Source organism: Thamnophis sirtalis, unplaced genomic scaffold (assembly GCF_051295495.1).
Source record: "Thamnophis sirtalis isolate CommonGarterSnake01/CBP01778 unplaced genomic scaffold, rThaSir2_p1.2 scaffold_6, whole genome shotgun sequence".
Taxonomy (NCBI): domain Eukaryota; kingdom Metazoa; phylum Chordata; class Lepidosauria; order Squamata; family Natricidae; genus Thamnophis; species Thamnophis sirtalis.
The window spans coordinates 91945808-92089986 of NW_028261386.1; the positions used below are offsets into that span (position 1 = coordinate 91945808).

General features: G+C 40.2%; 4 protein-coding genes across 8 annotated transcripts; 2 read left to right on the forward strand and 2 right to left on the reverse strand.

Moving 5' to 3' along the window:
- Nucleotides 1-810: 810 nt before the first annotated feature.
- Nucleotides 811-42070, forward strand: SLC2A12 (solute carrier family 2 member 12). 3 transcript variants are annotated; one of them, XM_087718433.1, is made up of 6 exons: nucleotides 911-928; nucleotides 3506-3734; nucleotides 27152-28483; nucleotides 33372-33494; nucleotides 37556-37688; nucleotides 41712-42070. In XM_087718433.1, exons 2-6 carry the CDS (start codon nucleotides 3632-3634, stop codon nucleotides 41815-41817), a joined length of 1797 nt encoding a protein of 598 aa, XP_087574559.1. In that variant the 5' UTR covers nucleotides 911-928; nucleotides 3506-3631; the 3' UTR covers nucleotides 41818-42070. The 3 variants fall into 3 exon arrangements, with proteins under 3 accessions (XP_087574561.1, XP_087574559.1, XP_087574560.1); XM_087718435.1 differs by lacking the exon at nucleotides 3506-3734 and having other exon boundaries at nucleotides 811-928; XM_087718434.1 differs by lacking the exon at nucleotides 911-928 and having other exon boundaries at nucleotides 3715-3853.
- Nucleotides 42071-47766: 5696 nt separating this feature from the next.
- Nucleotides 47767-59374, reverse strand: TBPL1 (TATA-box binding protein like 1). 3 transcript variants are annotated; one of them, XM_014055935.2, is made up of 7 exons: nucleotides 59093-59374; nucleotides 55033-55219; nucleotides 53200-53282; nucleotides 53030-53093; nucleotides 50739-50842; nucleotides 50508-50602; nucleotides 47767-49005 (listed from the first exon to the last, which is right to left on the reverse strand). In XM_014055935.2, exons 2-7 carry the CDS (start codon nucleotides 55165-55167, stop codon nucleotides 48926-48928), a joined length of 561 nt encoding a protein of 186 aa, XP_013911410.1. In that variant the 5' UTR covers nucleotides 55168-55219; nucleotides 59093-59374; the 3' UTR covers nucleotides 47767-48925. The 3 variants fall into 3 exon arrangements, with proteins under 3 accessions (XP_013911410.1, XP_013911409.1, XP_087574563.1); XM_014055934.2 differs by having other exon boundaries at nucleotides 59170-59373; XM_087718437.1 differs by lacking the exon at nucleotides 59093-59374 and adding an exon at nucleotides 58621-58798.
- Nucleotides 59375-70798: 11424 nt separating this feature from the next.
- On the reverse strand, nucleotides 70799-74203 carry TCF21 (transcription factor 21). The gene is made up of 2 exons (XM_087719138.1): nucleotides 73660-74203; nucleotides 70799-71331 (listed from the first exon to the last, which is right to left on the reverse strand). The coding sequence occupies exons 1-2, from the start codon at nucleotides 74113-74115 to the stop codon at nucleotides 71242-71244; spliced, it is 546 nt and encodes a 181-aa protein (XP_087575264.1). The 5' UTR covers nucleotides 74116-74203; the 3' UTR covers nucleotides 70799-71241.
- Nucleotides 74204-92600: 18397 nt separating this feature from the next.
- Nucleotides 92601-93435, forward strand: LOC148045079 (uncharacterized). Its single transcript, XM_087719023.1, has 2 exons — nucleotides 92601-93232; nucleotides 93273-93435. Exons 1-2 carry the CDS (start codon nucleotides 92601-92603, stop codon nucleotides 93433-93435), a joined length of 795 nt encoding a protein of 264 aa, XP_087575149.1.
- Nucleotides 93436-144179: the final 50744 nt, after the last annotated feature.

The following is a 144179-nucleotide window of genomic DNA, read 5'->3' on the forward strand; positions in this document are numbered from 1 at the left end:
CACGTGAAAGGAAACACATGAAAAGGGAGAATTTGTTCTGGTGCAATCCCAAAATAATTGGAGTACCACTTAAACACCATCAACATTGACAAAAATTATTATCAGTCAATTGCAAAAGGCAACAATTACTTGGAACTGCTTATATCCTATGATACCTTTAACACACCATCAAACAATAACGTCTGCTTATCTGACGTCCATGGCTATGACTTGGTAGGTGGATAAAATGCCAAATCCAATTTAAACATCTGTCTGACCATGCAACAAACCAGAGTTATATTCTTTGTGGCCTGGGTTTGATCCTTGCAATATATTTCACGTACAGCTATCTTTACTGGTTTTGGTTGTACTGCACTGTTCTTGTTATTCTTACAGTAGTTTGTTGCTAAATAGATTGTGCTGGATGCATTTGCAAAAGACAGATCTATACTGTTTAGCTATCTGCTGTTTAGCTATCTGCACACATAGATATTACACTCCAACAAATTCTACATATATACTTGCACCTGTTGGGGCTACACCTAATTACCCTGAATATTTTGAAAATAATATACTTTTGTCAATATTTGCTGTAGAGAAAATCAATATAACCAGACTAGAAACCAGGAGACCAAAACTTCTAGTCCTACATTATATACAAAGAAAGCTGAGTGAATTTGTACAGTCAGTCCTTCTCAATACTAGGAAGAAGACAAGGGCAAGTCGTTTCTGAAATCTTGGCAAGAAAACTGCAGGGACTAGTCCAGGCAGCCACCAAGAGTCAACAATGAGTCAAAAGTACACAAAAACCCCATGCTATTGGTTTGGAGAGTACAATATGTATGTAAAGGTTTGTTTAGCATTGGAAATATATTGCTCATTGAGTTATATGCTTGTTTATCCTGAAGAGGTATAGTCACATCTTCCCACATCCACCATTTGGTTAACTGTAAGTACTCAGTGAATGTTTTGGGTTTAATGACATATTCTAAGAATTTCTCAGTTGAAACATTCAAAGTTGCATGTGTGTCCTCTCTTTATTGTCATTTATTTATTGCAGCTTGAATACCTTGAATATCTTAAAGCCTTAATAACGAAGGAATAATACAGATTATCCTTGCCATATCAATTTGTTTAATGACTGTTCAAAGTTACAACAGCACTGAAAAAATGACTTACTGTATGACCAGGTGCCTATGCAAAACACACTTATGACTACTGTAGTATCCCCATGGACATGTGATCATGTGAACATGTGTTAGCAACTGCCATGTATCTATGACAATTGCAGTGTCTCAGGGTTATGTAACTTTGCAACTTCCCAGCCAACTTCTGAAAAACAAACTCAATGGGGGAAGCTGGTCATTCACTTAATGACTACATTATTAACAACTGCAGTGATTCACTTAACAACTGAGTCAAGAAAGGTCGTAAAATTGGACACAATTCATTTAACAATTGCTTTGCTTAGCAATGGAAATTCTGGTCCAAATTGTAGATATAAATCGAGAGCTACCTGTAATGATAGCTTCGTATTTTTTCATACAGTGCAGTATTAGCTCTTCAATAGTGATTTATTTTTTCTGTTTTACCCTGCAGTACAAAAAGTAGGGAAGAAAACAAATTGCATCTGAGTACAAATATTGATTTTAAGAAAACAAAATATTACACGTCTCATTATTGTGTTGGGACAAATATTTTATCTAGAGACTTGTGGAAAATGTTTACTGAGGATAGAAGTTATAGATGAGTCTTCTCTTTGGATTATTCTTTGAAAATAATGAGACCACATCGGAAGTAGAATTAAAATTCTTCTTGATGAACAGCTTCTCATTTGTCTATAGAGATTCTCATTCATCAAGGTCACAATTGTCCCAAAGGTACTTTTATTTGAAGGCACCAGGAGTTTCTGATTTTTTTCTTTAAGAGGTTTCACTTCTCATTCAAGAAGCTTCCTCAGTTCTTACTATGTGAGAGGACACAGATTATTAGCATCAATCCTCATTGACTGGCTGTTTGCAGAATGTATAAATCCCTTCCATGCCCCGCAAGTTAATTAGAACTGAAGAAACTTCGTGGATGAGAAGTAAAACATCTTAAAGAGAAACTAGAAAGCCCAGCTGCCTTTAAAATAAAAGCATCTTTGAAGTTTCTTATTTGCTTTGGATTTTCCTCATTTGTGTTGATTTTAGTACTTCTGCTATTCACTAGAAAATTGTTACTATAAAATCCCACTGCCGAGGATACTGAATGGATCTGGAATCATAGTCTCTCCTGCTTAAATGTTAAATTAAAGTTAGTAAACGAAGCCTGATACATTCTTGACAGGAGCACTAGAGGGGTATTTGCATCAAAAAGTCAAGGTAGTGACAGGAGTGGTGTGATTAAATCCCCATCTCTTTTTCACATCATGTACTGTGCACGATTGCAAAAAGCTACAGAGCTTCAATCACACAATTGTGGCCCTCTTGACTTTTTTCACATTTACAGACCCCACCTTGTGATTTCCACTATATTCAAAGCTAGCAGAGCACATGTACTCAAATTTAAAAGTTTAAAAAAGCCATGGTCAACATTCACAGCATTACCCTCCTCAGAAATGTAGTATTTAAATATTACTGGCGGGATGACGCATTGTCCTGAGGCAGTCTTGTTTTGCTTTGTGCAACATAATCAACCCCTGGGGTTTGTAATCCTGTAATCCTCCAATTAGTTTATAATTTTGTGGTTATGTGTGAACTCTAACAATTGGGGGTTGTTCAGGAAATGATGCTACTTAAATAGAACATCGTGAGATTAATATAGTTATTAAATTTATTGTAGGCAATGTTACATTTCTCATGTAATTTCTGCAAGACAGCTGAATCAAAAATCATTATACACACCCACATCCTACTATTGCCTGTGCAAAATCTCTTTAAATTTTTACAGAAATAATCCACTTTTGACCTGGCTACAAGCACCCCGTTTTTCTTCACTTACATGTCCAGTGTTCTGCTTCCTTTTTCTTGCCAGCATAGCATCCTTTATTTGGGGGGGGGGGGGGGAGAGACACACCGATAAACATTGGATTTGCTTTAGGTGACTCTTTCCCACATTTATTTCATTGCTCAGAACGGTTTAAAAAAGATATAAAATGATGGTCCTGCGCACGGATGGTACCCTGTGTGCTCGTTTATGTAGGCCCTGCAGTACTTCAGCTATCAAAACACACACACACACACGCGCACGGGGCGGGCTGGGGGCGGGCGGAGTAAACAGGGGGTAAAATACTCAAAACAGCTTCGATTAGAACGAGGACCTCCAGAGCTTCGGCTGAGCTCCGCGTTCCTCCACTTTGGTTTTCTCAGCTATTTGTTCAAAGCGAAAACAATACGTCTGAACAGAACAAAACAAAAAAAAATTCCCTCCCTTTCGCGCCGCTGATAGGCTCCGCCAGAATAGCAACAGGCCGGGTCACCGAAAAGGGCAAAGCCTGCGGTAGCGGAAAGAAAAGTTACTCGCGGATCGCTTTGGTAACTTTCAGATTTCTCCCCGCTGCTATGAGCAGGGCGACGAGATTCATCACCGGTCTGGAGCGCCTGGGGAAGGCGGCCCTGCTGTAAAGGCGTTTGAGTCTCGAAGGCCCCCTGGTCTTTCTCAGGCTCCAGCCATGTTACTCGGGCAGAAGAAAGAGGACCTCAGTCCGAAAAGCCAGAGCGAGACAGAAGAGGGTTCCGCACGCAGGAGCCTTCACGAACCCCCAGCTCAAACAGGTAAAGCAACCGAATCCGGATTGTGGACATGCTTTGCAGACTTGACAGATGCAGATAATGTTCGTCTGTAACTTTCCAGTTTCAAGAAACAGAACAATAACGAAGGGGCAAAATGCTTGGTAAGAAACAAAATAGCCCGGAAACTTTGCAATCGTTTTGTCAACTCAACTTTCTCATTCCTGTTTTTCCTTTAGGGAGGTGCTGGAAGCAACACTATCAGTATATATGTGTACAATATAGATCCTTTGGGCATTTCGAGAAGCCAGAGGAGGCGAAGGAGAAGAATTCTGCTTGTTCTATTTTAGCTTGGTAGCATTTCGGTGTGGTGTGTATAAAGCTAAGCAATGAGAGGCAGGTTGTGTGCCTTGGAATCAGTCTTGATTCCTGAAAATCCCTGCGGGTTTTCTTGGCAAGATTTCAGAAATGGTTTGCCATTGCCTCCTGCCTACTCTCCTGTTGAATAAGAGTACTTGGCTGATGATCACCAGCTGGCTTTGTGCCTGAGGCAGCACTAGAACTCAGGTCCCCCAGTTTCTAGCCTGAAGCCTTAATCACTATCGTAATCTAATATATCAACTTGCTCTCATTTAAGCAATAGTAAGTAGGTTTTGATACAGTTTTTCCTTGTCCAGGTAAGTTTCCATCTGCTACAGCACTTTGATCTTATCCTTGCATCATTTTGCATGTGAGGTGAGGGTTGCTTATCTTGCAGTTATTTTATTTCCTGATTTAATTGGACTAACAAGGTGTCCAAACTTATTGCAAGATATATTATAACCTGTTGTGCCCTTTGCAGTAAGTACACTATGAAAACAACATCTGTCTGTCTTGAAGCTTCAATTCTTCATCTGACTATGGTTGTCTTTCCAAATGTTTGAGGATGATTTTGGCTCTGATTTCAGAACACAGCAAGACTGGTATTATCTATGTTTTCAAAAACCCATAAGATTGCAATGTCATTATTGTTCCATTTTTTTTATGCCTACTTGGTCTTCTGCAGATTTCCAAAAGTAACACAAAAGAGCTACATGGGGTGGATTCACAATGTGCTGATGCTAAGGATTTAACTTTTACATGACAGCTGAGATACTTAGACTGGCTTATGCAAATGATTGTTTGCAATACATATACAAATCCTTTTATGAAGCACTTCTATTCTAGCCAGTGAGTTCATAAAATGCTCTCTCTTAAAAGCCTGCAGTAAGGAATGTGGGAGGTTGGAAGAGAACTTGTGTTAGTACACTAAGGACTAATGGGCATGATTGATTAACCTTGAACACTTGCTGGATTAGTTAATTAAGTAAAGAACATGGACAGGATCAGCTTGCTCCTTTAAGTAAGCAAAGAGCTTAGAATTTCAGGGGAAATGGCATAGGACTGTGATGGTATACCTATGGCATGTTAGGTGGCACGCAGAGCCATTTGTTAGGGCACGCCAGGTGTTGCCTTATCAACTCCCATGCGGATGTGCATGCTGGCCACCTAACTTTGGCCTTCTTTTTTTGGCCATTTTTCACCCTCCGGAGCTTTCCCTGAAGCCTCCGGAGGGCAAAAAAACAGCCAACGCACAAACCGAAGGTTCGGGAATGAACTTCTGGTTTGTGCGCTGGGCCGTTTTGCGAGCTCCAGAGGCTTCAGGGAAGGCTCGGAAGGCTCTGGAGCACGAAAAACGGCCCTACGGACAAACCGGAAATCATTTCCAGGTTCCCCTGGGGGAGAGGCTGTTTTCGCCCTCCCTAGGCTCCTAGAAAGCCTCTGAGCCTGAGGAGAGTGAAAAAAGCACGCCAAAAGCAGAGGGGTGGGTGTTGTGCATGCCTGCACGCTGGGGTGGCACACATAGCATGATGGGTGTGGCACGCCTGCGCACCCTCTGTGCTCCTCCCGCTTTTGGCATGCAATCCAAAAAAGGTTAGCCATCACTGGCATAGGAGATTAATAGAAGCACACAGAAGTACACAGGTAGTCCTTGACAATTGAGCCCAACATTTCTACTATTAAGCAAGAGTTGTTAAGTGAGTTTTGCCCCATTGTATGACTTTTCTTGCCACAGTTGTTAAGTGAATCACTACCGTTGTTAAGTTAGCAACACTCTTATTAAGTGAATCTGGTTCCCGCATTGGCTTTGTTTTAATTAGCAACAGAAAAAACAATCTTCCTCTGGTGTTAGTGACCATCTCCAGAGTTCAGGCATCCGTACCTGGAAAGGTCTCATGTCTCCATTGCCTGCATCTCTTAACATCTCTTAACCTATGCTGCGGCTCCTGACTTTCCATCTCACCTCAAGCCTTCAAGCTGCCAAGCTCACTTTCCTAGGAAGCAGCAGCGTTTTTGATGGGAGCCATGCCAGTCCTTTGCTTTGTTTCATAACAGCATTCTGGTAATGGGAGGGAATGGGGACCCATATATTGAATGGTTTGGTTTGTTGTGGCTTATGGTATTCTTTCATTAGGCCAGTGTTTCTCAACCAGCCTGAAAGCCAGTTTGGTCTAGTGATTAAGGAAACTAAGTTCTAGTCCTGCCTTAAGCATAAATTAACAGTCTTTTGGCCAGTCACATACTCTCAACGAAGTTCACCGCTGCAAGGTGGTTTTTGTGGGGAAAATAGGTGGAGGGAGGAATAACGGGTATGTTATCTGCCTTGAGCTATTTGTAAAAATAATAAAGGTGAGAAATAAGTAAAGCAAACCTTGGCGAACCTAAGCTGTGTGGACTTCAACTCCCAGAATTCCACAGCCAGCATGTTGTTGCTAAGGTTGAGAAACACTGTATTAGACAACTGGCAGATATCCGTTGCTATCACTTAAAGAGACACCGTACGGTCAATGGAATGGATATTGACCCTTTTAAATTTGAGGGCCTCGGCATCGGTCCAAGAATGGCATTCTCAGATGGTAGGTTTGGGTAGAGGTCAAAATTATGTTTGTTGATAAGGGTCTGAATGTGGCTTAGATTTAGATTATTCAGTACCTTATATCCAGTTATATGTAAAATAACTAGATCCCCCCAAAAAAGTCATTGATGATGTAATAAAATGATGTTCTGATAATGGCTTGTTTCATATATCTGCAACGTAAATTAAGTGATTACATTTTGGATTATTTTAAAGGCCCATTGTCCCCAGTGATCATATATGGCTTTACAAAAAAGCACTTTTAATTTTGCAAATAGTTGCACACACACACGCACGCACACACACATATACACACACATACACAGATACATACACGTACATATAATACATACACACATATGCAGGCACACACAAATGTAAGTATGTAAAAAGCCTTTATCTTTTAAATTTGCTGCCTCTACTATAAAAAAAACACTTATGTTGTTGTTCATAATTTATATTTAGGTTATTCCTAATTTATAATAGGAAAGAATGCATAGAAAGGGTTTACAGTGTAATTAGATCACATTTTTAGACTTGTCATTAATGCCCTATATTTTTATTAAAATAATGTCAAGGGTTGTAGATCTTTAAAAATGAAGTTTGGATTGCATTGCATTATATACATACAACTTCCTACTGGTAGTACTTCTTTTTGTGCTGTTTTCTACTTCTTCCTTCTCTTTCACTTTGCCATTAATTCAAATCACTGAGTCCAATTGTATCTGTCTGTACTGCTTGCCTGAGACTGCTAATATTAGATGGATATGACTAATGTACACAGTATATTGTTGATATATGGGTGCTACTTAAAAGTTAATCCAGCATTAAAGTTCTGTAAATTTCCTTTATCTATTTACCATATTTAAGAACTGCCCAGCTCTCTTGCAGAGGGACTCTGGGTGGTATATAGTAAAATATAAAAAACATAACATAGTATATAAAATTTAAAGAGGCAAGGAAAGTTAAAAGTTAGGGGGCACTTTCATGGAACTAGTCAGCCCTATGGCTGCAGGTTCCTCTGCACATCTGAAGCAAGGGCACAGAGCCATGTTTTTACCCCTTTGTGGAAGGTCAAGAGAATGGGGGCCTGTGTCACCTCTGAGGGGAGAGTGTTCCACAGGCTGGGTGCACAGCAGAGAACGCTCTCTTCCTGGACCCCACCAGTCCGAATACCTTGGTTGACAAAGTCCGCAGAATACTTTTCCTACCTGAGTGGGTGACATAGGCTGATGTAACCAGATGAAGATGCTTCCATAAGTAACCCTATTCCATACCATATACAGGTTTTAAGGGTCATAACTAACATCTTGAATTGGACCTGAAAACAGACTTTTTTCAGGCTCAGATCTCATGTAGCAAAGGGGTTATATACACTATTCTTTGGGTGCCCAAGATTGTCTGCAATCTCATTTTTTACCAGTTGAAGCTTCTGGATTCTTTTCATGGTAGCCCCATGTAGTTTTCCTTCTTCTTCTGAAAGCCATTTGTGTAACGTAGTGGAATAGGTAGGAGAGAAAACAAACAATAGCTGCCGGGGTTTATTGAGTTCTCCCTCTTCATTGGAATGTTGGAACAGCAATGGGGTTTAGGTGGAGGAGAGGCGTTCTAGCCTCATTGGGAAGCGGAGACAAGATGTTATCTTAGGAGAATGTTGTTCAGGATGTTATCTTAGGAGAATGTTGTTCATCAACCTGAATTCATTGGCAATAATGCAGCTGGGTAATTTAAGGATGACGTCTCTACAGCCCCCTCTTTCTTCATATATGCATTTCTTCACTGTGAAGTATGCAAGAAATGTTTCTACTCAGTTTCATTCCTGCAGCAGTGAACATGCGGGACAGGTACTAAAGAGGTCCAGTCTTCTGTCAGCCATTGAAGCTCATTGAGTAACATTGGCCAGTCAGGAACTGGATATGCCTAGTTTAATGAAAAGAAAGAATAGGGCAGTGGTGAAATTCTTTTTTTTTTTTTTACTACTGGTTCTGTGGACATGGCCTGGTGGGCATGGCAGGGGAAGGATACTGCAAAACTCCATTCCCTCCCCACTCCAGAGGAAGGATACTGTCAGCCTCTGTTTTCCTGCTTGCTTTTCGGCTGCCATTGAAATGGGGAGGGAGGGCAAGGTATTTGGGTGAGGGAAATAATATGTACATGAGGACTGTTAATTGGGAGTTGTTCACACCATTCGTTTGCGCATGTGGAAGGAGGGGAGTTTCCCGCCAAGGCCAACTGTCCGGCATACCAGCCTGATGATGATTTTTGAAGATGTCTCCCACCTGACAGCTGTGGAGATATACGATTGGACTATGGACGGGGGTACCAAGGGGAGGGGAATGAATCATGTATTGATATCTAATGCTTTCGTGTGCTTTTGCTCAGATCCAGCTTTGCTTAGCTTCTCATTACTTATAATCAATAAAAGTACTCTTAATTCTGCAAAATGGAGTTGAGTGGATTCTTTCTTGGTTAGTAAGTGAAGGAGCCCTGGCATTAAGCTGGATCTCATCTCGCACCCATCCTGGAGCTGACACCTTCCTGAAGGATGTCCCACCAAGGCAGTGATCAAGAAGAAGATATGGAAGCAGCATGCCCTTCAGAGACGGAGCAGATGGCTGGCCTGCACTTGGAAGAACGATCTGTTCGACCCAGGTGGACCTGGGGAGTGGGACGGAAAGAGGACCCTGAAGAACCTTTGACTGGGATTACTATGAGGAGACCCAGAAAACCAGTGGCTGACTGGCGGGATCCTGAGGAGGAGAACCTTATAATGTCCCAAGCGATGAAACTTTTTGAAAGGGCATGGGAGAGGTGCCGAGCCCGTGAGAGTGAAATGGAGAGAGAAACTGAGAACAGGGACAGAGGAAAGATATACCTTGGCTGACACGAGAGAAACTGGAGGGACCGAATGGGGAGCTGAAAAAGATGACCCAGCACCGACCCTGATCACTGCAGCTAGAAACATTCCAAGAGCCCCCACCCACCCCGCAGACGCTGGATGGCTAAGTTTCCTCCCTTAAGTGTAAAATATGGAGGAGAACCGAAAGATCTATTCCTTGTTCAAGCATGGAACTACATGCAAATGTATGGCGATGAACTGATTTCTGATGAAGCGAACGTAAGAGTTATTATGATGGCTTTGGGGAAAAAAGCGGCAGATTGGATGGTAGGCTTGCACAATGCTGATTCCCTACTATTAAGAGACTTTAATGGCTTTATGGCCACTTTGAGAAAATGCTTTGATGATCCCCTCACAGAGCGAAGAGCCAGAATTAAATTTAAAACTTTTACCCAGGGGAAATGGCCAGTAACTGATTATGTACCAGAATTTCGTGAGCTATCAGCTTTTATGAGGGGTTGATCTGAAGAAGCATTGTTAGACCATTACACTGATGGTTTAAACAAAGAGGTTTACCAGCATTGTGTGAATCGGAGACCTCCCTGTAGACTGCAGCCCTGGTATGAAGCGGCTGCCAATGTGGAAATTGATTTGGCAAGGCTGAATTACCAAGGGGAAAGTGAGGGCGAAAAAACCCTCCCCAGGAGTCCCGAAATGAGGGAAAGGTGGATCTGCTAGCAAGCCAAAACCCTTCATGTGTTTCCGCTGTGGGAAGGAGGGGCATCGTGCAGTTAATTGCTGAGTCAAGATGATCCAAAAGACACCCCCCCCTCGGAGAGAGAAGAGGCTGGAAAAACCTCCCAGCAAGAAGAAAGAACCTGCCCTGAAAGGGGAGGAACCTCCTCAGCATTTCAGCCCTGGTGAAGGGTGGGGGAGGACACCCCCAGCTCTTCGAAAGGAAGTGACTCTGATGATGGCTGCTGGGTAAGTTCCCTGTCGGGACCCATGACTATTCCAGTTGAGCTTAGAGTGCCCTCTTCTGGCGCACGGGAGAAAATTCTAGCTCTTTTAGATTCCGGATGCACATGATGCATTATGAGCCCGGAAATAGTAGAAAAATTGGGATTGAAGCTAAAAACTTTGAAAATCCCAATCGCTTTTTGCCAATTGGATGGCTCTATTGCGGGAGGGAGCCCTTCTCATTTTGTTACTGAGTCTATTGAGATGTGGATGGGAAGTTTTATTGTAGCCCCAGGAATGGACCGGCCTCTTATATTGGGATTGCCTTGGCTGCATAAGTGGAATCCACACATAAATTGGAAGGGTTGGTTACACATCCGATCTGCTACGCCCCCTGAAAAGGAAGAAGGGGTTCTAGAACCGAATAAGTCAGACCCCAATCTAACAACCAGAAGGCAAGAAAAAATTGAAGGGGAAGAAAAAATCCCAAAAGAATACTGGGGATGTTTTCAGTGAAAAATCTTCAGATAAGTTACCCTCCCACAGACCCACCAATTGCAGCATAGACATTCTCCCTGGAGTAAAACTCCCTAAGCCTCAGATTTATTCAATGATTCCTAGGGAAAGGGACGAATTGAGAAAATTCATTGACAAAAATGTGGAGAGGGGATTCATTAAACCCGCTAGACCCCGAGTTGCTGCTCCAGTATTGTTTAGAGAAAAGAAGGATGGTTCCTTTCGTTTGTGTGTGAATTTTAAATACCTGAACGGTGTATGTGTTTTGTGTCCAAAATCTCTAGCCTTTGCCATTAATGAAGGACATGCTGGCCCAGCTGGGTAAAGGGAGGATTTTCACCAAGTTAGATCTACAGGAGGCGTACTACCGAGTCAGAATTAAAGAAGGGGATGAATGGAAAACTGTGTTTAACTGCCTACTTGGTTCTTTTCAATTTCGTGTTATGCCATGTGATAGATCATCATGCCTTTGTAAAGGTGGTCATGTAAAACTTCATTAATTAGCTGCATGAAAACAGCTGGCGCCCCTGTAGTCCAAATGGCATAACGTTACCCAACTGGGCCAGCGTGTCCTTCATTAATGCGAACAAGTTTCACGCCAGCTGTTTTCATGCAGCTAATTAATGAAGTTTTACATGACCACCTTTACAAAGGCGTGATGGTCTATCTTGATGATATCCTTATTTACACGGAAACACGTGAGGAACACATGAAACTTGTTCGCACAGTACTAAAAAAGCTTCGTGCAGCAGAACTGTATGCTAAATTGTCTAAATGCGAATTTCATCAGGAGAAGGTGGATTACCTGGGATATCGCATCTCCCACAAAGGAATAGAAATGGACCCAGCAAAGGTCCAACCGTCACTGAATGGGCGCCCCCCCGCACACGCAAACAGTTGCAGAGTTTCTTAGGTTTTGCTAATTTCTATCATCAATTTATTCCTTCCTTTGCCAAGATTGCCCTGCCAATTACGAACCTCCTAAAATCAAAGGGGGAGGCAAAACCCAGGCCGGGTAAACCCTTAAACTGGACTATGGAATGTCAAGCAGCATTTGAGAAACTAAAATGACTTTTTGCAGCTGAACCAGTTTTGAAACACCCGGACATAGATTCACCTTTTGTGGTCCAGGCAGATGCTAGTGATGTGGCAGTAGGGTGGTGCTACTTCAAGTGAATGCAAATGGGAAGTTGCAACCCTGCGCTTATACCTCTCGAAAGCTAACAGAGACTGAGAGACGTTGGGCTATTTGGGAAAAGGAGGCTTTTGCGGTCAGGTGGGCTTTGATGACCTGGCATCATTTTTTGGAGTGGGCTAAACACCCTTTTGAGGTATGGACTGATCACAAAAACTTAGAGGCATTGATGACCCCCCAAAAACTATCCCCCCAAACAAATGAGATGGGCACAACACTTCAATAGATTCAATTTCACTTTGAAGTACATCCCGAGAGGGAAGAATTTTATGGCTGACGCTTTGTCCAGACTTCCTCAATATAACAGTTCAAAGCTTAGTGTGCTCCAACCAGTGATGCCAGCGAGAAGCCTCGCTGCTCCGGTCATCACCAGGAGCCAAACCACTTCCAACTTGGAGGTTACACAAGATCTCGTTACAAAGCTCAAGGAGGCTCTTGAAGTTGATGAGTGCACCATGAAGGATGGCCTGGCTTGGATTGGAGCTAAATTGTATGTTCCCGTGACTATTATGGGCCTAGTTCTTCAACGTGCTCACGATTCACGCATGGCTGGACATTTTGGGTTTGTAAAAACCCTGCATCTCATTAAAAGACAATTTTGGTGGCCCTCTCTGAAAAAGACATTGAATCTTATGTAGCTAGCTGCCCCACTTGTGCTACAGCAAAGTGGCCACCAGGTAAACCCCAAGGATTGCTCCAGGTGGTGGCCCATCCTGAGGCACCATGGAAGGAGATCTCTATGGATTTCATTGTTGAATTGCTGGAAAGTCAAGGAAATACGGTGATTTGGGTGATTACTGACTTGTTCTCCAAGCAGATTCTTTTTATTTCTTTTTCCAAGATCCCGTCCGCTAAATCCTTAGCTAAGTTGTTCATTACACATGTATATCATTTACATGGAGTACCGGACCGCATCATCTCGGATAGGGGGGTCCAATTTACCTCCTTGTTTTGGAAAGAGTTTTTGAACTTAATAGACTCCGCCCAGGGCTTAAGCTCCACCCACTACCCTCAAACTAATGGGCCCTGCGAGAGGACTAATTCTGTGCTGGAGCAGTATCTCTGATGTTTCATCAATTACCAGCAGGATAATTGGGTGGAATTATTGCCTCATGCTGAGGTGGCGTATAACAACTCGGTACACAGCAGCACAGGATTTACACCTTTCAAAATAGTGTACGGACATGATTTTGTGCCTATCCCTGAGGTACCTCGAGAAAACCACAAGTGCTGTCCCTTTCCAAGTGGAGTGACCAACTCCGAAAGATGTGGCCTTTGGCTTACCGGGCGCTGGATGCGGTGCATCGAGCACATAAGAGGCAAGCGGATAAAAAGAGAATGAAGCCGAGGAGTATAAAGTTGGTGATTGTGTATATTTATCTACCAAATTTCTCCAGACCTCTCAAAAGTCTAAGAAATTGGGTCCCAAGTATGTTGGCCCGTTCCCAATTATCAAGGTGATCAACCCTGTGTCCGTACGTCTGGAACTGCCTAAATATCTCAACCATGTCTACCCGGTATTTCATGTCAATCTCCTAAAGCCTGAATGTACTTCTCCGTTGTGGGGCCCTTTGGCGGCTCCACCTGCCCCGCTCCTGATTGAGGGTGAACAGCATTTTGAGATTAAAGAAATTTTTGACTCTAGGAAACATAGGAACCGTGTTCAATATCTTGTGGCGTGGAAGCATTTCCCTCTCTCTCATGCTGAATGGGTCGATAAGACCCATGTGAGGGCTCCTCGACTTCTCCGTAAATTCTGCTCTGCCTACCCAGACAAGCCTTGACCTTGATTGATTTCTCTTTTATTTCCCCTTCCCTTTTTCTTCTATGTTATGTTGTTTGTCTGTTTGTCTGTTCTTTCATTTCTGCAGGGATGATTGTTCTTTTTTCTGGAGGAGGGCTGGATGTCAGCCTCTGTTTTGCTGCTTGCTTTTCGGCTGCCATTGAAACGAGGAGGGAGGGCATGGTATTTGGGTGAGGGAAATAATCTGTACTGGAGGACTGTTCATTGGGAGTAGTTCACACCATTCGTTTGCGCATGTGGAAGGAGGGGAGTTTACCGCCAAGGCCAACTGTCCGGCATACCAGTCTGATGATGATTTTTGAAAATGTCTCCCATCTGACAGCTGTGGAGATATACGATTGGACTATGGACAGGGGTACCAAGGGGAGGGGAATGAATAATGTAGTGATATCTAATGCTTTCGCGCGCTTTTGCTCAGATCCAGCTTTGCTTAACTTCTCATTACTTATAATCAGTAAAAGTACTCTTAATTCTGCAAAATGGAGTTGAGTGGTTTCTTTCTTGGTTATTAAGTGAAGGAGCCCTGACAGAGACTGCAAAATCTCCACTCTGGGGCCAGCCAGAGGTGGTATTTGCTGGTTCTCTGAAATACTCAAAATTTCTGCTACCAGTTCTCCAGAACCTGTCAGAACCTGCTGAATTTCACCCCTGGAATAGGGTTGACATGATAGCAGTATTGCGGTATCTCAGTGGGTGACACAAAGAAGAGAGAGTAAAGCACCAAAGCACCTGAAGGCGGAACAAGAAGCAAAGGATGGAAACTAATCAAGGAGAGAAGCAACCTAGAACTAAGAAGAAATTTTCTGACAGTTAGAACAATTAATCAGTGGAACAACTTGCCTCCAGAAGTTGTGAGTGCTCCAACACTAGAAGTTTTTAAGTAGATATTGGATAACCATTTGTTGAAATGGTAAAGGATTTCCTGCCTGAATAGGGGGTTGGACTAGATTAGATTTCCAAGGTCCTTTCCAACTCTTTTATTTAATTCTGTTCGGTTCTGTCTGGTCTCTTCCATTCCACTCCACTCTACTCCACTCCATCTTTCTTAGCCCAACCAACCTCACAGGGTTGGCGGCGGGGGGGATTGAGTGTTCTGTGATCATTGCTTTTCACCCCGAGGGAGAAATAGCAAACTACCCAAGCAGGTTTTGCATCCTTGAATGTTGTATTTGCTGTAAATAAACCAGCTTTGTGTTACAATTATAACACTTGCTTCACTGAATGATTGTTCAGGTAATATTCACCCTCTTAGGAATGCCTGCAGATGTGCGCAGCACATTTCAAAATCAGGCAGAGTTAAGGGCTCCAGCAACTGAATTAAGTGCAAAGAGGTTCAGGAAAGGATGAGTCCCAGGAACAGCTGAAGGAAAGATTAGAAATCAGAGTAGACATAAAGGGATTCAGAAAAGCTTCAGCTTGTACAAAAGTTGGAAGAACCAGAATTCTCTTTCTAGGCATTCAAACCACAAATGCTGTTGAAATTACCTGTGTCCTGGAGAAGGAGAGAGGAAATAGGGGAGGAATAGTGTTAACAGTGTAAGCAACACAATTGCTGTGAATTTAAGAAATTTAGATTTACCGGTAGATAATGTCCAGGAGAACATTTTCACACTTCAGCCTCTAAAGTGTATATTTTCAGAAAGCTATGCAGTAAATATGTATGTGTTGGGGAAAGTTGAGTTCTAAATATAAAATGTAAATCTAAATGTAAAATCCAAGCTAATGCAAGTCGGCCTGTGCAACTAAACATGCTTATACAAGAACTAATGCAAGTGTCTTCATTTTAAATTTATTGCTTTGATGTTAGTAAACCTATAATAATAATAATAATAATAATAATAATAATAATAATAATAATAATAATAATAATAATAATAATAATAATAATAGAAGCAGGCATTAATCTTGTGATAAATCACAAGGCTTCTTATAATTGTAAGAAGATGATGTTGTTTCCCATCAAGAATCTGCTTGGAAAGGAAAGGGGACAGCATGGGTCCTTTGTAACTCAGCTGTCCTAAAAAAGGGTGACAAACAGTTCAAGTAATGTTAATATGTATGCCACTTAGAGTCATTGTTGAATTTGGGCAGAAATTTAAATTATAAATAAACAATTTTTTTGCATTTTATTAATTTCTAAGTGCTTAATTCTATAGTACCTGACGTAAGAATTTATCATTATCAATCGATGAGTAATCTGCTGGAATTGGCAGCTATAAAGCATTTAATGAAATAAATTGCATAATGTGTGGGTTTTAATAAAGTAACATATATGAGAAACTGGAACTATACCAGAATATGTTTTCTTACTTGCATAGTAGTGTTTTAGAAAACATTCCTTTCACTTTCTTCTCCCGCAAGTTTCCAAATGTTTGTCATCTGGCTATAATGTTAGAATCACTATGTCCTAATCTGGATGCTATATATTGATTCTTTTTTTATGCTATGTTGCAATATGTATATTATTTTCTGTTCCTGATTACCTTGACTGAAATATGTGCCAGTTATATCCATTCTTAATTTTTCATTTACCTGATTCCCCCCACCCCCAACCAAACAAAGTGTCTGGTGATCTCCATTTTCTCCATTAGTTATTTACAGTGTCATTAGACTGAGTAGGCAACTACAATTTTCCATCCTGTTGCCTTTCTCATCCCAGAGCATGATTCACCTAGCCAAATCATATGCTTTCCCATCTATGATGAAATAGTTGGCAGCAGCAAGCAGAGAGGTGAGAAAGAGAATCCAGACAATACATTGCTACACTAGCAAGTTTTTCTAATGCCATAGTACTTTTTAGAACTTATAATAGAACGTCTATTTTTTTTTCTTTCCGGCATTTTCCAGCAAGTGCAGGGTGTGGTTTTTTTTTTCCAATGGAGTGTTGATCCATTGGGTACAACAAGAATTGATTAACCAGATTGTCACCCGAGCCCGATGTCATGGGTTGAGAGAGAGAGATTGGCCCAAAGTCACCTTGCCTACGAAGGAACTTACTTGGTTTCTAGCCTGGTGCTTTAAGTTCCACACCAAACTAAAGGTCTCTTCCTCAAAAAATTTCTAATGCCATAGAGCAGTGATGGCAAACCTTTTTGGCACCGAGTGCCCAAACCGAAATGCATGGGCATGCGCCGGAGCACAAGAAACCCAAAGACCAGCTGGCTGGTGCACACATTTTCTGGCTGTTTTGGAAGCCCGCTTTTTGGGTTGTTTTCAGGCTGGCTTTCGGACCATTTTGAGGCTGGTTTTGGGGCTGTTTAGAGGCTGTTTTCAGGCCATTTTCTGGTGCTCCAACACCCTTGAAGAGCAGTTGCTGACAACATGCGTGCCCACAGAGAGGGCTCTATGTGCCACCTCTGGTACATGTGCCATAAGTTTGCCATCACGGGCACAGAGCATTGCTACACCAGCAATTTTTCTAATGTCATAGTTCCACTAAGGACCGTCTATGAAAAAGTTTTCATCCAGGGATATGGCAGGTTTGGATGTTTCCAAATAAGCTCATTAAAACCCCAAGAACTGTGCTGGCTTCCAGCGGATTTCCAAGTATAATTAAAAGCTGTCATCATCACTTACATAGCCCTACATGGCACAGGGTCATGTTATTTGCACAACAATCAGTCTCCATCTTTCTTTGTTCTACCTAGTTCTTGTCTTTATTTGACTGAAAAGTGGAATGGTTTTTAGGTATTGGGCATGTATTATATTATCAGGGTGTTATTTTGGAAACGATTTTTTAATCACTTCGAATCACTTTTGTGACGTTAATAGCATATAACTTATTTAATTAATAAGCCATTTCCAAATAACGTCAATGGTGAATAATAAAATATACAATTATAATAACAGGTAGTATAAGAAATAAGAAAGTAATTAGTTTTTAGTGTAATACAAAGTTCAAAATGGTTTGAAATATTAAGTCAATAAAATATGTTTTGAAATTACTGTTCAGGTTCATGTCTTGACTTGCTTATGACTAACAAAAGTAAACAAAGTGAAATGTAGCAAGAGATAATATAAAAAGACCAAGTGAAAGGAAATCTAAGGGAATTAATCATTAAAATAGACTTGGGAGCCAACGTGTATGTACTCTTGCAAAGAGTACAGGTTCTTTCTTGAATAACCAACTACTTAAAAATAAATTGCAATGGTGCATGGAAAGCTGTTGTGGCTCGGTAGGAGCCTTTGGAGCTGCTATCAGTGAGTGGTTTCAGGATGCTCTCGGGATGCAGGATAATGAGCTCGTTAGGGGCTTCTGCAGATAAAAGACGGATGGTGCCACGCCTTAGTTGCAGAAGTCAACGTTCTTCGTTGTTCGTTTGTTCGTGAGTTCAGTTCCGTGATTCAAAGAGGCACTTGGATAAGTGATTTGCTTTCTGTAAACCTGATTCAAAGAGGTACTTGGATAAGTGATTTGCTTTCTGTAAACCTGGTTTGCTGTAAGAGTTTTGTTTTTGCATTTGCTGTGTAACTTTTTGCCAGAGACTTTATCTATGTTTATTTTCTCTCTAGACTAATCGACACATTTCATCTTTATTTGGATTCTGCAGTCACACATTGTGATTTAATCTCAAATATTTCTTCAGAGGTGGAGTTCGCTGCAAGCCCAGATCCTCCCTACCAGCGGGTTACTTGCCTGAGATCGGGGGCTGCGAGGTCCATAGGCTCTTCAGCCAGGACATAGCAGCAACGCTTGCAGGGTGGAGTTGGAGCCCCCCGCTTGAGTTCTGTGCGCGTCCTGGGCCGGTGCGCCACCCTGCGCTATATTACGCCAGGAGCAACCCGCCGCTGAGGCGCGGTTCAGCCCAGGCGCCTTTTACTTGTTGCGCTGTGCTGCTTTGGTGAGATCTGCGGCTTTTTCGCCACGGGCTTGTGGCTGCGAGGCTTTCCAGTGGCCGTTCATGGCTGTGCCGATTTGAATCTCCGCGCTCTCGGAGATGGCCGCCATTTTGGTTTGGGTCTCTGCGCATGCGCAGGAATCGGCCGGAGAAGGCAGGGCATGTGATTTTGCGCCCTGCCGTCGGCGCCATTCCAACGGACCTCCTCTTTCTCACTTGCGACTTGCTGAGTCAGTGAGGAGGTCGTCTCAGCCAGTTACTGTTGCACGTGGTGCTTTGTGCAGTGGAGCCTTTATTCATTTTACGAGGTTGAGCCTTTCCAAATCTCTTCCCTCTCGTACAATGGCAGACCAGTCTGGGTCCAAAGGTATTGGGGATCCAGTTTGTGAGCCCTGTTCCCTTGACGAGGGGGGGGGGCTAGCCCTAGGCCCAGTAGGGCCGCTACTCGGGCTTCCAGCCATAGGCCTCAGGCCTCATCCCCCATTAAGGACAAATCCCATAAGCGCAGGGATAAGGCCTCTGAAGCATCTCATGACTCACCCCCGGTATTAATCCCGCAACGGGCCTCTCCAGCACGCCCTACATAGCAGGGTTGGTCGCCTGATATTCAATTACCTCAGGCTCCCATTTCTGCAGAAGGGGGTTTGGGGCCCCAATTCCCTCTGTCTCTCTCGGAGCTAGGTGGAGCTTCGGCCCATTTGCCTCCACGTGCAGGGCCTTCTGCTACATTTACCCCTACTGCTGCAGGCCTCAGGCCTATGGAAGGCCAGGATTTGGGCCTTCATCCTGATTTACACCAAATGATATCTGCAGCTATTTCTAGGGGGGTAGATGCGGAGCTGCTTCGTAGAGCCCAGCCTCCTAGAGCCACTGTGGCCCACGCTGGGCCTGATCCCCAGCCAGTGCAGGGAGATTCCTTTGTTCTCCAGACTGACCCACCCTCGCCTCTACTCTCTGTTTATAGCGAGGAGTCAGCATTAGTGGAGGAAGGCAAGGTTATTGACAGGGAATTTTCTGATGATGAGGGCTTGCCCCTGGACCAGCCTACTGCCCCTGGTTTATTTCGACATTCTCTCTTTAAATCATTACTGTATAAGGCTAAAACCACCACCCACATGGGGGAGGCAGCCTCTAAGGACAGCACGGCTGTAGGATTAGATGCTACTGAGCGACTCTTCGCTGAGCAAGTGGCTTTGCAGGATGTTATTCCCTCGCCCAAGTTATTTCTTGATCTGATTCAAAAGCAGTGGGATCAACCCACTGCGGTTAACCCACCTAGCAATGGGGATAGGAAAGTCTACACCTCTACTCCTGAGTTGGAAGCTCTTCTCCAGTTTCCCACAGTTGATGCTCCTATTGCTGCCCTCGCCTCTCCAGCATTAATTCCATCCAAAATTTCGGAGGGCCTGAAGGCAGAGGACCGTAAGGCCGAGACAGTTATTCGCAAGACTCATCAGGCTGCAGCCTGGGCCTTCCGCTCGGCTACAGCAGCGTCCTTTTTTAATAGGACTTCCTTGGTCTGGCTTAAACAATTGCAGAGTAGGCTTGCGCCGGAGGAAGCACGCCTTCACCAGGATATTACCAAATTAATGGCAGCCTTAGAGTTTTCTGCAGATGCCACCCTTAGTGCAACGAAGTTCGCCTCTCGAGCCGTAGTCTCTAATGTGGCATTCCGGCGCTTGCTGTGGCTCCGCCATTGGCAGGTTGATGTCAAGTCCAAGTGGCACCTTGCATCCACGCCCTTCAAGGGCGGTGCCTTGTTTGGGTCTGTGCTGGATCCCATCTTCATTGAGACTAGGGATAAGCGTAAGGTTCTTCCTTCCACCGGGGGCCAGGCCCATAGAAGACAACAGCCTTACAATAGGCGACAGCCCTTTCGGGCTGGGGACTCTGGATTTGCCCCTGCTCCCTATGTTCCCCACTACAACAGGGGTTTCTCCCAGTCACAGGATCGCGGCCAGGATCGTGCGGCCGCCAGGGATAGGGGTCGCCAGCAGAATCAGGCGCAGCCCCAGACTAGGAGGCAGTTTCATAGAGCTGGAAACCGGTCCATTCGGAGGTACCGGTGACTCGCAGGGGGAGGAAGCCATAGGGGGGATGGCGGGCCATCCTAGATTTGAAAAGTCTCAATCGGTACATCAAATACCAAAAATTCAAAATGCAATCTCTCAAAAGCATACTGGCCTCCATCCGCCAGGGTGACATGATGACATCAGTCGATGTCAAGGAGGCGTACCTCCACGTGCCCATACATCCGGCACATCGGCATTTCCTACGCTTCCAGTTCAATGGCCGTCACTTTCAATACCGGGCCTTACCCTTTGGCCTCTCATCGGCCCCGCACATGATCACGAAACTCCTAGCAGTCGTAGCGGCATCACTTCGCTTGGTTCCAATACGAGTGAATTGTTATTTGGACGACATCTTGGTCCTGTCCTCGTCCTCGAACCAGGCCCTACGAGATCTGCAAATCACGATGGACTCGCTGCACAGTCACGGGTGGGTTCTCAACCTTCCCAAGAGCCACCTGCAGCTGACCACCTCGCTGCTCCACCAGGGAACCATCATAGACTCAGTGTCTTGCAAGGTCTCTCTCTCTCCAGAGAGGCGGCAAAGCATCCAGCACCTGACCACTCAGGTTATGTCCCAAAGACTCTTGCCATTGGTGACGCTGTCCAAATTGCTGGGGAAAATGATATCTTGCATCAACGTGGTTGATGCGTGGTTCCCTGGGCCAGATTCCATGCACGCTCACTGCAATGGTTCCTGCTCCCCTTCCAGAGGGCACACACCAGCCACTCCCAATCCAAGGTTCGGCTCCCACACAAGCCTTTCATGTCCCTTCGCTGGTGGACGTCCTCCAAACTCCTGCAGGGGTGCTGTCAGCTCCTCTCCATTTAGATAATTAGGAAAGAAAGACCACGAGACTCCATGCGTGGAAATCAAGTGTACTTTTACTAATTATAAATGATTAAAGGCATAGCGAAGCGAAATCTGAATATTTAGGCGCGAAAGCGATTGATATATAGAATAGCCCATTCCCCTCCCCTTGGCATCACAGTTACAGTCCAATCATAATTCTCCCAAGTATCAGGTGCGAGATAACTTCAAAAGGCATCACGAAGATGGAATGTCGGTGCCGTTAGTCCTGGCGGGAAACTCCCACGCATGCGTAGTCCGATCAGCCGGTGAACTCCAGAACCTTCCTCCAGCACAATGAGTAACCCCTCCCAAATACCATGCCCTCCCTCCCCGTTTCATGGCAGCCGAAGCAACAGCAAAGCAGAGGCTGACAGGTGCCCCTTCAAGGAACTGGACCGCATCCAGATTACAATGGAAGCCAGCCTGTTTGGATGGGGGGGGCACGCCCTGGACCGTGTAGCTCGGGCGCTGGTCGAATCAGGAACTGTCGAACAGCATAAATTGGCTAGAACTACATGCCATCCGCCTAGCCCTCCTCGAGTTTCGGGACATTGTCTCACACAACCACGTGTTGGTCTTAACCGACAACGTTGCCTCCAAGGCCCATGTCAACCGCCAAGGGGGCACCCACTCCAAGGCCCTGATGCTGGAGGCGGAGAAGTTACATCGCTGGGCGGAGACCAAGCTCTTGTCCATCCGGGCGGAGCACATTTCAGGTGTGGCCAACACACAGGCAGACTGGCTGAGCAGAGCGGAGTGGCAACTTCACCCCGACCTCTTCCGGGAACTCTCTCGCCGGTTCGGCCGTCCCGAGGTAGATCTGTTTGCGCAACCACACAACACACAACTTCCGAGGTTTTACGCCAGGTACCAGGTCCCCGGAGCAGAGAGGGTGGATGCTCTATGCAGTCCTTGGCCAGCCGGCCTCCTTTATGCCTTTCCCCCTCCCGATTCTTCCGTCGGTCATCCAGAAGATTCTGACAGAACAGGCGGAGGTGCTGTTGGTTGCGCCGATGTGGTCCAGACGTCCCTGGTACGCAGACCTCATGCACCTGTCGGTCTCGCGGCCGTGGAGGATTCCAGACGACCAGATCCAGCTCAACCAGGGGGCTCTCATCCATCCGAACCCCCAGCTCCTGCAGTTAGCCGTGTGGCACGTGAGTGGACTATTCTGACTGGCCTTCACTATTCGAGTCAGGTGATTGATACTATCCAGGCGGCCCGACGTCCATCCACTACTCATATTTATGAGGCCACCTGGCAGGCCTTCTGTAGGTGGTGCCGTTGTACCGGGGCTGACCCTATCATGGCTTCGGTGCCACAGGTCTTGGACTTCTTACAATCAGGACTTAATAAGGGCCTCGCGCCTAACACACTCCATCGGCAAGTCACAGCATTATCCACGGTGGTGGGAGGCGGCCAGGGCCGTTCCTTGTCCCAGCATTCATGGGTCAAGGCTTTCCTGAAGGGTGTGACGAACTTGAGACCTCCGACAGTCCACCGTTATCCTACCTGGGACTTGACCTTGGTGCTCAGGGCTCTCACGTCTGCCCCGTTCGAGTCTATCTGATCCTTCGGCTGCTGATGTTTAAGACTGTGTTTCTGGTGGCCATTACATCGGCCAAGAGGGTTTTGGAGTTGGCAGCGCTGTCTGTGCGTGCGGATCTCTGCATATTCCATCCTAACAGAGTAGTCCTCCGTTTGGACCCTTCCTTCCTTCCGAAGGTCAATATGTTGTTCCACAGGGCTCAGGAGCTCGTCCTTCCGGACTTTTGCCCGCACCCTTCCCATCCCCAAGAGCGCCAGTGGCATCATTTGGATGTTCGTAGGACCTTCCGACGTTATGTAAAGCGCACGGCCTTGTTCAGAAGATCGGAGGCGCTCTTTGTTTCCTTCCAGCCGTTGTCCATGGGACAGAAGGTGTCCTCCCACACCATCGGCCGATGGTTGAAGGTGTGCATCGCTTTGGCGTACGACAGTCAATCCCGACTGGTTCCCAGATGTATTACGCCTCATTCTACCAAAAGTGCGGCTACCACAGCGGCCTGGGCTATGCAAGCCTAGGTGGAGGAGATCTGCAGGGCAGCTACTTGGGCGTCACCCTCGCCATTTATTAGACACTACAAAGTTGACGTATATGCCTCGGCTGAGGCCTCCTTTGGGTGGAGAGTGTTGCAAAGGGTTCTTTCGTCTGCGGAGGATCCTGACCAGCCTAGCTCCCGCCATGGGACTTAATTGCTTTGGCATGTCCCATGATTGGATTCCCCAAGCAGCACACAGGAGAACGACCGTTGACTTACCTGAACGGTCCTTCTATGTGTGCTGCGAGGGGAATCCAAACCCGCCCGCAGTTTTGGCTGGCCAGGGCTTCTCCTTGACTATGACTTATGACTAACCTTGACTTTTGCCTGACTGGACTTTCTCTGGACGTGACTTAATACCTGCGTGGCTGTGGCCATGAGTGACATTGACATGCATCTTTCAACGACTGACTTCGTGCAAAACTGATCCGATCCAGTCTGAGGAGGCGTGGTCAAGATTTGCATACTCAGTCTCTAGGCTAATGGACAAAGTTAACCCATGATTGGATTCCCCTCGCAGCACACATAGAAGGACCGTTCAGGTAAGTCAACGGTCGTTCTCTCTCTCCTCCTTAATGATGAATATAATGACGTGTAACTGTTTCTGGGCCCATTGTTTAACAAAAGTTAAACAATGCAATTAATGGAACATGCATTCTAGTCCTTGGAAAGACCAACCTAAGGTGGATATTAAAATGTGTCTTTCAACCTATGCCCAGCTAGCATGGTTAAATAGAATTTTATTTTATTTTATTCAGAGTTTCTTCTTTAAAATCAGAAACTAAAGTAATGTCTAATATACAAGATAAGTGGACTGTCAGCAAACCTAGGAGGAAAAAAAGGTAAATCATAAACAGTACAAACCTCAGGCCACATGGTTAAGCAGGTTCATAAGACTTACAAGGCAGTCTGCTTGAGCTAAACTTTACACACACACATACTAGATAGATAGATACTGTAGATAGATCGACAGACAGACAGATAGATATAGTCATACTATAGATATAAATACAACAAGACCAGCATATATATTTGTGTGTGTGTGTGTGTGTGTGTGTGTGTGTGTGTGTGTGTGTGTAGATTTTCATGGGTACAGGTATGCAGGTCTTGGCGTATTCGGATCTTTTCCTGTGTAAGATTGAGAGTATCTTGGCGACATTTCGACGAGGTCCCATTCGTCATCTTCAGGTTGGTGCCTTCGGCTTAGTGCTTATATGAGCAAAGCGTGATCGGAGCTGCCATCTTTCTATAAGTATTCGTGAGGGGGTGTGGAGTGCTGGCTTTGTTGCTGTAGGCAAATTGGTTGGCTGTGTTGTAACATCTTGATTAGTTGATGGAGTTGATGTTTGCAGATTAATCGGCTGTTTCATAACATCCTGTGTGGCTGAGGTACTTCGCTGTGTGCCTATTGTTCTTTTGTGTTGTAACGACCTGGGTAATGGGCTGTGTGATGACATCCTGCGCTCTATTGTAGTGATATCCTGAGTCCTGTGCTGCAACCTCCTGGGGGGTTGGCTGCATTGTAACATCCTGAGCCTTTGCATTGTAACCTCCTGAGTTCTGTGATGTAATGTCCTGAGCAAATGGCTGAAGTGTAACATCCTGGACTTTGGCTTGGCTCCGAGTTTGCGGTCTTGCCATGTGCTCATGGTGAGTGTCAGTTTGTTTTGTGGGGGGGTTGGAGGGGGTACAGCAGTTGGTGATGCCGCCGTGGTTTGGCTTCTGGATGGTGGTTGCATTTGGTCTATGGGATGGGTTTGGGTTTGAGTCTGGTGAGGATGATTGGTGGTTGCGTCCTGTGTTGTTCTGGGTCTGGTGTCGGTTTTCGTGGCTGGGACTCGTTTGTTGACTAAGGCTAGTTTCCAGATGTCTGGTAGGCAGGAGGTATCATCACATTTATTCATGTTGTGGGGATGTTTCTCTATTTCGATGGCTTCCATAATTATTCTCTTGTTGAAGTGTTCAGTTCTGGAGATTAATTTGGTTCTTTCAAAATCAATTTCATGTCCTGTTTCTTCAAGGTGCTAGAAGAGGGAGGAAGTGTTTTCTTCTTTTCTGACTGCGTTCTTGTGTTCTGCAATGTGTGCATTTATTCTCCTATTAGTTTGTCCAATGTATGTGGCTGGGCAGATTTTGCATGGTATTTCATAGACTCCTTGGTTTTCTAGCTGGATCGTGTCTTTGGGATCTTTTAAGATGTTGGCTATTTTTTGGTCAGTGCCGAAGGCTGTCTTGATATTGTGTTTGTGGAGAATTTTGCTGATTTTATCTGCGGTTGGTGTGTGGTTTTTTCTGGTAGATGGTGTGTCCTAGGGAGCCATTGGGTTTTTTGTAGATTAGGACGCCGAGAAAGGGAAGTTGGAGTCGCCCTCCTCCCTTACATCATAGGCACCACAGATAAAATCAGCAAAATTCTCCACAAACATAATATCAAGACAGCCTTTGGCAGGATGTTACGAAACAGCTGACTAATCTGCAAACATCAACTCCATCAACTAATTACCACACAGCCAACCAATCCACCTACAGCAACAAAGCCAGCACTCCACACATACACCAACCAATATTTATAGAAAGACGGCAGTTCCAATCACGCTTTGCTCACACAAGCATGAAGCCGAAGGCACCAGCCTGAAATAAATAGTATGGGAGATATTATCTGAACAGTTTAACATTGCATACCTCAATTGGAACTTCATGTGAATTCATGTAACCGTTTAGTAGTTCTAGTATAATTAATCTAGGTCCTTTCCTAAATCTTAAAATCCAAAGGATGAAAAAAGCTTGTTGAAAAACTTTTTAAAAGGAAGAAAAATAAAATAAAACAATTACTTTTCTAATAAAATGGTACTTTGATATTAGCTCCATTTCTCAGGTTTCCAGTTGTCCGTTATTCTGACCTCTCAAACATCCCCATGTTTTGGCACAAAAAAAAAATGATTATGGAGATCAAAGATGTTTTGTTGTGAATACTCCCTCTAGATACACCATTTCAACTCATAACCAGCACATTCTGTCATGGAATTTTTGTTGATGACAAGTAATACTGGATAGGACTCCATTCATCAGCAGACCCTGGTTCCATTCGGGATCCAGAAAACTCTGCAACAGTTTGACCATGATTAACCATTTCTCTATGAAGCGGTATATAAGTCTACTGCTATTGCTATTGCTATTGCTTTAGCTTAATTCTTAATTCTCTGGGCTCATATAGTATCTGGTTTTTGAAATAAAAGCAGTTAATCTATTCAAAACTCCTTTTATACAATTCTCCATTTTAACTGCTGGAGCATCGTAGAAAAGTATGGTTTCTAAGCTATATTTACTGATGTAACAAAACTAAATGATTTTTCTCATATCCTTTAATTCCAGGTTGTGGAATGCTCACTCTCCTGTCATCTGTCATTGCGGCCATCAGTGGGTTTTTGATGGGTTATGAGCTTGCAGTTATCTCTGGAGCTCTTCTTCAGCTAACTAGCATCCTAAGCCTTTCGTGCCGACAACAAGAAATAATTGTAAGCACAATTCTTATTGGTGCCTTGTTAGCTTCAATAACTGGTGGAATCCTGATAGACAAATATGGGAGGCGATTTACCATTATGTTGTCATCTGCTTTCCTAGTTGTGGGCAGTGTGATTCTGATCATTTTTGCCTCCTATGGACTACTTATAGTAGGACGGATTGTGATAGGGGTTTCTGTTTCTCTTTCTTCAACTGCAACATGTGTGTATATCGCAGAGATTGCCCCGCAGCACAGAAGAGGTCTGCTTGTGTCTTTAAATGAACTTATGATTGTTACGGGCATTCTTTTTGCCTACATTTCTAATTATGCTTTTGCTAATGTTTCTCATGGCTGGAAGTACATGTTCGGCCTTGTTATTCCACTGGGGGTTTTACAAATAGCTGCTTTATATTTTCTTCTGCCCAGTCCTCGTTTTCTGGTTATGAAAGGTTTTGATGAAGCTGCTAGTAAAGTACTTGGAAAACTCAGGGCAACTTCGGACACTACCGAAGAACTGACCATGATCAAATCTTCCTTGAAAGATGAACACCAATATCATTTTCTGGATTTGTTCCATTCCAAAGACAACATGAGAACACGGCTGCTGATAGGGGTTGGTCTCGTTTTTTTTGTACAAATAACTGGACAGCCCAACATCTTGTTTTACACATCCACTGTTTTGAAATCAGTTGGATTCCAGAGCAATGCAGCAGCTTCTTTGGCCTCAACCGGGGTTGGAGTAGTTAAAGTGATCAGTACGATACCAGCTATTTTTTTTGTGGACCACTTAGGAAGCAAGACATTTCTCTGTATTGGCTCATCCCTCATGTCAGTGTCATTGATCACCTTAGGATTAGTGATGCAAAATATACATGTGAATGTCACCACTGTCTGTTTAAACCAATCTTTGGAAGAGATTCTGTCTCAAGGAGCAGGAACTGGGACCTTCACTAATGAAACTTTTAAGGAACGTTTTGCTGGCACGACTTTACCTATTAAAAGTTCCTCACAGTGGAAGGATGAAATTGCTGACCCCGAGTATCAGAACGGGACAACATTGGTGGGAGACCAAACATTTATCAGAATGCAAGCAGAATCCCAGGTTGCAGTTGAACCGGCCAAGGTGCAACCCTTTTTGAAATGGATCTCTTTGGCTAGCTTGCTGGTTTATGTTGCGGCTTTCTCCATAGGACTTGGACCAAGTAAGTATTACATATATTGCTTTCTCTCATATTTTGGTGTAGTGTTAAGATGCTTGGATTGAAGTCACTGATCAGGAACGTTTTACAATAAAAATTGTAAAGCAAAATCTTTGCTGATGTGCCAAGAGTATGTATGATATGTCTAAGACAGTGGTTCTCAACTTGTGATGCACATACACATACACACTGGGGGGGGGGCAATATCACAGGGGGTCTGCAAAGGTTTGAAGAAATTTAATGATTTAAGTCTTGAGTTAAATCTTGGTGGTTTGTGGCCACAAAAGGTATTTAAAGGAGGTCAGTGGTGAACAAAAGATTGAGAACCACTGTTGCAGGAAATAGATTTGCTTGCAAGCAGTTGGATTCCCCAGATCAATGTTTCTCAGCCTTACTGGCTGGGGAATTCTGGGAGATGAAGTCACACCTCTTACAGTTGCCAAGGTTGGGAAACAATAGCAATAGCAGTAGACTTATATACCGCTTCATAGGCCTTTCAGGCCTCTCTAAGCAGTTTACAGAGAATCAGCATATTGCCCCCAACAATCTGGGTCCTCATTTTACCCACCTCGGAAGGATGGAAGGCTGAGTCAACCCTGAGCCGGTGAGATTTGAACCGCTGACCTGCTGATCTAGCAGTAGCCTGCAGTGCTGCATTTAACCACTGCGCCACCTTGGCTCTTCTGACCCAGACAAAAGATAATATAATTGCTGTCTGTGTCACATCTTGTTTGGCCCTCAGAAGCTTCTGCTAGTGTCTGTCTCATTAGTAAACAATACTTTTAGGTTGGAGGATACATTTTATAGTTTAAGAATATGGTTTGGCTGGTAACCATAGATCAATTTAAAGAATGGTTGCCGTTATGAACATAGCCATCCATTTATTTGAAAACAGGCTGGTGAGATCATATCCCATTATTTCCTCTAACTCCTGGAGGATGTGCTTAACCTCAATGTACCATTGCTTTTACTCAGATTAAGGGGATAAACTTCTAATCAGATATTGGGTTGCAGCCATTTACCTTTTATTGGTTTCGGGCAGGCTATGTTGTGCCAAAGGCTTGGGTGGAAAAAAAAGCATTAAATGCTGTGCTTTATATAGCATTATTATATTTTTTATTTAAAACATCTTAACCAAAATAAATAGGATTTAGATAGGGCAGGGAACTTGGCTGACTTCAAGGAAGATCTCCTCAAGAATATTAATACTCCAGGGCATGTCACTATCTCCTAATCAAATCTACACTTCCTACCTTTGCATCACTGTGGAAACAAGGTGAAATGATACTGGTGGCTGGTGCACACATCATAGTTAGCCATTATGTGATCTACTTGAAAATAATGTGACACTAAGATATTGTGGTTTGTAGTTTAGAGTTTATGATTCAGGGTTATGTGTGAAGCCAACTAGGCTTTTAAAAAGACATCAAATGGTTTGTAATAGAAAGCTATTTTTGCCTTGTAAAAACCATGATAAACAAACGGGTGGCTCACCAGTTTTGTTCTTTTTTGTGTTACACAGAAAGTAAAAGGTATAAGAGGGTTTTTAAAATTGGTTTTGCATTCTTAAAAGTGATTAAATTAAATCCAGCAGCTCCTTGCTGCTTTCTATTTTAGGCTAGGTTATTCTAAATTACCGTATTTTTCAGACTATAAGATGCACCTTTTTTCCTCAAAAAAGAGGCTGAAAATCTGGGTGCATCTTATACACTGAATACCACATTTTTTGCCTCACGAATCCCTGCCCCTTCACCAAAATGGCTGTGCATACCCTTATGGAGGCTTTAGAGAGCTCCTGGGGGCTGGAGAGGGCAGAAATGAGCAAAAAACGGGCCGTTTTTGCTCCCCCCCAGCCCCCAGCAGCACTTTATAAGCCTCCATAAGTCTATGCATGCAATTTTTTTGACAAAAAATAGGTCCGTTTTAACAAAAAATGAGCTGTTTTTTGCTCATTTTTGCCCCCCACTCTCCAGGACCACTCTGAAAGCTCCCCCCCAAGGCTATTCATGCCTTTTTTTAAAAAAGGAAACGGGCCCGTTTTTGTGAAAAATGGACCGTTTGGGGGAGGTTTGCAGAGTGGAAAAACTTTTTTTTTCCTTTTGGAAAGCTCTTTAACTTATTGATGAGAATACATTGATCAAGTGCTGTGCCAGCAGAAACAAAGTCTTAGGTGCTGCAGATGGTCAGCAATTTTCTTTCTCCAGCACATGGATAAATACACCTGGAAACATCTATCTATCTACCTACTCTCTCTCTCCCTACCTATCTACTGTATTTCTCTCTCTATCCCTCTATCTAGCTATCTACCTCTCTGCTCTCTCTCTCTCCCTATCTACTGTATTTCTCTTTCTATTTGTCTCGCTCTATCCCTCTACCTATCTACCTACCTACACACACACTCTCTCTCCCCCTACCTCCCTCCTGTATTTCTCTCTCTCTCTCTCCCTCTAGCCACCCAGAGTCCCAAGGGAGTGGGGGGCATACAAATCTTAGTAAAGTAAAGTAAAGTACCTACCTGCCCACCTACTCTCTCACTCTCCCTACCCATTTTCTCTATTTCTCTCTATTTTTCTCTCTATCCTTCTACCTACCTACCTATACTCTCTCTCTCTTTCCCTACCTACCTACTGTATTTCTCTATATATATTTCTCTCTCTCCCTCTCTCTCTCTCTCTCTCTTCCTTTATCTACCTACCTACCTACCTACCTACCTACCTACCTACCTACCTACCTACCTACCTAACTACTCTCTCTCTCTCTCCCTACCTACCTTCTGTATTTCTCTATCTTTCTTTCCCTCCCTCTATCCCTCTATCTACCTACCTACTTTAAAAAAAAAAGCCTCTTCAAAACCTTGGTGCATCTTATACTCCGGTGGGTCTTATACTCTGAAAAAATACAGTATTAGCAGCTAACGAATGCATACATCAATACTCTCAAAAATGAACAATTCCCTTTGTTCCTCCGGGATTGGGCAGCCTATAAATCCATTAAATACAAATATAATACAATACAATTTTGGCCTTTGTGGCTGAGATTTCCTAAGATCTCAAGAAACCTTTTGCTTCATTATCTTTGGATTCCATTGTAGTATTTCAGCGCATCAGGTGGAATGAAAACTTAAAATGTCTGTCTGTTCTTTCTTCAGAGCCTTCAGCTGATTAGATGTAATGAATAGGATAGCTTGAATATCCAACATTGATTAAACCCTTCCTTTCACTTTTAAAATAAATTCTACTTTGAGAAATGCCTGAATCACAATTATTAATAAAGCTATTAATGAGAAAGAAACAGTCTCTGTCTCCAAGGAAGGCTGCTGAAAACCAAACAAGAACAGGCTTGCCCTGTTCTGAATAATAGATGTGAAAAAGTGTGTTAACATAAACTTTGCTGCTTTAGTATGTTATTTTGGTAGGATTACTCGCTTCAAATGCTCAGTGACCAGGATGGAGCATTGTTATATTCTAGTTTCTTTTCATAATATTGCCTCATTCCAAACTAAAGACGTACTTGAATTTCTAGAAACCTGGACTATGCTTGAGGCTACCGCATGGATCCTCTTGTTTTTCATGTTCCCTCTTTGTGCAAGGGAACTTTTCCCCAGAGCAGAGCAAGGAACAGGATGGGAGTAAGTGAACTGATCTTGCTGCCTTCTGAAGATTGAGATCTTTATCCTATGTTCTTAAGGCCCGACCAATGAACCCAAGCAAATCAGAACTCTAAAACTTGATTTCTTCTCACATTTCCTGTTTATTGAATACATCATATCAGCACAACTTCAATGGAAAACCAATTCTAAATCTTTCCCACAGTTTCAGTATAATTAAACTAGGAAATAACCCCATCCCCAGATATCACAGGTCATGTTGGCCAATTTGGTCAATTGGTGGGCTCTCTAGGCACTCCTTCCCAACCTTATCGGTTGCCAGTAAAGTTTAACCTTGGTTCTCATAAGAAAGCTCTTTGTTGTGTCTAGTAAAGCTTTCCAACCATCTTCCCCACTTCCCCCCTCTGTGTGACAACGGCGGAACATGAAAGATGGCTGTGACTAGGTTTGTTCGAAGTTAACACGATGCCATTTAGGAGCTTAACTTAAAGGTAGATAATTTTGTGATATTACTGTTCCTCAGTTAAGGAAAATTAGATAATGATGATTTCAACAACATCTGGAGGACTACTTGAATACCATTGGCATTGACAAAATCACCATCATTTGCAGAAGGCAGCTTTACTTGGAACAGCTTGTATCCTAATTTAAATATTAATAAACAGCAATATCTACCTATCCTGGTCCTTGGGAAGGACTTGCTAGGCAGAATAAAATACCAAATCCAGTCTAAATATCTGGCTGGCTATGTGACCAACCATAATTTATTCAATTTGTTATGTCCATCTCATCCGAGTGACTCTGGGTGACTCAAAGCAGATAAAAACAGTGGAAATGGGGAGGAGGGTAGTCATTTAATTTTTATAAGAGGACATGGTAGCTCAGTGGCTAAGACACTGAGCTTTTCAATCAGAAAGGTCGGCGGTTCGAGTCCCTAGCACTGCGTAATGGAGTAAGCTCCCATTACTTGTCCCAGCTTCTGCCAACCTAGCAGTTCGAAAGTATGTAAAAATGCAAGTAGAAAAATAGGAACCACCTTTGGTGGGAAGGTAACAGTGTTCTGTGCACATCTGGCGTTTAGTCATGCCAGCCACATGACCATGGAGATGTCTTCAGACAGCGCTGGCTCTTCAGCTTTGAAACGGAGATGGGCACCGCCCCCTAGAGTCGGGAATGACTAGCACATATGTGCGAGGGGAACCTTTACCTTTACCTATGAAGTATAAATCAGGGTAGAAGAGTGTGAAACTTGACTAGTTAATTGATTTTGTTTTTTGATTTCAGTGTCGTGGTTGGTATTAAGTGAAATATTTCCTGGAGGGATCAGAGGAAGAGCAATTGCTTTCACATCAAGCATCAACTGGGGGGTTAATCTCCTTATCTCATCAACATTTTTGACTGTAACAAGTAAGTTTGCTGCCTTTTTCTCCTCTTGGTGTAGTCCAATGGTAGTCAACCTGGTCCCTACCGCCCACTAGTGGGCATTCCAGCTTTCATGGTGGGCCGTAGCTGTAACTCTGCTTTATAAATTTTATAAAGTAAAGTTATTTCCCTACTTTATAAATCACCATTACTGTGGAACCAGTGGACGGTTAGAAAATTTTACTACTAATAGAGATATAAAAGTGTGTGGTAGGTATAAAAAGGTTGACTACCCCTGATGTAGTCCTTTAAAAATAAGTTGAATTGATGCATATTTGAGCAGAATTCCAGAAATCTGGGAAAGTCCAAACATTTGTTGATGCTTCATTACTAGAGGTTTCAACAAAGTGTGGACAACCATTTGTCTGAGATAGTATGAGGATTCCTGCTCTAGGCAGGGAGTTGGACTAGAGGACTTCTGTAGACAGAAGGATATTTTTAGTATTATATGACAAAAATCACTCTTAGAATGAAAGTAAAGTAAAAGAGAAAATAGTCATTACTTGTTACGTCCAAGGAAATGACAACTGAGTAGTATATTTCACAATATCCTTTCTAGTATCTGCTATAAGGTTTTGTTTTGTAAGCTAGTAATTTCTATTTGTTGAAAATAAAACATATTTGTCATTTTTCAATGTTGAACTGGTTTTTTTTTTCATAAAATATTTTATTCAATTTTCACATTCCATTTGCAATCATTTATATACAGGGTATTTACTATATAAAAAAAAAGAAAAAAAAGAAAAACAAAGAAAAAGGGAATAAAACGAACAAGTAAAGAGAAAACACAACTCATCATTCACAACCCCACCCTTGCATCCTCCATACACCCCATCTACCCCCTCCAACTTTCCTTTCTCCCTCTAACACTCCCCTCCTACTTCCCTTTCCCCTCAATCCTTCCTTCTCCCCTTACTCCCCGGACACCCTCCTTACCTTCCCCTTACTCCTTCCTTACTCCTCCCTCTTCTTTCCCTCTACCTCCCTCCTTGGTGTATGCCTTTATTCGAGTGTTGTTTGATCTGATAAAAGTAAAATGAACCAAGGAAAAAATAATAATAATAATGATAAAAAAAAAAAGAACCACCGTATATAAATACATTCTTGTTCTTATTAAAACTATGTTGACACCCCCCCACCCCACCCCCCACAATCCCCATCCCTAATCCTCCCGACTTCCCAGGGCCCACACCTGGCACTACCTTCTGTCTAAAATATCTTGTATACATATGAATTAAAAAATAAAAGTATATATCAAAAGAAAAGAAAAGCAGAGAAAGGAAAAAAAAAAAAGGAAAAAAAGAAAAGAAAAAAGAAAAAAAAGAAAAAAAAAGAAACCACTCTTGTATTGATCTCAGCCCCCCATCTTTATCTATGCTTAAATAGTATAAATCATTCTATCTATATTTTATTCTCGTCTCTTACTTCTTTGCTATTTACCCCAACCTTCTGTAGACTCTCCCGTTCCCTTCCTAAACCTCATGATCCCTTCCAATAAAATTTAAGCAGCGTGGTTCATGCCATATATTCAAATATAACTGTACAGACAAGTAATCAAACTTTCCCTTCTAGTAAAATTTAAACAACGTAAATAATCTTTCTTTACCCCTTTTTCAAACAGTAATTCAAAATAATAAATAACTTAGTTCATTCCACATTCATTTTACCTTCACCCCTCACTTGTCTGATATTTACCACTATCAAATTTATACTAGCATTTGTTTAAAATATAACTCAGAGTGAATTGTAGCATGAATCATTCCACATATTCCAATAATACTTTCAGCAAGAGTCAGTTAACCTTCTATTTTAAGGTAGTCCCTTCTAACAGAGTTTAAACAACATAAGTCATTCTGCATTCTTTTTACAGTTATCTTCCCAGGCGGCTTCCTGTTCTAATAAGCTTTAAACAACGTAGATTTTGCCCTCTTCCCTTGCTTGTCTGATATTTACCACAAATAACGTAGTTCATTCCACATGCATTTTACCCTCATCTCTTGCTTGTCTGATATTTACCACTATCAAATTTATACTAGCGTTTATTTAAAAAGTAACTCAGAACTATTACAACCAACTTTCCCTTCAAATAAAAGTTAAGTAGCATGGATCATATTCAAATAATACTTTCAGCAAGAGTCAGTTAACCTTCTATTTTAAAATAGTCCCATCTAACAAAGTTTAAACAACATAAATCGTTCCGCATTCTTTTAACCACTATCAAATTTATGCTAACGTTACTTTAGAATCTAGCTCAAAGTAGTTTCACCCAGCTTTCCCTTCTGATAAAAATTAGTCCACTTTTTCTACCGGAGAGAGGTCTCAAACCCCCATTCAGTCCTCAACTTTAGGAAGTCTTTTGAAGTATCTAAATTCTCGATCTGCGTTCTTCTGCTTCTCTGAGGGAGGAGGGGCTGCCCCCTCCATCTTGCAGCCGCATGACCAGCCGTTTGCTTTCTCCTTCCGCTTGTCTCTCCTCTCTTCCAAGCGCGTCAGGAAGACCCGCCTTCAGAATCCTACAATAGAAATCTTGAGCCTCCGAAACAGAGTTAAGACGAAATCTTTGATTCTCAAATGTAACTGTAATACCGGCAGGGGCCTCCCATCTGTATCGAATCTGTTGACTCCTAAGCTCCTTAGTTAAAAAGGTGTAATTCCTTCTTGCCTTCAACATCTGAAAAGGAATATCTTTGAAAACAATCAGGTCCTGGCCTTCAACTCGAAAACCGTTATTATGAAACTTTTGCACAATCGCATTTCTAGCTTCTTTTGTGGAAAAATGTATAATTATGTCCCTCGGGAGTTGTCGCTGTTCCGCTATCAATGAGTTCTGGCGATAGATTTTCCGAATCTGCCAATCAAAGTTAAGTCCCGGGCTTCCCAGCGCATGGCTGAAGGCTTCAGCAAAGGTCTGTTTCAAATCCTCTTGCTCCTTTTCACGGAATCCTCTGACTCTAATTGCAGATGCCTTCCTGTTAAAATTTAACATCATAAGCTGATCTTCGTTATTTCTAATTTTTTCTTGTAAAATTTGAATATTGGTAGTCAAATTAAAATTAGCCTTCTCCAGACTTTCCAATTTGTTCTCTATTTCAGCAGAGTAATCTGAGAGGGCAGACACGGCTGCAAACGTATTCGCCTTCATTTGATTAACTTTAGATTTTAAATCATCATAAAGTTGCAATACAAATTCCTGAATTTCTTGTTTAAAGGCATTAAACATTTTAAAGAGATATTCCTGTGTTAAAACTTCTCCAGTAGAGGGCGTAGGAGACAAAGGCTGTGTTTCCAGAAAAGATTCTTTAAATTCCTTAGATACATTTGTAGCAAGACGCTTCTTTGATCTGGGTGCCATAATAAATAAACAAGTAAGCAGCGCTTCACTCCCCTCTATTTCCAAAGAAAAAGAGTTTATTTTGTTAAGGAGCAGTCTGCAGGAAGATAAACCCGGCTAAGTACATCCAGTAATCATCCACGGAGAGAAATCGCCATTTTGAAGTCTATTTAAACAAAGAAGTCTTTAAGACGAATGGAGCTGGTATTTAAGATAGTAATAAAAGCATAAATCTCACAGGGGTGGTACCCTCCCGTATCAATTCTAGCTTGAAAAAACTTTGTTTTGTCCTGGGGGGGGCTAGCCTGTCTGGGGCTGCCAAAAAAAAAAAGGCAGCTGAGAAGAACTGGCCGGAGATAAAAGCTCCGCTTCGGCTGGATCTAATCTCTTCCACAGCCCAAAAAAAAAAAGGCTGTGGCTTATGAATAGACCCTAGTCTACGGAGCTATCCTCCCTGCCCCTTTCTTAGCCAAAAAGGGGTGCTATCTATGATCTTATTTAGATATACAGACCAGGTCTCTGAGGAGCTCGGTGGAGCCCTCCTCGGCAACAGGCCACGCCCCCAGGAAGTCTAATGTTGAACTGGTTTTGTAGTTGCTGTTACTCTGTGTATTAAGATTTGTATGTTATAGCAAATCTTGGGTAACCTGAGATTGTTCGTCCAAGAATATGGGTCCTTAAAGTATCTGAGTCAAACAATTTTTATTCTTTTTAGACCTACTTGGCTTACCCTGGATATGTTACATTTATGCCCTGATGAGCCTAGCATCATTAGCTTTCGTCATTATCTGTATACCAGAGACAAAAGGATATTCTTTAGAACAAATATCCATGGAACTGGCAAAACAGTAAGTACAAAGCAATGTGCACATATATTGTAGTTGTTTATATACAAGTGTATTACAGGTAGTCCTCGACTTACAATCACAACTGACCCCAAAATTTCATTTGTTAAGTGAGTTTGCCCATTTTACGACCTTTCTTGCCCACAGTTGTTAAGTGAATCACCATAGTTGTTAAATTAGTCAAACTGTTGCTAAGTGAATCTAGCTTCCCCATTGACTTTGCTTGTCAGAAGGTCACAAAAGGAGATCACGTGGCCCCAGGTTATTGCAACCATCATAAATAGGGATGCTACAAGGGTCGTAATTGTGAAAACTGGTGGTAAGTCACTTTTTTCAGTGCTGTTGTAATTTTGAACAGTCACTAAATAAACTCTTGTAAGCCGAAGACTGCCTGTACTATAATTAAAGATTTATTTGACTCCAGGGGAAAAAAGTCACTACACATCCCTCTGGATTTATAACACTTAAAGTTACAGATAGTGATGGATGTAGGCTTGAACACCATAATTTTATGCTTTGATGATTCTCTGAAATGGAGAACAGCTGATGTTTAGTGCAGCGGCCCCCAACCTTTTGGGCACCAGGGACCGGTTCTGTGAAGAGAGATTTTTCCACAGAGGGGACGTGGTTTCATGTGCTGCCTGCATCCCACAAATAGGGCTGCGCTTGTTTGAGCTACCCAGTTTCTGGTATGCTGCAGCCTGATGCCAATATACGGTTCGGGGATTGGGGAGCCCTGATCTAGTGGACAAGTGGTGACATATTATGCAGTAATAGAAAATAATGTCAGACTATGAGTGAATAGAATTGCCAGCTACCACCACAAGTTATGCAAGCATGCCATCACTGCCCCGATTTCCAAACCTGGGAGTTCTCCATTGTGGCTATAACTTTTCTGTCCACATTTGGCCTTTTAAAACAATATGAGAGGCTGTGACATTCAAGTAGGCCTCTTTGAAAACCTCTTTTGAAACTGGACATATGTCTTAATAGCAGCATTGATGCAAAGGTGTTGTTGTTGTTGTTGTTGTTGTTTCTGCTGCTATTTTTGATTGATTGTTTTTAGATTTATAGTTTTAACATTTATAGAAAGTAGGATTGTGTGAGACACTCTTAATTTCTTTCAACAGGGCATGTTATATTGTGGAGACAGCATATCAGATAGCATGCGTCCGGGATGGCAAACCTATGGCACACGTGCCACAGGTGGCACGCAGAGCCATTTGTCAGGGCACGCAAGGCGCGCATTGGCCAACTGTGTTCAGCCTTTTTTAAAGCCATTTTTCGTCCTCCTCAGGCTCCAGTGGCTTTATAGGAGCCTGGGGAGGGTGAAAACAGTCTGCCCCGCCCCGGTGGCCCTCCAGAGGTTTCAGGAGCTTGTCCTGAAGCCTTCGGAGCGCAAAAAATTGGTCCTCCCCAGGAAGTCTCCTGAAGATCCCTGAAGGCTCCAGAGGACTAAAAACGGCCCTATGAGCAAACTGGGAAGTCCGTTCCTGAATTTCCGGTTTGCCCGTAGGTCCGGTTTTTTACACTCCGGGGGAAGCTCCTGAAGCCTCTGGGGGGCGGGCGGGGGAGGCTCTTTTCACCCTCCTCAGGCTCTTTGAAAGCCACTGGAGCCTGAGGAGGGTGAAAAAAAGCATGCAAAAATGGGGGGGGGGAGCATCTGTCATGCACACATGCACGCTGGGGTGGGGTCACGCATTGCATTATGGGTATGACACGCCCATGCACGACCCCCCTGCGCTCCCCCTGTTTATGACACGCGAGCCAAAAAAAGGTTCACCATCGCCGGCATAGGTCATTTTGTTTGCAGGAAGCCTATTTCAATACTTTCAGAAAACTGCTGTAGACACAATCTTCAGTGTTTGAAAATTATGTGTACAGAAGCTTCAATTGGAAGTGTCAGAAAAGACACTGTTGCTAATATCAGTATGATAGCTTTAATTTAAACTGGGAAGCTAGAGAAATAACAGCTGCAGTGGTGTGAATAGTCCTGCTTCAAGCAAGAAATGTAAGCACTGAACTTCAAGAATTTGATGCCCTTCATCAGCCTATGTGTGCTGTGTAATGGCAGTGTGTCCCTTGCAAAAACTTAAATACAAAGTCTTCAAGTGTTTAAAAGGAGTAGAGAGCAAACGGTTTTATGTTAGTCAAGCAGAGCATACGTGAATACCTATACTAGCTATTTTGGAATTTACTTGCATAGATAAAAATGACTTTTTAGATCTTCTATTTAAAATCTTAAGTATTCTGTACAAAGATGGTGCTGACTAGATGTTTGGGAAATTGAAATACCCAATATTTAGAGTGTACCAGCTTGAGGAAAACTGTTAGGTATACAGTATATCAGTATTCTTTTGAAAAGGAATTGTGTGCTATGCTTATCATGACAGAAATAGCCCATTTAATAACTTCTGACCTGCTGACATAGCATGGGAAAGGACAAAAAGCAAAGCTAATCCCAACTGCTACCCAACATTTTTGGATCAGTGCACCTCTGGGATTTTGAAAGCCTATTTGCACTTCTACAAAATAGTTGGTCACACCCACCATGGCCCATATGCCAAAAAGCAAGCAAAACTGTAGCCACACATTGTTTTATTTTCTAGGAATTCTTCTGAGATATACGGGCAGTTCAGAAACCTTAATGGAAATAAAGTATTGCTGGAAATAGATTCCTGATGGGTTGGTCCATTCTAGTTCCTATTGATTTTTTTTTTAATATAGAAGAGTCTTAAATAAAATCAGATAGGACAGAGCGTTTGGTAATATGTAAAGGTACATTTTTCCATCCAAGTTGGAACTCAGGATCTCAAGGCAAAGCTTCCCAAACTGGAAGCTGCGAGTGGTGTGTGTGTGTGTGTGTGTGTGTGTGTGTGAGTGAGTGAGACGCTCGCACTCTGGCTGGACCAGACTATGTATGGGACCTCTGCTGGGTTCCTCTTCTTTGAATTCATACCAGCAGCTTTTGCAAGATCTGAACCTGCTGTTGACCACTGCTCAAGGCAACATACCAGAGTCTTCATCTCTCTCCTCTTTCAGGAACAGAATGGGACAACTTGCCATAGCCAACTTGCTGCGGGCAACCCACCATGTCTAACTTGCCATGGCCAACTCTCCATGGGACAACTCGACGTGGGACAAATTAACAATTGTATTTTATTATTTTAATTAAATAAATAAAAATTTAATTTTGTCATTCCCATTTCATTCTGTCCCTCCTTTTGCACCCTTTCTTTAATGATTCTATTCCACCATTTATTTGACTCTTGTCCTTTAGTGAGTTGTCCTGCAGCGAGTTGGCCATGGCAAGATGTACTGCAATGAGTTGGCCGTGGCAAGTGGGCCATGGCAAGTTAGCCGTGGTGAGTTTGTCATAGACCCTTCAGGGATATCTTTTCCTGGATTTGATGCTGGATCTTGGTAGTGAATGTGCGTATTTACTCCAGGCAGCCTGGGCATTGAACCTCTGGCAGAAAACAGTTTTGCAATGGGGAGCCAGTTTGACATCCCCTAGGACTGTGATGGCGAACCTATGGCACATGTGCCACAGGTGGCATATGGAGTCATATCTGCCGGCAGGCGAGCCATCAGCTCCAGCATGCATGCGTGCACCAGCCAGCTGATTTTTGGCCTTCTGGAGGGCCGGGGGAATTCTCGCCCTCCCCAGGCTTCAGGAAAGGGCATGCATGCGTGGGTGGGGAGATCCACCCGCACATATGCAGGGGACGCACCACATGCACAGGGGGGCAGGGCACATTGCATTGTGGGTATGGGCACACGTCCGCGCGCTATCACACGCACACGGATAATTTTGGCACGTGTTTACAAAAAGGTTCACCATCACTGCCCTAGGAAAAAGCTGCTTTGGAACAGAGAGAAGGTAAGACTGTAAAGGAGCATCATACATATTCATTAAGAATTTTAGAGGGTCATAATACCCCATAGTTTGAGGATCTGTGTGTTTAGGAGTGAATGCTGAACCTTATGTTAAAGATTGTGCTGAAAATGTTTCCTTTTTTTCAGAAAGCACGCCAAGAATCCTTTTTGTTGGATGGGCCAGCGGCAAAACCAACTGATTGGCTCAGCTATAGAACTTTCCAATAAAGACGCCAATGAACAGTTCTTCTAGACAGAAGCAGAGGCAGGGGCTTGAATCACTAAGACCAGAAGAGTACAAGATGGTAGAATTTATGGAAATCCTGCTGCTACATCTGAATGATTTAGCGCCTTACTCTAAATTAGCTTTCTCTGATTTTTATTGTAGAGGACTTTTTTGGTCAGTGAACATTACAAAATAATGAATTTGCACATTTTCAACACAGAACTGTCAAACTGTAAGGATATTTCTATGGAAATAAATAAATAAAAAGCCATGAACGTGATATAGCCAATTATACAAACATGAGAAATTTGTGCAAACTTCTCTTTAAGAGAGTAAAACATTTTAGACATGCTCAGCAGACCTGTGCAACTGTAGTCATCCTTTCTAGGCCTTTTAGCCAAGCTCTTTAAAAGGAAGGCCACTGACTTGCTTCATGCTAAGTCACAAATACACAAACTGCATCACAGATAATACTCCGGTTATGTCTGCCTGTTCAGCAATCAAAGTTATGATGCAGTCATGAAATTCATTTTTTTTTACTACCAGTTCTATGGGTGTGGCTTGGTGGACATGGCAGGGGAAGGATACTGCAAAATCTCCATTCCAACCCCACTCTGGGGCCAGCTAGAGATGGTATTTGCTGGTACTCAAAATTTCCGCTATCGGTTCTCCAGAACCTGCTGAATTTCACCCGAACTGGTGACTGGGATGAAGTTGTGGCTGTTGCAGCATTTTTGTAGTCACGTAATCATGATTTGGGTCCTTGGCAACCAGCTTGCAGTTAAATTAGTTGCAGCATCTTGCAGTCACATGATTGCCATTTGTAACTTTTTCTGTCTGCTAATTACAAGGAAAATCAGTGGGGAAACTGGCAGGGAAAACCACAAATTGCTCCCACAGCCATACTCTGCAGCACCTGCCCGTGGCACCTTCCTACCCTCCTGTGCCTGCCTGGGACACCCACCTGCCAATGCTCAGTACTGTCTGCCCATGGTACATTTCCATCTGTAGCTCTCACCTGCTTGCCTCTTCTGTTGTAATCATGTGAGATCCTTGTTTAATAACCTGTGTCATTCTGGGGTTAAGACAGAAGTTGGGACTGCAGGGGTTGCCGTTACCTAGCAATGCAGCCACATGACTTCACACTTTGACATTACTAGTGACAGAAATTCCAGTCCCATTGAGTTATCATAACCTGAGGACTACCTGCTTGGCAATCTATAATGGCTGCCTAAGAAAATCTACCCTAAGGTCATTAAATCTGGGCAAATGGTAAGATCTGGATATAGGAAGCTGTGGTTAAATTTGAATATAGTATTCAATTGTGGTTTAGAGTTACTTGCACGGGTTTATCTGAAAACTTCCCTTTCTCCCTGGAGATGGGGAAAAATATGATCTGTGGTGCAAATTAAACATTTTTCTTTTTTTTTCAAGTGGTACTGACCTTAAGTTATGACTTCTTTTTTAAAGCAAAGAGTTATATATATTTTAAAGCATACCAGTATTCAAAGCCAGATGGTTTAAATCATGTTTTGTTGTGATTTGTCTGTTGTAGAACTAAAAAACAAATTACAGCACAGGGCAACCAAAATGAGAAAGGCTCCTGAGTGATTCCCCTTAGAGAAAGTGGAAACTTTTTACTGTGTCTTAATATAAAGACAAGTAAGGATAGAAATCATGATGGATGTTGGGAACATGTTTGCCTGAACTGTAGTATTAGAAATCAAGGCCATCCAATAGAGCTGAATGGTGGGAAGCTTTGCTCTTGCTGCTGTGGGTGGCCTTTCTACAGGCGTTTGTTGGCCATTGCACAGGAATACTGGCCTTGCAATGCCATTGATCTGAGTCAATGCAGCTCTTCAGTGTTGTGACTTAGTAATATGCTGGGCTAGTTTAAGGCTAGAAATAAGCACTTCCAGTTTCCTATTTATGTTCACACCACAGAATGACAGAACTGATAAGAATGTGAGACTTTTCAACACATATCCTGGTACTGTTGAAGTAAGGTTTGCTGTTATGCTTGAAAACAACTTTTCTGTTTTAGATTGTACAAACTAGAGCTGTGCTGGAGAACCTACGGCACGAATGCCCAAAGTGGCACGCCCGGTCCATGCGGCCTTGCCTTTGTCTTCTGGGTTTCTGCTGCGCATGTGTGCATGACGATCAGCTGTCCGTCGTGTACATAGCAGTGCAGAAAATCAGCCCGTGCACGCGCGCTGGACAGCTGATTGTCAGGTGCACGTGCCTGCCGGAACCCGGAAGTTCAGCTTTTTCAGAGCACGGTCCCTTTGCATGCCCAGCAATGCCGAGAACCTGCCTGCGTATGTGTGCCGGCCAGCTGATAATCGGGCACACATGCACGCTAGAACCCAGAAGCTTGGCTTTTCCGGAGTGTGACCCCAACACGCGCCTGCGTGACATTTCCGCACAATGGTTCACCATCACTGGACTAGAGGTTACATCTGCCTTAAATAATTACCAAAACATCTCACAATTATCCGTCTCACAATTTGAAGATTAAAAAATTTAAAGAAAAGGAATAGTGTCTTGTTTTAATGGATGCTTGAATGTGGGGTGGGTAATCTTAGCAGGCTCGAAGCCCAGATGTGACATAAAGCAATCGGAGGCTTTATCAAGTGATATGTATCCTCACATGTGAAAGAAACATCATGTTTTTGCCAGCTGCATTGCAGCCACCAAGGAGGAAAATCTGAAAGCCTCTATTATTTACAGTATCTCCTCCTCCTTTGGAAATGATCCTCTTCCTGAATGGTCCAGCAATTCTCTGGGTGGAAACATTTCTAAATGATGGGAAGATGGTATTTCAAGATTTACATTAGACTACATAAAAGTACCTGCAGGGCTGGTGTTTCCCACTTTTTTTAATAAATAAAGTTTTTATTTTTTTTCATTTTCATAACATAACCACATGTATACTATTACATAGCCAACATCTTATTGTATTATTAAATGTTTACATCATTTCGTCTTGCCATCAACTCCCAAAAACAATTATTGGCTCTTCTGCTCTCCATACACTATATTTGTACCTTATCCATCACTTTCTTCTCCCTCTCCCCTCTTCCCTATCTCCTTTCTTCCCTCTGTCATCCTTCCTTTCTCTACTTCCCCTTCCTCTCTCCCTCTCCTCTTTCCACTCCTTCTCTCCCCTCTTCCCTCTCTCCTATCCCTCTCTTCTTCCCTTACCTCTCTCCTTCATCTCATTTACTTGGTGTATTTCAGCTTCTGAGCGAGCTCCATTTTATGTTGATGTTTATAATTCCTTTTCAATATACATATTTAATTTTAACATATCTTCTTTTTTTTAAGAGAGAAAAAAGTATACATAGTCATTGTGCTTTTAAATCCAAGCCCCTCCCCCCCAGCCTCATTTTGGCCGAGATATAGACCTGTTTACAATTCCCAGCTATTTTCATCATTGTATTTATATAATTAGGCATCCTTACGGGCCTTTAAATCTCAATAGTTTCCCATTGTAAATATATTTCATGTTCCCTCTCCATTTTTCCATATCTTGGTTTAGGTTACCCTTAATTGTTTATAAATGGCAATCCTTACTGTTCAATGGGTTAGGGTTAAGGTGGAAGCATTTCTAGATATGGCAAGTGGCAATATGATGGGAGGACGGGGTTTCAAGACTTACATTAGACTACCTAAAAGTACCTACAAGGCTGGTGAGTTTCCCACTTTTGTGTTGAGTCCATGAAGGCTGAATCTTTTTTTTTCCTATTAGATTTCAGATTGAGAAATGAAATTATGGCTATACTAGGCTTAAAACACCTGGTTTCTTTTAATTTTGGACTGGAAAAGACTGATATTTTAACATTAGTATGTAGGAACTATGAATCAGCTACTTGTAACATAAAGCACCTCGTAGACTATTACTGCTGCTCATCATCTTTGTCCCCTACTAAACTAATAAGCCTTTTCAAATCACTGCAATCACATATTTCACTATAAAATTATAATGTAGTCTATCTTAATTTTTGCTTGGTATTGAACAACTGTGGTCTGTAAGCCATAGTTTATGGCTTAGAGTTGTGTAAACCAGGCTGATTTTTAAAAAAAGATTAAAACAAATCATTGCTCAGTATAATGTGGAAGTCCAATCAACAGAGAAACTTTCCTGGTCTTCTGTAATTATTGGCCCAAAACAATTTCCACCTCATTTTAAAAGCCTTTAAGTGTTCTCTTCAAACTCCTGATTGCTAAATACCAGCTATATTGATCTGGACTTTATTTGTATGGGAATGTTTTCTCTACTTTTCTGAGTTTCTTTCCATATAATTATGTTGCTCACATGTAACAACTTAGCAAAATACATCATTGACAATTTTGAACAGCAGAGTCCCACTGTCTCACTATTATATGAGTCACTTTTCATATGAAACAGAATACTAATCATTTTATGCAATTTACTATATGCATGTAAAACAATGTTTCTTAATTGGAATACAAACATTAAAGGTAGAGTAAAAATTTAGAAAGCTAACATTTTGAGATAGTAGATTAAGTGGTGTTGCTAGATTAGTATGAAAATATTTGGGTACATCTCTTTCCTGCACTTTATTCCTGTTTCCTCTAGGCCAGTTCTCAATCTTGACAATTTTAAAATGTGTGAACTTCAACTTCCAGAATTCTCCAGATTGCATACTTCCAGGGATGTCAAACTGGCAGCCCCTGCAGGCTGGATGCATCATGTGCAGGCCACGCCTACCCCAGCTCCGTGAAGGGAAAAAACATTGCAAAACATCACGTAATGGCAATGTAACGTGGCAAGTTTGACATCCGTGCTCTAGGCAAACTAATCTCTTTTCCCTCAAATCAAGCTGATAACATCTAGTTTATACAATACACCTATTTCAACAGTTGCTGCTCTCCTTTAATGGGGCAGAAAAACCTCAGAAAAGTTTGACCACCACATAGAAATGAGTTCATTGATTAATAAAGTGCACCAATAGTTTACACCTTATATACAGTATGTCTGAATACAAAGGATAAATTTGTTAATATTTAGTGCATTTTAACTTTCTGGACTCATTGCAACTTCTATCAGATCAACTTGAAATTTGGCACAATTGCACTCCAACTCATCAGTCTAGGAAATGTCACTTTTATAAGCGATACCTTTTTGAAATGTAAATGATGACTAATTAAAAGTTAATGTAGAGGGTGCAATCATTCTCCCTATCATTCTTATTTATCTCCATACTTTTCCCTACACACTATGCAATTATCTTACATAAGTTTCCAAAGAAGCAATTAACAAATTCTGAACACTAGATGATTTGGGATGAGAGCTTGGTGAGCGGTTAGGAGACCATGACTTCTACTTCTGCTTTAGACACAAAAGCAGCTGGCTAATTTGGGGTGAGTCCTACCCTTTCGCCCCTAGGAAGCAAGCAATGGCAAACCATTTCCAAAATCTTGCCAAGGAAACTTGTCCAGGCAGTCACCATGAGTCACAAATGATTTGATGGCACACGCATAACAAAAAGATGATAATCAACATTAGCTTGTAGTTATGGAGGTGCTCTTCCTAGAGCCACTGTAATTATTATTAGCATAATCATTGCTTCAATGTTGTAATCTATGTGAGTAGATGCCTCTCAAAAGGTGAGCCTGCTTCTTTGATGAAAATGCTTTAGGAAGATATATTTAGCATACTTTCTGGTTGGAATAACACAATGTCTATTTATATCTAGTCCATTTGTATCCTCTCGCAAAGCACAATTTATATATCATTTTTCCAGCAGACCTCCAAAGTTCTCTCATGACATTTGAACAGTATTTTAAAAATAGTTTGAAAAAATATGCCAATGGGATGTTTATCTGCAGAACTCTGCTGAATTTATTTCAGTTTGAAGTGGAAGCTGAGAACTGAATACATGGTATTTGCAATATTCATATCAACATTTATTCATTTTTGAGGCTTAGATATGAAAAAGAGACATCTGCATTTTTACATATTTATTGTATATGATGAGAGTAGCATCTCCATTCCAATTAAAATTTAGTAATACCACTCATCTGTACCAATGCACATGTACTGAGAGACTCAATAGTGGCTTTTGAAGTCCCAAGATTACATGTCAAAACCAAGCTTTCTTACATGTTAGAATAAAAAACAAAAACAAAAATGAAGTACTATAGCAGTATTTGGCAAATGTGGACAATTTTTTAGAAGTAGCTAAAGGTCTACATCAATTAAACTTTTTTCCTGAAAAATAACACTAGTCAATGGAAGGAATTCACAGCAGTTTTTAAAAAACCAACCAAAACTGTATCTGAATTATGGACACAGTAAGCTGATTTTACTAACATCAAGTGCTATCATGGTACTTCTATCTTTACTGAATACAATGTTCATTAAAATCTGTTATGATCCAGAATGTGCTCTTACTGAGCAAAGCAGAAAAAGATCAGCCAACCTCTGCATTTACTTACAAATACATTGCAGAAAAAACAGAGTCTGTCCTTTGTATACATAAGTATCTGTCATTCACTTGAACCTAGTCTGCTATTGACCACTTTACATACGCACACTAAAACTGGAAGAAAAAAAATGAACAAAAGATTACACTAATAATGCTCTAGTTACTTTGCCAATATACAATTGTTAATTGAAAAGGGAAAAGGAATGTAACAGAACAGGTATGAAGGAAGGTTTTGCAGACTTTTATTTGTGCATGTTTGTCAGGTGAAAAAGGTAATGTCTACAGCTTCTTTGGTGCCCAACAGTCAGCATACAAAAATGTAAAAGACTATTAACAAATAAAAACACAAGCTCAACCTAAAGAAGTATTTCCAAGGTTAGTGCATATCATGACAATTCTGCTTATGAACACAGAAATCACTGCAGAAATAAATAGAATGTCTTGTAAAAAGCAGCAATTTCATCTTTTTGTAAACTTTTGTTTTTACAATACAGCACTGTTCAAAATAAAATCCCAAAAGGACTGGAGTTTATCACTGTGGCCAAGAGTTTGTACCTTCTCAGCTGTCTTGGTCCAGTTAATCCTTTTTTCTTTACCCTTTTTTTTTGCTTTAAGTCCAATATGCAGCAGTCTTATAAAAGGTGCTTGGTTAGTTCACCTAACCGTGAAGTGGCAAATTATAAAATTTCTTTCCTGCTCTCAAACACATACGGGTAGATCTGTTCCACTGCAGTGGCAACAGCTTTTACATTTGGCCCTAAGAATAAATGAGAAAAAAAAAGGATCAGAACTTTATTAGTGGAACTTAATACTTACAACTGGTGTTTTCTCCAATATTCTAAAAGTGAACAATTCCAACATTACTGAAGCAGAAAATAAAACTAGCCTGAAAACATTAATTAAATTATACATCACACACATCCATATACCACCTAGATGGATCTCCTCTCTTCTCACATTGAAGACTAGCTGTACCATAAACTCAAAAGAAAAAAGTGCAAATTCAGCAACTGATTTCACCATATTTGCTACTTGCACTTTATACTGTTATAAATTACCTGTTATCAACGGCCACCCAACATTCCAACTCAAATTAGACCTTAATATAACTATTTATCTTGTTTTTCTTCAATTATAAGTCCAGAAAATCTTCATTGGGATCCCAACATGTAGGAATCAAAGTCTTATTTCTTCTCTCTTCAGCAAGACTGAACAAAATTGTTACTTCCCCAGAGTTGCTAAAGTATAAAAAAAAGAATGTTCCCATTGGTACAATGGGATATTTATTCTTAAAGTGTATAAGTCACAAGCAGAAAGGGAGATGTAAGCCTTCTTCCATCGTATGCTATATTCCTGATTAAAAAACAATATTTTTCCATGTGCTCATAATTAAATTGGACGTGTAACTAAACTACTTCTTATGATATAAGAAACCAGTTCCTGTCAGTTATATTGACTTATGGTTGGACTACTGAATTTAATACCTGGAACATCTAATCGTAACACATTAACTGATCCCACTCAATTATGTTCCTGTTTTTATCTGTTAGATTTTCAAATTTCAATTTATTAGACTTTCAACCTAAAATTTAATTTGACTAATTTCATTCAAATGTCACTTGTCACACAAGATTTATGGCACCATTTTAATGGAAAAAACAAGGTGTTATGTGATCTACAAAAATGATCATACAGGATCTACACAAAGATAATTTGTTTAAAAAGAAAAATATGGCACTCTTATTTAGTACTGGGGCCAATCCCAAAAGAAATATTGCCTTCTATGGATTTTCATATAGTCTTGCAGATTAGAACAGCTATTTCTGCATCTATTAATGCTATATGAGGTATTGAGGAATCTAGTATATCATCATTATCTCTACCTAAGTATAAACTATGTTTTACTCAATGCAAGATATCTTAATTTTAGCTTTATTGTCAGAGAAGGTAAGAAATAAGTAATGGGGATTAATCCAATCTACAAACTACTGCCTGGGAATTACAGGTAGCATTCATAAAAATGTTGGGCCTGTTTTTAGCTGTCATTCCCACATCTCCATTCCAACACAGCTATGTTTAACATTTTGCCAAGCAAAGAATTCTATTAAATTCAGATTTTTGAAAAACTCTTTTGTAACACATTGTTTTGTCTTAATAAAGGTAATTTTTTGTTATTGTTTTCATGTTTATACATCTATCTTTAATTACCTGAGGTCCCATTGCTAAGGAAGGTATTTATTCACAAAAATGAATGAGTACCTGTAACTGTGATACTTCCTGTGGAAAAAATCTGTAAAGTAGCTCTAAGTGTTTTTATTCTGTAGCACACAGCAGGATGAAGCTCTGGTTCATAACTAGGAAATAAATAAATGAAACATATTTCAAAAATAAATCCCAATATAAAAATATAAAATAATTTTAATTTATTCTATTCAAATTAAAACAATTTCAATTTGTATTATATAATAATACTGTTAAATTGGACTATACCTGGCATGGGGTCGGTTGTTTTTTGTAAATTCTGGCAATCTGACTTCAAACGGCATGTTGCATACTGCTAAAACATTGACAACTTTAAAATCTGTAAAAATCACCTTTTTGAAGGAGAAAGAACATGTGGAGATACACGTGTTAGAACACTTTTAAAACTTAAATAAAGGGGCTATATACATTTTTGTCTCATTTTAAAGAAACCACCAGTTGTTTCCTGTAACTATGGCTAGAATGTATTTTTTAGCATAAGACCTTTTTGAGAAAAGAATTTAACATATTTTAGTCAACAGAAAATTATTTCAGTAATCAACTTCGTATAATTCGATTAAGTTGCTGCAATGGCAATCAAGAATTACTAATGTTCCTGAAAACTGAGAAATATTCTGTGATAATCATATTCCTGTTTCACAGTAAACAAATATTCATTAGATAGTACTGAACTTGCAGCTATCTTTTAAAAAAGAGTGATTCTATTTTCCCATTTTGCTTTTAACAGGATTTAATTTACCTTGGCTAAAAGAATTAAGAAACCAATCTTTTTAAAAGGTAGCTGCATCACTTGGAAGCGATTTTTGGCAGCAGCCATATGGAGTAAAGTGACATTAAACAAATCCCTAAAATCCACATGTATTAGTTCTTCTAATAATTAACACAAAATATAACGCCTATTTGTTTATTCCTATATATAAGAACATGACAATATATAAACCACCACTAACCAATTATTGGGATAGGGTGGGGCAACATCACATGTATGAGATACTACATCTGCAAAGAGTATCATTTATATCAATGTTTCTCAATCTCAGTAACCTTAAACTGTGTGGGATTCTACTCTCAACTAGCCTGGGAGTTGAAGTCCACACATCTTAAAAGTTGATGAGATTGAGAAACACTGATTTAGATTATTTTTAAGACAAGTTATATTGTCAGAAGTGCCACCCTACTGCACTTTGTGAAATAATGCATTTTGCTTCTTAAAACATATATACACACACACATACTCCTGCATCTACACATACAGTGCAACTGATGTCTGAATACTATGATTAAATTCTATTTACTAGCCAGGCCTTCACCTTTGAATTATATATAATGTCAAATTGAACATATTGTTATTTTACTGCAAATAAAGTATACACCCCCTCTTTCCTTTTAATAAACTACTTATATATATTTGGATTTATAATTGGTAAAGTCAGAATTGGTAGCTGAGAAAACATTTTATTATTGACATATCCATTGGCATCCTTCAATCTCAAAAGACTTTGGTATTGTGCTCTGGAAAGAGGAGTGGCAGCATCTGGTGTGGCTAAAAAGTCCAATTCGGGAGTGGCAATCCCTTCCACACTGAGGGCAGGCCATGCTGCACCTTTAGCCTCCAAGCTGAACGATCAGAGGTCAAGGTTTCCCAACTGTTAATGTCCATTCCCACAGCCTTTAGATCCCTCTTGGAGATATCCTTATATTGCAGCTGTGGTCTCTCTCTGGGGCGCTTTCCCTGCACTAATTCTCCATACAGGAGATATTTCGGAATCCGACCATCAGCCATTCTCATGACATGCCCAAGCCAGCGTAGACATTGCTGTTTCAATAGTGTATACATGCTAGAGATTCCAGCACATTCCAGGACTGCGCTATTTGGAACTTTGTCATGCCAGGTGATGCCAAGAATATGTCGGAGACAGCACACATGAAAGGTGTTCAACTTTCTCTCCTGCCATGCATAAAGGGTCCAAGACTCACTGCAGTACAAGAGTGTGCTCAGGATGCAGGCTCTATAGACATTTAGTCAAGTAATAACATACAAACCAATAGAGACAAAATGAACACAGACAGGGAACATAGAGGTGGGAGAAGACTTGCTGTTAGCACTGAGTTTTTGCAGGGAATGCGTGTAGAGCCGTGATGTTCCTTCAATTCTTTTTGCATTGTTCCTTACAAAAGAACCTGGTTTCTTTTTATAGTAAAGGATCTAAGCATTTTTGCAATGACTCAGCTAATGAGAGAAACTTTTCTTTTCAAAGAAATTGATGAAAAGAAGGAAAAAAATGTTTTTTGACCCATTTTGTTTTGTGGTGTTTTGCCTGCAACACAAAGGATTCATCAGAGAGGAAAAGGGTTTTAATTGCTAGTGAGCAGATTAATGAAATCTGTTCAGTCATTGAGTATAGTCAGCTAACTTTCTAGAAACTGAACCAATAACAAAAATCTCTGAATGAGAACAAGAAGAGAGGTATTACAATTGACTAATAAATCAAAATATATTTATTTCACTAGAAAATTACCTGAAAACCTAGTTTCTGCAGACTACGGGCTAGTCGTCTGGCACCAAATTTTGCTTCTTCTTCACTAAAGTTCAAAACAAACAAACAACCAGTTAAGGGATTATGCAATTAAGCATTACTAATTCATAAATGATTTCATTAAAAAGCAATAAAATATAAATTAAGTATACCTTGTAGCTCCTGTGCAAATTACTTTCCCTGAGGACCAAATTGTTGCTGTAATCCTGGGTTTCCTAAGCTTCATTAATACTTTCTGAAATCAATCAGGGAAAAATAAGTTGAAAAACCTAAAAAAAGATCTAAACGCTATCATTTAGAAATATTCAATTAGAGGTTTCTTCACTTCTGAAGTACCGTATTTTTTGGAGTATAAGACACACCTCCCCCCCCCCCCAAAAAAAGTGTGAAAATGTTGGTGCGTCTTATACACCACATACAGCCATTTTGGGCTCCTGAAGCTGTTTGCAGAAACGCCTCAATTTTTGCGAAAAACAGCCCATTTTTCCACCCATTTTTCTCAAAAAAACAGGGCATTTCTGCCTTCCCACAGTCCTGCTGAAGCCTGCAGAGTGCTCCCGAGGGCCAGGGAGGACAAAAACCTTTTTTTCTTACTTACCTCTTCGAAATCTTGGTGTGTCTTATATACCGGTGCATCTTATAGTCTGAAAAATACGGTACTCTATACTGGGGGAGAAACTAAAATGTTTCTACCTAGCACATAATTTTGTTGTTTTTGAAGCAATTAACTCCAATAAAAAAGCAAGATTTTAAGTATTTATTTTACATTACAGCTGACAAGAAGATAACTGCTGAAATCTAATGCATCAAAAGGATACTAGGCTAAGGAAGTCTATGATAAAGTGTTATCTTTATTTTCAACTTTGGATAGGCAGTACTATACCACAGTAAAAACCAAGAAAAGTCTGAACATGAACATAATAAAACATTTTCTTCCTTTCTCTAAGTATTTTAATTAAAATTGTTTCAGCCCTGGAATCTCCTGCAATTAATTCTTATTACTATAGTTGTTCAGGCATGATGTTTTACCAACAAAACAATATTTATTTGCAAACAAGTTACACATTATGGGTTACTTGTGGACAGAATTCTAATTATATAAGCAACTCATGTGAACAAAGTATCAGATATATAAATGTCTAATATTCATCAACCTGAATTTTTTAAACTGCAGAAATGACTATATTTCAGAAATTCAATTCTGAGGCCAATATAAACAAATCATGGTTCAAATCCCTGTTCTTTTCCCCATGCTGACAATTCGTTTTTCAGCTGCTCACTTTAAAACAGCAACACAATTAAAAAGTTAAAAAACACATTTCATAATATTAAAATCAACATCTGTTTCAACTAGAAAAGCAGCAAGACCATTTCAAGGTTTGAATAAATGCATCTATTAGCTTTTCAGAAAGCTCCCACTAATGGTGCTGTTTTTACTATATACACAAAAGTGTACAAAACAGCTCAAATCTGAAACAAGTTTGCTCAAGTTTAATATACTGCTGATTGAATTAAAAACCACCATCCCAGCTTATAAAAGTATTCTAATACTCTTCTGATTATGGCTGTTGGAACACTTTTGGTAAGACTGGCTTTTGAGCTTGAAATGTTACATAATCATTTTTGTACGCTTACTATGCATGCAATGCAACAATTAAAATCTGAGAACCCATATCACGATAAACTAACTCAATCTAAAAAAGCCTGGCTGTAGAGGAAAAATACAATTCCTTTAAAAGTGTAGGAGCTCCCAATGGAGTACCTTCCATAATTTGGGAATAACGCTGAATAAGCTCACCCGAGTGCCTGACCATTGAATTTTGGACACTTAGCATGTCTTTAGGAAACCCTTTTACAATTCATGTCTTTACTACTGGCACACTGTAAAAAACATTCATCCATATTACCAAATAAATTATCTAAAATGTTTTGTTATATAGAACTGTTTAGAGTTTCCAATATTCTAAAATTAAAATGTTACTTACCCCAACGTCACGCTTGTATATCACATTTGCTCCCTCCAAAGCAATCTTTCGCAAATTTAAATGACATCTTGTTCGGAAGACACAGACCACATTTGTAATTAAAATATCCAATGCAACATCACTCTCTGCATCCATTGGGGTGATTTAAAACACAGATTGCCAGCACCATACCATGAAAGATCACATCCTGAGGGTAAGATACATTAAACAGATATCAAAACGTATAACAGTATGTTTTAACTCCCAAAATGAAGTCCTAATTTGAAAAACAGCATCTTCCCAATAGACAAATGGTGCGTGTGTGTGTATGTGTGTGAACGTTTAAGTTACATGATTTGATTAGAATTTTTTTTACAACAGTTTGATCTAAGGACACCAATATCCATTTAATGTAAAGATATTAATGTGATTGATTTTTTAGCCAACCAAAACCGTTAAGCATACCATCATCTGCAGAATATAGTATGCAGAATACTTTCAAACAACAAGGTTAGCCCTGGAATTGTTTTATTTATTTATTATTGATTGATTGAATTTTCCAGAGCTTTTTCTTTTTCAATCTTTTTGTTATTATAATTGTTTGAAATTATTATTGCTTCACTAGTACTTTTCCTTTCATTAATTACTTTAATACATTTTTGAAAACAATGTATTAAACTAATTTAAACCAATTTATACTTAGTCAGACATTGCTAAACATAAATGTTCAGAATAAATCATTTTCTGTATTAGTTAGCCGTAAATCTATTTTCAACATTCTGGGGGAAAAGTTTTGTTTGCTTCAGATTCACTTTCATACACTTATATTCATACAATTTTTTTCAGGGTGTATCATGACCAGTCTTAAAAAACTTTCCCAGCATAATTACAATCCTGAATTTATACTGTTTTCATATCATAAGAATCTGAGAGACAGAAACCTAACTGAATTGTTAATGTTTTCTGCCTCCTGTGAACATGATGGCAGAGAGAAATATTCTGAAGATCAGTTTTTCTATGCAATATGATCTTTTAGATTATGAAATATATTATATGAAAGTGTAAAATGTATATTTTTGTTATTTTATACAGCATAAATTATACCACTGCATTTGGACTTAATTGTAGCTTGTTCATACTGGACAGCATCATGCCCAAATTTACAGCATAGCAACAATACACATGTAAAGAATGGAAATTGGAATTGCATTATCTTCTTCTTCCAGAAATGGGTGAGATTTACTGATCAAGAAGTTATCTGTAATTATCATCAAAAAATCTAAAAGCATTCCAAAATGAACACAAATTAACATTGTAATCTGCATTCTTTAAAGTTATCCTACTTCAATTGAATTTCTGATAATTATTTTTCAGCCATTAAGATCTGTCTAAATGAAGTCTGAAGTATCTGAATTAGGGAAATCTTTAACTATTCCTTAACTAGCTGACCTTAAATTACAAACAAGAATGAAGTGAAAAATGGTTATATGAATTTTTGAAATCCAATACGTATCACCCTTAGCCAATATTAAGAACAGGTAATTCAGTAACAACTGATGGTTCTCACACTTCACACCTGTCTTTTGGCTCAAAAAAAATATTTCAAAATTCAAAACTAAGAAACAGACATCTGGTAGTTCAAGATAGCAGCTGGGGAACTGAGAAAAAAAATATATAAATCTTTTATTGGAAGAAAGGATAATACAGGAAACTTACACAAGTTCTGGATACCATTTCCTGAAAGTGCTTTCTACAAGTTAGCTAGCAGCTGTCCACTAAAAATATTTCATTTCCCACCAAATACAGTGATTTATTCCTGAGCTCAGATGTGTGAACATATACACAATTTTCTTCTTAATTATACATTCACTGATTCATAAAAATACTTCTAGATTTTTTTCTCTAGGATGCTATTATAACTTTCAGAACTGTGGATGGAAAAAGCACGTAATAATATCCAGTAATATTCAAAGGGCTAAATGCTCTGGAATACACTCAAAGTTCATCTACAATATTACCCCCATCTTCCAATTAAGAATATTCATCAGAGTTACTCTTTAATAATTTTCAAGGCTTGTGTATTACTTCTATATTATAAAGGAACCAATTCCTTCTTTTGATGTGTGGCATGCATTTCAGCTTAAGAACTGACTCTGTTTCACTCCATTGGAGTGTTTCAAATGGGTTGATAGTGGCAAAATAGAATTCACTTGTTTTGTCCTATAGTCATCGCTGCAAGGGCCAATACTCAAGGAGTACAGGAGAGAAGCAATTGTGCAAACTCTCCTCCACATAGTACAATAGCTCAAGGCTAGCAAAATGTGGTTGTTTATTCACCCCATCTAGCTCTAAATTTTAATATAGCATTACAGTTTAATTGCTGTACAGAGATGATAACAAGAGTTCAAGACAAGGTGAATAAAATGCAAGTCACCTAATGAGAGGCATTTATTTTAAGTTTACAATGTTATTTGAGGGAGAAGTTATTTAAATGAAAGATATAAACTTGAATGCACAAATCTCAATTCCAGAATATCTCAAGCTTTGCTCTTTTACAATAGAAAGTATATAAGGGAAGGTGACTGACATTGATTGGAGAAAAGGTTTCTTGCATTCTAAGAGAGATCCCAATAATGAAGAAAATAGAGCTCCTAAAAAGGGAATCCTAGATTTGTGAAAGGGAGTAAATAGGTCTGTGTCTTCTAGACTATGACAACATTTTTCAACCTGAAACTCATTTTAATTCATTCTATTTTTGCCATCCTGTTCTATGGACTCCAGATTCAATTGTTAGTGGGTTTTCTGAGATGGGGGGGGGGATGCTCTTCAGCACTTAATTTCAATTATACTTTTCTGAGAGATTATTTGAGTATTATTTATAATGCAATTAATAATCTACTTTTCAATATACTTTCTCAGAAACAAAGGAGTTGAAAACAAGTAAACAATAAAACTGGGCAGGGAGATAGCTACAGTGACCTACTAAACATGGCTAAAGTACAAAACAGGAATTTAAATTCACTATTCAAACTTCTGAAATGGTGCAGCAAACAGGAAAAAAATTCAAAATGCAACAAATATCTGGTTTCTCAGCCAAAAAGGCTGTCTCAGATTACCATTCATGTATTTTCAAATGGCAAAAGGACTCAAAAGGGAGGAAAATTATGAAAGCAAGAAATACTAACTATTGAACATTTTGTTGGTATAGAATAAATGTAGCCGCTTAAACGATAAGATGGTTTCTATCAAGCCTGGTTACCTAACAGCTGCACTTTCTATAAACTGGAGTTTCTTTAGAAGAACTCCTGCATGTCACATTACAACAGACAGCCGTCTAGAGAAGTTACTGCAACGAGGATAGCTATACCCAGGCTCTATTTAAGGGCGTTATTTTTAAAAAGCTTCCGGTAGAAATAGGATGCATAGCATTATGGAACACCTCCCCCCACCCTACAAGTAACAAGATATAAATCTGGGCTTCTGTACAGGCAACACTATGAAGAACCGAAGTGGATCTCTGCGCGGATCCATTTCACTTTCTGCCTCCAGGAGAGGTCACAGAGCGGAGCCCTGAGAAAGAGGAGGGCCTTCCTTCTTCAGCTTATTTACTTTTTATGAACGTGAGTCACTGAGGTTGCCAGGGAACGGAGAAGTGCCTGCGGAGGACGCTGTTTCCTCCTCCTCCTGCTGGCTGTTTCCCAGAGAGGACGAATAAGGCAGCCATTCCCAACCCCGTTAAGCGTCCAGATTTCTTGGGCTAGAGAGCTCTCTCTCCTCATCGCCCTTGCCAGCATGGCTGTTCTTTTCTCCCCCCCCCCCCACAAAAGGACACCCGGCGTTGAGGGAAGGCTGGCTTATGGCGTTTCCCCCCGCAGCCGAAACGGGAAGGAAGATGGGAGAAAGCTCTGGAGCAGATGCGGAGGGAGGAGGGGGAGGAGGGAGAAGAAGAAACGTAGCAACCTCCGGTTTTGCACTCAAACCAACTCTTCGGCCCTTCCTGGGCGCAGAAACCTTCCTCCCCCCACCCTTCAGCTCTTCCTCCATCTCAAAATGCCAGACGGAAAGGGAGGGGGGGACCCACCCCGGCACTTCTGACCCCGCTTCCCCGTAGGCTCGCGTGCAACGGTTCGCGCGGCACGAAGACCGTTACTGACGTACAGCCCCGATGGCCTTTCCGCCTCTCCTCTGGCCTCAATGGCTTTCGATGAGAAAAGCGGCCGCTAGGCGACCCACAGACGTTCGGCAATCGCTGCCGCTGCCGCCGCCGCGTCTCCTGACGGTTCCGGGTTTCCAGGCCGCCGAATCTCCGCGACACAATAAAACATCACAAAGCGCGCGAACACCATAGACGGCGCCCCCATCTCCGCTGCCTAGAGCGGCAACCGGATGTTCTCCGCGTGCACGGTCCTTCCGGTTTAAGGTCGCTTCTATAGTTTGTTCGATCCGGCTTACTTTCTTCGAGTGTCCGAAAGCTTCCAATGCAAATCGGGACGGGGAGGGCGTGGCCAGAGAAGAGCAATCGCGTTCTCTCCCCCCCTCTCGCCCTCGGGGCTTTCCGGCTGATTTCTTCAGAAGGCTAAAGGCTAATAGTAATGTAACAACTGGCTGTCGCTAGATGACAGCAGAATTCAGAGTTTTAGGTATGCTGTCTGTCGTCTAGCACTTATCCAAGTATTTAATATACTATTCCCCTTCTGGAAATAGGGAGTAATATTTCTCTTTTCTTTTTCCTTCCTTCCTCATTTCATTAATAATTATGATAATAATATCGATATCTTAAAGAAACTGGACAGTGTCAGCATTAGGAGTTATCCATGAAACATGATTTGCAAGCAGCAGATATTGTCATTTGAATATTTACTTTCCTCCAAATGTTCTCTGTATGGAGAACTGTAACTGCCTCATCTAGAAACATTACTTTCTAAGAACATGGATATGGGTACTTAAAAGTTTTCAAAAAGTGATTTTTTTTTTTTACATCTGTTCATAATAATTTTGTTTCAGAACATAGCACCAGCTAAACCAAGAAAAAACCAGTAACCTAATGCTAGATGAGAGTTTAGTTGTCCCTCATGGATTTTAATTATGACGAGAACGTAAAACTGATGCATTTATTAAAGTGTATTGTGGATTGCATTGTACTAAATAGAGTATCTGGAGACTAGTTTTTCATTCTAAAAAAGCAAGCATTTTCTACCTAATATGATTGGAGATCTGATTGAAAACGTGTGTGTATAAATTTATAAAATACAATATTTGAGAAAACCAATTTTAATTTCCCTCCATAGGTTTGTTTGTTTGTTTATGTGGTAGAAAAATATACAAAGCATGAGTGCCACCCTGTGGCATATAAAAAGAAAAAAATTGAGGAAATGTTTAAATGTTTATCTTTTTAAATTCTTGGATATAAGACACCACATACTATAGATCCTAAAGTTGGTACAATTTACTTTTGAATTTTTCCCCAAACAAGTTAGAATATTTTTTTGCATTTTTATTTATAATACCTCTATTAGGTTTTGATATCATATATTGAAATACTAACATAAAAGGAAAAGGAATGGCAAAACATATTAAAAGTGATTTTATACACACACACACATATATAAAACAAATTTAACAAAGGTGACCTCTGGCTTCCTTTTAAGACAGAGATATTAGCAATACAACCACATCTTTTTCATAAAAGAAAATTCCTTTTAGATATTCTGGTAAATATTCAATTATAGCAGTGAGTATAAAAAGAAAACTATATACAATTCATATGAAAAAAGCTTTGTTGCATTTGTCGGTGGAGTTTCTGCAGATAAAATTGTGTCTCTTAAATGTCTCTGTGGAAAAAGTATAATTAGTAGTAATGTTTGCATGTTGCTTCATTTCTAACTCGGCAGTTGTTAGACAAACAAGCCTTTAAAGGGTGAAGACTGGCTTCCTGTTTCAGCTGTGAAATTTACAAGGATTTCTGCAGGTCAGCCACGTGATTTGAAATGCTTCTGATGCCCTTTAGAACTTGCATGTTTTCTTTCTTGTGCCCTACTGTAGCCTGACCCTAAAGCAGAGAGGGAAAATTATTTTTCTGTTGAAGTTGTATACTCTTGGGAGAGGATGGTAAAGCCTATCCCAAAATTAGATAAGTTGTCTTTCCCCTCTTTCTTTTTTTCTACTTTTTCTTCTATGCAAGAGACTTTGGGGGAAAGTATACTCTTGCCAAAAGTTTGAAACAAACACTACCAGACAATTTTCCCAACCCATCCATCATTCTGCCTGCCTTTTAATTCCCCCCTCCTCTGCTTCCATCTCACCGGCCAACCCCCAATAAATTGAAAGTCCAGTTTCCTACTCCATTTCAGCTATAGCTATAAAGATTGTAATACTGTGACTTCTACTTCTATCTTATTGAATTTCGACTATCAAAATCCTAGCCAGTGAACATGGAGAGACAATGCACACGCTTCTGGAATTATTAGATTGCAACTCTTAGTAGCTAGCCCTTATCACTAACTGTTAGATAGGACTGATTGGGACTTGGAGGAAAATTCTAACATAAAGATCTTGCTGTGTACTCAAAGTTTATTAATTTAAAACATTTATATAGCCACCCATCTTACAACAAATTCTGGGCAGCTCTAAATTAAAAATTAAAATAACACAAGAACCATATTAAAAGTGTTAAAATCAACTACATAAAAACAAAAATCTGGTGTAAATTAAGCTTCCTTTGTGCAATCACTTCATCTTATCAGAGCGCCTGGTGAGGAAGTCAGATCTTCAACACTTTATGGATGTTGAGGATGGTAGAGGCCTGACAATTTTTTTTATGGGGGGGTGGGTGGTGTTAGAAGGATGTTCCATGGAGTAGGGGCTGCCAAGGAAAAGGCATGCTTTCTACAAGATAGCAATGTTGAAAGGAAGTTTAAAATGTTTTGGCAGAGGTCTATTCTCCAACTTTACTGTTTAGCTCCCGGGCATTTCATTATCAAACCAGGTAACATCTTCAGCGGGATTTTTGGGTGAAGTGTCTCTATATAAACAAATAAGATACTTCACCCAAAACCCTGCTGAAGTTTGGTAATGAAAAGTCTGGGAGCTAAACAGGAAGCTCAGAGAACAGACCTCTGCTCAAACCTACAACCCAAACTATGAATATTCTCAACAATTTCTAATGTTTAAAATGTGTTTGAGAGCCATTTTTATAGCGTTCATTTTTTTGTATGTAAGACACCTACATCAAGACAAACACAATTTGCTTACTCAACGTAAATTTCTATAAAGCAACACTGGCTACTATTATGGTATTAAACTAAACTATTGAATTAAATATTGTGGCTTATCATATCAGAGGCTAGGTTCCTGCAGTGTGTTAAGCTAGAACCAAGGAAAGCTCATGATTTAGTGCCATGTATGAGTGTGGTGTTTATGTATTTGTGTGCAGATAGATGGGGAGTTTTTTGGGATCAGTTATAAAGCAGATAAAAGGAGGCGCAAAGAGTAATAGAATGCTATAGGCACTTTTTGATGTATTGGGGGATAGGTATTGATCTCTAATACTCTGTTCACAAAATGAACTCTTAAATTATCTCAACCATAATGAGATGCAATGAAAGAAGGGAGAGATCAGTTGGTGACAAATGCAAGCCATGGGTTGATGTTTTTTTATTTGAAGGCCTGTGCCTCTGATTATGGTAGCATCCAAGCAATATTCTTCTCATCACGGCTGTTAGAGCCATTCTGCCAGCTGTTGCAGGGCTTATTGGGTACAAAGAAAATTAGGGCTAATGTACTAATACAGAAGGTGACATTCTTATTAGTCTTTTATTAATGAATTTTCAAGTAATAGGATGCACACCATTCCATTTCATCAGGTTCAGAGATTTTTTTTTAAAGTTTTTGAGCCAGTATCTCTTAAAATATAGTATTTTAAAATACATACCATATAAAGAGTAATGATTTCCAGGGAATAAAAATATCTCTGCTTAATTGGCACTAAAAAGATAATAAACTAGGTGCTAAGCAAGCCTGTTAAGGAGGGCTTTCCTAAAAGACACTTGGAGGGAGTCCACGGCCAGGTGGCCATTCAGTCAGATATATTATTCCACTGATTTGACCCAATTCACGAGAACTGGTTCTTAAATATTCACACTGGAGCTCAAACCAAACTCCTATTTTTCTACTCTCCCTGACAAGTCAGGTTGTTCTAATTTGGCAACTTTAAGATCTGTAGACTTCAACTCCCAGAATTCTAATTTCCAATTTTGTTCTACTTAACACAGAAAATTCTGTGAAGTTCATTAGTCACTCAGTGAAACATCTTTAAGGTATGTTCATGTTGTATTAGCCCTTTTAGTAACAATCAATGAAGCTCTCCCACAGGGAGTTGATAGAGCCACAAGCTGATAACATGCTGGGTGCATCTCCTGAGACTGTATTACAAAGAATGGCCATATATTCATGTACCTTAAGCTTCAGGTACTTTAAACATGGGCAGAGTCATGATACTTTCAGAAGAGATGAGAATAGAATAGATAAGACACTAACAGGAAAGAAATTAAAAGAAATTCTTGGATTCAGCAGAATTCCATAGGTATGGTATAGAAAATGGACAATTCTGTAGACTCGGGAACTTTTTTAGGTTTGTTTGATTTACTTCAGGTGAAATACTAGCCATGGATAAATGTATGTTATTCTCAGAATCTAGAACATAAAATATTCCAATTTATATACACATACATATACGTATGTATGTATGATTCAGAGTAAGTAATCCTGAAGAGGAAACATATGAGCACTTTGCTAACTTTGCTAAGAATTATAGTTCTCGAGGGACAGTCCTTTTTTTAAGGATAACAAGCATCAGAAGTTTAGACATCACAAAAAGACAGCAAAGGGATAATTATTCATTCATTGTTATGCTCTTGTATTGTCAGGTTATAGGAGAGGCATCAGTGCCCTTAAAATATGAAATTCTAATACTGTGTACTGTTTGCTTCTTAGCCATAGGAATGAAATGCCTTGAACCAACCCTGTAGATGTCTTTTAGGTCAATAAAATCATACATACCCACACATCTGAACTGGGTATCAACTTTGTTGAAGAGGTATTCATATATCACTCAACGATTAAGCTCTGAATATTATTTCATTTTGGGTCAGGGTTTTTTCAAACTTGGTAACTTTAAGATTTGGGGATTTCTACTACAAGAATTCCCCAACTGTTTCAGGGAATTCTTAAAGTTGATTTCTACATATCTTAAACTTGCCACATATGAAAAACACTGCTTTAGAGCAACTCAGCACAATGTTAGATGGGTTCAAACCTAACCAATAAGAAGACCAGCCTTTTGCTTTATTTGATATAAAAAAGATAGTCCATTCCAATGATTAATTCAATCATAGTTCTTGTCTTCCCCAAAATTTGAATAGGCTTTCTACACATTTGTTTATTCAATGTATATTTCTTAATTCATTGCCTAATTTTTTTTAAAAAAAACATTTTTTATAGTGGCAAAACTAGAGAGAGGGCTAGATTTATTATATTGTATTATATTATATTGCAGGCAGCAGCCAATTAGTATTAAAGGAAAAAAATCAGAAATGTGCACAACTGTCCTTTGCTATAAATTTGTTGTCTCTTGTCTTACCTTATTTAGAGCATATTTAGCATATTTAGAGAACATCATATAAACATAAGCGAGAGACAAACATTTCTCAGGCCAGAATTCTAAGAATCAAATTACATATGTTATTTACAAGAGCCTCCTTCCTGACACAAAAGGTTTGGGTAACAGTAAAGATACTTTAGGTTAATTCTCTTCCAATATGCCTTGGTCCCAATTCTAGTAAGGTCCAGGGTTGTTATTATTTACAACATAATAGATTAAAATGGCATTAACCGAGTAATTAGGCCCTAAGACTGCAGAGAGATGCCTCAGTACATTTTTTTAAATTTAAGACTAAATATCTTCATGTTGCAGATTTTATACAGATGAAATGTCATGTACCTTATATAAATGAATGTGGGGCCTATGCAATTCTTTGTTTAAATTTAATTGAAGATGGGGAAAGAATGACACTGCGTCTTTAACATACATCTTGCACATACTTCAGATAAACTAATTACCTCTTGGCAGTCTTTAATGCTGTCTTATTCTGCCTCTTTATACGTATAAAATATAGGGGATGACGACTGAAGCCTTAGGTTAGGTCCCATATGGCTCACCCAGAACCAAATGGGCCTCAGGGATTCTCCAAAAGTAGCTGCTGAGCTGTAGTGTTAACAAAATTGGAGAAGTAAATATAGGAAGAGTTTTAATTATTTTGGTTTAAATTCAGTTTAATTGGGATGATGCTGAATTATTTTTAACAAGCTGGAAGGAGAATCATTAAATACATAAAGAGGGAGATATATTCTAGTTAATATAATCTAGTTAAATTCAGTTAAAATGCTGCTGAATATTAATAATGTGACAGACAAAAAAATACAAAATACACGGAGAGTTATTGATACTGCATTTAATTATTTGGTGCACATTCGATTATGTTGAATCTGCCCACATTCTTGACCTGATTCTATCCATATTTTGGAATCTGGTGCTAGCCGTTTGCCATAAAAACCTAATGGCAGCTCTCTCCTGAAAAAACTACTTACTCATTGAGGTGAAGTGAGTATGCTTAATTATTTTAATATTATAAGAGGATTCTGAAATTATTTTTGGTTAATTAAAACCAAGTGTATATTAATGTTGTTTTAAGATGTATGTTTCTTATATACATTTTACAGTCATAATCTATGTAAGAATAATTTAGATAATTATCTTAATATACCAAGCCACAATACCCCTTATAATTATGAAGCATGGATATTGGAACCTAATTAATTCTGATGGGATGATGTCACAGATAAATTAACAATCAAATCTGTGTCTGTGAAATTTGGTTGCAGAAAAATCCTGGGGATTTCTAGCTTATTGCAAAAGAGCATTCATTATCTGCCTTTATATGTATACTTTTTTTTAATTCAGCCTGCTATTCAGAAATTAGTACTCTTGTGGATCACACACTCATGCTAATAGGAAAAATATTTATTTTCTTGTGTCTGATATATATGTGAGATTTGCACAATATCCCAATAGATGTATTGTGTGTTGCCTGGAGTTTTGTAAACAAAAATCTGGAAAATTTGTCAACTGTCGCCTGTCTTAAGCTATCTTTATATCATGCCATTAATAAAACTATTTCATGCATGTGATAAGATGGTCCATTAAAACTTCTACAATAAACATGATTTTTAAGCTTATGCAAGACAGTTACATCTTGGATAAGGGGTCTTAATCACATCTTCCCGATGCCGTGTTCCTTCTACTTCTTTATATACCTTTTAGTTAGAGGTTTTTGTGGTGTTTTTTTTTTGCAAATTTTGCAAAAGGTTAGGTTTGAGTTTAGTGAAACTTTCCCCCATGGGAATGTTACTGTTCCCAAAAGGAATCTAGGTATCAAATTAAACAATATTACACATATATGAACGAAACTGTGGAAATTTAAAGCTCCTCTGCTGGGAATAACAGTATAAATAACTGAAGACATTTTGTAAACAGTGCGGTCATAACCTTGAAACGTTAAACAGTTCTCTGGGATCTGGCGCATCAGCTGCCTCTGGACTGAGCTGCCTCAGAGGAAAGAGCCCAGCACTTCTGTTTATCTCTTCGCGTAATCTCTCAGAGAGTAACAGATCAGATCAATAGAAAGAATGATGTTTAAATTAAAGCCAGGGCACCATGAGACTGTACAAGGCAAGAGGATCGTCCCATCCAAATTATTCTATCAGTATTTTTTAATGTTCCTTAACATACTCCCCTGGGTCTTACCTATTGGGAGGCTCTGGGAGTTTGATGAAAAGGGTAATTATCTTTGCAACAAGGCTGTTTTTAAAGTTAGGTACCCCACACTAAAGAAAGGAACTTCTTTGAAAATATTCTTTTATCTTCCAGTAATATAAATTATTGTTTGATGATTAATAATAAATTCCAGGCAAGTTGTTATCCAAAAGGGATGAGCCGTTAAAGATTATCCTATCCTATGCAAAAGTATAATGTACATGCATAACAAGTGCTTCCATAATACTATATAATAGCAATAGCAATAGCAATATAAAATGTATACAGAGGGCCTGGGGAATGGGGAGCAGGATGGACCCATTAAATGGCTCATATGATATGTTATCACCAGGGCGGGGGGGCATATTTTATTATTTATGATTCTTTTATTAGTTTGTTTTTTATATAATGTTTTTATATTTTTGTAAGCTGCCTTGAATCACCATGTGCGAATAGGCAGCAATATAAATCTCATAAATAAATACATACATACATACATACATACATACATACATACATACATACATACATACATACAGCCTTGCACCATCCGATTGATAAAAAATATTTGGAAATATGGCATACCTTATAATTTTATTCAGCATTCTAGCAGATGACAAGTTGAGAAACCACTAAGACAGAATGCAAAGGCACCAGATGTTCTCCTTATAGACTTCAGCAATCCAGAAATTGGAGAGAGAAGGGTTGGTAGTGGGTTACCATGAGTTTGTAATGTCCCATGGTTTGTACGGATGCATGCACATGTGGCTGTAAAGATTGTCAACATAGCCCAGCCAGCCCAAATCAGATGGTTAACAAAGACAATACGTTCTTTTTAGTAAAACAGAAGTGTGGACTTCCCTGTCCTTCAGTTTAAAAGATGTAGAGTAGACCTGAGGTAAAAGTTGAATGTGTGTCCTACAAAGAAATCATCTTGTCTTGACTGCTTGGTTAAACCAGTTAAATATAAAGGTAGTTTCATCTAAAGAGTATTCTGATTTACCAAGAAATCATATTTGCAAGATACAGGCTAGAAATAAAAATTAAAATAAGCAAGAAAATGGTAAGACAACACCTGTCTGACCTTGATGGATATAAATCACTGGGATCTGATGGATTACATCTCAGAGTTCTGAAGGAGCTGGTAGGTGTTATCTCATTGTAATCATTGTATGATATATCTTTAAAAAATCTTGGACCACCAGGGAACTACCAGAGAACTGGAAAAGAGCTGATATGGTTCCCATCTTCAAAAAAAAAAAGGGGGGGGGAGATAGACCCCGGAAACTACAGGCTAATCAGCCTAACATCAATACCTAGAAAGATACTGGAAAAAATAATCAAAAAAATAATCTGTGAACATCTAGAAACAAATAAAAGTTATAACTAGTAGCCAACATGGGTTTGTTAAAAACAGATCATGCCAAACCAATCTTATTTCATTGTTTGACAAGTAACTAACAAAATGCTGAGTACATGGTATATTTAGACTTCAGTAAGGGATTTGACAAAGTAGACCACAACCTACTTCTTGGTAAGATAGAAAAATGTGGAATCCATCATCCCCAGATGGATTTGTAACTGGCTGACAAACTGTACTCAACAAATAGTCCCTAATGGTACTACAGCTACAGTGGGGTACCACAAGATTCTGTCTTAGGCCCAGAACACTTCCATGTGATCATAAATGACTTAGATGAGGGAATAGAAGAACTCATCAAATTTGCAATGACACTAAGCTGGCAAGAATAGTTAATACCACAGAAGACAAGCTCAGGATCCAAAAGGATCTTGACAGACTTGAACAATGAGCCCTAGCCAACAAAATGAAATTTAATGTGGAGAAAAGTAAGGTTTTACACCTGGTCAGAAAAAAACAAAGGTACAAGTACAGATTACGGGGAAACCTGACCCCAAAACAGTAACTGTGAGAGGGACCTTGCAGTCCTAGTGGATGACCACTTAAACATGAGTCAGCAGTGTGTGGCAGCACCCCAAAAAGTTAATACAATCCTTGGTTGTATAAACAAAGGCATAGAATCAAAATCATGTGAAGTATTAGTACTTTAAAGATCCAGAAACTAAAACATATAAAGAATGGTTGTAGGAACTGGGTATGGCTAATCTAAAGAAAAGAAGGATGAGGGGGTGGCATGATAGCAGTATTCCAGTATTTGAGAGGCTTCCACAAAGAGGAGCGGATCAATTTATTTTCCAAAACACCAGTGGGCAGGACAAGAAACAATGGATGAAAATTAATCAAGGAGAGAAGCAACCTGGAATTAAGGAGAAATTTCCTAACAGTGAGGACATTAACCAGTGGAAAAAGCTTGCCTTCAGACATTGTGGGTGCTTCTTCATCATTGGAGGTTTTTAAGCAGAGATTGGACAGTTACTTGTCTGAAATAGTATAGGATCTCCTGCTTGAGCAGGGGCCTGGACTAGAAGACCTCCAAGATCCCTTCCAGCTCGATTCTGATTCATTTCTGGATATATAAAGGTTTACTTGATATTGAAGATAAAGGTGATATCATTTAAAGAGTATTTTGAGTTACCAAGTTTCTTAATAAGCATAGGATATTGAAGATAATGTGTTGCCTTTCTTTATGAAAGCATTAATTAACTTTATATATTTATTCGATTTCTATAGCTGTCCGACTCAAACAAGTAATTGCCCCCAACATTGCTGTTGGTAGCTTGGGTCTGCCTATCCCTCTATCACTGTATTAGAGATATGCAAACAAGAATGAAAAAATCTTAAAGCAAAATATTTCAGCTTTTGTTTTGTTTGGTTTATTTGAAAGGTTATGGATGACACAGTCTGAATGGCAGAACAAAGCAAAAGTTCAAATATTTTATGGTAAAAATGCTTTTTACATTTACTCTAATTCATATATAATTTAAATTATTAACTGCATCCTTGTGACATTCAGAAAAAAAATGTTTGACCTGCTTGATACTTTTCAAATAATTCCTTTCTACCATTTTTAACGAAAAAACCCAAACTATATACAGCAGATCTTCAAGTCGCTTAACTAAAAACAAATATGCTGGGATGTAATCTGGAAGTATTTTTTCTCATGTTGTGTCTGTTATTTAGGAATGTATAATTTAGAGCTGATGCTAATTTCCAAAAAGTTATTTAGGGTCATCATATAAATCCCTTGGAAAAAATGAGGTTAACAGGAAAACCTTCTGAACTTACCTGGGATTTATTTCCAAGTATAAATCAAATCACTTTAATCCTTCAAGCACCCTGCTTCAGATTTATTCTATTCAAAGAAATTGTACCTACCTTCAATGAGCATTTTTCTGTTTTCAGCCTTACATTAGAAATGTTTAGAAAAGACACATTCCATGGTAACACTTCATTTGCATGACTTGTAAAAAATTCTATAAAACTTAGATGGCTTGGTATGCAAAGATAATAACTGTCTGTTTTCCATCCTTATCAGCTTTGCAAACAACCCATTCTAAATTAAGACATGAATAGTAATGATAATACAAATGTATGGTTTGAGCTACAAATTTTGCATTAAACTTTGTTGCTAATTTCACAATCTCCCTAATTCTTAAGTTAAATTATTGGAAATGTGACAAACAGGTTCCTTCCTTCTTGAGTGAGACAGCCATTACATGCTGTTTTTCTAGCCATCTAAACCTCCCCCCAAAGGATACGGTCTACCTCTTCTTAATTAGGAAAATAAACATTTCATAATCTGAGGTCAAATGGTTTTTGGATTGTGTCACTTTAAGATTTGTAAAATCTCCTCAGCCAAAATAAAATAAATAGTAATCCTCTCTCTTTCTCTTTTCTTTGGAAACAAATGGAAGAAAAACCCCACATACCACAGTGCGCTATTTTCGTTTTCCCGTTGAGGATATTTTTTAAAAAAAATTAAACAAATTATAGCAAAATTTGTTTGAAGAAAATATATTCATAGAATATCTTTAATGTGTATTCTTTTTAGAGATGTGATTTCAGAATAATTGATTCTAGGAATCGCCGTCTTTCACAAAGTGGAGTACACAAAGATAGAAAGTTGCAAATTTTAGTTGGATCCAGAGAACAGCACTTGGACCAGCAAGGTGTTGCTGCAGGATATTCAAAATATATATATGTTTATATATATATATATATATATACAAGTTAATAAAGTTAAATATATGTTCTTTGTGATTGTTTCACTTTCCTTTGGCATAGTACATTTGGTCTTCTTTTCAGTTTTAGGATTTGTTTGTTCCATGAGAAAACAGTTTGTTGTCTCCTTGAAATGCTTCCTCCACCCGTTCGTATACACAATGCACAATTGCATTCATCCACAGAGAAGAGTGCTTTTCTTATGCTCAAAAATCCTGGGTCAGGAGGCAGTAGGGCCACACAACCGAGTTGTGTTTACTGCTTCTTTCAGCTCATTCTCTGGTTTGCCAGCAATCATAAAAGGCCATGTCTGCAGCCAAGGAGCAAAAAGGGGTGGGGGCAAAGGCGAGAAAGAAAAAGAAAGGAAGAAGAAAGGAAGAGAGAGAAAGAGAGATCAGTGTATTTTAAATGGTGCAGTTCTTGAACTGTAATAAACAAAGTCTTACATAGATAACCCAGGTGTTCTTTCCAAACAATAGGAAGAAGTAGCTACACAAGCTACTGAGTGTAACTAGGTTCTTAAGATGGCTCCACCGTATTGCCCCATGCAGCTGCAGTCATGTTTTGCACCATAAATATGTTTTTTTTACTCTTTAAGTTTCTCATAACTCTCTGAAATCTTGTTTAGAGCGAAAGGTCGTGCTTTATTGATCCTAAATACCAACATTTGTTATATTTGATAGAAATGATATTTCTCTCAAATAGATATATAATGAATGCAACCCAAAAAAGCATATTGGGGCAGGCATCTTTTTTTTTAAGCCCCTGTCTATTCTTGACTGGGTAATGTCAAGGCACGGCTCCCACTTCACTTTTGCTTTGTTTTGAAAAAGATAAGAGTACTATCTCCTCTAAAAGCATTTTAAAGTTGGAGATGGGGGTTTCTTCTTGACTGTATCCTTTGGTTTGCAGCTGCCAAAGTTCTGTTGAGGTCAGAAACCTCATAAGGAAAATATAATGCTAGAACTGTAAAATTACAGTCCTATCTGTTTCTTATGGGCAAAGACAATAGCCACAAATCACCTTGTTTTTTAAATGTCATGAATGCAAAATTGCTAGCAAAATAAAATCTGTGTAGATTATCTGTATTGTGGTGGTGGGAAATTATTCATCATTGTCATGCTATTGTAGTAACTAATCTAAATGTCTTTTAAAAATGAAGTAAACGTATGCATGCAATAATGATATCAGCAAAACTAACAAGGTCAACCATGTCTCATCCCTTCTGCCAAATCCATCAGTCAAAATAGTTTGAGGTTCTGGGTTTGTTTCGCTTTGAGTAACTTTTTTATATGTTTACTGTTGCTAACCAGAGTAATAAATAAAGCCTCATCCCTTTATTATGAACTAATTAACCATTAATACGAGTATGAAAATAATTGTTTTACATATAGGACCACAATAAAAGTAAACTATCAATCAGATAAATTAAAAAAAACACAGAGAAGGAATGTAATGCCCCCCTGCCACATTCCCTTCCAATAAGGAAGGTTCAATCGATAAAATCCAGAATGGAAGTTTTTTTTTTTAAAGCGAGTTCCTCCCTTTAGAAACTCTTGCCTTCGTTTCAGCCATAAACTGGGGCTAAAAGTTTCCCTCTTTATGATCAATTCTGTTGCTATAAATAACGGGAATCTCCAAATATCGGAATCGACATATATATAAATGGAGAAGCTTATAAGTAAGTATTCGAAGCCACTTCCTATCAGGCCCACCCCGTCTTCTTTCTTCCTCCTTCGTGACCTACAAACGGATTGTGGCTCCTTTCGTGACGGAAGTCGAGAAGTTGGTTGTAAATCTGAAGGTGTACGGTCCACACATAACCCTTCGACTCCCGAAAAGCCCATAATTTAAAGAGGGGTGGTGGTGGAAGGATCCTGACGACGGGCGTGAGAAAGGAGGCAAGGGGGAAGGCACCTCTTTTCGTTTAAACTCCGTTGTTGTTATTCGGCGTTTCGGAAAAGCGGTTTTGGATGGCGATTTAAATAACGTTAACAGTCGCAGTCGTTAGTGGTTGCGATAGTACTACTCGTAATAATCTCCAACCCTCCAGATAAAACACGCCGAAACCAGATCTCGCCAAGTGACAAATCGGACTATTCCCACCACCACCCTTAATCAATTAGTGGACTTAGTGAGCGAAGGATCGGACGGCTCCCCTCAGTTATTAGTACGAAGCGGCCGGGACGCCTGAAAAAAAGTTCTGTGGCGCAATCCACAGAAGGGGGGGGGGGTTTCCTTTAAACGATAAGTGATTATCGTTTTGGCGTTAGTATTATATTTATTATTCTGCCCGTCGCTCCCTGCGCCTTTTCGGGACAAACCGAGCGCCGAGTGGTCTGAGCGCGCGGGGAAGCGCCGAGCGCGCCAGGCGGGCGAAGGCTTTTCCACAGCTCACACAGTTGCCTCGCACCACTTCGAAAACCGACTTCATCGCCAGCCCGGGAGACGCCACCCACCCGGCTAAGTACGACGACTTTGCTGGCCAGGGAATTTAGGGGTGGGGGGAAGCGAAGGGGAGCTGAAGGCGCCAGGAAGGCGCGGAGCCAGGTGTGAACGTCGCGGCGCGCGTGTCCTTTCAGCCGTCGCACACACACCCCCGGCCGCGCGTTTCCCGCCTCCCGAGCGGCTCACTCACCAAATTGACGGGGTGAAGGTAGCCGTTCTCGTACTTGTCGCTGGCCAGGATCTGCCTCAGGTGGGCGATGTAGCTGGAGGCCAGGCGGAGCGTGTCGAGCTTGGAGAGCTTGGTGTCCGGCGGCACCCAGGGCAGGGTGGTCTTGAGGCGGGAGAAGGCTTTGCTCAGTACTCTCATGCGAGCCCGCTCGCGGGCGTTGGCCGCGTTCCGCTGGACCTGCTTGCCCTCCTGGCCCGCCGGAGGGCTCTTCTTGCCCGGCGTTTTCTTACGCGCCTTGCCCGCCGCCGCCGCGCCCCGGCCTTTGCCAGGGGAGCGCCGCTCGCAGGCCGAGCCTTCGGCGGGACTCTGGCGGGGAGCGGACGGCGAACCGCAGTGGTCCATTTTCAGGCTGCCGGAGCAGTCCAGTATCTCCGCCTCGGGAAGGTCTTCGGCATCGCTCAGTGAGCCCGTGGACATGGCCTCGGGCCGGGGGGCAGGGAAAGGGAGCCCGCCGCCTGGGGACCCCCGCTCAGTCTTCTTCGCCCGACTCGGCGAGAGGGAAGGAGAAGCGCAAGTTGTGCGGAGCGCCCGGGAGGCATTTATCGGGGGGGGGGGGGGAGGAATGAATAGGCGGTCCGGGGCAGCCCGTGGGAGGGGCTTTTCTTCGAAGGGTAGCCGCACTGCGTGGACTGCCGCGCTCACCCCGGGACAGTCGGGGGAGAGGATCAGTCGAGGATCTGGGCTTTCCTTGAAACGGGGAGATCTGCCTTCTTCGTTTTCTTTTTTTCTCCTCCGTCCTGATGTATCTGCTTCCCTTCTTGCTGCTGAGCCTTTTAGAGTAGGATGTCTCCAGAGATGGGTCTCCTTCCCTGGGTTCGCCCCAAAGATTGCCTGGGTTTAGGAACCTCTGGGACATCCCTGCTCAGATGATCGAATGGGATTTGCTTTTCCTAGTTGTTCAGAACTAGGCCTTGTCTTTCTATCTTCCTTCCTTCCTTCCTTCCTTCCTTCCTTCCTTCCTTCCTTCCTTCCTTCCTTCCTTCCTTCCTTCCGATTGCTATTACTGATGATATTTTTCCTGTGAAGTCTTAAATGCTGCCTCACCCCCCCCCTCCAAATTGCAGAACACTAGGCATTTACTCCTGAATTCCTGGAATTTGAATAGGCTGGTCAATGACGTCTGTGTCTGAGACCTCTAAGTTCTTGACAGAGCTGACTATCTTAAGCCTGTCAGAGTTTGCATAGACTTCATCTCACCAGGCTGGACCATCTTTCCTGTTAGGCAGAGAAGGGCAGCCATCTCAGCAGCTGATTCTGGCGGTTATGAAAAGGCAACAAGCTGCTATTTTATTTGTTGTTTATTGTGTCTTTGCTGCCAAGGTTGGGAAGAGGTGCTTATGGGATTTTCTGCTATATGTCAGAATAATTTGTTTTAGGATATAGTATTTATTTATTTTTGCTTCTGATACCTTTGGGTCAGTTTTAACACCTGGTGACTGTCTGGCCAAATCTCTGCAGTTTTCTTGGAAAGGATTCGGAAGTGGTTTGCCATTTCCTGCTTCTTGTGGGAATGCTGTAGATGTAACATATATTGATTCCAACAAACCCATGACATTCAATTTAGCATTACAGTTGAGTAGGGGTTGAATGGCATGATGATTAAATGGATATCAAAGGAGCTGAAACATTGTATTCAGAGTGTTCATCAATGGTTAAATGTCTTTGGAATTCTCAGTCATCCAGGATTATGGTTGTCATGATGAAACATCTTCAAGAAAAAAACACAAAGTCCAATTGCCTTTTCAAAAAGCATCTTCGGGACACACTCATCAATGGTTCCTTATTGACCTGAACAAGATACCAAATAAAGTGCTACCAGGTTCAGACTTGTTCTGTCTTATGTTTTATTTCTATTTTGTTCAACCACTCTTTATTCCTATATATGTTCTTGGTAGATATCGTAAACTGGATCTTAGAGGATCTAGCCTGAATTTCATCAATGGATCAGCTGAAGCTGTAGAACTATTTATTTCCCAATGATAATCTTGATTCACTCGATGAGGAGATCAAATGGCAAGATGGTGCCCCAATATTCCACAACATGAATTCAAAGCCTTTTCAATCTCAATATAAACTTCAGTTGTACATCCTCTAAAATGATTTAAAGAGTGCAAAGTACATATTTAGAAATATTGATCAAGATTTCCACCTCTTGGTAAAAGGTTCATAATTGGCAGTTTTTCTGAATAGCCAACTCTGTTAATGAATAGCATGTACAAGTGAATTAACATGATTTATTATAAGAAACCAGTGCAGTATTTTTTATGAACTGTGAAATATTGCAATAATTCTGTAGGAACATTTTAAGTAAATATATATAATTACTAGCTGTATACCCATGATGAAACTATGTGATTGGGCAATGCAGGAGAAATCCGGTACACTCTGGTTCAATCTGTTGGCTCAGTGGTGGTTGGTGATTGAAACACATATGCGAATATTGCTCCCATTGCCTTAAGTCTGGAAGCAGTCCCATGGGTGGAAGGCGTAGACATTTTGGTGAGGTCCCAATGTTTAGTGTAAGGAGCCCCATACTACCTCTGAGTGATGAAGTGGTATGTCTGTGAGGAATGTGAGACAACTGGCATTTGGAAAAGAGTTCTTTTCAGGTGGGGAGGGGGAGTAGAACTTCTTAGCAACAAAGCGTGTTAATTACTGATGATGATCATTTTGAAAAATCCTTTCTTAGCAAGCAGCTAGAAACCAAGAGGAACATAAAACATAAAAACCTGGATTAGAATCTATTCTGTGACACACCAACCAAAAGACATGTGGAACACCCATGCTTTAGACAACTTTTAAAACAACTATACTTGTATAGGCTTTGACAGTTGATGAGTTTCAAGGTTTAATGACCATGGTCTAAACAACAGATTTCCTGATGTTTCACCAGCAACTCTGGCTAGCATCTTCAGAAACATGGTGGTCTTCTGTGCAACTCAGGAAATTGAGCAAGGACTGGCTGGGCTCCTATCCTTATAGCAGGGGACCTGACTTCTGATTGTTTGCAGGGATGATAAATCCGGGCTTCAACGCTGAGCTGGAATTCAGACTCTTGAGTCAAGAGTAATTTGGACTGTCCCAGATAAATATTGATTTACCCCTAGGTTTTCACTTTATCTTCTGCCTATTCTTCAGTGGAGGCAATGCACAAGTTGGGAGGTGCTTAGGAAGCGATACAATGCCAGACTCTGAACCAAAGGACCATCCTAAAATGTCTTTCTTTTTTCCAGGAAGAGAATGGACTAATCCCAAAGGAATGATCCAAGTTGAAGCCAAACTTCATTGGAGAAAATGGCCTGTTTGGAGCTCTCCAAGGTTCTGCAACGCCAGCATCTTGACTCTGGCTCAGCAAACTATCAGTTGGTGTCCAATATGCCCTGTGGGCTTATTTTTACATTTTAAAAATCCAGCCTTTATTATTTTTATAAGTAATCCAAGGTGGCAAACTTACATACTACTCTCCTATGGGCTGGGCTGAGAGAGAGCGAGTGACTGGCCCAAAGTCTCCCAGATGGATTTTATGCTGGGACTAGGCAAGACTAGATTATCTAATGACTAGATCTTTACATGGACTCATTGTTTTCATTTATCTTGAAATTAGCTACTTTACAGACTGCTCCCCCAATCCAATATCCATCAAATATGCTGAAGTCAGCTCAGCTGATGTGACCTTTGGGAGGGCTGCAATTGAATTCTACCTCAACAGCTCCTAAGAATCTTGGAATGGCATCTTTGCCTTTCTACATTCCAAAATGGACTTTCTGTTTTATTAAGGATGTTTTGAGTAACTTTCTCCATGAACCCAAGTTATAAGTGAGAATTATGAGAGCTACATTTCCAACCCAACTGGAAGGCAGCAAATTTCCACCATTTTCAGCTCAAAGGTTACACTTGGATAAGCTCATTGTTTTACAACATTCATGTTGGAAAAGAAAAAAATCATTCTCTGAGTGATTCCTGCAGAAAGTCCTATGAAGAATCTTAAAATTGTGCAGAACTTAAAATCAACAGCACTTTATGAATGACCAAATGATTAAATCATATCCACTGCAGAGATATTTCTTCAAGTGATATTAATTGGAAGAAGCCAAATTAAGAGCAACTAATTTCCACACAGAGAAGTAGGGAGATGATCCTCTTAAGAGAATGGTCATGCCAGGTTTAAACTTATATATATTTACATATAAAAGTAGACTTATATTTGTCTTTTGCTCCAAGGCTGGTTATAAAGTGAAGGAGCCTTATTAGAAGGGCTAACACTACTATTGGGAGTTGTCACATGTGGCTGCCATTGAATAAAGTTATTGCTTATTGTATGGATCTGTCATGCTCATTTGGGTTTAAACTTAGGCCTCGTAACCAGTCCTTAGGGGGAAAAGACACACCTTGCCAATTGAGTTTGGATGGTGCCAACATTCAGTTCCATTTAACTTATACAATTTCCCCCTGAAAATAAGACATGGTATTATTTTCTTTTGACCCCCGAAATAAGCACTTGGCCTTATTTTGGGGGCAGTCTTATTATTTTTGAGGTGCAGGAGACAGCAAGTGTGGTGGCCTCATGGCTGCTGCTGTATTGCAATATTTTTGGGGAGGGCTTATTTTTTGGGGAGGGTATATTTTGGGGGGATGGCCCGATTGGACTTATTATCTGGGGAGGTCTTATTTTCAGGGAAACAGGGTAATAGGGTGGTTCAACCTTAATTTAATCCTGGAAAAGGATCACTGCATAATGATCCTGCTTCACAACTAATAAAAAACAAAAACCATCTTAATCATAATCATATACTCTCTCTCTCTCTCTCTCTCTGTGTATACATTTTTGTATCAGATATGAAAATGCAAGAATTAAATAGAACTACCTATTGCTATTTATATGCAAACTAATAGATACAACCATACAATCATAATAATAGCATATCAGTTTAAACACTCTGCTTCATCTGGGAATTCCGTACCCTTACTTTCATGTAAGCTAACACTGGGTGAGTATTGTTTTTAATGAACTATTAACTAAACACACTGTCAGCTTAATTGATTATTGTAGCTAGTTGTTTTAGACATGCATTCTTACTGATTTCAAAAATTACTCATCAGCAGGTCTGAGATTTATGGTCTTTTTTGTTTTATGTTCCTGATCATTGTTTGTGCAGGTGGATCCCCTACATGGTTGGTTTCCCCAGCCATGATTTATTGCATAAGTGATTGATACTATAAACTTCTGCAAGGAGTCTCTTCCAGCTTTAAGATAAGAGAAATATCAAATTGAAGTTGCTCATATGAAAAGAAAATCCAGACAACTGAAATTGTGCACAAAATTAGTTATATAGTACAGGATTAAGAGAAAATGGACTCACTGAGGCTCGGGCAGATATATATAACTCGGGCAGATACATTAGAATCCTGATTAGACACAAAAATAGGCAAAAGATTTTCTACTTCCTGTATTTTTGAGATGCTCAAGCAAAAGAAGGGGGAGACAATTGAAGAAGCCAAACTTTTGGGTGGTAGAGACCCAACTTTTTCTACTGAGAACAGTTCCTATAGCAGCTAAAGTAGGCAACAGTCAAATATAAAGAAATAAACTGATGTAATGAATGGCTATCCCAATCTTACTGTAAATGTGCTTTAAGTATTGGTTAGATCAGTGGTCCCCAACCTTTGTGGTCCATGGACCAGCAGTGGTGGCGGCAGTGGCAGTGGTTGGGGGAAGGGATAGTTGCACATATGCAACCTAATCCCACACATGCACAAATAAAGCTTTGTGCCCACTCGCCCCTCTTTGCGCGGACCGGTACCCAATGGACTGCGGATTGGTACTAGTCTGTGGACCGGGGATTGGGGACCTCTGGCTTAGATTGATTATACCATTTGTTTCTTAAACCAAACTTAACAAACCCAACACTTAGAATTTTGAATGTAATAATAAGTATGTAGAAAGTTTGTAATTTAGTTCAGACCCTCTTGTAAATAGATGTTTTTCAAGTTCTGTGAACATGCAGAATTTTAAAGAAATTCAACTATCTTCAATTCTGCTACCTACCTACCTACCTACCTACCTACCTACCTACCTACCTACATACATACATACATACATACATACATGTATCAGTGACATGCGGTGAGCTTTATGGCTGGTGAGGCAGCTTTTTAGACTTGTGGACTTCAACTCCCAGAATTCCACAGCCAGGCAGGCTCAGTTCCGATTTAAAGCGACAGCATTTTCCCCCCTTGCAAAATAAGTTTTCCCATTCTTTTTCTTCTCCCTCCCCCTTCTTCCTCCCTCTCCCCTCTCTTAAACACACACACGCACACAGAGAAGTTGGATCCCTCTCTCACTCACTCACTCTCAAACAAACACAAACACAGAAGTTGGATTGGATATATTTTCCAAAGACTTGAAAGCAGCTCCTCTGCCATACCCCCCCTTCCCCTGCTTCTGATTGGAGCCTTTGATTGTGAATCACGTTGCCTTTTCAAACTTGTAATCAGTGAAGCTGGGCTTATATACTTTTATCCAGCTGTGTGTGTGTGTGTGTTTGTGTGTGTATGTGTGTGTGTGTTTGAAAAGGCAACGTGGTTCTGCCAGAGCTCTGAGTCAGACTGAGCTAGTTGCTCCCAGAGAACTCTAAAAAGCCTCTAAAAATGCCCTCTACAGGAGGCGAGAGAACACGTGCCTCCTTTGCATACAAAATTTTTCGCTTTTTAACCCTTGCTTAACTCTTAAAAGGCAAAAAAAATTGCTTATGCATAGGAGGCCCCTAGTTCTCTCGCCTCCTCCTATAGTTAACACTAAGCACTGTTCCAAGTCACTGTGACTTGGAATCTGGCAGCAACTACCTTGTCTTTAATTATTTTTAAAAAATTCTTTAAAATGCTTTCCTTTTCCTCATGACTGGTGAGGCCATGCCTCCCCTGCCTCTAGTGACTGCATGTCCCTGGTATGTATGTATGTATGCATGCATGCATGCATGTATGTATGCACCAGATGTTTAAACTCTAATTATTTAAATATATACAGTTCTTTTAGAACAGGGTTGTCAACCTTTCTTAGTCTGTAGTGGGTTTGTGTTTTTTTTTTGTTTGGGTTCTTTGGGAGGAATTGTTCTTTTTTTATTTAAAAAAATCATATTTTTACAGCATTAGGATTTCACCCAAATGATGCAATTGAAAATTTTGGATCCTTTTGCTATTTTAAAACTTTGGGGAGTAGATTCAAGGAGAAAACATGGTACATTAAACTTTGCAGTGTGACATCCCTTCAGATCAATCTGAATCAGAGCAATGTGGACGTTTTTTTCAAAAAAGTTGGTATGGATACCTTAAGCCTCTGTGAGGCTTAAGATACTTATTTCACTCTTTAATCTTTTAAACCTCCTTGGCCGCAGGAAAAAAATATCAAAATATTTGGCCCCACATAGTCTGGGGAGGCGCTGGGGACAATAAATGGGGTGTTGGGTTGTATTGCATATAATAGTGGCCACCCATGGTTAAAAGCTCAACATTAGCAGCAGTTATAATAGAAGAGAACCACTAAAATAGCACTATATATTATAATATAAATCAGCAGGAATTAAATATTAACAGCAAAATCAATAAAAATGAAAAAAGCATTAAAGATCAGTGGCTAACAGCATTAGAAGAATCTTAAGCTGTCCTAAAGCACCCAACATCCCCCCAAGAAGTTCTCTGGATAGAATCTTGTATCACAGAGGTGTCACTGCTCCAAACTTCCTCTCTTTATGCTTTCCTGCTACTTCTGTGTAGTATAGAATGGAGCAGAACATCTGCAAGCTGTAACCAGTGACTGCCCCTACTGGGGAGATTAGAGATCCCACTTAGAGTGACACTGAAGATAAGGTTGCTTTAGCAAAGCTGGCTGGGGAATCATTCTGGGACTTGAAGTCCTCCAGGCTTAAAGTTGCCAAGGTTGGAGACCCCAGTTTTAGAGGTATGCGTAAAACGAGTTTAATCTTAGAAAATAAAAGTTTTATTTTTCTAAGGAACAGAATAGTGTTTGCTGCTATAAGACAGGGAGCAGGGCAGGAAATGTTGAATCAAGTAGAGATTTTTTTAAAAAAAATAGCATATTGTAAGTAGATTTTATGTGTGGAATGATTCCTTGAACCAGAAAACAACTGCAGTCCTTTTAAATGCATAGCTAAATCCATTTATATACTTTGTGAATAGTTATGTTTATTGGACATGGATTCTATCACCTACTTTTTCATTCCCAGAATAGGTAAAATATATCAACATTCTGCATAATAGCAATAGCTTCCATTCTGAAGAATCCTTTTTTGTATGAGAATGCAAGGGAAGTTCAGGAATCATAAAATATTCCACTTTTATAATTATGAAGTTTCCCTGATATAAAAAGATTTAGATTGTCTTTTTCTGACCAGCTAAAATCAAAATGAAATTGGGCATGAAACATACTGTGCAATATCATTGGTTTTACAGCTGACCAGGCTATAAGTTCAGTTTCACCATACCTAAAAAAGATGATAATCTTTGCTAAATGTCTTGTACAAGGGAAATATTTGAATTTGTCAAACAAAAATAATAATAAGAATAAGAGAATAAAAATGCAATGACAGAGATGATAGGCACTTTAGTGCACTTATGCATGCCCCCTCTACTGACCACTTAAGGTCCACGGAAGTCAATTTGTGACTGAAACTGTGAAAATGTGTAGCTGAGACAACTGAATCAGGTAGGGCATTCCAGACTTTGACAACTCTATTACAGAAATCATATTTTTTACAGTCAAGTTTAGAATGATTTACATTGAGTTTAAAGCAGTTGTTTGTGTGTGTATTATTGCGATTAAAACAGAAAAAGTCATTTACAGGTAAAACATTACGTATAATTTTGTATGCAATATCTAGGTCTGACCACAAGCAATGCAGTTGTAAGCGTGGCACGACAAAACCACGCTTCACTAAAGCGCGCCCGATTAAACCACGTCGCTGACGTCATCAGCAGGGCGACAACAGCGACCGCAGAGGAAAAAAGGCACTTTAAATAGCGCTTTGAAAGCAAGCCGATTCACGTTAAGGTAATGGTTAGGTTTAGGGTTAAGTTAAGGGTTAGGGTTAGGTTAAGCGTTAGGGTTAGGTTTAGGGTTAGGTTAAGGGTTAGCGTTAGGTTTAGCGTTAGGTTAAGGGTTAGGGTTAGGTTTAGGGTTAGGTTTAGGGTTAGGTTTAGGATTAGGTTTAGGGGGTTAGGTTTAGGTTTAGGGGTTAATTTTAGCTTTAGCGTTCGCAGCGTGCTTTTTTCATCGCGCTGTGATAACGTCAGCTACGCGGTTTCGTCGAGCGCGCTTTAGTCGAACGCGGTTTTGTGGTGGAACCGTTGTAAGTTATCCAAACCAAGAATTTCAAGTCTAGTAACATAAGGAATTCTACTTTGTACAGAAGAGTGCAAGACTTTTCTCGTGAAGTACTTCTGAACCAACTCAATTGTACTGATGTTAGTTGTTCTACTCTGAAGGATATTTAACCCAATATGGCATTAATGACAAGTAATGCATCAAATATTTATTGAAGGTTCTAACAATAGACACTGAATGTTGCAATTCTTTCTTCCAAATATTCTGAAGAACAATTAAGGGGGAAAGTTCCCTTCCCAGTGTTTTATGACATCTTATAACCAAAAGATTAAATTGTTTTGGTTCTGAGATATCTTTTTATGCTGTTTCTATGTTGGCTAATCCTTCACATTTTTGTGGTTTCAGAACATGATGAAACTGGTTGATAAGGAATAATTTGTTGAATTTACTTTCCAGTAATTAGAATGTAAGTCTGAAAAACAATTCCAGCTTTTCATAAATGTGGAATGACAAACCTCTAGCTTAATGTGAACATGGGTTAAGTATTAAATCAGTTGAGGACTTCTTGGGGCACAGCTGTGCAACTTATTTTCCACAGTAATGTGCCAGATATCTCTGGGCCACCACAAATAAGCTGTAAATGATTGCTCTTTACAGTAGATTGGACTCCTGTTGCAGTGAAGTACTATAGTATGTATGCTTATTGTTAATATATGAGATGCAAACTCTGCATATATGCAGTTCTGATCAAATTTAGAATTGAAGTAATATATGATTCTGCATACATTGGTGGACAGAACTTATATATATTTATACTTTCCCTTAGGCAAATGCCACCCCCAACAAGATTTCTAATGGGCATCCTAAATTTTTCTCTCTAGAAAACTCAAGACAATTCCTGTCTATATGGAATTCAACTCTTGTCTATATGGATCTCAACAAACCAGCCCGATATAGCAATTTGAATATTGAACTAAATCTAAAACATAAAAACAGATTCTAATTCACACTCAGTTATAAAGTTAAATGGGTCACTTTTGATACCATTGTTATAAAGATAAAATGGAGTAATGAATCATCTTAGAGATTAATAATCCATCTGCTTGAGGATTTCTGAAACCATTTCTACCTGGGCAAGTACAAATTATTTCAACCTTCTTTAACCTACATCCTTCCAAATGTGTGGATGTCAACTCTCAGAATTTCCAGTCTGCTCAGCCATTGTTCTGAATTCTTGGAGTTGAAGTCCAAACAACAGGAAGGCTCCCATGCCTGGTCTATTTTACCTTACAAATAATTCATTCCACATCTGGATAATAAGCCAACCTCAGTTTGGCAAAGATTAAACATTCCAAAACATTCTAAATATTCTCAGCAGGAAATAAAGAATTCTCCATAAACCAAGTTAGTTAGAATGTTAAATTTAAACTGGATGGTATTTCATGGAGATGACGTCAGAGTTGTAACATAATATATGTATAAAATGACCTTACGAATAAAGATGCTTATATAGGTATTTCAGGATAATGTTGCAGGATCCAATCAGGGTCAGTCATCAGGACCAGAACAAATGATAGCTAATGACTTAAAAGCCAGCCATCAACACACCCCAATCAACATCTAAAAAGCCACTTACAACAGGCACTATAAATGCCACACACAGAACAGCACACACTCAGCTAGAAAGAAGTTCCCTGAAGATGGGCTCCAGCACAAGTCCGAAAACTCATAAAATAAAACCCCTGGTCCCAAAGACCAACCCAGATTAAATTCTGCAAAATGACCTTATCTTAAATTACTTAGAAATCCCTTGGCCTCTCAAGGAAGGAAAATAAAGTGCTACTTAAAAGTTTCCTGTAATGCTTACAGTAGGGTAACACTGGAATCTCAGAGGAGATCTGTCACAGCTTAGAGTGTTTTCTTACACTTTGGGATGGTCATGTCTCCTTTATAAAACTACTAATCAAATGCTGTCCTATGCCTCAGCTAGTGTAATTCAGGATTTATGTACACAATTGTTAACTTCTAGATTTATCTTTAAGTAAATGTAAGTTTACCTCTAAGCACTAATCCAGTAAAGGTAAAACTGTATCTCCCAAGAGATAAATGTATCAGTGAAAACTTCAACATAAAATTTCCAAAAATTTATTTTTTGGAAAATGTTACTAAATCAAAATTTCTGTGAGGCTACTCAGAACCCATTTCTCTCTCTCTGTATCTTTCAATCTTTTCTGGACTACAGATTTACTATCACAATACTAAGGGCTGACTTCAGTGGCTGTAATCTACTGGTTCAGACTGGGTCGCCTGATTGGTAGCAGAAATCATGGGTGGCCCTAACCACTCGCCCCAGCTCTGAGGCATCCCTTTTAAGCCCTTTTTTCACCAATAGTGCATGCGTGGAAGGCGCGTGCACTCGCATTTGTGAACCGGTAAGGAAGTTAAGTGAATCCCACCCCTGGCTGATTTGTATACCCTAGTTAAGTTAACTTATTACAGGTAGACCTCAACTTACAACAGTTCACTTAGTGATTGTTTGAAGTTACAACAGCACTGAAAAAAGTGACTTATGACCATTTTTTCACACTTATGACCATTGCAGCATCTCCATGGTCACATGATTTACATTTGGATGCTTGACAACTGACTCACATTTATGATGACCTTCTGACAAACAGAGTCAACACGGAAGCCAGATTCACTTAACAACCATGTTATTAATTTAGCAACTGCAGTCATTCACTTAACAAATGTGGCTGATAAGAAATCTCTAGGCATTGATCAAATAATTAATAATTAACCAAGCAGAACATCCTCTAAGTTCCTCTGTTATTTGACACATTGCCTTTAATGATAGGAAATCTGTTTAATTCTTCACAAATCAATTACACAAATTGCAAATTGGGAATTTCATATTCATATCAACTACATGTTTGTAACTGGCACATAAAATCCTGACTTTTATGATATCCTCTGGAGATGTACTATAGGTGTTGGGAAGCAGAGCAGCACATTTTTTCACAGTATCAAAGAAGCAGTTAGACAGCTGACACACACCACAAGGGCTGGATGCACCAGAAAATGATCAGTTACCTTAAAAATGATAGTTTAAGACTTATGCCCATCAGCACATATAATTATGCAACACAGCTATCCTTCTCACTCAGATCCTACACAGTTACAAAATTTCACCACAGTTTCATGACTGCTTCTCACAATTCCAACCTTCCCTCCCCTCATATTGAAATTGTTTCTATCTTTATTTTGTAAAGAAATAAAATAGATATTCAGTTGGTGCCAAATAATGTAATGGCTTTGAAGCCAGTTAGCAATTTCCAGAATTCTGCTGGAAATCCATTATGTGGACATGTTTATCTTGGCTGCGTTATCTCGATAAAGATTATAGAATTAATACAATGAAGTTGTATAGAAAATAAAGCATTTTGTTTAATATCAGAAAATAAGGAGATGAACGAAAAGTAGATCTTTACAATCGAACTATGAAGAGTAAAGTACTTCAGATACTTGAGGGGCTTGTTTGTAGATCACCTTCTTATTGTATTGGTTTATTAGAATTTTGAATCTGTCTTGCCACCAAAGGCTCACAAATTATAAAATTATTGATTGATTTAGTCATTAGATCTATATCTTGTTTTTCCTCCGAGGTCAAGAGGGCATGCACAAAACTTTTTCTTCCAGTCTTCCCTCCTGTTACTCCTAGCAACAATAATCCTGTCCCAAAGTTTCCATAGCTAAGCATGGATTTTCATTGAAATCTTGTTCAAAATAATGGGACCCTGTATTAATTCTGGGCACATTGTCAAAATGACCTCAGCATGTATATGTTCATTCTCCACTTCCAATGTACATTTTTCCATGTAGTGTCATCTCTAGTGCTTCTGTCTGTTTTGAATAACCTGTTTCAATTTGTTGCAAGTTAACCCCAATAATTCATTTCCATATTGAAAAACACCCATTGATGGAGTCAGTCCTTAGTAATACTTTTGAAAAATGCCTCTTATAATGACAATGGTTATAATTCCTGCCTTCCAAATAGAAAATTATTAGTCTATGCACGCTACTTTTTCCTGTGCTTTTTTTCCGAGTCCAAGGGTGTCCTGTTTCACCATTTACTGGTCATCTGTGATTTACCCTAAACTAGAAACTGAAATGGTGCACCATTAGCCGTTAGAAATTATAGATTAATTTGCTATTGATGTCTTCTGGAATGCCCTTAGGGATGTTTTCTCAGTTTGTCTTTTTTTTTTGCATTTCTTGCTTATCTAGCATAGAAATACTAACAAGGATTGACACTCTTTAACCTTTCAAATCAGGGACCTGTTCCATGGAGAGAGGTTTTTCCACAGACGGGAGGGGGTGTGGTTTGGCCTGCTGCCTTCATCCCATGGATGGCCCTTCTCTTGTTTGCACAGTCCAGTTTTTGGTATGCCATGGCCTGGTGCTGGTCCACAACCAGGGATTGGGGACCCCTGTTTTATGGCCTTTATCTTTTAGGAAATTAAAAAATGAACATATTAAAACTGGGGCAGTGGGATAGGATAGCAGTGGGATGGAAGATGGTATTTCTGTGCTGCAAATTAAGATGACTTCATGCAAAAGATGTAAAACTTTTTCATCTTTTATAATGGTATCAGAGCAGAATACTGAAACAGACACACACCCTTGCGCAACAATTAAAGGTACAAGCATTCTAACATTTTTCTATCATGGCTTCTCATCTCCTCTCTTTCTTGGCCATTTTTTACATACCTTGAGGGTAGGAGAGATAGAGGTGGGGGGAGGAGAGGAGAGAAGAGAGAGAGGAGATACTAGAACATTTCTGTTTTGTGGTTCTTTCTCTCAGACTTTCTCTGTTCCAGAAACAAGGGAGTGAATATTAATGTTCCATTAACTCTCTCAACCTTGTTTTGAACATTATAAGTTGCCTGTAGAAGTTACCTTACAATGCTTTTTTTTGGGGGGGGGATTGGTTATTATAGTTTCATGACATCCTATTTACCCTGTGGTCTGCCTAATCATGTCATATGAACAGCGTCCGTTTGTTTACTTCATAAAGCTGGCTTAGTAACTAAAGAAGATGACGGTATTTAATTATCAGTGAGATAAATAATGTATGCAAATAATCATTAATGTGAAGATTATTTTGCTAATTTAATATAACATTAATATAACAAATAATACATATTCTTGACAATTTTGGTAATAGCTAGGCATTTTATGAGTATTGCAGAAAGTGAATGAATAAAAACTTTATTCTGGCATCTGTAAAACAGGCTACAGCATATAAAAGTGAATGCTTTCTTTAAAACAGCCCTACATATTCCTCTGCTTAGACTATAAATAACTTCACCTATTCTTCTTAATGTCAATTTAACATTTTTTTCTTAAGTGCAGCACTGACATCCTTCAGTACAATAAATAAGAGCTCACTTTTAAACATCTCCCAAGGAATGTTGTTAGAATATTACTTTGTAAAGGTTTATGCAGCTCTGGAAATCAGCAGTTAAAGGCTATAATTCTATATTCGGGGGACAGAGAACCGGAGTATGGTCTTGGTGTGCCACACAAATGTGGGTCAGACTAACCAAAATTGTACCCACAGCAGAGCCGTTAGCATTATTTCTGACAACAGATACCCAAATAAAACTGCAACAATGTCTTTGTGCTATATTTTATTTGGCATTTTCCCACTCCCAGCTATCTCTCGATGTAGTACTAAGTAGGGAAATAAATTACTGTAGAATAAGTGGGATGTATTCTAGGGAATGAATTAATTAGTAGGCTGTAATTACCTAGCAGGCATCTTTATTCACAAGAAAATTCTGTTCTGCTCACTGGGAATGATCTTTCATTTTCAGTCTTTAGTCAATAAATGGCTTGCGTTTCCTAATGTTGAGATTGGCTGCTTAATTAATCATTTCCTGAAACAGTACCTAATCATCAGCCTATCTTTAAATTGCAATTTCCCTAATTCCAGAGGGTTATAATCATCTGGTTTTTTTTTTTTTAACATGGATTGCAGCAAGTAGTATAGATGAAAGAAAATTAAGAATGATTGAATATATGCCTATGTAAGAGCATGGTAGAAGCACTGAAGGGGTGGGATCAACAATATCAAAATGCATGTGTATGGTTGCACCTTCCCCCTTTGATATGTGCGCAATGAATATAACACCGGTTGAAAAGTGGTAGGACTTGACATGTGCATTTGTGTCTGTCCTTTGAACATCATCAAATGTCACTGTATGCATTTAGCAAAAAGAAATGAATGAATGCATGAACATGAATATAAAATGAATATAAAATGATGTGCCTGAAAGGATAACCATAAAAGTAAGTCCAAGCTCAAAAGGGGTATGAAGTTGGACTCGACTACTTCATATGTCATGCATTCATTAAAATCCTGCCTTTGGGGAGTTTTTTGGAAATTCACCTAGACAGATTGAGCTACCACTCCATTCCTAAAAAGAACGGTCTTTATTCAATGAATTGCCTGAAGAAATGGAAGAAGCAAGATAAGGCAGCAATCAAATGAAATCACGATGTAGTATAAAAAGTGAGCAAATACTGAAAATATATATAAAATACAGACCTCATATATAGAGACAATTTCATCCGAATTCTCAGCTAGGTTATATGCTATTTCCTAAGATGGCTCTGGAGAGTAACCAGTTTTCCTTTTCCAAGTCAAAGAAAGAAAGAGAAAGAAAGAAAGATAGAAAGAAAGAAAGAAAGAAAGATAATTTCCATAATTTTTAAGCCATGTACTTTAATTTAAGGGCTATCTAAATGTAACATTTTCATTTAACAATTGCATCAACATCAGTGGTGGGTTTCAAAAATTTTTGGAACCTACTCTGTGGGTGTGGCCTCCTTTGTGGGAGTGGCTTGCCAGCCATGTGACCTGGTGGGAGTGGCTTACCGACCATGTGTTTTTTCTCCCCCCCTCTCCCTCTCTCTTTCCTTCCTTCCTTTTGTCTCTCTGTCCCTTTTTTCTTTTTTTCTTACATCTCTCTCTCACTCTTTTCTTTCTTTTTTCTTTATTTATTTATTTATTTCTTCCTTTCTTTCTCTTTCTCTCTCTCTCTGTGTCAGTCTGTCTCTGTGTGTGTGTGTGTGCGTGTGGCAGTGGTGGGTTTCAAAATTGTTTGGAACCTCTTCTGTAGGTGTGGCCTGCTTTCCGGGTTCATTGGTGGAACCTCTTCTAACCGGTTTGGTAGATTTGACGAACTGGTTCTACCGAATAGGTGTGAACTGTTAGGAACCCATCTCTGATCAACATGATTATCACCACCCTCTTTTGTAAAAGTAGGAATGGGCAGTCTAATCTTAGCAGATATCTAGACAGTGCCAGTAGAGGTGATTCTAATCTTTTATTACTTATTGTTAGATTCCCAATACTGCAATTTTGCATCAGTAAGGAGTGACTTGATTACATGCCATCAGGTTGCTATTAATTCTTCAATTTTCTCATGATTATCTGTCCTCAATCTAGTCTTTCAGATCTTCCAATGGTATATTTATTTCCACTGTAATTGAATCCATCCATCTTCTTGCTGACTGCTCTCTTTCCTTTCCATCTTTCCCAGCATTATAGCCTTTTCCAGAAGGCTAGGTCTTCACATAAGTGTTCAAAGCAGAATAATTTGAAACTGGTCATGTTAGATATCCCCCCCCCCCCCCCCGCTGACAGACTGAAAGAGGTTTCCACCAAAGTCTCATTGGTCAATCTCATTGGTCAAGAGGTCTGACAGATCCCTTTAAAAGGGGATGCTGCCCACACATTCTCCAGCTGGATGTTTACTTGACTTGCAATAAAGAGCTGTTGTTTACTGAAGCCTTTGTGCCTCCTTTACCCAATCTAACACTGGCGACGAAGTGGGATAGGAAGGCAACTAGGCAAACAAAAAGAGCGAAGCCTTGCAAGTACATCTAGATTTAGATTTAGATTAGATTTAGATTTATTTTATTTGTATGCCGCCCTTCTCCGGGAGGGACTCAGGGCGGTGAACAACTCAAGGGGGAAACGGGAAACATAGAACACAATACAAGTAGTTAAAATAGCCAAGAATCAACAACCACACAGGTCGAGAGGGGAGGGGAACTCATCAACCCCAGGCCTGCCGGCAAAGCCAGGTTTTGACGGCTTTTCGGAAGGCCTGGAGAGAGGTGAGGGTCCGAATCTCTGCGGGGAGTTCATTCCAGATGGCCGGAGCTGCCACAGAGAAGGCCCTCCCCCGGATAGTAGCCAGGTGGCATTGGCTGGTAGACGGAACCCGGAGGAGGCCGACCCTGTGTGATCTAATGGGTCTTTGGGAGGTAATTGGCAGCAGGCGGTCTCTCAAGTACCCAGGTCCAATACCATGAAGGGCTTTATAAGTTACGACTAGCACTTTGAAGCATATCCGGAGACTGATCGGTAGCCAGTGCAGCTCGCGGAGGATAGGTGTAACGTGGGTGTACCGAGGTTCACCCACAATCGCTCGCGCGGCTGTGTTCTGGACGAGTTGAAGTCTCCGAGTACTCTTCAAGGGCTGCCCCATGTAGAGCGCATTGCAGTAGTCCAGTCTTGAGGTCACAAGAGCATGAGTGACTGTTGCGAGTGCCTCCCGGTTCAGGTAGGGACGCAACTGGTGCACCAGGCGAACCTGGGCAAATGCCCCCCTGGTCACAGCCGACAAATGATGTTCTAAGGTCAGCTGTGGGTCCAGGAGGACTCCCAAGTTGCGAGCCCTGTCTGAGGGGCGTAAATTTTCACCCCCCAGCCTGAGTGATGGAATATTAACCAAATTCTTGGGAGGGAAACACAACAGCCACTCGGTCTTGTCTGGATTGAGCACAAGCTTGTTAACCCCCATCCAGACCCTGACAGCCTCCAGGCACTGGCACATCATGTCAACCGCTTCACTGAGTTGGCACGGGGCGGACAGATACAACTGTGTATCGTCCACGTATTGATGGTATTTTATCCCGTGCCGTCGAATGATCTCACCCAGTGGCTTCATGTAGATATTAAACAGGAAGGGGGATAGGACCGAACCCTGAGGAACCCCATATTTCAGGGGCCTAGTGGTCGACCTCTCCCCCCCCAACCAACACCGACTGCGACCTGTCCGAGAGGTAGGAGGAGAACCACCAAAAAACGGTGCCTCCCACCCCCACCTCTCATAACTGTCGCAGAAGGATACCATGGTCAATGGTATCGAAGGCCGCTGAGAGGTCGAGAAGCACTAGGATGGAGGGATGACCTCCATCCCTGGCTCTCCAGAGATCATCGGTCAGTGCGACCAAAGCGGTTTCCGTGCTGTAGCCAGGCCTGAATCCAGACTGAAAGGAGTCTAGATAATCGGCTTCATCCAAGGACTGTTGGAGTTGAGAGGCTACCACTTTCTCAACAACCTTCCCAATGAAGGGGAGGTTGGAGACTGGACGGTAGTTGTTCAAACTGGCTGGATCCAGCGATGGCTTCTTCAGGAGGGGTCTCACCACCGCTATCTTCAATGCTGGTGCATCCCGTGAGGCTGAACAACCAGAGAGAACCATAATGGCCAAGCACACCCCACCAACTCCATACAATCCAGCTACAGAACACTGGGAATCATACATGCTACGATTCGAGTGTTTCCTGGAAGTGAATGATCTCACGGGAGTTCCAGAAGCCCGGAAAAAGAACCTGTTCCTAGGGTACTGCAGCTGGGAAGTATTCAAGATGGCAAAAAACCTCTCAGAACTGACCCCTCTACAAGCAGTATCCTGGTCTGCATTACAACAAATGCTGAAGACCCACTATGCGCCAAAGCCATCTAAATATGTTCACCGGTACCAGTTCAATATACAGAACCAGAAGGAGGGAGAATCGATCAACAAATACGTGGCGGCTCTCTGGAAAGCCACAGCCCACTGTAAGTTCCGTGAACTGGACAACCTGACTCTGGATCACATAATTTTGGGAATGCGAGATCTCAATCTGCAGAGAAGGCTTCTGGCTAGATCCAACCTCTTTCTGCAGATTGCACTACATGAAGTTAGAGCATCTGAATCAACAACCCAATCAGTGGTGACCCTCCAGCACCATAGCGTACCTCTGGATGCGCGGAAAAGTACCTGCATCCACCGCGAGACCACACAGCCCGAGAGCTCTGAGAGCGAGGAGGAAGACAGCTACCACATGCGCAGTAGCCAAACAAAGCTGGCGCAAAAATTCAATTCACAAACTGCCCTGCACCAGCTGTGGAGGAGACCATGTCCGATCATCCTGCCGTTTCTGCGAAGCCATTTGCCACCGATGTGAGTGGAAAGGACACATTGCCAAGATGTGCTGCAGCGATTTTCCTGTGACCGCAGGACACCCCAAGGGGGGCCAAAACCGCAAACAGTGACCCAAATCAGGGGCTTGGAAGAAGGGGTTCAGAGGGAGATGATAGAATCACCAATCTCACTTCTGCCAGTTCTTAGCCACTGCATGCCAAGTGGTACCGAAGCCCCCATTGCATTTTACTCCAGGACATTATCCGCGGCAGAGCGGAACTACAGCCAACTGGACCATGAGACTTTCACTGCAGTAGCCGAAGTAAAGAGATTCCACGAGTATCTCTATGGCCGGGATTTCGAACTGGTCACAGACCACAAGCCTTTGTTAGGGTTATTGGCTGGGGATCACCCCACCCTGGTATCACTACCTCCCCGAATGATCAGATGGACAATTTTTCTAGCAGCCTACTCCTACCACCTCGTCCACCGACTGGGCACCACATTAGGGCACGCGGATGCTTTGAGTCACTGCCCATTGCCCGAAGTTCTCACTGACCCCACCCCTGAGACATTGGTCCTCCTCATTGACTGCCTGGACACCGGACCTGTCTCATCCAGTGACATGGCATGCCACTCTGCAAAGGACCCCATAATAAAGCAAATTTTGAACTGGATGTGGAGGGGGTGGCCCAAGGGGCCTGTTGGAGCTGAATTCAAAATGTACTTTCCAAGTGGGATGAATTGTCGGTTATTAACTGTTGTTTATTTTGGGGGGACAAGGTAGTCATTCCCAAACAATTGCGCACAGCAGTCCTTGAAGCGCTGCACGTAGGTCATCCTGGGATTGTTAGAATGAAGTCGCTAGCAAGGAGTTATGTTTGGTGGCCTAACATGGACAGGGACTTACAAGAATGGGTGACTACATGCATGCCCTGTCAGGAGTCCAGACTGGCTCCCCCAGAAGTGGTCATCAAGGAATGGGAGCGCCCACAAGCAGCATGGTCCAGAATACACATAGACTTCGCTGGACCAGTCCACGGCCAAACTTTCTTCATAGTTGTGGACGCATATTCAAAATGGTTAGAAGTAGTCCTGATGAATTCCACTACAGAGGAATCAGTCATCAAGGTACTATGGAGACTATTCTCCACGCACGGCCTCCCTGATGTACTAGCCTCTGACAACGGGCCCCAATTCACAGCCATGCCATTCGAAACATTCTTAGCAGCTCAGGGAATCAGACATGCCCTGGTTGTGCCGTTCCATCCGGCCTCCAATGGCCAGGCAGAATGGATGGTAAGATCCGCAAAGTAAGCCCTCAATAGGATGGGCCCAGGCGATGGGCAAACACGAATTGATCACTACTTACTCATACAACACATCACACCCAGTGCTACCACTGGAAGAAGCCCGCTGAACTCCTCGTGGGCCGCTGCCTAAGGTCTCACTTAGATCAGCTACACCCAAATTATTCCACCTCAACACCTCCTGACTCCATGAGCAAAGTCAGGTCTTTCACCATAGGAGATTCGGTATATGCACACAACTACACCGGGGGAACATTATGGATTCCCGCAACTATAATTGGAATTACCGGTCCTCGGTCGTACATCATAAAACTTGAGGATGGTAGAAATTGGAGAAGGCATATAGACCAACTCTGTAGCCGCTTGTCTAACTCAGTGCTTAGACAACCAAATATAACTCCTGCACAAACCGAAAGAAGCAACATGAAAAACAATAGTTCCTCCAAACCCGAGCAAAGCCCGAGAATATCGGAAGACTTATCTGACTTCGATGCAGGCCCACAGCGAGTTCCGAGCGAGTCAACACCAGAAGATCCAGCCGCGGCCTGGGAAAGGTTCCAGGAGGTTGCGTGACTACGTCACTAGTTAGATTGTTCCATCCTAGAGGGGAGGGGTGTTAGATATCCATCCCTGCTGGCAGACTGAAAGAGGTTTCCACCAAGGTCCTCTGTTCTGGTGGGAAGAGAGGTTGAATCTCATTGGTCAAGAGGTCTGACAGATCCCTTTAAAAGGGGATGCTGCCCGACCATTCTCCAGCCTGATGTTTACTTGACTTGCAATAAAGAGCTGTTGTTTACTGAAGCCTTTGTGTCTCCTTTACCCGATCTAACAGGTCATTTGTGCCTTGAATGAGAAGTCTGAGTTGATTTGTTTGATGGTCCATTTGTTTTCTTGGTTGTCCATGGTATTCCCAGGAGTCTTCCCCAACACCCAACTTCAAAAGCATCAATAGTTTTCCAATCTTGCTTCTTCAAAGTCCACATCAGTAAGAAAGCTTCCAATGAATAACTAATGAGAAAAAGAAAAAGTTTACATTTGTTATATGCCTGAACATTTAACAGTTAGAACATTTAGCAATTCTGTTTGGCAAATGAATATATATTGAACATTTGGAAATATCTTTGTAGTAGCTAACTTCTAAGAAACAGAATTGGTCTTTCCTTTCCTTTCCTTTTCTTCCTGAGTAGGAGGGATTCTCTATCCTAGTTTCTTCTAAGCTTCTATGTGTGCTCTGTGAGATGACTCTCTCCATGCTCTACTCAACCTACTTGGACCAATTTGTCAAGAATACTATCAGATAAATATCCGTCATTTGAAGCCTTTATAGTGGCAAACGCAAATAAATCAGAGACACATTTTTGCTAAGCACATCAGCAGACAGCTCTAGCCTAATGTATTGGCCTTCAGACCTCCAGTGAAGTTGTTTCCCACCCATCCTGTAAGGAGTAAATTCTGGCTAAATGAAACATTTTATAGGGAAACCAATTTAATCTGTAGCACATCTGTCCTATTTAATGAATGCCTAATTGATTAAGTAATTTGTCCACAAAGCAGTTGCATGGTTATTAACTAATTTTCATCTTTATGTTTATATTTAGTGTGCATTTGCATAATTACTTTAATTATTATGCTTCCTTTCACTCAACAAATTATTGCTGTCAGTTTTGACCGAAAAAGTGTTTCCAAATCTTCTTTTATACAATGACAAAAAAAATTTAACCTTCTAGAATTCTCTTGTAGAAATATATGGTATATTTGGACCACTATATATTCTCCTTGCTCAAGAGGTACTAAATATTGTTTGAAATTTCATTTGATATTAAAAGATGTTTAATGTCTCATTTACATTTGGCAGGTTTTCACTAGTACATTTGACATGCAAATAATATTGAGTACATGAAAGTTTGGATGGATGTACCTAAGAGTATCTGGAAAAGTGTGAAAACTGGCGTGCAATAGTGCTTAAAAATTACAGTTAACTCTTAAAAAGCAATTATCAAGATGTGATAACCTTGATTATATTGCTGTAGCAGTATAATAAATACCATTGGTAGATCAAATCTTCATTCTCTGCTATAGCTCCTATTAGATTAAGTGAACTTCTGATCCGAAAGCTAAGGACAGAGGTTATCACTGCTGCCATGACATTGGATGATGGGTGTCATGATCCAAGGAGTGAAAAAGGCAGGTACAATTCCAAAGCAGTTACATTTTGATTTAATTTTCTCATTCAAAATTAAGATTTCATCTTTGAATTCCACGTTCTAAATTCAAACCCATTTTGAATGTTTGCAATGCTACTTTACCAAGTTGATAATAGTAAAAAAATTGTATAGGTCAGAATGTTTGACACATGGGAGATCAGGATGTGGATCATTGTTTGTTTCCAATATTTCCCCTCCCCCAGCTTTTGCAGATTCGTTTACTTTTAGTCTTTTAATGAATGCTTTGCTCTGGTGTATCCAAGTCTTAATGCCCTGATTCCCTACAGACTCTAAATTCTATCTTAGATTTCTCCCCAGTGGGATTCATATAGAAGCCGACTCAAATACCTAATGGCGCCACAGGAAATTCTCTTGTAATAGATACCCTATGGTGTAAAACCAATATTTTGTTTTTAAAGTGATTTCCTTTTTTTGTTCAGTCTCCCCAACTTGCTTTTTTACCAAGCCAAAACATCAGAAGTTATTATCAGTCCTAAAGGAGAGAGTTTAATAAGCTGAATGGTGGCTGACTCACGGATTACCACATAACTTCTCAATTAATTTCTTGTAATCCTTGCTCCATATCATATATTCCAGAAAAAGAGAGAGACCAAAACAATTATGACAGAATTTGAACTTTATCTGATGTGCATTCTTTAAAGATGAATTAAGAGGAATGTGTATTCTTAGCAATTTCACAGCCTATTGCACAGTAAATTTACATGTAACACACAGGAAAATTGAATTTTTCTTCTTTGTAAGATTCTCTTTCATCAAATTGAATTGAATACTGAGGGGGAGGGAAAGACCCTGAATAAGTAGTCCTAGAAATGAATACACATTTCACTCCATTTAAGTGATGGATACTATAGGATCTAGGTTGTCTCTAGGCCAGCCAAACAAGTATAGATTATTGTATCCCATACCACACATACAGGTAATCCTTGATTTACAATCACAATTGAGCCCAGAATTTCTGTTGCTGAGCAAGACAGTTGTTAAATGAGTTTTGCCCATTTGATAACCATTTTTGTCATAGTTGTTAAGTGAATCATTAAGCGAATCGGGCTTCCCACATTGACTTTGGTTGTTGGAAGCCAGCTGAGAAACGACTCTGGGATAAATGCCTGCCATTTGCCAAGTGTCAAAATTTTGAGCGTGTAACCATAGCAATGGTCGTAAGTGTGAAAACTGATCATGTCATTTTTTCAGTGCTGTTGTAACTTCGAGTGGTCATTAAATGAAGTTGTAAGTGAGAACTACCTGTATGCAAGAATGAGAGAAAACACTAAAACAAACGCAGAAGATATTATAAAACACTTACTTCTGTATATCACCTCAATTAATCCTTTCTTAAAACTGCAGTACAGAATCTTTGTACTACAAGAGTTTTTATGGAGGGCTTCACATTTCACAAAATCATGTGCAATCACCAAAATACATTATATATTAATCTTCTAGATGTCAAACTCAAGGCCCGCTGGCTGCTTAGATCTAGCCTGTGGGGCACCCTGGAAACAATGAAAGACTGGCCCGTGGTGCCTTTGCCAGTGAAACTGGAGCTCCATTTTCACTGGCAGAGGGTTGCAGGAGGCCATTGTGGCTGAAAAAGGTGCCCCTGACACAAGTGATGTTGAGCTGGCCATGCCCACCCTAGCCCCCCAAGGTCAAATACAATCCTAATGTGGCCCTCAATGAAATTGAGTTTGACATACCTGCTCTAGATCTATGAAATCTATGTAGTTACTGCCCCACTGTTCAAGATTTCACTGTTACTGTCTTCCCTGGGAACTTTTCCTTCCAAAATATAGCGTGATCCAAAGTCAGAACGCACATGCAACCACAAGAAAAGTCAGCAATTAAAGATATAGATCAGTTCATAGGAAAGGAGCCAATCAGCAGAATGAACTGCTAAAATGGTGACTTATGGAGAAGAATGACTAGTGTCAGCAACAGTCATTGGCCCCCACCTGATACAATCAGTCAAGAATTTAATATTATATCTTCGCTGGCATAAACCTAGTAAATTCCAATGCCTAAACTCACAGAAATAGGTCATATTTTCTACATTGCCAATTGTCTATATGAATACGATAACAAGGCATAGAAAAAACTAAAAGCCGACTGGAGTATGCCAAAGATTGAAGTCCAACTTCAAAATGTATTGCTTTGGAAGTTGGGTGGCTTGATATCACAAAAACCATCCACAGGGAAAGAAGAAAGAGGTGAGGAGAGGAGGATTGAAGGGAGAGGAAGAGAAGGAGAGAGGGTAGGAAGGGGAAGAGAAGTAGGAGAAAAGTAAGGGAAGAAGGAAGGGGAAGGAGAGGAAGAAGGAAGAAAGTAGAGAAGGGAGGGAGGGAGAAAAGAAAGGGAAAATAAGGTGGTGTTACAACAGGAGGAAGGGATGGTAAATAAAGCAACCCAAACTGTGTATTATAACCTATTAAATGAAATAACAAATGTATAAGAATGATAAATGTAAAGAAGAATAACAATTATGTGAATGTATACTTAAAATGCTACCTAAGAAAAAATAAATAAATAAAAATTCTGGAAAAAAACAACAACCACCTGATACAAATCATTGTTCCAGTGCTCATATTTTATTTTTTAAGTTCCTAAGCTGCAAATGATTCTGGTCTGAATATAGTGCTGCATAAATTTAGTTAAAGAAAATCTAGTTGAATGAATATCTGGATTGAACAACATTGCTCACTCATTATTGCTATGGTTCTGCCATATTCTACCAAAGGCACATTGAACATAAGGAAAATGTTCAAAGGCTTTGTGGTTACAAACATTATTCCATACACTTTATCAATATGTTAAGTTGCACACTCAAAACAAAAATAAAAAAGTGCTCAGTTATTTCTGGAAAAGGCTAACAATTAAGGCCTTGATCTCTGTAGACAGAAAAATTCAAAAACCTTGTGTTAATTTCTTCAGCAATGTAAAACATTGCTCAGCGCACACATACATACACGCAGACACCTGTGTTATAAAAAACTTGAAATTAAGCTTAGAGAATAATTAGCTATGGAAATAAGAGTTGGGCACTAAGGTTGTAATTGTCCTATCATACCCTTATTATTTAAAAGTGGAAGGGAGTTGTTTATAATAACCATCTTAGATTACTGAAATGGTGGTTTAGCCATTTGTCAGATGTTCATGAGAAACGGGGAAGGCAGGCTGAATCTGCAGGACCCTCTCCCTCTGTTACCCCCTTCTAGCCTTTGGCTTGTTCTAGTGGGTGACAGAGCATAGCAATGTGTTGGGCTTGACATTTATCCTGAGAATAAATCACTTTGGATAGCCTTAAAGGGTAAATAATTGAACACAGATTAGTGTTGAAAAGTGAGAAGGAGGAATAAAGTAAGTTCAGCTCAAGGGGCCACCAACATACAAGAGTCAACATTTCCCCTAGTTTTTCCTTTCGCCAATAAGTGCAATCTCTGAGCACATTTATTTACTGTATGTGTAGATGTGTATATACATATATAATATGAATATGTGTGTGAGTGTGTGTATTGCTGACTCAATAAAGAGAATATATATCTTGTAATACAATCTACAGCACAAAAAGAGGTATCGCTTTCTAAGGAAATTACAGAGAAGGAAGTTTAGACTGCCTAAAAGCAATCCACACACTCATCTACCCTTCCCCCATGTTAGGTTACTATAAGTAATCTGGAGAGTGGCTTGTCACAGATAACAAATTGTCTCAATAGATTCTTTTAAAATAATGGGTTAATTTGTAACCATTAAAAGCATCTGTAACAGCAAATTGTGGTTCAAGGATGAGATTCAATCCACTTACCCCCTTTCAACATTGTACAGTTGTATTGGAGGGGAGTTTCTTCTTTTTTCCCCCTGCTTTTCCTAGAATATCTGAAGTCAAACAGTTGTGCTCTAACAACTTTCAATAACTGCTTAATCTACAAAGGACACCTAACTTTTAATTCTAAAATTATGTAATAATTACCTGGCTCACTTAAATGTATTAAAAAACATAGAGCCCCCTATGCTTGAATTACATTTTCTGTTTAAAGTTAGATGTTTTCAATGCATTTGTATAATAGGGAGGTTAAAATAAAACTTTTGATAACCTCAGTAAAGTGAGGGATAGTTTTGTATCAAAAGCCAGTTTGCTGTAATGATGATGACAACAGTCTAGAAACTGGGAGACCATGAGTTCTAGTCCTGCACAAAGTCAGATGGCCGATCTTGGGCTAGTTACTCCTTCTCAGCCCCAGGAAGAAGAAAACAGCAAATCACTTCCAAAATTTGCTAAGAAAATTGCAGGGACTTGTTTAGGTAATTGCAAGGAGTTAAAATTGATTTGAAGGTTTCAAAAAAAAAAAAAAAATCCCCCCAACCCTTCATCAAAAACATTTTTACAAAATTTATTTAAATTTACACTGTTTAAATAAATATTGAAATTAAAAACATTATTTTTAAATTAACATTTAAAAACCTCACAAACAACAGAACTCCCCCATTCAAGCCAAGCCAACCCAATCACAGGATCAAAACAAATGAAATCTATTCTCCAAAGTACCTAAAGGCAGGACAAGAAGTGATGGATGAAATATAATCAAGGAGAAAAGTTGAACCAATCCAGAACTAAAGAAAAATTTCCCGACATAGCAATTAACCAGTGGAACAGCTGGCCTCCAGAAGTTGTGGGTGATCCGTCAGTGGAGATTTTTATGAAGAGATTGAACAACCACTTGTCCGAAATGGTATAGGGCAGAGGTCTTCAAACTTGGCCCCTTTAAGACTTGTGGACTTCAACTCCCAGAATTCTCCAGCCAGCAGAGCTGGGAGTTGAATTCTGGGAGTTGAAGTCCACAAGGCCAAGTTTGGGGATCTCTGGTATAGGTTCTCCTGCTTGAGCAGTTGGTTGGACTAAAAAAAACCTCCAAGGTCTCTTACAACTGTTATTCTGAAACAAACCCATATACATGGTTTGGAAATAACATTAAAAATGTAAAATATATTTGAGCTTTAAAAGAAATACAAAATATTAAATATCCAAATTCAGAACTACTATAGAAAAATATATTTATATTAGTACAGGCAACCTATTAGGAGTCACTTTGGTAGTAGAACTAGAAACTACATTAAAGAATCTTTAATTGACTATTCCAGATTCATTTCTGTCATGTTAATTTTAAAGCTAAGACTGTTGTACCTTTAAATGTAATAAATGCAACAAGTGATGTATTTGCATTATACAGTATTGTCAGTTAAGAACATTTTAATGTCCTTGTTTTGAACTTTATAGAATCTGACAAAAATAGACAACAAATCTGTCCTAACATAAAAACTGTTTTGCAATTTTTTGCAATTTTCTTCAGCTGTTCTATTGCACTGTGCATGAATTAATGAATACACATCTGTCACATCTTCCTTGGAAACTCAAGAGAGAACACATGGTAGATACTTCTCATTTTATCCCTCTAATAGTCTATGCTGAGTAAGAGACACTGGCAATGCTCTGAGCAGTGGTGGGATTCAATTTTTTTTACTACCGGTTCTGGGGGCATGGCTTTGTGGATGTGGCTTTGTGGGTGGGCTTTGTGGACGTGGCAGGGGAAGGTTACTGCAAAATCCCCATTCCCTCCCCACCCCACTAACCTGCTTTCCAGCTCTGTTCTCCTGTTCAGGGCAACAAAAGAAGATCAGCTGGGAGACTGGGAGGCAACAGGGGCAGAGCCAGACTATTTGCCAGTTCTCAAAATTTCTGCTACTGGTTCCCCAGAACCTGGCAGAACTGGCTAAATACCACCTCTGGCTCTGAGGCTTGTGGCATTGCACCTAGATTATTGTGGAGGAACTTAGTTCTAGCCTTGAAAAGGAAATGAGTAAGACAAAATGGTTGCTGAGTCCTTAGAAAGTAGAATATGTGAGGAAGAAATTCAAAGTAGCCCTACCTTGATCTTGTTGTCCTTAGAAGAGCAGTGAAAGTTTTGTTTAAATCAGTGGTAGTCAACCTGGTCTCTACCGCCCACTAGTGGGCGTTCCAGCTTTCATGGTGGGCGGTGGGGGGTTGCTGTAACTCTGCTTTGTAAATTTTATAAAGTAAAGTTACTTCCCTACTTTATAAATCACCATTACTGTGGAACCAGTGGGCAGTCAGAAAATTTTACTACTAACAGAGATACAAAAGTGGGTGGTAGGTATAAAAAGGTTGACTACCCCTGGTTTAAATACATAAGATTCTGTTAATAAAAGTTACAAGGATAAAGTAGCATTCCTATTTCTTGACCTAATCTACTTTAAAGGATTGACAGCTACCATGCTGGGATTTCTCTCCTGCAACAGTTCAGTTGGCTATTGAATAAACATACATATGCTAATTGAGAACAGGCAATGCTTCAACATTTGCACAATTATGGGATAGTTAATTTATACCAATAAAGGAGAATATTTGTAATTCAGAGTTGAAATGAGTGGTTCTTGGTGCTCTCTGAGCTTGCTGTTTTCTTGCAAACATTTCATTACCAAACTAGGTAACATCATCAGTGCTAGTGATGGACTAATGATACATCTGCAAAAAAAAAACAACCAGAGGGCACAAAGGACCCTCTACACAAAGAATATTAATTTGTTTTTATGTTTTATGAAGTATGCCACCCAGAATCATTTGCTGAGATTGGTCCCTATGGAAATCAAATAAAAAAATAATGCAGATACTGAAATACTTAATCGAAGCCACAACTCCAATTGATGTACAGTTTAAAGTCTTCATAAAATAGCATTTTCCCCAGTGGGAGACATTTGAAATTAGATAAAGAGAACCGAGAATGATTTGATTAATGTACAGAAGAAGCTTGCTTTCTGATAGGACAATATAATTTGTTCTGATTCATTAAAAGAGCATTATAGTTATCAGGAGTTCCAGTTGTTTATTTTTCTTTACTGCTGCCAAGTAGGTTCCCTCAAGACAAAACAGATCATCACCACATTTGGTCACAGACATGATATAATGCTCTGTAGGTGCTGGGCCATTTCATACTGTTTTCAGCTTATTATGAACTTTCAAATAATGGGATCGAGGGTTGTACTCTATTTTTCTCAACTCATTGTTCCAGGAGATATCTTGCCTTTTTTTCAGAAGCAAAAGGCTTCAAAATCCCAGAAATGAGAAGGATCCACACAGTAAAATGCACTGTTCCAGCAGAAGACTTTCCATTTCATGATAACTTGATTATAGTATTTTTTTAAGCTTCAGGAAGGTGTTCGTATAATTAAGTGCAAATATATGTTTGTGATAAGAAAAAAACCTGAATGCATTCTTTCCTTGAAATCTCAGCCAAGAGAAACTTAGTTAACCCTGGTATATTGTAACTTAGTTGACCAATTGCATTTGGGTTTGACCACAGCTAATTTTTCAGATGGCTGCCTTCTCTTGCTTATGTAGATGAATATCAAGCATTGGAATCACAAAGAATCAGATAAAACACACAGGCTGTCCTTGACTTATGACAGGTCTCTTAGTGAGCAGTCAAAGATACAATGGACCTCCCTATGTGTATTTACAGCCCATTTCCAAAGTTCTAACAGCTGCTTCCCAGTCATGTAACGACATTTTGGATGCTTGGCAACCAGCTTCCATTTGCAGTGTCACTCTGTCACATAAACACATTTTATGATTTTTTTTTACTAAAACCCGACATTTACTTCCAGTTTTCAGCAAAATCGGCCCATAGCAAACAATAGGTTTGCTTAAGGATTATGGTGTTCACTTAATGACTGTCATGTCCACTTAATGTCTAATAAAAAGGTCACAAACTTGGTTTGGGTACATGGAGACCAACACTTTGCAACTGTCACGACTTACAACCATAATGGGCAGGCTCCATTACGGCCATAAGTTGAGGACTATCTATGTACCACATATTTAAACCAGGGGTGTCAAACTGGCGACCCACAGGCTGATTGCGTCACGCACAGGCCATGCCCACCCAGGCTCTGCAAAGGCAAAAAATGTCAGAATACGTTGGGATATGTCACACAACACGATCAAGTTTGACACCCGTGATTTAAACAATGGAATAAATAGCATTATGTTGTTCCTGATCTTTGGAACGCTCTTTGGGCCTGAAGGAAATGTCTTCTACTGAAATACATCCTTAGACACATTGCTAAATGATTACATTGTTCACCCTTTCCCACTCTCTCAGAAAACAGACGGGATCCAACCAATAATTTCTCTCATTCTTTGTCAAAATATTTTTCCTGTTAATTGTGGGATGTTATAAAGCTGGCCACTACTCTCAAAATAATAGATGAGATTATAAAAATGTTGCAGGAAGCCAGCTGCAAGGACAAAGTAAGTTGTTTGTTTCATCCATCAATTTGGATATATTTGTGGAGGCCAATAATCAGTGGTGATTTTAGAAGAAGGGGTAGGCTTCGGCTTGTCTACAGCATAACACAATTGTTGCTTCCAGTGTTTATGCTGCTAACAGAAGGCCGAACCTTGCCTACGCAATTGTCTTTCAATTTTGTACTCCACAGAGTTTGATTTCTCTTATGTTATTAAAGTAACTGTTGGGCTTTGTACTATACAGTAGGATTTATCCTTGTGATTTCTGTCATAATTCTATTTTGACTGAAAACAGAAGTATTAGTAGGTTTTTTTTGTTTGTTTAAGGCATGAATGAGTTTCTCTTGCTGACATTTAGCAACAATTCTTTATTATTATTTTCACATCCTTTGTTGATGCTCTTCATTAAAATAAATGCTCCACTCTGAATCTGCTTTTTAGTCTCAGGGATCAATTAAAACCAGCTTTAATAAAAGCCTTAGGAATGCAGTAGCATCCTAAAGTTTTGCTAGTGAAATACAATAGTTGCATGTTGCTTTATTTATTCAGGGCTTCATCTCCCCCACCTTTCCCCTCCCACTAACAAATATATGCCTGCTCTATGGAGCTATTGGAAAGCCAAAACAACCTGGGTCAAATTGACTGGGTCATTTCTGCTATCCTTTAGACACTGAGGAAACCAAAGGCATTGATTTGTGATTCCCTGTGGAACAATTTAATGCACGAAACTGTTTAAAGATATAGATATAGAGTCCATGATGGAGAAGTAAATATACTGCAATCTCTCCATTATGTTTAATGAGTTGTGAATGGTAGGAGTACAATACTTACTGATCTAATTTGCATAGCACTTCTCATTATTAAATAAAGTGGCCTACATGAATGGGATTTAAATCCTTTTACAGGATAATTTATAGACATGGGAGGATTACCGTTTGGTGATTATCCATCCTTCATATCTGATTGGATAAACATAGTTGTCAACTAGCCCAGATAATAAATGGTTAAATATATTTTCATCTGGTAACCCAGGGCACTTTCTGAAAGTGCGTATTAACAAAGACTATTCTTTAATTACAACTGCTATTTGTATAATTGATCAAAAGGCATTAACACAGTTATTCCAGCTTGCCTGTAGCAATACAGAGCTTCTATAGTGAAAAAAGATTGATTAAAATAGGATGGAAACAAGTTACAAATGGAAGATCCTGATCCCTGAAAAAATATTGGCCTATTCAGATACCAGTAAGGATACCCAGTAAAGAGAAGAGAGAAAGAGAGAGAGGGGGAGAGAGAGAGAGGAAGAAAAAGACCTAATCCAAATACTGTACCTGCTTAAGTTTTATCAATAATTTCCCCACAATAAATGGCTGTGGGGAAAAATCTACTGTAAATAATTTGATCAAGGAAATAAAATGGTATTTTCAGCTATCCAATGTTGCCTGCCAATTTCATATTCTTATGCCTATAAGAGTTCCCTTTAGCCCAACCAGTTTCAGACAATTACTATTTCTGCTGAAGATCTGCACCATCTGATCTAGAAACTAAGAATGAAGAATGAAATGAAGGAAAGGGTGGTCAAGGGAATTTGACTACTACAAGATAAGAACACACCAATTAATTCCTCCTTATCCACTCACCACAGAAGTTAAGCTCATCTTGCCAGCCCCTGCACAGGAGTGCAAAAAGCAGCTGTTGCTTCGGAAATATCCTCTGGGATGTTGGCAGATGCATTTCAGAACCCAACCAAAATGATTAATTCTTAGGACGTTAAGATCTCAAAGGGTTCCTGGGTGAGGACAAATTCCTAAATTTATTCTTAAAAGTACAGATGGGAGGAAGATTCATTAGTTTACATTCTGGGGATTAATTTATGGACTGAAATTTAGTTTACTCTCGCAGTGCATCAGTATTTTGCAAACAAATTACCAATGAGAAATGCAGCAGGGAAAATTCCATTTAAAAGTATGTATTTGTAAACATTTCGTACATGAGTCCATTAATCATGGAAAATGAAAAAGTATATTAAAGGAAATTGTAAATAAAAATAAAAATGCAAACTGCAAACATAAAATAGATGTGTTCACTCTTGTTTGGAAGTAGAAGGATTCATTTTATTATATTTATATGCTGTCCTTTTCCCCCGAAGGGGACTCAGTAGAAGGATTAAGAATTGCAATTCCCAATTTCAATACCAGACATACTGAATTTATTCACAAAATTCTAATTTGATCATTGCCCGTCAGCTCTGCATATGGATTAATTGGCCAAGTTAAGGCATTTGAAAGCCATTCCAAGAATCTCAAAAGAGGTTCTTTTTCCATGCACACCAAAATACCTAGCAATCACTGCACCTCTATGCAAAGTTTTGAGGATCCACATGCAAAGCTTGGTCATTTTGCAATAATAAGATAGTTTTGATTAAGATCAAGCCAAGCACTAGGTCACGGGAAGGAAACAGTGGCCTTTCACAGAAGGGAGTTGACAAGTGATGAAGTAAGGAATGTGCTGATGTCCTTGAGCCAAATGAGGGGCAAAGTGTGGGAAGATGCAAGCACATGAAGATGAAATCACTGTTGGGTTAATTAATTGGGGTGGGATGACTGCACATTCAGGGGAGGAAAGAGGCTTAGTTTGCCCTAAATCTAAATTTCAAGTAGCAGCTACAAAGGATTCTGGAGCTACAGGAAGCATGGAAGCTATTGGGTGAAGCTTGAATTGGCTGCTATCCAAAGGAATATGTCAAATATTAGTGAAAACAGACTGCAGCTGTTGTCTACAGGAGTATTTTCTTACAATTATGCTTTCACTCCTTCTCAAATGAAATTCCATGCCCACCAGGATTGCCACTGGTACCATGGAGGAGATATATCTACACCAAGCTGCAAGATCATCCAGACCAAAATGCAAAGTGTGAGGAGAGCAAAATCACCAATTCTGTGGACTCAGTTGCCTTTGGTTGCTTTATGTACAAAACTATTTATGGACCAGAAGCATTTTGTCCCTTGAGAGACAATACTCAATTAACCAAAGAATTATTTTTCTTCAAAGCCAGATTTTCGGCCTTGAGCTTGGTGTATATTGCTGGAGCATCATTGTTCATCAGTACAATGAGATCCACCCTGCAACTCAAGAATGCTGCTGATGGGCATATTATGGCAGCCATCTTGCTGCGTTATGCATTTCTATTGAATGCTTATTATTACATTTCAGAGGTTTTTGGAGAAAAATTGTTTTTTAAAAAATATTTAAGGCAATTGGGTGAAGTGTACAATCAGCATACTGAGGATATATTTACTCATTAAAATTGTTTCAATGTTTTCTCTCTAACTTCCTGCCGCTGCTCCTGGAAGATTATACATGGTGAAATGAGAAAAAAGCCAGAAATGACCCCAGGGTAAACACGCTAGCCATAATATCAGAGCAGTTCTGTTTTGTCCTGGATTTTCTAGGAATGTTATATTTGTCAGAAATATCTCTATAGCTATCCATCTTGTCAAGGACTTTTGTCCTGTGCTGCTTTACAGGATAACTTTAGAAAATGAGTGCTGATCTTTTGCTGATTTGAACAACAACAACATCAACAACAAATGAATGCTTCAAATTGGCACTTCCACTTTAAATAATTTCTCATTTTCTGGGTTTCTGAGCCTTTTTTCCCCCAAACATGATAAGGCTTCCCGGTTTCATCAAGCAGTAAAAACTTTCTGGGATTTTTCTATTTTCCTCTGCTGTTGAACTATTCCATGCTAAAGCAAAATAAAGTAAACCATTTGTTGTTATAGTTACATAAATCAACTGCTAAGTCATGATTCATTTTAAGCAGAACTCCAAATGTAACCCTGGTGAAACTCCTCACCTATGTGATTCCATGATATTATCTTTGTTCAGCAAATGAGCAAGTGAGCCAATCTATTTTTGGCTTGCTTGCAGTTCAATAGGAAATAAACGAAAGCCAACTTTTCAGCAGAACTACTGGTGCTTTGTGAAGTTTAAGCTGATTAATATCTAATCGATGGGACATCTTGTCTCACCTTTCCTCTTGTATCTTGGATTTTCCCAGTTTCTGCAATGGTACATTCATACCTTAGCATTTCTTTGCAGTTTGTCTCTTGAACAGAGGGATGATGGCTTTTTCAGCTTTAAATCTTGCCATACACACAGATAAACACACACAGACACACACAATTAAATGGATAGAATGAAATGGTGTGTTGGTATAGGACTGCAGATTTTAAGGTCCATTCTAAGGTGGATCTTAGTTTCCCAGAATCAGCTTCTTTGGAGGTTATTTATCCAACCCCTCTTCAGTGCAGAAACTGCAAGGAAAGCTGCTGAAACAGCATATTGTATGAAAATTTATTCAACCTTTGCTTCAAAACTTTTAAGACCGATAGTATCCATTGAGATTTGTTCCACCCCATGGACATGGGATGGGGTGGAGGCAATGGGACAAACCACAAAACATGCATGGGGACCAAATGATGCAACTTACGCACTGGTGTCAGAAGTCAGCATAATTTGTGCAACATTATTTCAGCAGTGTAGCAGTTTGCTGTGAACTCCATGGATTCCACTGTTCAACTAAAATATATTTTCATGTAGATTCAACATCTTTAATCATAGCTCTGCCTTCAAGAACCATAAAGTATTTTTTTTGCATGAGATGTATTTTGGTACATCTCAAATATTTGTTTCTAGACACTGTTGTTGGTTCCTCCATTAAATATGGCTTCTTTAATCTCTTTCTTAAAATGCTGTCCCGTTCTGGATGCGAGACTACAAGGTGTGACTTCAAATTAGTACAGAATAATACACATTTTTACATGCTAGCTATCTCTTCTTTCTTGATAAAAGCAGTTCATGTGAAACAGTCTCACAATTATTTTTTTAAAAAAAGGTTGATATGAAGCTTATCACCTATGTTATTACTCAGTTATGAACTACTGATATTTGTATATTGATATTGTCTTTGTATATGTATGTGTGAGACACATTATATCTGTCAGTCTCTAAAATTGAAAATGAGTAAGCCTGTTCTTGGTCAGAGCCAGAGAAAGTAATGTTCTGGCCACAGGAATGTTAATGAAAGCAGCATTGTTGTGTCCTATTCTCAATACACTCCACCATAATAACACAATAAACATGTTTTACATGAATAAGCTCAAAATAATATTTTGGGCACATTATGCAAAGACCCAGATTTCTTGAGAAGTCTATATTGCTGGGAAAGGTGAAAGAAAAAAGAAGAGGATAATCAATGACAATGTGGATGGATTCAGTCACAGAGGTTTTGGATGAATTGTTGAAAGACACGAAGGGTCAGGTTGGGGAAGGAAAAGTTCTACCTATGTTGGTTCTGAAGAAGCAAAGTGGAAGAGACAAATTAACATCGGATTCCAAGGCAAATTTATTCTAGTGTAAAGCCATATAGGTTGTATTACTGATCTACTGTACATATACAGTAAGTACCATGTTTTTCTGAAAATAAGGCAGGATCTTATTTTCCTTTGACCCCCAAAATAAGTGCTTGGCCTTATTTTCGTGGGGGGTTGTGTCTTATTATTTTTGAAATGCAAGAGGCGGCGAGCGTGGTCACCTCATGGCTGCTGCTGTGTTGCAATATTTTTGGGGAGGGCTTATTTTTGGAAGAGGGCTCATTCACTCAAAAGCCCAATTGGGCTTATTATCTGGGGAGGTCTTATTTTTGGGGAAATAGGGTATTAACTGGGGGAGAGTATTTTGGGTCACCGTTGTTTATTTAGCTGTGAGAATTTCTCCAGGAAAATCTCCAATTGCAGATTTCCTTACCTAAAGCTGGTTGATTCTTTCAGAATTTTCCCATTTCTCGACTGTTTCAGTTTATTATTTATATATATGTCAGATTTATATCCCCCTTTTTCTCCAGAAGCTCAAGACATCCTACACATAGCACCCTCTTCTTTTTCCTTTTCTGAAGACTATGAGAGAGATTGCACCAAGAAATAATACATGGTCAAAATCATTTAATGACTGAATGTGAAAGTAGCTCTCCCCAGAATTTATCTCACACTAATTACTACAGGCTCTGATTGAAAGCATCAGGAGCTTCCTAGGTGTCAAAGGAAAAAAGAGAACTAGAATAGGTTCTCTCAATAGATTCACCTTCTTGCATTCCTAATCTCATTTCTCTTAATGGCCTCACATGGACCATTAAATAACATGGACACTATGAAATGTACATTGTATACGTCCAATGATTTACAAATGTTTTACTTTATATAGCATATAGCATATAACACATCCTAATAGCCAAAGTGAGGGACGCGGTGGCTCAATGGCTAAGATGCTGAGCTTGTTGATCAGAAAGGTTACCAGTTCGGTGGTTCGAATCCCTAGTGCCGCGTAACAGAGAGAGCTCCCTTTACTTGTCCTAGCTTCTGCCAATCTATAGCAGTTCAAAAGCATGTAAAATGCAAGTAGAAAAATAGGGACCACCTTGGTGGGAAGGTAACAGTGTTCCATGTGCCTTCAGTGTTTAGTCATGTTGGCCACATGACCATGGAGATGTCTTCAGACAGTGCTGGCTCTTTGGCTTTGAAATGGAGATGAGCACTGCTCGGGAACAACTAGCACATATATGCGAGGGGAACATATACCTTAATAGCCAAAGTGAACCTTCTGGCATCAGCTCATAAGAAAGGACTGGCACCATTGTAAGTTGCTATCATTATGCCCATCTACTCAAAATAATCCAGGAGTATTCTACGGGCAACAGGACAGAAAGCTAATGGGAAGTCGTAGCAGATCCAAAACCAAAATAAACTCACTTTCTCTGCTTTAATCCCAATACAGACTCTCTGCCAGTGCTCGCTGTATCCCCAACAGGCCCAGAAGCCAAGCTGCAGTTGGGAAGGGAGGCTTTATGGCACTTGCAGAAGGATTCTGCATATGTTGAACGATTTATTTCACTTTAATTGTAGCTCTAGATTAGCATATTAGCAGAGTTTTGAAAGAGAAAAAGGTCATCTTCCCCACCCCCCTTTTCTGAGTATGTGTACTCTTCTTGAGCCAGGCTTACTTATTGAAAGGGAGATAAGCGAGATGATGAAGTTCAGAAATATAAATGTGGCCAACAGAATAAACAAGTTTATCATACTGTTTTAGCAGAGGCAAAGCAAGTCTATAAACAACCGCCATCCATATTTGTCATTCTTTCACATAAAATAGCTTCAAAGCATCAACATTTTCTTTTTGTTAGTTGACATTTTTCTCCATTTACAATGATTCATAAAGCTTTCTAATCAAAGATTCTCTTTCTTCATATTAGCTAAGATATAGCCAATTCATCCAGAATTACTGGTTTATTTCAGCCGTGCCACAACTATGTCAGTGGAACAAGCTCTCAAGTATATGCAGCATCTCACTTTGACCTAATCTTTCAAATGAATACTTTATGATCATGTTTTCCATGTTCCTTAGAAAAGTTTATGTCAAGCTAAATTCAATGTAATCTTCAACACCTTTCTCTAAGGAATCAAACCATGTCAAAGTCTTTACAAATATTTTTTAATTTTTTTAAAAAAAAGATTATACTTTTAAATATAAACATTATAATAAATAGATGAGATGTAAATGAACTTTCTACACTAGATCTGTTCAGATATTGTCATAAATGCATAGTGATCTCAATGTGAAAAGAGGCTGGGTCTCCACATGCAGTCTTGCATCTTCCCCCTTTCCAACTTCCAGACATTCCGTTTTGCTTGAATGTCAGTTCAGTTGTCCATATAAGCCAGAACCTACTCAAATATAATCCAAAATCACATTGAAGTTCTCTTGTGTTCAATAACTGATTGTTGTTTTTCATGTTATGGTTAACTTTCCCCCAAACCAACCACAATAGAAAAAAATAGCTTCACCAGGTTGTCTTTTTTTTGTGATTGCTGATTTCTGGCATGAGAATACAGCAGAAGCCATACTACCGAGGCACAGTTGGAAGTAAAAAAACTATTTAAGACTACAATCTAAAACTTCCTGTACGCTGAAAATAAGACCAATTAAACTTAATAGAAATTGAACCCAAATAATTGTATATATTAAGAAAAGGCAAGTTATCTGCCTGTGAATACTGAATAATAGTAGTTGAAAACGAGCAGGTTAAAATATTGTGGAATTTCTAAATTCAAACTAATAAAAGTCTTGGCACATAGCATACCAGATTTAACTGGTTGAAAAGAAGAAAATATGTAACTCATGAGTTATCTCTACTATCAGAGGATAGTGGAACCGAAGACAAAAAAATGGAGAAGATCACAAAGTACTAAGATGTAAAATCGAAATTGAAGGATTATGGCTAAGGTTGTCGCAGTGGTTATCGGCACAATGAGTGCCCTACCCAAAAAATCTTGGAAAGCTCTTAAAAAAATCTATGCAATGACAAAATTTCCATCTGTCAAATTTCTGTCTGTCAATTACAAAAGGCCACACTGTTTGGATCTGCACATATATTACGCTGATACATTATATTATAATTTCTTGGGAAGAACTCAATGGATATGAAGGCCAACACCATTTAAAGATCTGGCAGATCTAATTTCACATTGTGATGTATATATCAACAACAACAAAGTATTTTAAGAAGATACTTGGTTGATACCTAGGATGCTGGAAGCAACCCATATCAACCATCAGCCAGTGAATGATATTTGTGATACATTTTTAAATGTTCAGTTGACTGAGTTTCATGTTTAATGAATAAAAGAGATAAGATACAAGTCAATATCATCAGTTTCCTGATAGTACCTCATGCATATATTCCCAGGGATCATTTTCAAGAGTTACAAGTACATTTTGAATGTGTGGAATGTTACAGGCTACTGGATTAGCTGCCAAGTAATAATCATGAAATATCATGTTGTAGACTCATCTTTACAGTAAAATAATTTCCTCGTAGTCCATTCCTAATAGAAGATCCAGAAAGATGCATGGCTAGGAGTAATAGGATCAGTAGGGTGAGAACCTCATGCAGTTCTTAGTATAGACCATCTGTCAAGATGATTAACTCTGATGATTTTTCACTTTTGAATAATTTAGCAAAAAAAAAAGTCTGATGTATTATATATATGCTAACCAAAACTTTTCTCAGTTATTATATTCATTTGTCTCCATGTCCTTTTGATAGGGTGGGATGGAGGAAGTATTAATCCTGTCCTCTATATCAGTGGTTTTTGAACTCAACAACTTAAGAATTCTAGGACTTGAAGTCCACATTTGAAAAACACTGCTCTAAACTATGACTCCAGTCCTTAGGAGGTACATGGTTTGATGAAGGCCCTTGATGCTTTTCCTTGCCATACTTTGGCCACTTTTTTGCTGAAAAGAATCCAATAGAACAGGACAAACAGTTGCTTAGGTTAGAACATAATAGTGTAGCCTGCTCTAACATTGGAGTTTAAGTTGAGATGAGTTTGAGCAAATTTATATCTACAAAGAATGTGGCAAACTTCTCAAAACAAGCCACTAATTGCTCTGACTCCCACTTCCCAATAAACTAAGTGACATACAGTGTGAAAAAAATAATACTGGTGTATTAGTGGTGTATTAGTGGTGTACACAATAGTATAGAAAGAGGCATTATTTAAAACCTCCACTGCAAACAGTAGAGTACTCCAAATGGGATTTTCTCTACATTCAATGAAATGCACCTTGGAATTTCCACGACCTGCAGTCAAACAAGTGGAAGAACTGTTATGTCCCCGTCCCCCCCCGATGTGGATCACAGAGACACTTGGAAGCAACACTATATACTTTTTCATATTTCACAGATTGGTTAGAGCAGGGCTGTCAAACTTGAGGCCTGTGGGCCGGATGCGTCATGCGCCACACCCATGCTCGGTTTAGCAAATGGGGAAAAAGTCCCGATATGTGATGCTGCCGTGATGACACGAGTTTGACACCCCTGGGCTAGAGTGTTGAGACAAGAAGCAGACAGAGGAAGTAGAGCACCTCTCCAAAAGTGCACTCAGGAATCCATTTGCATCTATCAGCCACCTGGCTTGCCAGTTTAACCAGACCTCAGTTCCTATGGAGATTCAGATCAGCAATCAGCCTAAGGCTGACAATAGAATAATATACCTATCACAATGAAATGACATAGAGTCCTACCACTCTTAGATCACCCTCTCTACTTAGACAGAACACCAAGGCACTCATATACAGTGTCACAAACAAAACTATTGCCTGCCTGATTCTGACCTTTGTAGGTATAGACAAGTCATATCTTTTCCAAGGCCTTCATTGCTACCCCTCCAAGTAGTAGTTTATGACATACTAGCCGATAACCTGGCATTGCCTGGGTATTTATTAATAGGGGGGAAATGTCCGGAACAAATGTAATTTCTAATGTTGGATTTTCCCCCTTACTAGAGGGAGCCCCCTTGAGGAGTACTGTGAAGTTGTTACCATGGCAACTCCACTGCACTGCACAGTAGAAGCCATTTTACAGCAGTACAGTAGAAGCCATTTTAAGGCACAACAACCTGTATCTTAACAGAACACACACCCTGAGGGTTTTTAGGGGTGTTTTACCTCCACAGTATTTGTTTCCAGAGAGTAAGTCATCTGTGTATCAAATTTGTTTGAGATTGCTCGAGGCGTTCCAGAGTTATGCTGAAATACATTTATTTATTTATTTCTAGACTACAAACAATCCCAAAGGATATAAACTGTAAAAGAATGTAAGAATCATTAAGAGAGGTGAAATGGCAACTGCGCGCTAGGAAAGATGCTCTTTGGTATAAGGTACAACAGGCAGAAACTCTGACAAGATTCTGTTATTATCTCTATAACAAAAATTATTGTTCTTGTAGGGTCAGTTTCTTGACCTGCCCCACCTTGAAGGGTGGATAGAAACTATTCAACATTCATTATCTTGATTGTAAATTCTAAGGGTGGTTGCTGTACCATTGCCATTTGGCTGATGATTTTTATGTTTAATTGAGGCCCTTTTCTTCCACTAAGCTGCTTGACTTTCATTACTAGAGTTCCTAGGTAATTTGTAATTTCAGCTATCAAAATCATGTCATCAGCATAGCACAGATTATTGATGTTTCTTCCTCCAGTTTTAAAACTACACTTACCTTCTTCCAATCCATCCTCCCTCAATATATGCTCAGCATAGAGGTTGAATAAATAAGGAGAGAGTCTAATCCTTGTCTAACTCCTTAGTACTAAAAAAAACAAACCATAAGCAAAAAATACCTGCTACAGACCAAGGCAGAAATAGCAAGAAGTTAAGATAAGAAAAATCAGAAGTGGAAAGAAGCCTAAATATTAAATTCATTTTCTCTGTTCACAGATGTGTGTGTGTGTGTGTGTGTGTGTGTGTATGTATGTGTGTGTATATATATATATATATATATATATATATATATATGTATGTATGTATGTATGTATGTATGTATGTATATATATATATATATATATATATATATATATATATATATATATATATATATATATATACATACACATACACACACACACACACACACATTTGTAGTCATGTCACTACATGTGCATATATACTGTGTGTGTGTGTGTGTGTGTGTGTGTATGCTGGTCTTGTTGTATTCAGGTCTTTGTAATGGCCTGGGTGGTGGGTGGGGCTCATTTGTTGACTAGGGCTGGTTCCAGATGACTGGTAGGTGGGAGGAACAAACACAACCCTCCTAAACACATCCTGGACCTGACCAACCACTGCCTAACCAACACATACTTCATCCATAATGGACAAAGATACAAACAGATAGAAGGAGCACCCATGGGATCACCCCTATCGCCTGTCATCACAAACTTATACATGAAACATTTTGAAACTAACGCCTTAGATAAATCTGAACACAAACCCAAACTCTGGCTTAGATATGTTGATGACATTTTCATGATTTGGCCACACGGGAAAGAAAAACTGGACAACTTCCTCACACATCTCAACAGCCTACACCCCAAAACACAGTTCAGTATGGAAATAGAAGCAAACAACCAACTTCCCTTTCTCGATGTCCTAATCTACAAAAAACCCAATGGCTCCCTAAGACAAACCATCTACCGGAAAAAAACACACACCAACCGCTACTTAAACGCACAATCCCATCACAGATCAACTCTGTAGCCAAGACCCTCATCTCTAGAACCAAACGCCTAGATGACAAAGACCACCTGAAAACTGAATTACACACTCTCACAAACGTATTAATCTCCAACGGATTCCAAAAAAAAAACAATTACCAACCTAATCCAAAAGGAGACACCCCCCAAGAACCAAGACACAGAACAGGACAATGGCATCGCCCTCCACCCTTATATCAAAGGCACCATGGATAAAATCAGCAAAATTCTCCGTAAGCACAATATCAAGACAACCTTCAGCACTGACCAAAAAATAGCCAACATCTTAAGAAACCCCAAAGACAAAATCCAGCTAGAAAACGAGTCTACGAAATACCATGCAAAATCTGCCCTGCCACATACATTGGACAAATTAATAGGAGAATAAATGCACACATCACAGTACACAAGAACGCAGTCAGAAAAAAAGAAAAAAACTTCCTCCCTTTTCCAGCACCTTAACAACAGGACATGAAATTGATTTTGAACGAACCAAATTAATCTCCAAAACTGAACACTTCAACAAGAGAATAATTATGGAAGCCATCGAAATAGAGAAACACCCTCACAACATGAATAAACGTGATGACACCTCCCACCTACCAGACCAGTCCTAGTCAACAAATGAGCCCCACCCACCACCCAGGTGGTTCATCACAAAAGAACAACGGACACACAGCCAGCACCTCAGCCACACAGGATGATAAAAAACAGCCGACAAATCTACAAACATCAACTCCATCTACCAATCAGGATGCCAATCAATCCACTTACAGCAACAAAGCCAGCACTCCACACACCCTCACCAAGATTTATAGAGAGATGGCAGCTCCGACAACACTTTACTCATAGAAGCACGAAGCCGAAAACACCAGCCTGAAGATGGTGAGTGGGACCTTGCCAAAATGTTGCCAAGACAATTTCAATCTTACATGGGAAAAGACCTGAATACAACCTAGCAGTTCGAAAGCACATAAAATATGCACATAGAAAAATAGGAACCACCTCTGGTGGGAAGGTGCAGCGTTCCATGTACCTCTGGTGTTTAGTCATGCCGGCCACATGTTCACGGAGATGTCTTCGGACAGTGCTGGCTCTTCGGCTTTGAAACGGAGATGAGCATCGCCCCTTAGAGTCAGGAACGACTAGCACATATGTATGAGGGGAACCTTTACCTTTAAAGGAAATCAACTCTGGTTGATCTTTGGGAGGATAGATACTGAAGCTGAAGCTGCAATATTTTGGCCACCTAATGAGAAAAGAGGATTCATTGGAAGAGACCCCGATATTGGGAAAGATTGAAGGTAAAAGGAGAAGAGGATAGTAGAGAATGAGATAGTTTGATGGTGTCATTGACACAATGAACATGAATTTGGGCAAACTCCAGGAGACAGTGGAGTACAGGGAGGCCTGGCTTGCTGTGGTCCATGGGTCATGAAGAGTCAGACACGACTTAGCAACGGAACAACAACACACCATACACAATACAGCCCTCTTTTGCCTTGCTAAAATAGGCTTTCCTATGATGTCTAATCTATATTGCAAAGATTTTAGTCATAATATACTGCTACTTGCAAACTAGCATTTCAAAATGTTTTTTTTTTAGTTTTCAACTTCTGACTTTCCCCCCTTGTTTTCAAAATTTAATGACACTTAGAGACAGCTAGAGGTCTCACTTGAACAGAGGCTCTCTTTTTCTAAAGCAGCCAGCAAAAACTGAAGCCAAAACTGCAGTTAATATTGGTCTTTTTGGTTCTTCTGCCATTAGAAAGCTGCTCTCAGTTCCAAGGAAAACATCAGAAAGATAACAGGGACTGTAATGTTCAACATACGAAAAGTCAAACAAGGCTCTTCCACTTATAAGGGACATTTCTCACGTTAAATTATGAAAGAGATCAAATTTGAACATAAGCTAATATTATGCATGAGTTGGAAGGGGGGGGAGATTCTTTAATCATCCAAATTAATACACTAGCTAATATTTACGAATAATCCCTACTGTAGTATGAAGACCCAAGAATTCTCACTATATTGCAGAGGATTCTGGGATGTACTGTAGTTAGGACCCATTTTCACCCTCCAAGTAGTGTTGCCAGACCTTTAGAGACTTGTAATGTTTTGTGTGATTTGACACAGGTTAGGGGGACAGATTCATTTAATTTGCATGTCAAGTGAGCAGCCTAATTTACATTGGGCAAATTCAATGTCAGCCCTTCTAGGTAGACCAGATCAGAAAAGTAATTCTTCATGAAGATTGAAGCTATTTTTTTAAAGAGAGACTATAACCATGATGGCACAGGTGCCACAGATGCCACACAGAACCCTCTCTGCGGGCATGCGAGCCTTCACCCCAGCTCAGCTCCACCCTGCATGCGTGCACACCTCCCGCTGGCCAGCTGATTTTAGGTCTCTGCCATGCATGCATGGGAGCGAGGCCCATGTGGGAGACATGTGTGCATGCATGGGGGAGGGGGGTGTCACGTGTGCATCTGGGGAGAGGGGAGTGCACTGCATCCCCACAGCCCATTTTGGTCCCAGGAGGCTGCAGGGAGGCCTACTAGGCCCAAAACAGGGTGCAAGGGATGGGATCGCAGGCATATGCATGGGGGGGGGGGTATTGGAGCGTGTGGAGTTGCTCTCGCATGCACAGAGGGCAGGACACACAGGGGGCATCTCACATGCATTGAATTATAGGTGCGGGTGCGCACTTTCAGCATGCAACAATGAAAACGTTAGCCATCACTGGACTATAATAATATAATCTTGCAAATCTGATCTCGTCTTCCTTCTTATAGATGGAAAAATGACATGGATCAGAAAGATCCATGCATTCTTCATAACTGGGACTGACAGAGAAGTTTGATGCTCCACATTTCATCGAACATGAAGCTGCAAACATCTCTGCAACTGTTTTCCTTTCTCTCATGGAAGCATCTGAGAAATCACAGATCTGGCTCTATTCCCTCTCTAATTTCATCTCCAATTGTTCTGTCCTGTGCCACTTACCAGTGTGTTGCCCCCATCCTCCCAGCCCTCCAAAGCATAAGTAAGATCTTTATTCTTTTCAGACTCTTTGGGTATAATAGGATGGTTTCAGTGGAGTGCTGTCTTCCAGGCATAGAACCAGGAGGAAAGCATATTGAAATAAACTCTACTGCCCTTACATCCACTTATTCTACTCACTAATTAAATGGGTGATAAGTTAAATAATCTGATTCATGGCTCCTTTGGTTTCATTTCCACTTTTACCAAACATTTCCAATGGATTGGGCAATTGTAAGTGGAAACTTGAGATGGCATCCATAGACATTGACTCAATTGCAATGCAAGATAATCTATTAGCCAAGCTATTTCTGATCACAGGTGTAGCACTCTTTTGAAAGAATACCAAACCCATGATCAAAGATAACCTGGCTGCCAGGTAAAAGATGCGGAGAAATGGCATAGGTTGAAGTGGGAAAGAAATGATCAATAATAAATGTGCTCCATCTTCAACTAGTTCTTCAAGATAATGACACTTCTCCCAGTAAACAATAAACAGCCCAGTTCTGACCTTGATGGCTGGAAGTATTGGGAAATAACTTGTGAATGATCATAAAGAAAATGCAGTTATGATTGCCCTAGCAAAAATTTCACCATGACGTTTATTAAGATGGAACAGAGTGAACAAAATGGTATCACTCCTCCATCCCCAGGAAAGGAATAAAAATAATTACAAAGTGGCCATGCAAAGTTCCTTGTCAGCAGGAAATATCACACCCAAAGAACCAGAAATACACAGCTGGTATTTTATTACTGCTCTTTAAGCAGGGATATTTTTTCTTTTCTTTTGGAAAGAAAGAAGGAACACTGTTGATGGAACCCATTCTTCTTTCCCAATTTCAATCAACTTTATGTGCATTCCAGGACTAAATCTCTCTCAAAAATCAGTGCTAGTACCATGATTCCCCAAAAATATGACCTGTCCTGAAACTAAGGCCTTGCCACATTTTTCTGGTGGGCAAAAATATAAGCCCTCCCCTGCAAATAAGCCCCCTGGACAACCCACCACCTCCTGCCTGGCAGAACACCACTCAACCTAGTGGTATTCGAAGGTGCCAAGCCACGGGAACCGGAGGGGGAGGTTGAAGGTGATCGCGTTGCTTGGCACCTTCAGGATACCCTAGGTTGGTGCTCAGCTGAAGCGGGGGGTTGCCGGGCGGCTGTTCTCTTGCAAGCGGGCTCCCAAAGAGCCAGGCACAGCCTCAGGGGCTATCACAGCAACGCAGCACAGCAGCCATGAAGTGACCACACTCACAAACAGCCACCCGGCAAACCCCCTTTCCAGTCGGGCACAGTGCCATTCACTGACCTAGGGGTATCGCCAAGTCACGTGAGCGCCTGTTTGCCACCACCCGGCTCTCACGGCTTGGCGCCTTCGAAATGCCAGTGAATGGCATTGGCTGGAGAGGGGGTTTGCATGAGTGGCTGTTCCGCTCCTGCTTGTGCACCTCCCAGCCTCATGATGCCCTGGCCCAGCTCTGATTGCAGAGCCAAAGCACCTCTGCTGCTGCTGCCGCCACCACTGCCATCCCAGCAAGGCTTTTTCGGCGGGTTCCAAACAGAGTCTTCTGCCAGTGGCCGCTCTGGGCGTACGCTCTATGGTTGTACACTCTGGGAGTATGCTCTGCCGGCAGCTGGCCCACAACCATAGAACGTATGCCCAGAGCGGCCACTGCCAGAAGACTCGGTTTGGAAGCCGAGGACATTAGATGTTTTCATGGTTGAATCTAAAAATTTATGTATAGAGCAGTAAAGCAAAAAATGTACTGATCTCTATCAAATCCACATCGCGCAGGTCACTTTTTGTTTCTCCATCTTTGAACGTCAATCTTTCTTCTCTAATTTTTACATTGGTCCACTGAAAGGTGGCGATAATAATTTATTTAGAAAATAATAATTTCCAAATCTCTAGGGGAGCAAGTGAATTTCCGAGATTTCTGGCTGCTGGCCATAGTCCAGCTAATTGCACAAGATTGTGACTAGCGGTTCTGGATCTATTGTTTCCAAACGGTGCAGAAGACCATTTGAATTTGTTCTTGCCATATCAATTATTGCACAACATAGATTGTAGCTAGTCATCATTTTCATTCAGCAGCTGTGGCGGGTTCCTCACCATCCATTACAAAATTTTCATCACAATCTGATTCCACTTCAATCAGATCACTCTCTGCTTCTCCATACCATTTTAGACAGTTTCTTTGAAGTTTGGCCACCAAATTGCACACTTTTTGGCAGAAAACTTGGCCCCGACATTATAAAAAAAATACATTAACAAAGATCTATGGTCAAAATGACTGAAACTCAAATTCAAATGCCACTACAGAAAACCCCAAATAAGTGATGCAACCGTGGTGCTGCACTCTTATTGGTGGGAAAACAAAAACTATTCGCAACTGGAACAGTCCATTTCTAAAAATAGGGTGTTCTGAACATTTTGGAAACTGTTGCAGTCACTATGACTGCAGGTCTGTGGTTATGGGTTAATTAATCCCTTTTTTACATGGTATCATGTAATAACTGACCATCACTTTCCAACCCGTTGGACTGGCCTTATGCTGGCAGGGGCTTTTGCAGAAGACCTTCCTGAAGATTAAACCTTCCCAGTGACAGGTCGAAGAGAGAAACGTGGAGAGACCCAAAGTGGTTAATAGGAGCTAGACAGGTCCCAACCTATAATTATTTAGGAAATCATCTTGTGTCAGGAGAAGAAGGAAAACACAACTTTAAAATCGGATGCGCTATGAAGGGTTCCACCACAAAACCGCGGTCGACTAAAGTGCGCTCGACGAAACCGCGTACCTGACGTCATCACAGCGCGACGGAAAAAGCACGCTGTGAGCGGTAAAGCTAAAATTAACGCATAAACCTAAACCTAACCCCCCAAACCTAACCCTAAACCTAACCCTAAACCTAACCCTTAACCTAACCCTAAACCTAACCCTTAACCTAACCCTAACCCTAACCCTAACCCTAACCCTAACCCTAACCCTAACCCTAACCCTAACCCTTAACCTAACGCTAAACCTAACGCTAACCCTTAACCTAACCCTAAACCTAACCTTAACACTTAACGTAACCCTAAACCTAACCCTAACCCTTAGCCTAACCCTAACCCTAACCCTAAACCTAACCCTTACCTTTACGTGAATCGGCTTGCTTTAAAAGCGCTTTTTAAAGCGCCCTTTTTTCTCCGCGGTCGTTGTTGTCGCGCTGCTGCTGACGTCAGCGACGCGCTTTAATCGGGCGCGCTTTAGTGGACCGCAGTTTTGTCGTCCTTTAAGTCCTTTAAGATACCCCTTTAAGCTAAGGATAAGACAAAGCTATTGGCACAAATACAGGAAAGAAAATAGTGCTTAGCAGGTGCTGTGCAGAATATCAGGAGGAGCCCTTTGCCAGTTTACCCTTCTTTATTCTACACTTGTTCTGTTTTTGTTTTTTTGTATTATTCTGAATTTTTAACTTGGAATTTGAACTTTAGATTTTTCCCCACACCAATTGCATGCTTTACCATTGAATCTTTGATTTGCTGATTTGCATCAGCTATGCTTATCCATTCCTCTTGACTTTTTAAAAACATTCTCTCTCACCCTGATGGAAACCTATGCAGAAAACACGATCCCATTGTGTTAGTACCACACATAAATATTTGTGCTACTTCTGGTATGACCCCTATCATTCTGGCATCCTCTGCTCTAGGTGACAAGGACCCAGGTTCTTTCTAGTTTTTGCAACTCCACTAGAACTGAGAATCAGTACTTTAAGTGTTCTAATCGTTGTGTCAGGGTTCCAAGTAACATCCCCTAATGAAAGAAGACTCCAAGGCTTGAGAAAGTTCCATTTTATTAGCGATGTCATATTGGCACATCTGGGAAAACCCGAATCTAAAAGCTTCCAGGTTTTCCCCACCCAAGTGAAAGTTCAAGTCCCTGCCCAGCACCCATATGTCCATCACATGGCCCAATCAAGCACTGTCTCAAATGGAGATGCTTCCCAGTCACACCATTGCAGCTGCAGGGCAAGTTGTCATTGACTCTCTGAGAAAGGAGTGCTATTTAGACTCTATACCATATTTTTTGGAATATAAGACAGCAAGGTTTTGAAGAGGAAATTTTTTTACAAAAGTTTTTGCACTCTGCAAACCTTTCAAAAATGGCCCAGGTTTTTTTTTGCAAAAATGAACTTTTTTTTCAAAAAAAAAAAAAAAAAGGCATGAATAGCCCTTAGGAGGCTTGTAGAGTGGTCGTGGAGGGGGGGGGGGAATGAGCAAAAAACAGCCCTTTTTTCACAAAAATGGGTCCTTTTTGTCAAAAAAAGGGCATGGATAGCTTTTAGGAAGTTTATAGAGTGATGCTGGGGGTTTGGGGGGGCAAAAATGCCTGGGTTTTTTGCTTATTTCTGCCCTTCCCAGCCCCCAGGAGCTCTCTGAAAGCCTTCTAAAAGCTATGCACGGCCATTTTGGTGAAGGGGGTGGAGTTTCGGGAGGCAAAAAATGCTGTATTCAGTGTACAAGACACACTCAGATTTTCAGCCTCTTTTTTGAGGGAAAAAGGTCCGTCTTATACTCCGAAAAATACGGTATCTTCATATAAACCCCCTACCATTTTCTTATAGCAGAAAATGTGGCAGGCCTGAAAGCCCAATGTAAAAGATGGCTTCCAGGTCTGACACATTGTGTTTCATGCAAATGGAGAAAGTTGGATGGAGGTAGGATTGGGGTGAATATGAAGACTCTGTTAAAAGTTCCTGGAAAATTCATTTTCTAGTCTTTTATCATAGCATCTTTCCTTCTGCCAATTTATTTATTTGTTGAAGAATATGGATATATACTGCCTAGCTTGCAATATACAATGCACAATTAAATGGACATTTCAATACAGTACTTATTTGTAGTACAGTAGTGACTTAGCCCAGCTATGTTCAGGTCCCCTAAGTCTCTTCTTTACACATGTCTTAAGAGCTGTGCAATTGAGGACGGAGTAGAACAAGTTGATTCAAAATCTATTTGTGCAAAATAAAAGTAATTGCTATCCGTCTCAAAATCCACTTATCTGTGCAATTGTGATTTCCATCAAAATGCTTCTCACAACTCCTGCCTCAGTAGTAATATTCCCAAGAAGACCAAATGTATAGAAACACTCACACAATTTTCAGTTTTCAGATCCCCAAAGTAAATGTTTTCTCATAGCTATGGACTGCATCCAAGCCAATGTCTATGAGATAACATTTTTTGAAAGCTTTTGCATCTTTACATGATGTTTGGTTTATATAAAATGCTTTGCAACGGGAGGAAAAAAGCCCTACTAGCTGCCCAGCATTTGACCTCTTTGTGTGGTGGCTCTTTGAGAGCTCTCTTTGAGTGGTAACTCTTCCATTAGCCTCCCCCCCCCCAAACCAGCACCTTTTACATCAGACAATTTCAAAATTGGAAACGACTTTGAAGTTTGTGGCCATCATTTTATAGTTTACTTAAAAACATCACAATGCAAATGAAGCCTTTTATTCAAGGCACCACTCATTGGTTGCCCCTTTTAGAATGTGAGTGTCGGCTTGACGTGTGATTATATATACACATACACCTACATGGGAAACCAGCTGTGTTATAAATGGATGAATATGATTGGCTGATTTAAAATGATCAGTGTCATTTCAGTTTCTTCTCACTTTGAAATTTATGTATGAATTAGCTTTCTTGGTTTCATTTGATTTATAATGGAATTGAGTAATATGTTAGTATCTCACCACTATCCTGTACACATATTCCTTGGCAAGGAAAAGATGGTTAATTTTAGTACTGCATCTCAGGATAAAACTTCAAATGGTATTTAGTGCATCATTAATTAAAGGTCCCTCTTTCTCTCTCTCACACACACACACAATGTCAATTGCTACTTCACTTAATAATCAAGAAAGAAACTATTTAACTCCATTTTGCAGAATTAAGAGTACTTTTACTGATTATAAGTAAACAGAAGCTAGGCAAAGCTGGATCTGAGCAAAAGCGCGTGAAAGCATTAGATATCAATACATGATTCAATCCCCTCCCCTTGGTAGCCCACTCTATAGGCCAATCGTATATCTACCCAGCTGTCAGGTGGGAGACATCTTCAAAAATCATCATCAGGTTGGTATGCCGGACAGTTGGCCTTGGCGGAAACTCCCTCCTTCCACATGCGCAAATGAATGGTGTGAACAACTCCCAATTAATAGTCCTCCTGTACATATTATTTCCCCCACCCAAATACCATGCCCTCCCTCCCTGTTTCAATGGCAGCCAAAAAGCAAGCAGCAAAACAGATGCTGACATCCCGCCCTCCTCCAGAAAAAAGGAGAAGAAACGAAATAAAACAGACAAACAACATAACATGGAAGAAAAAGGGAAAGGGAATCAAAAGAGAAATCAATCGAGGTCAAGGCTTGTCTGGGTAGGCAGAGTAGAATTTACAGAGAAGTCGAGGAGCCCTCACATGGGTCTTATCAACCCATTCAGCATGCGAGGGAGGGAAATGCTTCCACGCCACAAGATATTGAACACGGTTCCTATGCTTCCTAGAGCACAAAATTTCTTTAATCTCAAATGCTGTTCACCCTCAATCAGGAGCGAGGCAGGTGGAGCCACCAAAGGGCCCCGCAACGAAGAAGTACGTTCAGGCTTTAGGAAATTGACATGAAATACCGGGTAGACACGGTTGAGATATTTAGGCAGTTCCAGGCGTACGGACACAGGGTTGATGACCTTGATAATTGGGAATGGGCCAACATACTTGGGACCCAATTTCTTAGACTTTTGAGTGGTCTGGAGAAATTTGGTAGATAAATTTACACGATCACCAACTTTATAGTCCTTTGGCTTCGTTCTCTTTTTATCCACTTGCTTCTTATGTACTCGATGCGCCGTATCCAGCACCCAGTAAGCCAATGGCCACATCTCTCGGAGTTGGTCACTCCACTCGGAAAGGGGCAGCACTTGTGGTTTTTCTCGAGATACCTCGGGGATAGGCACAAAATCATGTCTGTACACTATTTTGAAGGGCGTAAATCCTGTGCTGCTGTGTACCGAGTTGTTATATGCCACCTCAGCATGAGGCAATAATTCCACCCAATTATCCTGCTGGTAATTGATGAAACATCAGAGATACTGTTCCAGCACAGAATTAGTCCTCTCACAGGCCCCTTTAGTCTGAGAGTGGTGGGCGGAGCTTAAGCCCTGGGCAGAGCCTATTAACTTCAAAAACTCTTTCCAAAACAAGGAGGTAATTTGGACCACCCTATCCGAGATGATGCAGTCCGGTACTCCATGTAGACGATACACAAGGGTAATGAGCAACTTAGCTAAGGATTTAGCGGATGGGATCTTGAAACAAGGAATAAAATGAACCTGCATGGAAAACAAGTCGGTAACTACCCAAATCACCGTATTGCCTTGACTTTCCGACAATTCAACAATGAAATCCATAGAGATCTCCTTCCATAGTGCCTCAGGACGGGCCACCACCTGGAGCAATCCTTGGGGTTTACCCAGTGGCTGCTTTGCTGCAGCACAAGTGGGGCAGCTAGCTACATAAGATTCAATGTCTTTTTTCAGTGAGGGCCACCCAAATTGTCTTTTAATGAGATGCAGGGTTTTTACAAACCCAAAATGTCCAGCCATGCATTAGTCGTGAGCACGTTGAAGAACTAGGGCCTGAATAGTCACGGGAACATACAATTTAGCTCCAATCCAAGCCAGCCATCCTTCATAGTGCACTCATCTATGTTGGCGAAACCATTCATCAACTTCAAAGGCCTCCTTGAGCTTTGTAACGAGATCTTGTGTAACCTCCAAGTTGGAAGTGGTTTGGCTCCTGGTGACGACCGGAGCAGCGAGGCTTCTCGCTGGCATCACTGGTTGGAGCACACTAAGCTTTGAACTATTATATTGAGGAAGTCTGGACAAAGCGTCAGCCATAAAATTCTTCCCTCCTGGGATGTACTTCAAAGTGAAATTGAATCTATTGAAGTGTTGTGCCCATCTCATTTGTTTGGGGGACAGTTTTTGGGGGGTCATCAATGCCTCTAAATTTTTGTGATCAGTCCACACCTCAAAAGGGTGTTTAGCCCACTCCAAAAAATGATGCCAGATCATCAAAGCCCACCTGACCGCAAAAGCCTCCTTTTCACAAATAGCCCAATGTCTCTCAGTCTCTATTAGCTTTCGAGAGGTATAAGCACAGGGTTGCAAGTTCCCATTTGCATCCGCCTGAAGTAGCACTGTCCCTACTGCCACATCACTAGCATCTGCCTGGACCACAAAAGGTGAATCCATGTCCGGGTGTTTCAAAACTGGTTCAGCTGCAAAAAGCCGTTTTAGTTTCTCAAATGCTGCTTGACATTCCATAGTCCAGTTTAAGGGTTTACCCGGCCTGGGTTTTGCCTCCCCCTTTGATTTTAGGAGGTTTGTGATTGGCAGGGCAATCTTGGCAAAGGAAGGAATAAATTGACGATAGAAATTAGCAAAACCTAAGAAACTCTGCAACTGTTTCCGTGTGCAGGGTGCCGCCCATTCAGTGATGGCTTGGACCTTTACTGGGTCCATTTCTATTCCTTCATGGGAGATGCGATATCCCAGGTAATCCACCTTCTCCTGGTGAAATTCGCATTTAGACAATTTAGCATACAGTTCTGCTGCACGAAGCTTTTTTAGTACTGTGCGAACAGGTTTCACATGTTCCTCACGTGTTTCCGTGTAAATAAGGATATCATCAAGATAGACCATCACGCCTTTGTAAAGGTGGTTATGTAAAACTTCATTAATTAACTGCATGAAAACTGCTGGCGCCCCCTGTAGTCCAAATGGCATAACACGAAATTGAAAACAACCAAGTGGGCAGTTTTCCATTCATCCCCTTCTTTAATTCTGACTTGGTAGTAGGCCTCCCATAGGTCTAACTTGGTGAAATTCCTCCCTTTACCCAGCTGGGCCAGCATGTCCTTCATCAATGGCAAAGGATAGAGATTTTGGACACAAACACCGTTCAGGTTTTTAAAATTCACACATAAACGGAAGGAACCATCTTTCTTTTCTCTAAACAAGACTGGAGCAGCAACCCGGGGTCTAGCGGGTTCAATGAATCCCCTCTCCAAATTTTTGTCAATGAATTTCCTCAATTTGTCCATTTCCCTAGGGGTCATTGAATAAATCTGAGGCTTAGGGAGCTTTACTCCAGGGAGAATGTCTATGCTGCAATCAGTGGGTCTGTGGGAGGGTAACTTATCTGAAGATTTTTCACTGAAAAGGTGCCAGTATTCTTTGGGGATTTTTTCTTCCCTTCAATTTTTTCTTGTCCTCTGGCCACTAGATTGGGGTCTGACTTATTCGGTTCAGGGACCCCTTCTTCCTTTTCAGGGGGTGTGGTAGATCGGATGCGTAACCAACCTTTCCTCCAATTTATGTGTGGGTTCCACTTACACAGCCAGGGCAATCCTAATATAAGGATCCGGTCCATTCCTGGGGCTACAATAAAACTTATTGTCTCTTGGTGGGTTCCCATCCACATCTCAATTGGCTCAGTAACAAAATGAGCAGGGCTCCCTCTCGCAATAGAGCCATCCAATTGGCAAAAAGCGATTGGGATTTTCAAAGTTTTTAGCTTCAATCCCAATTTTTCTACTATTTCTGGGCTCATAATGCATCATGTGCATCCAGAATCTAAAAGAGCTAGAATTTTCTTTCGTGCGCCAGAAGAGGGCACCCTAAGCTCAACTGGAATAGTCATGGGTCCCGACCAGGAACTTACCCAGCGTCCATCATCAGAGTCACTTCCTTCAGAAGAGCTGGGAGTGTCCTACCCCTCTTCACCAGAGTTGAAATGCTGAGGAGGTTCCTCCCCTTTCAGGGCAGGTTCTTTCCTCTTGCTGGGAGGTTTTTCCAGCCTCTTCTCTCTCCAAGGGGGGGCCTTTTGGGTCATCTTGACTCGACAATTAACTGCATGATGCCCCTCCTTCCCACAGCGGAAACACACGAAGGGTTTTGGCTTGCTTGCAGAAGATCCACCTTTCCCTCCTTTTGGGACTCCTGGGGGGGGGGGTTGGTAGGGGGGGATTTTTCGCCCTCACTTTCCCCTTGGTAATTCAGCCTGGACAGGTCAATTTCTACATCAGCGGCCACTTCATACCAGGGCGGCAATCTACGAGGAGGTCTCCTGTTCACACACTTCTGGTAAATCTCTTTGTTTAACCCATCAGTGAAATGGTCTAACAATGCTTCTTCAGACCAACCCCTCATAAAAGCTGATAGGTCCCGAAATTCTTGTACATAATCAGCTACTGGCCATTTCCCCTGGGTAAGAGTTTTAAACTTAATTCTGGCTCTTCGCTCTGTGAGGGGATCATCAAAGCGTTTTCTCAAAGTGGCCATAAAGCCATTAAGGTCTCTTAATAGTGGGGAATCAGCGTTGTGCAAACCCACCATCCAATCTGCCGCTTTTTTTCCCAAAGCCATCATAATCACTCTTACCTTTTCTTCATCAGAAATCAATCCATCGCCATACATTTGCATATAGTTCCAGGCTTGAACAAGGAAGAACCCTAGATCTTTCGGTTCTCCTCCATATTTTACACTTAAGGGAGGAACCTTAGCCATCCGGCATCTGCGGGGGTCCCCCGCTTCTTGGAATGTTTCTAACCGCTGTGATCGGGGTCGGCGCTGGGTCATCTTGTTCCGTGACCCATCAAAACCGCGGTCCACTAAAGCACGCCCGATCAAAGCGCGTACGTGACGTCATCAGCAGCGCGACAAATAAAATTAAAAATAAATTAAATTAAAATTAAAATAAAATTAAAGCAAGCCGATTCACATAAAGGTAAGGGTTAGGTTTAGGGTTAGGTTTAGGGTTAGGTTAAGGGTTAGGGTTAGGTTTAGGGTTATGTTAAGCGTTAGGGTTAGGGTTAGGGTTAGGTTAAGGATTAGCGTTAGGTTTAGCGTTAGGTTAAGGGTCAGGTTTAGGGTTAGGTTAAGGGTTAGGGTTAGGGTTAGGTTTAGGGTTAGGTTTGGGGGGGTTAGGGTAAGGTTTTCGCGTTAATTTTAAATTTACCGCTCACAGCGTGCCGTTTTCGTCACGCTGTGATGATGTCACGTACGCGCTTTCGTTGAGCGCGCTTTACTCTACCGCGGATTTGTGGTGGAACCATCTTGTTCAGCTCCCCCTTCAGCCACTCGAGTTTCTCTCAAGTCAGGCAAGATATATCTTTTCTCTGTCATCCCAGTCAAAGCTTCTTCAGGGTCCTCTTTCCGTTCCACTCCCCAAGTCCACCTGGGTCGAACAGATCGTTCTTCCAAGTGCAGGCCAGCCATCCGCTCCGTCTCTGAAGGGCATGCTGCTGCTCCCATATCTTCTTCTTGATCACTGCCTTGGTGGGACATCTTTCAGGTTTTGGGTGCACCCCCCTTGGAAGGTGTGTGCGAGATGAGATCCAGCTTAATGTCAATTGCTACTTCATTTAATAATCAAGAAAGAAACCACTCAACTCCATTTTGCAGAATTAAGAGTACTTTTACTGATTATAAGTAAACAGAAGCTAGGCAAAGCTGGATCTGAGCAAAAGTGCATGAAAGCATTAGATATCAATACATGATTCAATCCCCTCCCCTTGGTACCCCAGTCCATAGGCCAATCGTATATCTCCCCAGCTGTCAGGTGGGAGACATCTTCAAAAATCATCATCAGGTTGGTATGCCGGACAGTTGGCCTTGGCGGGAAACTCCCCTCCTTCCACATGCGCAAACGAACGGTGTGAACAACCCCCAATTAACAGTCCTCCTGTACAGATTATTTCCCCCACCCAAATACCATGCCCTCCCTCCCTGTTTCAATGGCAGCCGAAAAGCAAGCAGCAAAACAGAGGCTGGCACACACACACACCACACACACACACACACACACACACACACCAAATAAACTTCATTTCACTATAGTGTTCGGGGAGAATTTAACCCTTCCCTACCAATTTTCTCTAGTCCACTATGTACCATTTTAAAATTTAGAGGGGAAAATTGTGATACTACTGGAAGATTTTATTTTTAACTAATGAATGGTGGCATTACTACTTTGATACAAATTGGCTTACCTGGATGCTTAACATTATAAATAGTAATTACACAGAATTTACTTCTCATAGTACACTACTATTTTACTCTTGGCCTATATTGGAATGTATCTTTGTCACCATTTCATTTAAAAGCCTTTATCTTTAAAACAATTTAACAGTGTGAAAAGCAATTAAGATATTATTTGGATAACAATAATACATAGATTGGGAAATAATAATTCAGTGGAAGAATCAATGTTTGAAACCAGATATTCTAAGTTGCTGCCCCTTGCATCTCCAGTTTTAAAAATAAAATTAAAAAAGAAGGGGTGGGGGAAGGCTGTCAAAGTGTCATCAAGAGAGCTCTCAATCAAGAAATAAGTGAAAACTAGGCTAGATGGTATAAGACAACACTGTCTGAAGACAACAGCCTGAAGACTGAAACTACATAATTGGAACCATTGCTAAGTGGAAAATAAAATTGGAACAAGTTTACTTCCTGTGATTCTATTTCCCTTGCAGCAATAGCACTTAGATGTACATACTGCTTCACAGTGCTTTACAGCCTTCTCTAAGCGGTTTACAGAGTCAGCATATTGCCCTCAACAATCTGAGTCCTCATTTTACCCATCTTGGAAGGATGGAAGGCTGAGTCAACCTGGAGCCTGGTGAGATCTGAACTGCCAAATTGCAGGCAGCCAGCCATTAGCAGAAGTAGCCTGCAGTACTGCACTCTAACCACTGCACCACTGTGACTCATAATAATTATAGATGATATGCAAACATCTAATTTTCTCCTGGACTTTTTAGGAACTAAAGTATCTGTAATCTTGTAAGCCAATGCTGGTATACATGTTTATATACCAAAAATCATTTTTGTCATATTTCGGAAGCCAAGTGGGAAATGAAATCCTTCCCCTCATAATATGCTTCACCAAATGAGAGCAAATGGTTAATCAGAGGATGAAATCACTGACATAGATCAAATGCAAATGTATCCAAGCAAATAACACATTTTCTTTTTTTTCTTTTCTTTTTTAAAAAGAAGTTTGGTGACTTGTATGGGAAACCGAGAGCACAAAGCAGTTTGGATTGTAGTCAAAAAGCTATTCCGAGCAGCAATCTCAAGCCATGACACATTTCCAGAGAATTTGTAACCATAAGAATCCTATGATAAATTGTAATCAAAGCAGGATCCAGCTTTGTGGGAGGTGCCCAACTCTCAGACATCATTTATAGGTTCCCAGTATGACCTACGTCTAAAAGACATTTTAATGATAACAAGGGAAAGTAGATGGATCGACTTTACAGAGTGTTGAAGGCCCTGTTTGTTGTCATCCTCAGCTTCTATAAAGACCAGAGATTTTTAGAGGGACTCATCTGTCTTGCTATCAGCCCACAGTACCACAAGGACGGAACTATCTCAGATTAAACATGCCAGAGAGAGACATTCACGCCTCAGCATTTCCTGTGGGAGTCTGCCCCAAATATAGTTGTATTAATAAATATGAATTCTAGACCATTATCATTTCCAGGAATGATTTTGTGGTGAGGTTTTACTCCTGGATTTTTATAATCAGAAGGAGTTTTTCTCAGGCTGTTTAAACATTAAAAACTGCAAGCAGTCAGAGTTTAGACCTCCCCATTGGGACAATTCTTTTAAATTACATTAAAAGCTCAAAGGCTCAGATCAACTTCCATGATGAGGAGTCTAATTTGCTAAATACTTTAAGTAATGTGGGATCTGCGAGTCTTATGTATTCCAGACCTTTAGAATGCCTGACAAATAGATGAAATCTGGAAGCATTTTGCATTACATTCCCTTGTTTTATTCATTTATTTGTTCATTTGTTTATTCGTTCATTTATAGCATTGAAATTCTAGAAAAAAATAATACAATATTGTACTAGTTATTAGTGCTGTAGCAAAGCAAATTACTTGCTCCTCTGGCCAGAAAGCTCAAAGAAAGAAAAATCCTACCTGGAACCACTTGTTATTACCTTAGATAATAGTTGTTCTTCAAAGTAAAAATACCTAAAGATAAAGGTAAAGGTTCCCCTCGCACATATGTGCAAGTCGTTCCTGACTCTAGAAGGCAGTGCTCATCTCCGTTTTAGAGCCGAATAGCCAGCACTGTTCAAAGACGTCTCCGTTGTCATGTGGCTGGCATGACTAAATGCCGAAGGTGCACGGAACATTGTTACTTTCCCACCAAAGGTGGTTCCTATTTTTCTACTTGCATTTTTACATGCTTTCGAACTGCTAGGTTGGCAGAGGCTGGGACAAGTAATGGGAGCTCACTCCATTAAGCGCCACTAGGGATTCGAACCACCGAATTGCCAACTTTCTGATCGACAAACTCTGTCTTAACCACTGAACCACCGCATCCCTAGAAATACCTAGAGCCATTGAAATAATTTGTTCTGATCAAAGGCAGATACTGTGATAAGGAGATAAGGAGTCAAACTCAGTTATCTGTTCTGTACCTTTTTTCTTTGTTCATTCACATGCAAAGGATGAACTCAATGAAATTATTTTATTGCCTGAGATCGAATATTCAAGTGGCATTAATTTGCCAAGGTGCACACCCACACTTACACTAGGGGCCTTTCTCCGATGAATGGAGGCTTTGCAGATTATCTATATTTTGCTAGCCTTGTATCATTTTCTATCTTCTACACATGTTGTATTGCCAGTACAGTCCCAAACTGGTTTGTTGGTGATATTTTCACCCTTTTCTGTGGTGCACAGCTCTAAGTTCCAATAGGGCAGTTGTCATGTAGATATTAAAAGTGCATAAGTAATTGATGTTTGATTTTCTTCACAACAGTTTCTTCTTATTGAGTCCCCTTCGGGGAAAAGGGCGGCATATAAATGAAATAAATAAATCCTTATTTAGCCTATGTTCTGCAAGTCTTTTTGGTGGTGTTCTTAGCTTCTGAAGTAAATGAGGATGTTGGGCATATATTTATTATTTATTTATTGGCTGTCATGCTGTCCTTTCTGGAAAACAGCCCCTCCCTTGAGATGAGATGCTGGTATTTCCCAATGAAGTTCTCTCCCATCCTCTCAGTATACTGGATATTTTATTGGTTATAGCAATAGCACTTAGACTTATATATCACTTCATAGTGCTAATACAGCCCTCTCTAAGTGGTTTACAGAGTCAGCATATTGCCCCCCCAAAATCTGGGTCCTCATTTTACCCACCTCAGAAGGATGGAAGGCTGAGTCAACCTTGAGCCTGGTGAGATTTAAACTGCCAAATAGCAGGCAGCCAGCAGTCAGCAGAAGTAGCCTGCAGTATTGCACTCTAACCACTGCACCACCTCAGCCCTTATAGTACAACAGCATAGGCAAGGATTTCTAAGTGCTGTCTTCTAAGAGTTCAAAGCCAGTAATGATTCCAAGAAAATAGCACTGGTCATTGTGTTTTTGGCTCAGCTCTGTTACCAAAATGTTGGTGTTCTGTCTTACCAGAATTAACTGGTTGTTAGAACTAATTATGGGTGAATATGAAAATGAAAAATGGTTGGGAACTTCATTAAGTCAGGCACATTTTTGCAAAACTGCCTGGTGTACAGGAAAGTGCATCCTTGGTCTTCTCTACCAATGTAATTCTATAATATAACTGAGATCCTCAGTCAGTATTATGATTTCACTGCTGCTTATTAATATTGCCTCTGTGATCTGATTACATTTTTAAAAAATTATTGCAATGTTACAGTGACATTAGCATAGCTTGAAAGATGGCATTGTAACAGCTAGCAAGAAACAATCCATGGTAGAAAGAAAGAAAGAAAGAAAGAAAGAAAGAAAGAAAGAAAGAAAGAAAGAAAGAAAGAAAGAAAGGAAAGAAGGAAGGAAGGAAAGAAAGAAAGAAAGAAATAGAAAAACAAAGAACCTTGTATTAAGGGTTGCTTCTAGGAAAATGGTTGCATTTTCAGGGGCATTATTTCAACTCTCCTTATCCATTGATTGTTCCACAGTTTAAAGTGGGTCAAGGCACGCCAGCTGAAGCTGTGATGTGACAAAAGCTCTGATACATATGTTATTCTGAACAAAAAGATGATAATGAGTAAGTGACATATCTCTGCTTGTTTTACAATTGTGGAAGTCTGTCTTGGTCCTTTACACAATGAACGTGGTTATCCATCAACAAGGGAACCTACTGAAGTCAGGGAAGGTAGCATCCCATGAAGTGGCATGAGAGAGAATTTGCTAATCAGGAGACTGCCTGTACAAGGTAGAGGCATTTTTAGATTAGGCTGGAGAGTCTATAGGATAAACAAAGTCCTGGGCAGAAGTCACAAATAATCTATAGTACATTCTGAACATGCAATGTGGTTTTTTGAAAGGTAGAGGAGGTATCAGTCAGCAAAGTTTTTCAGAATTTAAGGGAGTAAATTTGGCCTTTGGTATGGAGTTAGATGAGCAGAGCCCTCCATTAATGAGACCTCCAACTCTTTTGATAAAATATTTGGTGTACTGCCAAGCACCTGCATTGAAATGATTCCAGAGCAAACTTTGCAAACATTGAGTGTGGTTGCAGTTATATAATTGGATTGATATGGAAGGGAAGGAAGGAAGGAGTTACAAAACTTTGTGGTTGGGGGAGAGAAAGAAGAAAGGGGAGAGAGGGAGGGAGAGAGGGAGGGTGGGAGGAAGGAAAGAAATAATATTACTTCTTTGCTTTACAGTAGCAACATCTGGCACCTGAAAATTGGTATAATCAACAGCTCTTGCAGGATTATATTGATATTTGCACCTTAGTATGTAAAAAAACAAAGTTCATTGCAACCAGTTATTACATAATTTAGATTAGATCCATTATTGTATGTCCTCACAATACATCGTTCTTACATATTACAAATGACTTGTATAACCTCATTCCTTGTTGCAATTGCATTCCCTATAAAAAGAGCAGTAGAAGAAATATTTTTTTGTCTCTCACAATAATATGCTTTTCCTTCTGAGATAATGCAAAATCCCAAAAGAAAGAAGTAATCTGGCTTTCCCATGCAAATAACTATTCTGGGATGTGTTTTTTTTCCTAAAAAATGAAGCAAAACAACTGCCCTGATATAAAAGAAGGAAAGGGAAATGATCTGATTTTTGTGATGAAGGAAACTTTCTTAAGCACAAGCTGTGAGACAGGAGGACCAGGCAAAAGAAAACAGGGCCTTATGTCATACATATTGACAAAGGAGGTTGGCCATGTGATGAAAATATTTCATCCCAAGTATCCAGTATCTCTCCAAATGGAAACTGAGTAGGAGGAAGGAAGAAGAATGAGGCTTAGAATTAAGAAAGATTGGACAGATAGGGAGCTTGGAAAGATTAGATAGAACTACAAATCATTACCAAAACATGTCCCTGAGGTCATGTGCATTCACAAACATTGTACTGGCAGCCATTGAGGTTTCAACAGTTTAGAAATAATGGATAATTAGTAGAGCAATGAATTATTCAGTAGATTCACTTCGTAAATTGTATTCGTACAGGTGGGGCAACATATTTTAAAGATTAATCTACAATACCTAACCTATACCTCTGTTCTGTATCTAATTAATTAATTAATTAATTAATCAATCTGCAACCAGAGGTTTCACAAGCAGACCTTAAGGTAAAGGTAAAGGTTCCCCTCGCACATATGTGCTAGTCATTCTCGACTCTAGGGAGCGGTGCTCATCTCTGTTTCAAACCTGAAGAGCCAGGGCTGTCTGAAGACATCCCCATGGTCATATAGCCAGCATGACTAAACGCTGAAGGTGCATGGAACACTGTTAGCTTCCCACCAAAGTGGTCCCTATATTTTTTACTTGCATTTTTACATGCTTTCGAATTGCTAAGTTGGCGGAAGCTGGGACAAGTAACGGGAACTCACTGTGTTACGTGGCACTAGGGATTTCAACTGCTGACCTTTCTGATCAACAAGCTCAGCATCTTAGCCACTGAGCCACTGTGTCCCACTATAGTTTATCTTATTGTCTTGTTATTTTGTCTCTCTGTTGAAAGAATTTTCCATCAAGGAGAAGACAGCTCTCTGCTCTTAGGTCCTGTTCTGACAATACTCTTAACCCTATCAGACATTAGCCCACTCAGATGTCCTTGAGATTTAGACATTATGATGGGTTGTGCAGCTGGAAAAGGAGTTGGCAATAGCACCACAGCTTCCCAGAGAGAGATGGCAGCATTTTCCAGAGAGAGACCTAGTGAATGGGTACCAGTTGACAGATTCTAGTTCTAGTGCTTCTAATAAAAGCAATATGTGGTGCATTCCTTGTTTCCCTTTTATTTAATAAGAAAAAAGAATGAGAAAATATGGGAGAATTACAAAGAATTCCCCTTTAGCTTAAAAAAAATCTAGTAAGAGAATTACAAAACAATAACCTGCATCCCTGCTTCTTATTTCAAGATATTTCACTTCATTTTCTGGATAATGAGCCTTCCGGAGAGAGAAACATCAACAGCAAATTCTCCCTTACCTTCAGCAATTCTTTCTTACAATGTTTTCAGCATACTGGTGGGATTCAAATGTTTTTACTACTGATTCTGTGGGAGTGGCTTAGTGGGCATGGCATGGCTTGGTGGGCATGGCTTGGCAGGCATGGCAGGGGAGGGATACTGTAAAATCTCCAATTCCTCCCGATCAGCTGGGACTTGGGAGGCAGAGAATAGATGGGGGGCGGGGCCAATCAGAGGTGATATTTACCAGTTCTCTGAACTACTCAAAATTTCCACTACTGGTTCTCCAGAACCGGCAAGAACCTGCTGAATACCACCTCTGATTCTGGTTCTATTTCTTAAGACAAGAACTTGCTCATACTGAACTGGCTTTGCTGCCTTCTCTCAGGACATCAATGAAGGACCAATTACAGCTGTCACTATTACGCATCTCTGTTTTCTTAAGGGATCCTTGAATCACTTCTCATCTACCCAAGCAAACTGAGGACTAAGCAAGCCTGGTTTGAATGAATGAATTCAATGCCTTGAAGTTGCCGCTTCACACATTGGACATGTCATAGATATCTATAGTGTTAGTTGATCTGATCAGGGAAATAATATGGAGAAAGGGTAAAAGGAAATGTCAGGGAATTCTAACTTCAAGAAGTTCTAAATTCAGAACTTCAGCAAATAATTGGCCTTAATCCAGCCTATATCTCACCCCATTCTTATGAAACACTCAAACAGAACTGTCACAACTCCAATGAATGCATGCTTTTTATAATAAAACAACTGTTGAGTACAGCTATAAAATATATGGTAAATTTTCTGTAACATGCTTAAGTCTTATGTTCTAAAAAGTTTTATTCCTGTATTAGCAGATCATTTATCATAGTTTTTCAAGTTTTGTCTTTCCAGAGTCCGTTTTAATGCAAAATGTGAGAATATATACATTCAATACATATATTGAATAATCTGGAAAAAATGCAACTCTGCCCATGTATCATTTCAGAATATGTATAAATATTTACAAAGGATAAAGCTAAATCCAATGTGTGGAAATGAAGTATTCTGCAATGAGGTGGGAAAGGTTGTATTCCAAAAAGTATGAAAATGACACATCAAATCCTTTCCAATTAAAGTCTTTTTAAAAAAGACTTTAAAGACCATTCATGTATCTTGTTCAACTAATTTATTTCCCATATTTCAAGAAGAATCTGTTCCCCAATTGCATATGAGTTTTATATGCAACATAGTATAAAGTCATTATATATCTGACTTTGCCTTTAGAATATTTGGCACCTCTTCAGCATTGGCAATAAAAGTCATCAATTAATTAATTATTAAGTGCTTTGTTTTATTTCCAAACTTTGGCTGTATCATTAGCTCATGATTCATAGTTCATGATCTTTAGATTCAACTTTCCAAAGAACTTTCCTTTCCAACTTTTCTTCCTTCGAAACTGTTAAACATTACTTCCTCCCCAATCCAGAAATCTTCCTTTGTTGCCTTACAGAAAATGGCTGACTTGTAAAGTTTAACTGAACAATACTTAGTCCATATTTTTGGCTATTTTCAGAGGTTCTTTTAAAGAATTTGGATTAAAAGAGATGTAAATTATACTAAGGGGGATATGGCCAGGCTGACTTTCCAGGCTGACTGGAAAGTTTCTTTTCCAGGTAAGGAAAGGAAAGAAACTCTGTAGCTATGGCCTCAGAAACCTCCCAACGTTCTGGAAGACTGTACATTGGGAAAATCTGGATTATCATATAGTAGAAAATAGTTGTGTTGTATATATGTATATATATTAGCTACAAACATTAATTAATATGTAGTTAACTTGTTGAGGGATGTGGTGATTCAGTGGCTAAGATGCTGAGCTTGTCGATCAGAAAGGTCGGCAGTTTGGCGGTTCAAATCCCTAGCGCTGCATAACGGAGTGAGCTCCCGTTACTTGTCCCAGCTTCAGTCAACCTAGCAGTTCAAAAGCATGTAAAATTCAAGTAGAAATATAGGGACCACCTTTGGTGGGAAGATAACAGCTTTCCAGGTGTCTTCGGCATTTAGTCATTCCGGGCCACACCAGAGAGACATCTTTGGACAGCGCTGGCTCTTCATCTTTGAAACAGAGATGAACACTGCCCCCTAGAATTGGGAATGACTAGCACATATGTGCGAGGGGAACCTTTACCTTTCTAGTTAACTTGTGCTTAGATCTGTCCTATAATCAGTTTTCCATAAGGCTCCTTCCTCTTTAAAAGTAGAATTCAATTTCTGATCTCTGGATGGGGCAGCACTATTTTTTTCTACTCCATGGGCTACAAGGTGTATTAAGACTCATGAATTTCACAGAATTTCCCAGTCAGCCATGCTTAAAGTTGCCAAGGTTATTTTGGGGCATTTCCTCCTGCTTCATTCCAAGCTGTCTTTGGTATTTGCCATTTTTTTCTAATTTTTTAAATGATTGAATACTGGTGTTTTAAAATGCCTTTCGAAATTTATAAAGAAATAATCAGCAGTAAAAAAAAGTTTATTCCCATTCCCATGAGTTCTTACTATTCTTCCATAAGAAGTAGGGTCTGCTGGGCGGAGGGTTGGACTAGATGACCTACAACATTAATCTGACCAACTCTGTTAATCTGTATCTAAGTGGGAAGCTGATTGGAAGAATCACTTCCTTGGGCACAGGTATCTAACTTTCTGTCAGGTTTGAAGTCAGTTTTATTATTAACTCTTTTTTTTAATCCTGCAGGAGTTTCCAAAATCCTTGAGAAGCAGATCAGATCATTCTTTTAAACCCCAAATGAGAAGGATCCCATCTCAGAGGTGGGTTCCTACCGGTTTGGCCCGGTTTGGCCAAGTAGGTAGTAACTCGGCTGCCCACGCACTCGAACCGGTTCTATTTTCGGTGGCGCCATCTTTATTTTTGCTTCTGTGCATGCCCAGAACAATCTTCATCGCAGAAATGTAATTCCCCCCCCTTTTCTTACGTTCTGTGCATGCGCAGACCTTTTTAGGTGTAAATGCACATGCGCACCAAACCGGTAGTAATGCTGGTAGAAACCTACCCCTGTCCTATCTGCCCCACTCTAAAGAAATGTAAAACCATGTCAGTTCATAGACTGGAATAGACATGGCAACAGGTCAGCCAATGGGGACTGTTTGGAAACTGAAATGTAGTATTTGTTTGTATGGGGCCTTAAGAGACAGTTTGGAGTCTGGGCATGGCTTAGACTTGCTGAACTGTATATAAGAGTTGGTTTGGTCTCTGTAATTTTGCAGCATATGTACAATATATGCCCTCTGTATCTCTCTACTCTGTAATGACTTGCTTCTATGAATATTGCTTCTTTGTTCCTGATTTTGAATGCTGACTTCTGCTGTATGGTATTGTATATAAAGAAGTTTCTTATGCAATTGAATCCTGGACAAATTCATTCATTTGTTTGCTGGTTGGATATGCTCCATAAATTCTGACAAATTCTGACAAACCCTAGGGGTTTCAGTAGACCTCATCTGCATTCCTGTTAATTTCAATTTGTATTTTTCACACCTCTTTGTTTTTTTAAAAGATACATTTGAGTGCTAAGCTATTATTTACTGATGCAATTTTTATGCCTATAGATTAAAAGGATACTTTTAATTTCTATAATTTTAATTAAAGTTAAATTAAAATGGTTAGTATCTCAAACAGCTAGACGAGGAGCTTAAAATAGTTAGAAGCTGATTTAAAACAAAAACAATACCTTACTACTCCAAGTTGGTTAAATAAAACAAAATGTGAAAACAATCTCCAGCATCCAACTCTTCAACAGCAATTTCTAACTTTTAAAGTTTTTTTTAAAGCTGATCTGAGCCTTGACATAGTCCCCTTAAACAGCTTTTCCTCAAATTTATTTCCTCCGAGGGATTTTACAAAAGACAAACATATTTCACTCTTTTGGTTTTCCTCGTTGTTTAGTATTGTATTATCAGATTTTCTGACATCCCCCCAAATAAAACAGAAATTTGTCTTGGTCTTAGATTTAGTTTTTTCCCTTGGACCTTCCTATTATGTTACATTCTTCTAACTTTGTTCCTAAAAAAGTAGATGAAAGGAAACGGGCAGAAAACATCCTAATATGTACTTTTACAATGTTGGGAAGTTCAGATTGATGAAGTGTCCAGGACTCTGCCTCTTAAATTCCCATTTGAGATTTCCAGCCTTGAAAAAACACTGGGTTGTTTTCTAGCTACGTCCGTGTTATTTGTTTCTCTGCAAAAACAATTCTTGTCTACAAAGGCATTTTACTTAAGTAAACAAATACTAGTCAAATCTCTGCTCTGTCTTTGGGCTGCTACTTTCAGCTTCATGATCCAAAGTTGTGGGTGGTACCACGTATAACTACATTTTGTTCTCTTTGGAGAAAAGGGAGACCAAAGGTGTGTTTTATTTCTTCTTAACATCTTGAAATTCAGACCCTTTCTCACAAAAACCAAAAGAGTGCCATGACATTAATTAGTGTCCTTTAAAATGTGAAATCTCATCTTAAATACAAAATGTCAATAGAAGAAAGTATGTATGTAAGTATGTATGTTTCGGAGGTGGTATTCAGCAGGTTCTGACCAGTTCTGAAGAACTGATAGCAGAATTTTTGAGTAGTTCAGAGAATCAGTAAATACCACCTCTGGCTGGCCCCACCCCATCTATTCTCTGCCTCCCGAGTCCCAGCTGATCGGGAGGAAATGGAGATTTTACAGTATCCTTCCCCTGCCATGCCCACCAAGCCACGCCCACCAAGCCATGTCACACCTGCCAAGCCCACCCATAGAACCGGTAGTAAAAAAAATTGAATCCCACCACTGATAGGTTGGTTGTATGTATGTATGTATGTATGTATGTATGTATGTATGTATGTATGTATGTATTTATTTATTCATGGAAATTTCTATGCTGCTCAGTTCCTGTAGGCTCTGAGTTGTTAACAACCACCAACATGATGCAAAACTAGAACTAGAATTTTTACACCATTTGGAAGGCCTATTAAATGGAGAAGGATGAATATCTGAGGGCAGTGATTGCATAGAAGGACTACCATCAGCAAGAAGCTTTGTCCAATAGTTGACATTCACCTAAGGACTTTCAGCAAAACCACAACAAAGTTTAATATGAAATTATTCATGACAGTGTTCTTAAGGCTTTACGGCTGATTTGGCTAGAAGCTCTGATCCAGTCCTTCTGGCTATCTCATCCAAGAACGCTTGGGTATGCCCTTAGCATTGACCTCATAGGCTGTCTGGGTAGTCGCCTGCCTGGATATTCAGAATGTGTTATGTCTGTGATC

Bases quoted from the DNA above. Each gene is read 5' to 3' on its own strand.
- LOC148045079 (XM_087719023.1), top strand. From the start codon at position 92,601: ATGGCCAAGCACACCCCACCAACTCCATACAATCCAGCTACAGAACAC. The intron at 93,233-93,272 runs TAGCCAAACAAA...AATTCACAAACT, and splicing joins GACAGCTACCACATGCGCAG to GCCCTGCACCAGCTGTGGAG.
- SLC2A12 (XM_087718433.1), top strand. From the start codon at position 3,632: ATGTTACTCGGGCAGAAGAAAGAGGACCTCAGTCCGAAAAGCCAGAGC. The intron at 3,735-27,151 runs GTAAAGCAACCG...CTTTAATTCCAG, and splicing joins CGAACCCCCAGCTCAAACAG to GTTGTGGAATGCTCACTCTC. The intron at 37,689-41,711 runs GTAAGTACAAAG...CCTTTTTTTCAG, and splicing joins TCCATGGAACTGGCAAAACA to AAAGCACGCCAAGAATCCTT.
- TCF21 (XM_087719138.1), bottom strand. From the start codon at position 74,115: ATGTCCACGGGCTCACTGAGCGATGCCGAAGACCTTCCCGAGGCGGAG. The intron at 71,332-73,659 runs GTGAGTGAGCCG...CCTTGGCTGCAG, and splicing joins ACCTTCACCCCGTCAATTTG to ACATGGCCTTTTATGATTGC.
- TBPL1 (XM_014055935.2), bottom strand. From the start codon at position 55,167: ATGGATGCAGAGAGTGATGTTGCATTGGATATTTTAATTACAAATGTG. The intron at 50,843-53,029 runs GTAATTTTCTAG...TCCTTCAAAAAG, and splicing joins TGCAGAAACTAGGTTTTCAG to GTGATTTTTACAGATTTTAA. The intron at 50,603-50,738 runs GTATAGTCCAAT...TTTATTTCCTAG, and splicing joins AACAACCGACCCCATGCCAG to TTATGAACCAGAGCTTCATC.